General features: G+C 35.6%; 1 pseudogene across 1 annotated transcript; it reads right to left on the bottom strand.

Annotated features, from left to right (window-relative positions):
* Positions 1–34209: 34209 nt before the first annotated feature.
* LOC311597481 (L-lactate dehydrogenase A chain-like) lies at positions 34210–140506 on the bottom strand (annotated as a pseudogene). The gene is made up of 2 exons: positions 140433–140506; positions 34210–35063 (listed from the first exon to the last, which is right to left on the bottom strand). The product of its transcript is annotated as an L-lactate dehydrogenase A chain-like (transcript).
* Between the last annotated feature and the right edge of the window lie 3673 nt (positions 140507–144179).

The raw sequence follows: 144179 nt of genomic DNA, 5'->3' as shown, positions 1-144179 counted from the left end.
TTACAGAAGCTTCTCAGCCTCACAAGGTCCCATTTATTAATTGTTGATGTTAAGGCCTGGGCTGTTGGTGTCCTGTTCAGGTAGTTGTCTCCTGTGCCAATGTGTTCCAGGTTCCTCCTTAATTTTCCTTCTAACTGATTTAGTGTCTCTGGTTTTATGTTGAGGTCTTTGATCCCCTTGGACTTGAGTTTTGTGCATGGTGACAATTATGGGTCCTATTGCAGTTTTCTACTGTAGACATCCAGTTAACACCATTTGTTGAATATGCTATCCTTTTTCCATTGAATAGATTTGGCTTCTTTGATAAAATCAAGTGACCATATGTGTGTAGATTCATTACTGGGTCTTCTATTCCATTCCATTGATCCACCAGCCTATTGCTGTGCCAGTACTATTATGTTTTAGTTACTGCTGCTCTATAGTACAGCTTGAGATCAGGTACAGATATTCCTCTGGAGGATTTTTTATCTGGTGCTTTCTCAGAAAACTGGGAATAGGGCTTCTTCATCTAGGCAATGGACAGGACATTCTCCACAGTTGAGTGGAGAGTGGGGTATGACTTTCACACGTACTCTGGTTCCTCATATTTGACTATGTCCCCTGGATGGAGCAACATGGTGGCACTCAGAGGAAGGATAGCAGACTACCAAGAAGAGACTTGATACCCTATGAGCACATAAAGGGGGAGGAAGTCCCCCTCAGTCACAGTCATAGGGGAGGGGAGTAAGGGGAAAATGAGAGGGAGGGAGGAATGGGAAGCTACAAGGGATGGGATAACCATTGAGATGTAATAAGATTAAATTAATAATAATAAAAAAGACCCAGCTATCCCATCCTTGGAATATACTCAGAAAATTCTCACACAACAATGACATATATTCAACCATGTTCATAGTAGCCTTATTCATAATAGCCAGAACCTGGAAATAGCCTAAATGTCAATTAATTGAAGAAAGGATTTTAAAAAACTGTGGTACATTTACATTATGGAATACTATTCAGCTATTAAAACAAGGGAATCCTGAAATTTGTAGACAAATGGATGGGACTAGAGATGATCATACTGAGTGAGTTAACTCAGAAGTGGAAAGACTCACATGGTATATACTCACTTATAATTAGGCACTAGCCCAAAAGACTTGTCCCATGAAAGTCTTCACTTACCAGGAGATTGGGACAGATGTGAGGACATCCTACTATGACTCTAGATAAGAGAAATATAGGAGATGGGGAAATAGAAGGACCCAGAGGGTCCTAGAAACCTACAAAAAGAACATCGTGATTGTGGATCAGGGCCCAGGGAGGTCTGCTCTAACTATTTCACTAACAGAGGACAATACAATAGTAAACATCCAACCCCTACTCTGATATACCCAATGGACAGGACATTCTCCACAGTTATGTGGAGAGTGGTTAATGACTCTAAGCTGAACTATGCTGCTCCATATTTGACCACTTCTGCTTGGTGGGGAGGCCTGATGGCACTCAAAGAAAGAATAAGCAGGCTACCAAGATGAGACTTGATAGCCTATGACTTTATATTGGGGGAGAAGGCTCCCCTTGGTTATAGACCAAGGGAAGAGGAATAGGGTGAAAGTGGAAGGGAGGGAGGAATGGGAGGATACTAGTGATGGGATGACAATAGAGTTGCAATCTGATTAAATTAATAAAATTAATATTAAAATTTTAAAAAAAGATTTAATAGGAAAGCAACATATAATTTTGTTGATTTCAAAAAGAAAATTTTCATATTGGATAATTCTCAAATAACAGAAACTAGAAATAGAGAAAGATATAACTAAACATAATATTTACAACTTCAAAACTATAATCTTCTTTGTTAATATTTAATATTAATTACCAAATAAATTTGATTTGTTGAAAACATAATTTACTATTTATAAGTACTTGATATTTTTGTTCACGATAATATAATTTTAATAAAACTATGATAACAATAAATATGAGACACCTTCTTTCATTTGGGTTCAATATGTTGCTTTATTGATGACATAATATGCACCATATTATTGAATTTATCTTTTTGTTACTATAAATCACAGATTGTGAGAAAATGTAATACTCTATTGTTTATGGTCTTGACTTTGTTCACACTGATTGCTCACACATATCAGAAAATATTGAAATTCATTTTCATGATGATCCTCCCCTTTTGAATAAAATATATCGCCTTTACCTTATACAGCAAAAACAAGAATGACTGTCAGAAAAGACATCCATTTGCCATGTGTTGGAAGGACAAAGTCATATTTTTAAAGCATGTTAGCAAGTACTAGAGAATAGTATTCACATGTCAAAATAAAGGACACAAGATTTGACAGTTAATCTTGTTGAAATTTAACTTGAATTTCTCCCGTTTGTTTCTTTTACCTTACAACTTAATTTGAATTAATTCACAAATAAAAAATATCATGCTCCTATAGATATGATTCAACACAGGATTCCTTTTAATTTAAATAACTGCATAGAAAACTGTTTTGAATATAATTGAAGATATAACTATTCTTACTTATTCTTAGGCTCTTGAACAATTATGAGGATTTACATTTACTGTTGCCCACTGCAAAACCAAAAGCTGCTCTGACAAAGGTCTATAGGTACAAATATAAAATTCTTAGAGGTTGACAAGAAATATAATTTCACAAATTAGCAAATGTAGGTTATACACCAGGGTTTATGACCTCCCAGTTGTGTTCTTCCAGTTAGTTGAAAAGTAACTTTACAGAAAAACTAGAAAGGTAATAAGATAATCTATTGACATTCAAATTATTTGTGTTTCTTTCAATTGTTAAACAGTAACAAATATTAATTCAATTTAATGAAGAATTTAGGAAATTTGAAGATAAATAGAACATACTTATATCTATAATTTAATAGTAGAAAAAAGGCAAGGTTGATAATTAAGACAAAATAGTTATGCTAATGCTACACTAAGGATAAAATATATTAATATGGAAAATTGAATTTTTTGACAAAAGCCACCTTCACTATTTGGCAGCCTGCCATGCATATAAAGTAATATTCTGGGGATTAGTGGTCAAATAGTGACTCTAGTGTATAGATGTCAGAGGAAATCTACTTCTTAGTACTATAGTGGGGCACAAGGAAAAGATAATATGGCAAGTCACCCCTGAAGAATCATAAATTGAAGACTCTGCTTGCTTCTTCATTCTGGGTGACAATATACCCTCAGGGAAACCTGCCTAATTTCAAATCTTGAAAGTGCAAATTTGTAGCAGTATCTTAACTTTCAGATTATAATTTTTCCTGAGTGAACTATAAATTCACTCAAGAAAACTGAAATATATATTCTCTCAGAGCAAATTAAAATAAAATCCCTTATTTTATCAAGATAAATCACATAGTAAAAGTCCTATAAATTGTCTTATGACTTTTATATGCAGTTCTTGATATAGCCTCCTACCCGCCACAATTAACGAATACCTGTATAAATATATAAATAAATGATCTTAATTTTATACTATTATTTCAGGCTTCGCACTTTCAGTGATGGATTTTCAAAGAGTATCGAAAATATTTTTCTGTTTATATTTAAAGTTTAGCTTCTCCAAATGAAGCAATATCGAATTAGTTATGGTGTGAGCCTGATGGTGTTTCCACACCAAATGTCTGTGTACTATTCTAGGTCTCTGGAAAATGCCCTAGATTATTTTCTGTTACAATGACAAAACAGCATGATCAAAGCAACACGGGGAGGAAAGGATTTATTCAGCTTAAGAGTCTTGATTATATCCCATCAGGAAGAAGAGTCAGGGCAGAAAAACTCCAATCAAGAATTTAGAAGAAGCAAATGAAGAAAAGCCTATCAAGAGACTTCACATCCCAGCTTGTCCAGAAGGCCTTTATTTGAACCCCAGGACTGCATGCTCATGGTGCGGCACTGCCCACAGTGAGGTACATCTTCCTGCTCCACTCATGTACTAAGCAGAAGTTTCACACGCTTGTGTATGGGCCTATCTGCTTATGGCAGTTCCTGAAATGTTTTATCCATTAAAATAATTCTTTTTTTGCCAAGTTAAAAAACAGATGCATACCACTGCACAAAATCATATGTCACATATTTGACTGAATTAAGATTCTTGGATTTTTAATCCCAGCACTTTGGAGGCAGAGGCAGGTGGATCTCTCTGTGAGTTCAAGGCCAGCCTGATCTACAAAGTGAATCTAGGACAACCAAGGCTATTACACAGAGAAATCCTGTCTAGAAAAAAAAATAATAATCATAATTTAAGAATTTTCATTCTATATTCTTTAGACTCACTCAATGCATTCACAAAGTTCTTCATATTGAGAAGTGATTGATCAAAAACAAACTTCAGAACAGTGATAAAAGCAGCCAATAAATGGATAACCATCAGGAGACATGGAAAAGAGTATAGGCCAAGGAGTACAAAATAAAACTAGAAGATGTAAGAGTTAGAATATTTGTCCTGCAGGCTATTGCACCCAGGTAGCATTGAAGCAAACTATCAATGTTCACCTCTGCCTCCAATTCTTCAAATCAAAACTCCAAATCTCTTTCTCAGCTCTGTGGCAGATCACCCCATTCCCCAAGTCCTCCAGAGGATAACAAGGACATTCCTCTCCAAACATCCTTCCTTAACTCGATCCCATCACCCATCTCCAACAGGCCTTCTCTGGGAGCACAGACAATTTGCTGCCTCACCAGTCACCCAAAATTCTCTTTAACACTGGAGCATCATCTTCAGCCTTCTGGTCAAATATATCTGACAGACATATTTGAGACCCAGGAACTATTTGAGACTTGCTTACCCTATCTTAGCAGAGTTTGGCGATTGACTCTGCCTGCATCCAAACGTTCTCATTTTAGGAAGAATTCTGTCTGTGGTAGAAATGAGGACATTTTGCCAGTGGCTTTGTTTGCCGCAATTGAAGCCATCTCCATACGGAGGATCATTGATGCACATTCTCTTCTTTGAGGTAGGCTGGGTGTTGCCAGGAGTTAACATGTCTCATTGTAAATGTGTCTTTAAAATAATGACAACATCCTTAAATACCATATTCTTTATGTCTCTGAGGTTCCTGAAGACCTGATCTATTTTACCTTATCTTTGCATAGAATCATATCTATATGTTAAACATTGTGATAAAAATAAACTAATAATTGATATGACCATGATTTGATGGGTTCTATAGAAGAGGTACATGTGTTATCTTAAGCACCTGGACAAATATCTGGTGTGATGTCATTCATACAGATACCACAGAGGTCATCTAGTCTATTTCCTGTCTTACTTTTGGTTGCCTCAGATACCCAGATACCCTACAGATCACAGAAGCTATTCACCACCACCATTAATAACCTCCTCAGCAGAGAAAACAGGTTATACATATTTTCCTTTGAAGAGACAAGCCTTCTCACTTAACATTCTTGGTTTTTTTAGTGTTGATCTGTAAATGTTAGGATCTCTGTGCTCCCAAAATTGGGAGACTTTAATGCCTCCTTTTCACTAGTAGACAGAACCTACAGACAAAAATTAAACAGATAATTTCAGGAATTAATTGATCTTAAAAATCAAATGGACCATACAGATATTTACAGAACATTTTAACCAAACACAGTAGAATAAACCTTCATTGTAGCACCTCACAGAGCTTTCTCCAAAAACTGATCACATATTGAGTAATAAGGAAAACCTCAATAGATAGAAAATAATTGAAATAAAACACTCTATCCTATCTGACAAGCAATAATTAAAGTAGATATTAATAACATTAGAAAGCAAATAAAAGAAAATTTATAGATGCATAAAAACTGAACAACTCTCTACTGAAAGGAAAAACAGCCAAGAAAAATTAAGAGAATAAAAATTGGAGAAATGTCGATGCCGCCCCCATCCAACAGGAAAGACACCAACACCGGGAACTCTTCTCGCAGCATTTTATTCAGGAAACTTGACTATCAGAGTGACCCTGGGAAAACCTCCCACAGAACCTTTATAGTGTGCCTGGTCCTATCAGAAACTGCCACGTTGTTGCTCTTGGTTGGTGAGTTCGGATCATGCCACCTCACGCTATGCCTTGTTCACATCATGTCACCTCACCCTATGCCTTCAGACATGTGCATAAGGGTCTTGCTCACTGCGCATGCGCAAAAGGGGCACACTGCGCATGCACATAAGGGGCGCATTGTGCTGGGAAAGCAGCAGGGGGCGCTGCTATCTGTGGCTCTCCACAGTTCCCCCTTATTCATTAAATTTTGAACAAATGGCACAAAGAATGCCTGGTAGGTTGTCCCCCCTGCACTGGAGAAATAGGCTGACAAGATGGTTGAACATTGGCCATGTAGCCCGTCCCCAACATCTTCTTCTTCAACATCTTCTTCTCCTCCCTCTCTTTATTAGAAAAGGAGGTAGATTGGTCCATCATATACACGTGAGCTTGGGTCCCCGGATGGAGCGGGCATTAACCAGAGGGGGGAAGCATTGACATGATCTTCCTGGGGCCACATTGGCCTGTCAAGATGTCTTTTTGAGGAGGAGAGGGGGGTCCTGATCTGCTGTCTGTGGGCATCCCCAACATACAGCAAACAAGACAGTTTCCGACATCAACCTCTATGCAATCAGGTTTACTTCTCGGGGGACTCAGAGTCGGACAGTCGGGTCCTCCCCCTGCGGTACCTCGTCCTACACCCCTTGCAGGTGCCCATGTCTTATGGTAAGCAATATCTGAGTATATGCCATTCTCACCATGCCAAGGAAGGGGAAATGGAAGCACATTAGTGTCATGGCCTTGGTCTGCCAAGTGAATGGAGGATCTATACCTATCACTGACTACTTCTCTATCATGCCAAGCCAATTTGAGGAGATTGCCCAGCCTCCAGTGCAGCAAATGCTTGCATCATAGAGGCCTGCGTGCGATGTTGGCGGGCGTGCATCCTGCATATGCACCAGAGTGCTAGGCAACCGACAAGGACCAGACACACTTTCAAATCTCTTATTCCCACCCATTCCTGCAGATGAGAGAAGGCGTTCTGTAACCACTGGGACAGCCCAGAGACCATGGAGACATCAGTTTGTGTAGAATTGATATGCACTAGGGAGAGACGCAGTTCCTGCAAGGGATTATCCAGGCTTCTGCTACAGCTACCTGCAAGATACTGGGAAAGACTGCTAGACAAGTCAATAATCTGAAAACATAAGCTTCCCTTAAGGGGAAAGCCCATATTTTCTATATTAGGTGCAATCTCTTTTGTTAACGAAACATTGGTGGTGAAGATTCTTGGGAAAATTGTGGTTGTATGTAATACTGGTAATGGTTTTGGAAAACCAGACAAGATTCTCCACCTATACTCAGGCTGTGTCACGGAGCCTGGAATGTTAATAAGGCCTTGCAATGTAGTAGAACTATGGCCAATTAGTAGTCCCACTGTGTCTTTTGGTAGAGGGCCAGTGAAATCAGTGGCTACCAACTGAGGCCCCATTTATAGGGTCAGTACGAGTCTGGTGGTGGAACAGAGGTCGAGGCCTGCACTCCCTCTAGTAGCTCTCCAGGGCGTTGCCATTCTATGGGAGAACGCAGACTCTGCCACTGATCGGGAGCTCTGGTCTCCTCCATTGCCCCATATATTTGAGGGCCCTGATGACAAGGGCTCAATGTCTCATCTTTTGGCCATCCTCCCCTAAATCCTGATGCTAGTGGTTGACCATTAATGTCTTTTACTGACTGGCATTCATTAGCCCAATGATTTCCTTTCCTGCATTTGGGACAGAGGCCAGGTGTACGTGGAGGAGGATTTTGACTATTCTGATTAATCCTCCTGGGACACTGGCATCTGAAATGTCCTTCTTTGCCGCACTTGAACCAATTTTGAGGACCAGTAATTCCATTTCTATTCCTTCCTTGGGCTGCCTGCATCACGGCTGCACACAATCCTGCATTTGATAATGGTCCTCTTTTCTCTCTGCAGATCTTTAACCACACATCTAAAGATTTATGTTTGTATGGACTTATAGCTTGTCTACACTCCTTGGTACATTGCTCAAAAATAAGTTGTTTTATCAAAGGCATTGCAGTCTCTGAGTCGCTGAAGATTTTTCCAGTTGCATCAACTAATCTGGCCACAAAGTCGGCAAATATTTCATTGCCTCCTTGAATAATTTTTGTGAGATTTTCAGATACTTCCCCTCGTTTAGGAAGGGCTTTCCATGCCCTTGTCCCAATAAAATTAATTTGCTCAAAAACTTGCACCGGATATCCTGTCTGTTGTGTGGGAAAGATTAAGCTTTGTCACAGGTGGAAGCAGTACCCTTGGGGCACACCATGAATACCTTGTGAGAGACTGTTTGGAGCCTTCCTGGGCTTGGAATTCAGGAAGCCTACCTGGGAACCCCACCGTGGCTATTGTTGTCCTAATTGACCCTCGAAGGGAGAAGGAGACCGTCCATTGCATGTGACTGGGAAGGTGGTGAGAAGAAAAAACAACAGGTTGAGAGGAGAGCACATGGAGAGGAGCGAGCGGCCGGACCAGCACGTGGGACAGAGAAACATCTAAGGACCCGTCCTGTGGAATGGATACCGGAAGGTTCACTTTTCTGTCCCTTTAACCTTTTTTTCCCTTCTTGTTTATGCTAATTGGGTTGTACAATAAAGTTTAATTGTTAATAAACAGAGCCAACACTGTTGGTTAGCAAAACATCCCTGCCCCATAAGCATATCCTGGTCCCATGCCGGTTGTCCATTAGCTGCATTGGCAGTTGCCTGCTCAGCTGAGAACTCAATGTAATAAGCTTTCTAATCTAAATAGGTGCCAGGTGAAAGGCAATCTTGTGCTAAATTTTGCCAATCTGATGGTATCATGCAATATCTCACTAGGGACTCCAACTGCGCCATAACAAAGGCTGCGGTCATGCCATAAGCACAAACAGACTCAGCCAGTCTTTGGACAATTTTAAAATCCAAGGGGTCGTGATAACGATTCCCTGTGCATTCTGAAAAACTGGGTAACAATGAGGGACATTTTGCAAATTAAATTGCCTCCATACCTCAGGACAGGCAGACCTACCTCCCCCTGGTATATGGGGCGGGGGTCTTATTCCACCTGGAGACTTAGGTGGCTCTAGTTCAGGAGCTGAAGGCTGCGTAATCTTGATCCCCTTCTTTTTGGTATAATAATGCTATCTAGCTGTTCAGCCAACTCCTCTAATTCTTTGTCCTCGTGGGCAGAATTGTCCCCTTCAAACCATTCCTCTTTCACTTTCCCTAAAATATAATTCCCCATTTTGTCCGAGCCCCGGAACTTTATTGTCTCAAAGCCTGAGAACTTAACAATTATGTCCCACTGACCGGGAACTTACCAGCTAGCTGCCCTGGCTGCTACAAGTTCTGAGATTCCCCGTACAGGCCACCAAAATGTCAATGCTGCCCCTGTCCAGAAGGAAAGACACCAACACCTGCGGGAACTCTTCTCGCAGCAGTTTATTCAGGAACCTTGACTACCCCGGGAAAACCTCCCACAGAACCTTTATACTGTGCCTGGTCCTATCAGAGACTGCCACGTTGTTGCTCTTGGTTGGTGCATTCGGATCATGCCACCTCACGCTATGCCTTGTTCAGATCACATCACCTCACGCTATGCCCTCAGGCATGCGCATAAGGGGGGGCTTGTCACTGTGCGTGCGCAAAAAGGGACACACTGCACATGCGCATAAGGGGCACATTGCGCCGGGGAAGCAGCAGGGGGCGCTGCTATCTGTGGCTCTCCACAGAGAAATGTGGAGGTCTGGTGCTCAGGTCCCACTTCTTCCCGCTTTGGTATAGGTACCAAAGCATACAGATGCTGGACCAGCTTCCAGGATCCCAGTCCAGAGGGAGAAAGGTCTCTTTCATACAGCACTTTTTAGAAATATAGCCCTTTACTTACATAGCACTTCTTTATTGGGGTTGGGGGAGATGATGGCTATATAAACCTTGGGAAAGTAGCTAGGAGTTTTGAGAGGAGTGATCAGCTTTGACTGGGTCTGAACTCCTGTTGATGCTTTATTTGCATGGAGAGGAATCCCAAGTGTTGGGCTGCATGATTTCCTCAAAAATTGCAAAGGTGGAGGTCACAAGAATTTACATGCTTGGGCATGCAGGCATAGAGCAAGGAGGGATTGGTCCTTTCTCCTCCTGTTCTCAATTTTAAGATATTCATGGTTTTGGTTCCTCTAGACATCACTTAGATCTAGGAAGGTTTTCCTGGTTACATAGTCCATCTGCCCAAAAGAAAAGAATGAAAGCACAAATGAAACATAATTGAACTCATGGGAGACAAAAAAGGCAGTTTCGAAAGGCAAGTTCATAGCACTACCTCAAAGAGTTGTAAAGAGTTGTAGTCCTAGTAACCCAGGAGAACACATGAAAACTTGAAAACAAAAAGAAAAAACCTCAACACAAAGGAGTAGACATCAAGAAATAATCAAATTCCAAGTTGAAATCAATAAAATATAAAGAAACTTTAAAAATGCAAAAAAAATGTTTTTCTGAAAAAAATCAATAAATTGGCAAACACTTATCCAAATTAATGAAAGGTGGAAAAAGAATATCAAAATAACAAAATAAGAAACAAAAGGGGACATTAAAACTGATACCAAAAAATAAAGCAAATTATAAAGACATACTTTAAAAATCTGTAGTATACAATATGAAAAATTATAAGAGAAATAGATAATATTCTCAATTTTTGTCACTTACCAAAGTTAAATCAAGATCATATAAATATACTTATTACCACTAGTGAAATAGAAGCAGTCATTAAGTATCTTATAGGCAAAAAAAAAAAAAAAAAAAATCCCAAAGCCAGACAGTTCTAGTTCAGAATTCTACCAAATTTTCAAAGAAATGCTAATGTTAACACTCTTCAAATTATTTCACAAAATAGAAACAGAAGAAACATTTCCCAATTCATTTTATTAGACTACAGTTAACCTTATATTCAAACCACATAAAGATCCGAAAAAGAGATTTAGAGAAAAAATTTCCTTCATGAATGTAGATGCAAAAATACTCAATAAACACTTTCAAAATGAATATAAGAAAACATCAAAACACCATCCACCATGATAAAGTAGGTTTCATCACAGAGATACAGGCATGGTTCAATCTATATAAATTGATAAATGTAATCCATTGTATGAACAAACTGAAAGACAAAACACACAGTCACCTCATCAGATATAGAAAAAACTTTCAAAAATTCCAACACTCCTTACAATAAATGTTCTGGAGATATTGGGGATACAAGGGGCATACTTCAAACAAAAAAAGGCCTTATTCAGCAAGCCAATATCCAACATCAAGTTAAATGGAGAAAAACTCAAAGCAATTCCACTAAAATATGAATAATATATGATTATCCATTCCTTCCATAGCTTTTCATATAGAACTTGATTTCTTAGCTACAGAAATAAGACAGGAGAATGAGAAGAAGGGGATATAAATTGGAATGGGATAGAAGTAGGAGGAACCATTATCTGGATATATTATGTGAAAATAGAAAGGATTATTCCAATTTATTATTTACTTATTTATTGATTGATTTATTTATAGCCTGATCTAATCCCCCACCCCACCCAACTCCAAGTCCCTCCCCCACACCCCTTCAATGCTCTTCCCAATGTACAGTTGTGTATTTGGAATTAGGTATATAGGCGTTTGCCCTTTTGAAATAAAAGAAAATATTTGCAAGTATGACATTTAATTCAGTATTTCCCTGGGACTGCATGGGTTTATACTTTCCAAAAGTATGAAAAACTCCCCCATTCTCCTCTATTTCTTTACATCCATCATATGTTGTCATTCATAATATCTATGATGGCCCTTATCACTGTAGTGGAATGGAATCTTAAAGTAGAAAATAGGGGAGAAAATAAGAATTTTAAGATACAGGATAAATCCATCTTATATGAATGTCTCCGAGACATGCTAACATAGCTACATCCACAAACATGTATGCAATATTTCCAGACATCATAGTTTATGAAGAAGACATGACAACAATACTTAAGATGTCAATGTTAGTGTGGAAATTTTCAAATGGCCTTTCCTCACTACCATTTGAGGAGATACATGCAATTAATGACTCCTGCAATAGAAGAATACATTTCACCAGGGATGAGCCATCTGATAGGATATCTATTCCAAAGTGGTCAGCCCTAAACACATGAACATATGAGCAACACTGAGAAGGATGTGTAGCTTGTATATCTATCTCATATGTCCATGTGTGTTTGTATTTGTGTAACAGCAGTGAAAAGAAGAGGTCATGAATACAGAAAATGATGGAAGGAATGAGAGGAATGAAATGAGAAAAATACAGTATATATATATGAAATTATCAAAAGTACTGATTCATTAAAAAAATAACCCACCTAGAATTTATTTATTATTTATAATATTAATAACAAATAAAATTGTATCCACTTCCAAGCCATTATATTATTTTGCAAAAAAGAGAATTTCTCCCAGTAAATATGAAAATATTTAACTTTGAGACCAAAATCATTATAATACTTAACAAAACATCACAGGTTACTATAGTACCCAAAGATATGCATACAACAATTTAATGTTCAGAAATGAGTTGCAGTAAAGGTAAAAGTAGTTTCAGTGTGTGTAGGTCTTCCTCACGAAATGTAGTTAATACTTTTAATCTTAGATCCTTAGGTACAATGGCAATTATTGTTTTCCCTTACTATATGTTGTGACTTTGAGTTTGTTAAAAAAAAACATGTGATATTTAAGATGTCCAGATACACATATATATTTATACACACATATTCTCTCTCTGTCTCTGTCTCTGTCTCTGTCTCTGTCTCTGTCTGTCTCCCTGTCTCTGTCTCTGTCTCTGTCTCTGTCTCTGTCTCTCTCTCTCTCTCTCTCTCTCTCTCTCTCTCTCTCTCTTTATATATATATATATATATATATATATATATATATATATATCAAGGTAAATACCTAATAGTATTAACTTTGTAATATATGAATAACTATACTTAATTGCTACATCTACAAAAATAGTTATAGCCACTTCAAAAGGATTTGTTGGCTCACCTTTGTAGCAACAATAGAAACAATGTTGTTGGAAACATACAAATGTATAAATATCCTAATTTCGGTGATTTACTGAAAATACTTTTACTAATTGTAAGGTCAAATTTTGTCTACTACATAAAAAGTATTAACAAACTTAGCCAATTTCCTTACAAATTTTTCAACAAATAAAATATCCAAAGTAGTCATATCAAACTATTAACTTTTAATGTTAAATTGAGTTTCATTTTTATTTTTTAGGTCTTTGTTTTTTATTTTTCTGGGTGAATATGTTTGTTTGTTTTATTTTACCAGACAGGCTTTCTATGAGAATCTTTGGCTGTCCTGGAACTCATTCTGTAGACCAGGCTGGCCTCAAACTCACAGAGATCCCCCCAAGTGCTGAGATTTAAGACATACACTACTATCACCCTGTGTTAAATCTATTTTTGTGGCTCAAAATTATAAATTGAAATTGTTCTTTAGTACTAAGTAAGAAATAATCTGTTTTTCATAAACATTAAATCATTATTTTTACTGAAATACAGGAAAGGAATAAAAATTGACTTAGCTTGTTTTATAAGTACTCACAAAGACCTTTCCATGCACCCTTTCAGGTAAAATAAATCATTGAAAAATTCATAATAAATGCAGTTATATTTTAATAAAATAATCCATTAAAAAACCACTGTTTGACTTACAACAGACATATTGGGGAAAATAACATTAACATTAGTTTTCAACCATGTACACAAATGTTACATTTCTTGCTTTAGCAAGCACTTGCTTTTTCCATTTATAAAGAAAAAAAGTTTAACATGTGTTAACACAAACATATTTTGCTGGCTTTCCTTGTCACATGTAGTAACATTTCCAAAACCATCTCATGCATTGTAAAATTAGGAAATATAATCATTGTTGCTTGACCTTCTGAAATGTGATATACCTACATTAAAAGTATTTATTGCACAAGCTTTGTTGTAACAATAGAATAATTGTACCTCATCAAGTGTATTTTTTATTTTTAGAACTGTTTATTGTAAAATGAAGAGCCAAATTCATCAAATAAGCATCTATTTATAGTGTAGTAGTCATAGTAGCAAGCATTGAAAGTATCGTTTCTGCTTAATTAAAACTTCAGGAAGAACAATGTCTCCTGACATAATGATACAACATTTAAAAGACAATGGAGAGTAAATAGAATCATGAAATTCTATGAAGCCCTTTCATTAAATGTTTATCACTTGGCACTAAGTTTATAGAATGTAGATTTATTTTGAGATACTGAAGGGAAATGTCCCCTCACTAAAACTTCTCACTTTTTTTTCACATTTTATGCATTTAGTTTATCACTGTAAAACAGTAATATAATGGATAAATGGTATAGACTAATAGAAGAATCTTCAGCAATGTCTGATTTACCATGGTAATACATAAAAACTCCTTATTATGGTCTTCTGTAGTTTTGTTCAGAATTACCTGAGAATGGTAAGTTAAATTTACTATAAGTAAAACTGAAATGTATTGTCCTAAATTTTTCCTTTATACAGGTTATAAATGTCCTCTAACCAGACTGCAGAGCATAGCCAACTTAGGGATCAGCAATGTATGTAATACTTACGTATACCACTTATAGATTATGACATCATCAGTGGATTTAAATGGTTATGCCTGGAGAGAAACTATGTTTACAAGTTTTCAATAGTCAACAAGTATGTGTAAGATATTACTATATTTCTATTAAAAAAGGAAACAAAGTGGAAGCATTTCAGCAAACACAAATGCAAATATTGTGACATGTATCCAAAGACATCAATTGGCCCTTCCTTAGACATATTAATGTCAGAGGATGGATGTAGTTTTAAATCAATAGTTCAAAGGAATTTTAGAGGCTTTCATTATCTCCACATTTTACCAATTTAAATAAAAATGTGTTACGGTATAGGAAATTCTGAAATATGTCTGTCTTCTGATTTTACTGTATTTAAGTTAAAAAGGCTTCTTAAATACGGAATTGTCTTTCATTTTATGTGGATGTCTTTTAGAAGTTTTCTTCAACTCTCTATTATTCTTTTCTAATTTTTAAAAATTAATTTGTTTGTTCACTTTATATCCCAATCATAACCTCCTCTCTCTTGTCCACCAGGTTCCACCCTCCCTTTCGTTTCCTGTAATACCCCGCCTTTACCTCTCAGAAAAGCATCTACCTATCGCAACAGGTCAAGTCGCCCCTGGACTGAGCGTATTCTCTACCACAGTGCTTGGCAAAGTAGCCCTGCCAGGGGAAAGTGATCAAAGAATATGCAGGAACGTCCTTGTTGCAGACACTCTCTACTCTCTTTACTAGGGAATTCACAAGAAGGCCAAGCTGCCCATCAGGTACCCTTTCTTCAGACTCTTATTCTGGGACTTTTGGCATTCATAAAGTTTATTTTTGATGTATTCGCACATATCTGAAGATCTAATTTATGGAATAGTCTTAGGGTTGAGTAAGCCAGAGATACAGGTGTCCATAGATTGGTATCTTCCAGAGGCACTGGTAGAAGTCTTCCCCTTACATCTCCCCTGATATCTAGTGGAAGAAATCAAGTGCAGTCCATTGTGTCTGGTGTCCATACTCCTGAAACTGTCAAGTCCAGCATCGTAAGGTTCTGTTTGTCTGTTTTGCTGATTGTTTCTTTGCTGATATGATAACATATCTCTTTCACAAGAAACTAGACCTTAGGCTTTGACCTCACTCTCATCTTATATGCCTTTTCAAAACTCCTATTCTGACAGAAAATGTGCTTCAGTGATCCACTATGGCCTGGAACTCGGGGCAGAGGGCTCAGTACTTCAAACATCTCTTTAGTCTCTTTTAATATAGTCCATTAAAATTGACTCATGTTAATCAGGAAGCATCATTCCATTTCTAAATTCAATTTCATTTATACCGCATACTTTCAAATAAAACAAAATTAAGACTTATCTTTATCTAAATTTTAATACAACTAGTTATTTTTGTTAAGTATTGTAGCTCAAATTTCATTACTTCACTGGACTATATTATATAACAAAATATGGTGAATCTGTAAGTTCTAAAATAAAATTTGTATTAGAATACTATGGCTATTTTATTTTTAATTCTATTTATAGTATTCACCAATAATTTCTTAAGATATATCTTATCACAGAAACTTCAATTTGCAATACATGAAAAGCACTACAGAAAACCACAACTAATCAAAATCGAAAGTTTCTGAGCCAAGTCCAAGTAAATATTTCCCCAAACAACTTTCAAAACTTAGGATACAGATGAGGAGGTATAAAGATTTTTTAAATGTATTTACTATTCACTTTACAACCCTAATGCAGCCCATTCCCTCTTCTCTTCTGCTCCCACCTCCCACCATCTTTTCCCTTCTCCCCTTTCCTTTTCTCCACAGAAAATGTGACCTTCCAACACTGACTTTTAAAAAACGAAACAGAAATTTGATATTTAATACTAGCAGCTGCAGTCTTAACGTCTCATCATCATGATTATGTAATCAGAAGTTGAAGGAACACAGCCACAGAGATGTGAAAACATATGGGGAAGCGCCGGGACTTCTCGACACTACGCCAAGCAACTATGGAATGTCCAGAATGCCAAAAACTCGGAAGAGCACAACAATTAGTTGTACAATACCAAATGGTTCACCCTGAAAATATTGCACACAAGTAGCATTGTACAAAATGAGAAGGTTGTGGAAAAATATATGTATATGCATATACACATGACAACTGGGTATTGGCATGGAAAAACAAAAAAGAGCATTGATTTGAAAGAACAACAAGGGTATATGGAAATGTTTAGGGAGAGAAAAGTAAAAGTCAACATTATCGTTCCTTAAAATTAATGTTATTTTATGCCAAAATTTAGTTTTATAATAGATATTTATATCACATTATTTTATGTATAAATTGTGAAATATAAATTTCATCGTTTCAAAATCACACAAATAATCTAAAGTGATTAGATTAAATTCATATGTGAAAATAATGGTAGACATTAAAGAGAATTTTATTTGATTGTATTTAAAATGTATTTATTTTATTTAATGTAAAAAATAAAATAAATAAAATATAACTTTAAAAATAAATATATCTGGACTTAAATGTCTTCTTATCGCATGTTAAAATTAAACCAAGATATGTACCAAGAACTACATGTTATCACTTTAATTTGAAAAGAGGGGAAAAAAGTAATCTATTTGTAACTCCATATTTTGTTTTTTATAATATAGAAGCTTTGGTTTTTCCTTCTTTTTTTATATTTATTTGAAAATTCATACAATATAAAGTGATAATGATTCCTCACTCCAACTTCTCCCTGATTCACCCCAATCATTGACATTATGTATGTACACATACATATATAAAATACACACATACACACAAACACATACACACACACATATATGAGATATATAGATATAGATAATTGGTTCTTTGGTTTAGGGCCACATTTTATAAAATGAGTAAACCTTTGACTTTTTAAAGGTATAAGAATATCATTATTAAAACAATCTGGTTAAAGATATAAATATATATAAGAATATATACATCTGGCATACTAATATTCTACATTGGAATTTAACATATTTAACACTATAATTAGCAGAAACAATTAATCCTATAGGACCTTTTCATTAACCCAATGACTCATGTATGTATTAATTTGGTCCTGATAGTTAATGTAAATTTAATAAATGATATTCAATGCACATATGAGTAAAGTATATATTTTTTTCAATTTGAAATCAATAAAAACATTCTAACACCCATCAATAACAAGATAAACACTGAAAACAATGTTATCCTGTCCATTTGCATTTCTCACTGGAAAACAATCCCAGACTTCTGACACTGGCATTGTGCCTTCTAACCAAAGAGTATCAGAAATACATTTATTTTCCTGCCTGACAAAAATAAACTATTAATTCAGCACTAGCATGATGGTTAGTCATCATTTCATCCATGTCTTCAATAATTCCTTTCATTTATTCTCTGGAAAATGTAAATAAAGTCAGTTTTGCTAGTAAAAGCAAAACTCTCAGTGTTCAGAATTTGGTGCTGTGATTTTAATGTGAAATCAGTGTCCATGTGTTGGAAACGCGATTAATGTGAAGATACAGAGCATTTGCAGGTTTGTTAGGAATGCCAGATCTGAGGTCACGGTGAAATGTTAATCCTGACAACAGGTTTATGATAAAATACTAAATGTGGCTATTTTCCCTTTCCATAATCAGCACGATTTCCTATGTATTAGAATGATATGCTAAGCAGACTTTTTCAAGTGTGCACATATCAATAAACTCTTCATCAAATACACACTTCCATTGTAGAGTACACGATAAAATCCATCTTGATAATGTTGGCTGGACTAAGAGATCAGATGCCTTAAAAATGCTAATGAGAATTATTAACAAAATTAATATTTTGAGTATTGAAAATTATTCAGATTCATAATTTAAATATTACGGCACCATGAAAGGTAACTAACAAAGACAAAAATGTATTTTATTAATTTCTAATATGTTTATAAATATTTGTGACTGTACGTAGTTTTCAAAGTATGAAATATATAAAATTTATACTAATTTGTTTTTGTTTTTGTTTTTCAAGACAGGGTTTCTCTGTGTAGCTTTGGCTATCTTGGACTCACTTTGTAGACAAGGCAGGCGTTGAACTCACAGGGATCCGCCTGCCTCTGCCTCCTGAGTGCTGGGATTAAAGGCGTGAGTGACAACGCCTGGCTATATTAATCTTCTAACTAATTTTAATGAGTTTATAAGATTCTTTACAATGTTATATACAAAATAAATGCTAAATATGCTTATATACACATAGGATATTGTAAGAAAAGGATACAAGTAAATATGGACAGCACCTACTGAGATAACAGATCACAACTTCCATAGCTTTTCTTTAAGTTTTATATGCATGACACATGGTTCTTATTGAATACTAATGGTGTGTTACTTTTAAATTAGAAAAATTAATGATATATATTTCAATAATATTTTATACTTAAATTTCTGTATGTTGCTAACCATAAGCAACTAAATGCTAGATTACACTGAGACACCTGAGAAATAATATAAGCAAATAGTCTTTATAAAATCCCATTTTCATCAACATATTGGTACAAGTTTTGAATAGCTATGATTATAATGAGGCAGGTGGCTGAAACTATCACATTCCAGACAGCTGGTGAGGCTGAAGTAAAAACCAATTATTCAATTTGGCTTCTAAATTTTTATTTGTTTAATCTGGCATACATTGGCATTTTCTTTCCCATCTGGATTTGGTGAGTTACTTGAATAAGTAGGAAAATTAAATCAACTCACCAAAATTTCATTTGAGCATCATTACTTTTGCATATTTTTTTCCTGCGTGTGTGGAAAAATGCATGCTTTTTTTCTACCAGACTACTGTATGAAGCACCTGGACAATTAGTTTATTGCTACATTTTAATAACACATTCATATGTGTTTAAAATTTTTGCTTCGTACAAATTTTAATAAGATATCAAATAAATCATATTATTTAATAATGAAATACATAAAACTCCAATGGCTATTGATCTAAATTGTCCAGAAGAATAGGTCATGCTTTTCATTATAGTAACATATAAAAATCTGTATATTTTACCTTAAAATATATGATAAAGTAATTAATATTTTAAAATAACCAAGAAATATATGTACATAAGAAGTTGGTGCATATTAGAAATGGAGCAGGAAAATGGATGGAACTATTAATTATCATCCTGAGTGAAGTATCCCAGACCTAGAAAGATCGACATGATACATACTCATTTATAAGTGGATATTAGGCCAACATAGATGTCCTTCGTGAGACTCAATCCAATTGGGACTTGCAGCTGTCTCTGGGAAAAGAGTTGGGAGTTGTATGGAAGAGTTGAAGGATGTAAAGACAGTGGTAGGGGTGGGATGTCAGGAGCTCCACAAGGAGACTATCAAGGCTAACGCATATGGACCCAGTGTCCTGCATAAACTGATGCACCACACACAGACTTGGAAAGCAGAGAATCTAGACCCTCTGTTTAGATGTAGCCAATGGACAGCCAATGGGAACACAGAAAGAGGATGCAGGCTACCTTGATGAGACCTGTGGTCAGATGGTGGGGGAGGAGGACTTCACCTGTCAGAGGTGGAGGACAGGGCCGAAAAGAGAGAAAGGGTGGGGAGAGGAAGGTAAGAGTAAGGGGATTACAGTTAATTAATGTGATTAATAATAATAATAATAATAATAATAATAATAATAATAATAATAATAATAATAATAACGATAATAACGATAATGATAGATGATGATAATAATAATAATAAATAAAAGGTTTTTTAAGAAATAGAGCTCCTTGGGGTAAGAAAGCTGCTGTTTATTTCTTAGTAGATGTTGATTAAATTATTCTAAAAAAGTTGTATGATAAAGTTAAAGAAAATATTACAAATTCACATTAGTGACTTAAAATGTTGATATGAAAGCTAATTATGCAAGTAGAATCTGTTTAACAAAATTTTCTTTCAAATATTGAGTTAAATTTTACATGTCTCAAAAATATCTATTTTTATTTAAAAAGACCAAGTTTCTATAGTATAATGGCTGTGATGATCTATTTTATAGCAGTGAATGATATGGAACTGTATCATTTCTATAACTAATATATAATAAAAATGATTTAATCAGCATTAATACAAAGAAAGGACTCAACTACATGATGTTAAAATAAAATAAAATAAATTAAAATAAAGGCTTTCAAACAAAGACACCATGGGTGAAAATAAAAATATAGAAATGAGATATTGTACAATAAATATATAATGGCCAGGTAGTCATACAAAGGAGATTTTTAACAATATAGACATTACTGTTAAAAAGAAAGACACATTTAGTAGACCTAAAATGATAAAATCATATATGTTTTATAAAATATGAAATGGGCATATAACTAAAAGTTCAACTTCAGAATTTATCAGCACACTCAAAATAGAAACACAAAAACTTTAATGTTCAGCTATTTCTGAGATGACAGAAAGCTTCATTATGAGTACTGAGAAACCATTGGATCAACTATACATATTAAATGTGACAGTTACAGCAATTCCAAAACGAGCTTCAAATAGTCAGTGGAACACAAATATAGATAATGTTTTGCAATGTAGAATTAATGATTATGGAAACAGAGATAAAGTTTAAGAAGATATTTAATTTTACTAAAAAAAAACATTTTGGAGAGTAAACATGCCATGGTTATGAATGCATGGTTCCAAAAGAAACACTAACTTGACAGATATTGAAAATACATATTGAAAGACTATATTAATTTTATAGCTGTGCTAGTATAACAAAATACTGACTTCTCACAGAGAAATGTGGACAAATATTTATTTGCCTCATATGGGACACTAAAAATATAGCAAAACTAAACACACCACCTGTGTGATCCAATAAGTTGAGGTTATTTAGAGCATAACTCTGGGCTTCCTTATAAGAACATGAGAGAGTTCAGGAATGGCTTCACCAAAAAAGCTTTCCAAATAAGCAATGGTGAGAACCCACAATAGCCATATATCTGATTATTCTCTGCATGGTATATACATCAGTTTCCAGCCTTGAATTCCTGCGTTGACTTCCATCAATAATAGACTATGACCTGGAAATACAAGCCATGCAGATAATTTATTGTTTTAACTTGTAAGTTGTGTTTTTGTCATAGGTTATATCATAACCAAAGAAAGAAGATATAGTAGAAATTTTTTGCTAGAAGTGGGGTGTTGCTGGAATGAAAATCACCTGTGTACTGCAATGACGTTTACTACCATGTTCATAGATTGGGGAAGGGTTTTGAGAATATATGTTGAAGAGATGATTTAGTAGCCAGACTTTAATGGGGTGTTCTTTGAGTTTGAAAGACTGGAGCAATGGAGTGATGATAACTTGAGGCTAAATGATTACATTGTAACTAACAAAAGTTCAGGACCAATGAGGTGAAATCTGTATTTCTTGAGGGTCTCAGAAAATTGCCCCAGTCTGTACACAGAGCTGCTCCAAAGGAAGTAGGCTGCTTATAGGCTAACAGAGGAATTTGGCAAATGGCATGCCAGAGTTTCCCAGGTTGTCCTGGTTTGGAAGGATCATGAAAGAATTGTGAGGAAGGGGTGGAATCAATGCAGAGGGGAGAAGATGTCAAATATGAAGGTTATTTGTAATTTGCAGTAGAAACCCTGAAGGTGCCCGGAACATGAGATCTCTGTCAAAGTTAATAGCCTATGTGGAGTAAAAATAAACTAAGCCTACTGGACAAGCTATGTGTACTGCAGATGGCAAAGCTTTGGAAGGATGGCTGTCAGCCTTTGGGGAGCCTAGGAGCAGACAAAGTAAATGCATATCAGAGGCTGGACATTGAGCTACAAGATTTGGATTTACACTGTAGGAATTTAGTTTTATTTAATTATTAATGCTCATTTCATATACTCTAACACTTCCCTTATTGAGTAAGAAGTATTTATCTTCTTTGTAAATTTTGCAGAAGCCCATAGTTAAATCATTTTGTGCATTTAAAGAGACCAGATTTATAATATGTTAGATACTTCTAAAGACTGCACCATTTAAAAGGAAAAACTGTGTTTTATGTTATACTTACATATCTTTTGAGTATGGAAAGAAAGTTTATAGCTTAAGGTAATGTGTCTGTTAGGTTGACAAAGAGCAGAGTGTCCTAGTTATCATGAAGTGTACTTGAACTGGACATAGGCTAGCATCAATTGCGAAGGGTATCACAGTGGACAGCTTTTTCAAGTCAGATTGGCCTGTGGTCCTCTCTGGGGGATTCTATCATGCTTGTTAATTGATATAGACTATTTTGTTCCCATGTAGGCACCATCATTCCCTGGGCAAGTAGTCCCAAGTAGTATTAAAATATGAGGCCATCATGAGGTTTTAGTGACCCATCAAACAAGCTTTACCCATAGTTTTTGCTTCAGATTATTGACCTGATTTACCGCCCTGACTTCCTTCAATGAAGGATAAAGTAGTATACATCAAATTATTTCTTTCTTTTTTTTTGTTTTGTTTTGTTTTGTTTTGTTTTGAGACAGGGTTTCTCTGTGTAGCCTTGGCTGTCCTAGACTCAGCTTGTAGTCCAGGCTGGCCTCGAACTCACAGCGATCCGCCTGCCTCTGCCTTCCGAGTGCTGGGATTTCAAATCAAGATTATTTTTGCCAGAAAATTTAAAATTATTAATAGAAAGAAAACTAGAGCAGCTTTGAATTCAATGAATTGTTTTTAGAAATAGCACATGCCAAACTTTTGTAAATGTAAAATGTTTCATATTAAAAGAAGAAAGATACTTAAACAGAAAGGTCCTAATACCAGAAGAATGATCAAATATATATTAAAATTAATATAAAACATCAGAACACAAATATATAAAAAGAAAACCCAATTATGTTACAGCACAGGAATATTTTTTTTCATTTTGGAGAATATTGGCAAATTGGAATAAATCTAAAACTATCAACAGTGAAAGAGTATTTTCTTTTTTAAATTAATTATTTCTACATATAAATTTATATTACTACACATATATAAAATAAACTACATTCAGCAAGAAGAACCACAGAACACTCAGGAATCATGTTACATTCATAATGATTTGGCTGTTTGCATTTGTCAACCTTGAAGACAATATTTTCATATCTTTGTGAGTCTGAAATTCTGAATGTAACTCAATATCTCTCATATCTCATCTCTATCAACTTACAACATACTAACTCCCAGGCAACAAAGTCTAATTGTGAAACCACATCATAGACTTCAGAAGGAGCAAAATCAATCATCTCAGAAAACGTGAAGTACAGGTTAGTAGCTTCCATATTAAAAAATAAAATAAAATGACAGAGACTGTCCTAAAATATTGTAGCACCATCTCTGGCCTTCTGTCGCAGTATATCTGACCAATATATTTATGTGCGAGAACTATTGAGGACATGCTTTTCCTGTCTTTGCAGAGTTTGGCTATTTACCCTGCCTGCATACAAGCTTCCAAAATTTTTGGCAAAATTCTGTCAGTGGTTGAAATGAGGACATTTTGCCCAGTGGCTTGTTTGCCACATTTGAAGCCACCTCCATATGGAGGTTCTTTGATGCTCATCATCATCTCTGATATAGGCTAGGTGCTTCCAGGAGTCAAACTGTCTTACTGTCAAAGAATCATTAAAGCAATATAAACACATTTAAATGCCATATTGTGTAGTACTTGGAGGGTTTCAAAGACCTTATCTAAGTATTTTACCTTGTCTGTCTATAGAATCATATCTATCTGTTACATATAGGATGTATATTTCTGTGATAGAAATAGACTAGTAATTGAAGTAACCATGAGTTGATCAGTTGACAATTAATCTGTCTGTCTAACTTGCTTATCCTATATAGCCTGAGGTAGGATTTTCAAAGAATTGGGTATAATACCTCATTTACGGTATATATATAATGTATATATACAGTATATATATAATGTATATATATATAATGTGTGTGAAGAATAATCTTAAATTTAAATTCTGTATCAAAATTAACTTATTTTGCATCTATATACAAATTTCTATACTAGTGAATTAAAAATAACCTTGTGAACACACTTTAGACCTAAGGTTGAGATATCGACTCGATAATTTACTTTTTGTCCTAGCATATCTATATATTTTTATATCCCCCTTCTTGTTTTTCATCTCCTATCTCTAAACATAAGAAAGAAAGATAAAGGAAAAGAAAGATATCCCTGAGCTAAATTTTGTTTTCTTTCTGAATAAGACCAGTAGTAACTTATAACCAACACCGAATGAAAAGAAATATCTAAAGCCCGAGAAAGAAACCACCCATGTTAAGGGAAAAGGGATATCATTCTCTTGGGGTTTCTTACAGCTGATTTGAGATGAATAATAACTTTGTAATGGCCCAAATAAAAATGTGGGAAATGATTTAAAAAGGTAGGGATATCACTTTTTGTCCAGTTTCTGAATGTTGAGAACTTCCAGGCTTAATAAAAGTCCTGTGTGTGACAGTCTGAAATGCTGTACCAATGGGACCAGAAGCATTCTTCGAAGCTGCCTTGGGAGCTGTCCTGTTCTGATGGAGAACAGCAGCTGAAGCACTTGATGCTGGAGCAAGAAAGGATGTAGAATGTCAGCATCTGATATGCAGAGAGAAATGAATCCTTTCAGGTCCGATCCACGTCAAAATCCAATTCTTTTGTTCTAAAAATAGATAATTTCTTACAAGCATTATAACTGTTCAAAATTATATGTGTATGAGGTGTGCAGGTGGCACCTAGAAATTAAGGCTAGTTCTCTGCACTTTGCATGAGTAGAGGAAAGACATCTGTAAATATTCATGCATAATGGCATCTAGTCCTAAATCACATGTATTCTGTAACCAGTAAGAACGATTGAATATGCATAGACCTTCGTGGTTCAGCCTGTCTCCGAGCTATTGCCCATGTTGTGGGAGTGGAAATAGAAATTACTTTCTTGTTCTGCAGTTTTAATTTGTTAAAATTTACATCCAGATTTTAGTCCCCTCCCTTATCACCTCCTGAGCATCTCCCTTTCTCCATCATCCCCTCTCCCTCCCTCCCCTAGCCCTCAGAAAGCAGGACCCTCCTCCCCTAGTATCGGATTACAATTCATCAAGTCTCATCTGTACTACCTGTACACTCAGCAGAGGAGGAGTGATCCTCATTGTGGAACCTGAATCCATAACAAAAGTAGTCTCTACTCACCACATTGTGGGAGCCACCAGAAAACTGTGCTGCCTATGTATTACAACTGAGGTAAGTGTCTACATACTCACCATGTACGGTCCTTGACTGGGGTATCAGTCTCAGGAGCCAGCCTCTCCTCCATCCAGATTTTTATTTTTTTAATATATTTTATTAATTTATTCATATTACATCTCAATTGTTATCCCATCCCTTGTATCCTCCCATTCCTCTCTCCCTCCCATTTTCTCCTTATTCCCTTCCCCTATGACTATGACTGAAGTGGACCTCTTCCCTGTATGTATGCTCATATGGTATCAATTCTCTTCTTGGTAGCCTGCTATCCTTCCAGAATAGCTAAAAATATCTTGTACAATAAAAGATCTTCCAGAAGAATCTCCATACCTGATTTCAAGCTGTACTATAAAGCAATAGTAATTAAAACAGCATGGTACTGGCACAGCAATAGGCTGGTTGATCAGTGGAATCGAATCGAAGACCCAGATATAAATCCACACACATATGGTCACTTGATTTTTGACAAAGAAGTCAGATCTATTCCATCCAGATTTTTAAGTGTACAATTTATTTATTATAATTTATTCACTTACCACTGAACTGTTATCTCCTCCTTCTTATCCTGTCACTTTGCTGGAGTTGTTTATCAGCTGTAGGAGTTCCTTCATAGAATTTTTGAGGTCACTTATGTATACTATAATATATCTTTGAATAGTGAAACTTTAACTTGTTTCTTTCCTACTTGTGTCCTCTTGATCTGCTTTAGCTGTCTTACTGATCTAGCTAGTACTTTCAAGAAAAAAAATGGAGAGAATGAGCAGCCTTGTGGTGTCCCTGATTTCAGTGGAATTGATTTAAGTTTCTCTCCATTTACCTTGATGCATGCTATAGCATTGATGTATATTGCCTTTACTATGTTTAGGTATGTGCCTTGTATCTCTGATATCTTTAAGACTTTAACATGAAACAATGTTGGATTTTTTCAAACAATTTTTCAGCATCTGAAGATATGATCATGTGTCTTTTTCCTTCAGTTTATTTATATGGCTTATTACATATAATGTATTTCAATATATTAAACCCACACCTTCATGCCATGTATGAAGCCTATTTGGTTATGATAGATGAGATTTTTTATGTGATTTTGAATTCAGTTTGCCAGAACTTTATTGAGTAGTGTTGCACCTATGTTCATAAAGAAGACTGGTCTGAAATTCACTTTCTTTGTTGGATCTTTGTATTGCTTAGGTAATAAGGTGACTATGACTTCATAGAATGAATTTGGAAGTGATCCTTCTGTTTCTATTTTGTGGAATAATTTGAGGAGTATTGGTATTAGTTCTTCTGTGAAGGTGTAGTAAAATTCTGGGATGAACCCATCTGGCCCTGGGCTTTTTTTGGTTCAGAGATTTTGATGATTGCTTCTAGTTCCTTAGGGGATATAGGAATATTTAATTTGTTTGCCTGATCTTGATTCAACTTTGGTAAGTGGAATTTATGAAGGAATTTGTCCATATCACTTAGATTTTCAAATTTTGCAGCAGTCTTTTGATGTAAGACCTAATGATTCTTTGGATTCCCTTGGTATCCATTATGTCTCCCTTTTCATTTCTGATTTTGGTAGTTTGGTCATTCTCACTTCTTCTTTTAGTTAGTTTGGCTAACAAAAAACAAAAAACAAAAAAAAACCTAGCTCTTGGTTTTATTCATTCTTTGAATTGCTTTCTTTGTTTCTAATTTATTTATTTTAGACCTGAATTTGATTATTTCTGCCCTGTACTCCTCTTGGGTGTGTCTGAGTCTTTTTTTTTCTAGTTTTTGGGATGTCCATTAAGCTGTTTGTATGTAAAGTCTCCAATTACTTTGTAAAGACACCTAATGCTATGAACTTTCCTCTTATCACTGCTTTCATTATGTTCCAAAGGTTTGGATATGTTGTGACTTCATTTTCACTTGATACTATGAAGTCTTCAATTTCTCCATTTATTCATCCCTGACCCAGATGTCAGAACAATAAAACATTGTTCAATTTCCATGTGTTTATAGACTTTTTGTTAATGCTATTGTTGTTGATGTTCATCTTTAGCTCATGTTGGTCTGCTAAGATGCAGGGGACTATTTCAATTATTTCTTATCTGTGGAGGCTTGTTTTGTGACCGATCATATGATCAATTTTGGTGAAGGTTCCATGTGGTATGGAGAAAAAGATATATTCTTTTCTGTTTGGGTGAAAAGTTCTGTGGATGTATGTTATGTCCATTTGATTGATGATCTCTGCTAGCTTAATTGTTTCTCTATTTAGTTTCTGCCTTGACAATCTGTCCATTGTTGAGAGTGGGGTGTAGATGGGAGACCACTACTATTGGGATCGTGTGTTATTTAAACTTTAAAAGTATTCTTTTACTAATCTGGGTTGCCTAGCATTTGGAGCATATTCAGGATAGTAATATCCTCTTGATAGATTTTTCCTTTGATGAGAATGAAGTGTCCTTCTCCATCTTTCTTGATCAATTTTATTTGAAAGTGTATTTTATCTAATACTAGAAGGGTTACTCCAGTTTGCTTCATGGGTCAGTTTGCTTGGAATATCTTTTTCAGCCCTTTACTCTCAGTTAATGTCTATCTTTGTTGCTGAGATGTGTTTCTTGAATGCAGCTAAATGATAGCTCTTATTTTGGCATCCATTTTGTTAGTCTGTGCGTTTTTACTGCAGAGTTGAGGCCATTGATATTGAGAGATATTAATTACCATTAGTTGTTAGATCCTTTTATTGTGGAGTTGGTTGTGATTGTATGTGGCCTTGACTGTTTTTAGCTTTGCTGTTGCAAGGTTATCTATACACTGTGTGGTTGACCTCATTGTGATAGAGTTTTCCTTCTACAATCTTCTGTATAGCTGGGTTGGTGTTTAGATATTGTTTAAATTTGGTTTTGTCACGTAATATATTGTTTTCTCCATCTATGTTGATTGAAAGATTTGCTGGATATAGTAGTCTGGCTTGGATCTTAGGTCTCTTAGTGTCTGCCAAGGCCCTTCTGGCTTTAATGGCCTCTGTTGAGAAGTCAGATGTAATTTGATGTGTCTGCCTTTATATATTTCTTGGCCTTTTTCCCTTCCTACTTTTAATATCTTTTCTTTCTTCTGCAGATTTAGTGTTTTGATTATTATGTGATGAGAGGAATTTCTTTTCTGGTCTAGCCTATTTGGTGTTCTGTGGGCCTCTTATATATTTAATGGTATCTCTGTCTTTAGGTTGGGGAACTTTTCTTCTATAATTTTCTTGAAAACACTTTCTGGTCCTTGGGACTTTGCATTCTCCTTTTCATCTACTCCTATAATCCTGGGGTTACACCTTCTCATGGTGTCATTGATTTCTTGGATTCTTTGTGTCACAAATTTTTCTGTTTTAATATTTTCATTGAGAGATGTATCAATTTCTTCTGTTGTTTCTTTAGCCCCTGAGATTTTCTCCTCTATTTTTTGGAATTAGTTGGATTGTCTGTTGGATTCCTGCTTTCTTCTCTAATTGTTCCATTTCTAGGGTTTTCTCAATTTGAGATTTTTTTAATGATGTCTAATCCCACCTTTAACATCTTGAATTGCTTTATTCATTTCCTTCACCTGTTTGATTGTGGCTTCTTGTTTCTGCTTTATGGCCACAGTTCGTTTGTAATTTCCTGAAATTCTTGGAAGGATCTATTCATTTTCTCTTTGTAATTCTGAAATAACTTTATAAGTGTAGTTTTAAGGTAATGTTCCTGAGATTCAGCTGCCTTAGGGTATCTGTTGATGTCTAGGCTTTCTGGTGGAGACATTATGCCCTGGCTTTTGATGTTTGTCTTCTAACCGTTTCCTTTAGGCATCTGCTGAGAGGGCTTTGGATTTCTAAGCTGTCATTCATTGGGTTAGTACGTTTGGAAGGCAGCTGCTTCATATACTGGCTTGGCAAACACTGTATTCCTGTTTTTTTTATTTGTCCATTCTATGTCACCTAGCATCCATGGGGACCTATCCTGCTTCAGGTCTAAAAAGAGTGCAGTGTGCTCAGAACTTGTGGTTCCTGACCTCAGGGGAATTCCAGACAAGTTGGGGTGGGTGTGGGTATGAATGTGGTTGCATCTTTCTATCTTCCCTACTTGTTTAGTCTGAGAAGTCCCCAAGACTGTGTTTTGGATAGTGGCCATTTCGATCAAGTGTTTTGCAGTGCTCCCATTGCTGGTGCTGGTACTGATGCTGGTGCTGGTGTTGCTGCTGCTGCTTCTGGTGCTGCTGCTGCTGCTGCTGCTGCTGTGGACTCTTGTTCCCTAGGGTGTCTGTGCTTGCTCCTGTATTCAGCGGAATGCAGGGTGTCAGAAGTTTGTCCCTTCCGAACTCAGAGTTTTCCATCTGAAACACTGGGGGTGTTTGGAGCCCCTCCTGGTTGTTCCCTTCAGTCTGTTTTATAGCCTTTACTGCTCAGGCCTCTAGACAAGGTCCCTACTGTGCGTTGCCATCTTGTCCCCTTCCAAAATTTACTGCAAGAATGTTTTCTATTAGATACAAACTTACAAAGTTTAACTTGTAAAATAGTTAAAGAAATAGAGTAGTGGTAATTGCTAATGATAATGAATACAATTTACAATAAATTGCTGTGAAATTTATTGATTGTAGTCTCTCAAAAATTTTTATAGAACTATAGAACTCATTGTTGTTATATAAGGTGATGAACTTTCATGAGAATCAGTGAAATAAACAATGTTTACATTGTGTTACAGATTTGGATCACTGCCAAAGCATTACTGAAATATGGTCACTTTGGTACCTCAATGGATGACATAGTGTCCATAGATGTCTGTTGTAAGATATGTATAGGCCATATACAAAATGGATACACTTGCCACAAATATGATTCTCCTCACAAGTTAAATGGGAATATGTAGTATCTCAAATTGTGAATTAGAATGGCCAATTATAGGTACTAAAAAAATTAGCTCAGTCAGTAATGTTATTTCATTGCAAATATGAGTGTGTGAATATCAACCTCAGGACTTGTGTCATATGATATGCTTGCAATTCCCAGTGCTATGAGATTGTGCAGATAGGAAAGATCCTAATTTCCAATTTCTATAAAAATGCATTTGTGCACTTCTGAAACAACATCAGAAACAATTTTTGTACCTGCTGTCAGTTAGCACAGAGGTAAACAAGTTGTTCTTCAGAGAAAAGCAGACTGTGAAGTTCTAATCTAAAATGTATCATATCTTGTCACCTTGTCTTATCAAGAACTGTGGAAGAGATATAAAGATGAAAAGAGCAGAAGATCGAGCTTTTGAATAAATATTCAAAAACATTTATTTAATGTAACAGGGCCAGTAATACATTGATTCACAGTGGTTAGGACTGCATACACACAATCCCTATAAGAACAACATAACAAATTTCCTAGCACTAGTGGGATGAAGGATTAATGTTCTGACTTCCTATTGAGAAGCTATAAGCTTCAATATGAACAATTGATGTCTTCTCAGTGAAGGACAGTCAATTTCCTTAAAGGGTGTAGTTCCTGAGAAACAATCAGTGTAGCAATAGATGATCCTACACCCATGGACATCCTTCCAGCAGGTGGAAGAACACACATGGAGTTAAGGAAGATACGGAGAGAATATAGGAAGAAATAGGAGTGAATTTGATCAATATGCATTGTACGTCAGTAGGAAAACCCCAGACAACAAAAAGGAAGGAAAAAGAGGAAAAACAATAATTAATTAGCTGTCAGGTAAAATTAAATTAAAACTACTTTGATATTCCATCTTAAGCAAAGTAAATGTCACCAAGAACACAAATGATGACTAATTATAGAGAGAATGTGAGGAAAGGTTTTGTTTATTTACTATCAGGGGAACTATAAGCTGGTCTAACGCTTACAGAACCAACTTTGAAAACTTCTTAACTTTCTTTGTTTCTGAATTTGTGGTCAGTTGTGGAGAAAGTTCAATGAGGTGATAAGAAGGTATATTGTTTTGTCTTTTGGCAAAATATTCACTAAATACTTTAAGTCCATTTGTTTAATGTCTTCTGTTTGTTTGTTCCAGAATATCTCTATTTAGTTTTTGTGTAGATGACCTGTTTATTTTCAAGAGTTGGGTAATGAAGTCACCCATGGACAGGGTGCCAGGGTAAATAAGCAATTTAAGAAGTAGTGGTGTTTCTTTATATAAACTAAAGGGCTTTTTTATTTGATGCATATGTTAAAAGTTAAAATGTCATACTGGTGGATTTTTCTTTTCATGAGTATATAGTGTTCTTCTTTATCTTTTCTGATTAGTTTTCGTTTGAAGTCTATTTTGTCAAATAGAAAAATGGGTACTTAATCATGCTTTTCATGGACATTTTGCAAACAATATTTTCCATGTTTTATAGCAATTCATGTTTAAACCTTCATGTTCAGATGTGTTTCTTGGATGCATAGATCCTGTCTTTGTCTATTGTGTTAGTCTGTGTGTTTTCATTGAAGAATCACGATCATTAATGTTGAGAGTTGTCAACTGTAAGTGTTTGTTGCTTCCTTTATTAGGTTGTTGTGGTGATTTCCCCACCTCTTTTGATTTTCTAATGTCAGATATTTATTCTTTGTATTTTCTTTGGTGTATATTTTGTTGAAAATTCCATTTGACATTAACACTGCTTGAATGCTGAATTTGTAGATAGGTACTGCTCGAATTTTGTTTTACCTTGGGATGTCTTTCTTTCTGCATCTCCTGTGGCTGAAATTTTTGCTTTATCAGTGAGCAATATACTTTGCAAGTTAGTGGAAGACAAAAACCGGAAAAATACCTTGCATCTTAAGGGCTTTGTTTACATTTAATATATTTATAAGTTTCTGTTTCTCCTGTACAGGTTAAAGTTTCTGTTTTTTGTTAACAAATAAGCTCCTGATTGTCTTGGGCTAAGTTCTTGCAAGTTAGTTTTTATTTGGACTGAAGAATAAATTTCTTTTTTTTACAAATATAATGATAAACATGTTTTTCAACCTACACGAAAGTTGTGACTCCATTGAGTCGATGTATATACTTAACCATTTTCTATATGTTTCATTGTATTTTTTAAAAATATTTATAACAGCCAACGCTCTCTCCTATGAACAACTTACCTGTTTTATAGAAAGAACATCAAGAAGCCAGCAATGAGTGCTCTGTCAAATTATAACTTAGGGTGAGAGAGCCAACTGGCCTGTCCTGGGTATACCTAAAATACAGCTTGCTTGCTTTAACTGAACAATCTTAGATTTGGTCTTTTCTTCTTTTTGTTCTTAGGTTTGACTGGCATTGACTGGCATCAGTGATCTCTCAGAGTTTATAGACTATCTATCCAGGCTCCCCTAGTTTTAGAGTCTCAGATCTACCATCATATGTTACTTGCTCTTATTCCTTGAAGTTTTTAGTATTACTTCTTCTGTAAGTGTACTGATTTGATTGTTAGGTTCCAAGGAGAAACTCATTTCTAGCCTAATCTATTTTGTTTCCTTTATGCTTCTCATACATTGATATGAATCTCCTTTAGATTAGGCAAATTTTGTTATTTGAATTTACTGAAAATATTTTTGTGCCTTTAACCTGGGATTATTCTTCTTCCATTTATTATTAGAATTGTTTTTTATAGTGACCCAGGTTTCCTAGATGATTTGCACCTGAATTATTTTTTAATTTAACATTTTCAGTGACTTAGGTATTTATTTCTTTTACCTTGTCTTCAGTTCTTTAGATTATTCATGCCATCTTTTGTATTCTGTTTGTGAGAAGTGAATCTCTGATTCCTGTTCAAGTTGCTACATTTTTTTTCACTTAGAGATTTCATTCAGGTTGGGTTTTCTTTACTGATTTTTATTTCTACTTTCGGGTCTTAAATTCTTTTTTGCACTGTTCAACATTTATTTGGAGTTTTTGTTGGCATGACACTTGGGTAGTTGATTGTATCATTGATATGCAGATCTTACTTTTAATATAATATTGCAATGTACACTACAGGCACATAGAATACACAAAATAGTATCCTTTAAAACAATTATGTACAAGATATGCATAATGGACTTACACACTGTAGCCAGGTTAGGAAGAATTGGGAACTCACTGTCCAAGACATGTTTGGTGAAGGTGCCACAGCAAAGTGCCACAGCAGGCTTCCATGATACTTGAAGCTTGTACACAATTGGCAGTGTGTCTCAGAAAAAGTGGGACTATCACACTAAACAGGCAACCACTACAGAAGTTTGACTCAACATCAAGGTAGAGATGTGGGAATTGAAATTAGTCCCAGACCACCTTATTACAACTGCACTAACCACAGTGCAGATGAGAAGGAGACAGTGTTTGGTCTCCATAGAAACCCTGCTGCAACCTGGACTGTGAAGTACTAGAACATGGGGAGACCTTCAACTGCAGCTCTTTCTGGATCCCCCAGAGCATATACGCACTCTTCTTCAGGAAGATCTCCTCTTCAGGAGGCAAAGTTGCCTTCACAATATCTAAGATTCTATTATGTCTCAGGACACAAGAGACATTGTGGAAGATTTTGTCTTTGATCCCATAGAGACCCTTAATTATGGTGGAGATGGGATGCACCCATCTAAGATTCTTCATTATGCTCTCAGCCAAGTCTGCCAGAGAGGCCAGGGTTCCAAAACACATAACCCTTCAGTTTGGTCACCTCATAGGCACTTTAATGCTCTGCTTGTAGACCTCCTGCCACAGTTCCTTGTTTGCATCAGTACCCGCTTCTAGGTTCAGATACTTCTAGGGGAATGCTACCAACATTCACACTGCTCCACATGGGAACAAAGGAGTTTCTATGCACCCCTCCCATGACAGCTCAGCGTTGAATTGCCAGGCTTTCTCACATCAGGTAACAGAACTGAGTGGAATCCAGATTATAAGCATTTCCAGTAACTCAGTTTTGAGGAAAATCACTTATTTTCCAAGCCACATAGATCAAGATATCCACTTCATTGGAAAATATGAGCAGCTTACAGTTTGGACTGTACCTCACAACATTGAGAATGATGAACTTGAAGATGATCACATTTCACCTGAAAAGATTGAGTCAGTTCTGGCCCTCTTGTTGACGGGCTTCCTCTGTGATGATGACCAGCTTAAAGTTTGCAGTCACATTGCAGTCTTTGCCAAAGACAGTTCTTGGTGTTGTAAGGGAAAGGCTGCTAACCTTTTGTTAAGATACTGATGGAAGATGCCCTGACAACAGTACCATTTCAAACAGCCATAACTTTGCTGGAGGGGGGGTGCTGTTCTTCCTTAAGAAGAATCACAATCTGCTGGTCCTTGAGGGTTGCCTGCTAGTGCATGATGGTGGAAATTAGGTGTGCAGTAGCATAGTCTGGGTTTGGCTACAGTAGCTCCAGTACCAAACATTTCTACTCATTCCTTTCTATGGCTTGTTTATGTTTTCATAGATTTATTTAATGGATTTATTCTTTTGCTCTTTAAGAGCCTCTGTCATATTCAAAGTCTATGTTGTGCTATTTTTCTTATATATCAAATGTGTTTTATTTCTCTGAGATTACTGTAGTAAGGTTGTTAAGTGTAGACATATTGTCTTGGATGATATCAAATATGTTTTTGAGCTCATATGGCATCAAGGTATCTAGGTTTGGGAAATCATAATTTTAGTTATTTGCATCTTATCTTGCCTTTGTTGGATGGGAGTTCCTTGGCTTCTGCTGTCCTTTCTAGTTCCTAGGTGTTTGTGATATCTGTGTGTTACCTGGTAGGTATGCTTCTGGGATGCAAAAAAGTATGTCCATTGGGGTGTCATATTAGAATGTGTTCCTAAGTATAGTGAGCTGATACTTTAAAATTGGGAGAGGCTAGAAGGAAATGGCTGAGGAGTTCCACAGGAGGAAGAAAAAGCAGAGTTTTCCACCAGGTCTGATTCATCTTGGAATGGTGTAAATATGGAAGAAAACCTATATGAAGTAGGCTACCCAGATACTTGGGATAAAACTAAGAAACTGGATTTGGAGGAAAAGAAGGGCAGTGAAGGTCTGAAGCACCTCTGTGCTTTTCTGGACTACTTATTTCTCTGGCAGGCTTCGCTTGCAGATTTCCAAGTTATTCCTGATGACATTAGAGGCTACAACAAAGAGATATGAGGAAGAAGTGTAGGGGGAGAAGATTTGAATGATTCACTGGAGATGGGAACAGAGAGAAAAGGGAGGAAAAATCAGACAGTCTACTAAGCTGGGAAAGATGAAGATCTACAGTTAGCCTACCTGATTCTGGCTAGTGTGGTGTGTGGGACCCCAAAGAATCTCTTATTCCAAGTATTACCATTAGTTAAATCAAAGATAGAGAGATCATTCAGTGTGTAAAAATGCTTACTACTGTGCCTAAAATTCTGAGTTTGGTTCATTGGCTTTATAAGGTGGAAAGAAAACAAATGTCCCAGTAATTTGTCTTCTAGCTTCAGAGTAATTTGTCACACATGCACCCACACTTACAAATAGATACACACCACAAAGATTGGAGAAAGAAAGCGAGAAAGAAGGAGAGAGACAAAGAGAGAGGGAAAAGTTTCTATTCAATATCTTTAGAAATATAAATGGTAATTTTTAAAATACTTTACTTCATTTGCTCATTTTTCAATTTTATTGCTATTTTTATAAATTTTATTTGTTTCCTCCATTATCATCCTCATTACTAAGGATTTGAGGTCATTTTCTTATATTTCCATTGTGTTTGAGTTCTCTGGGTTGTTTTCTTTGGGATAGCTGGGATCTGGAGATGCCATATTGTTTTGAGTTTTTTTGCGTATGCTTTTATGATGTCTTTTAGACATCTTGCCATCTCTGGTTTTGTTAGGTAGCTTCCAGAGTTGGGTGGAGGGAGTCTGATGATAGATTCACCTGTTTTCTCACGATTACCCTAGGCCGGAAGCTCTGATGCTTCACTGGTGTGGATGGCAGGAGGCTAGCCCTGTCATTTTGGACTCTCACAGCCAGTGATCCTCAGCTCCCCTGTACTGTGGGTCTTGAAATCGTTCTGTGTCTCCGAATGTGCATTGGGTCAGGTCAAAGTGTCCACAGCCTTCTGGGTCCCCTGCCAAGACCAGCCAGGGACACTGGGCCCAAACCACGCGCCAAGATCAGCAATATTCTCAGGACCCGAACCTTCTGCCGAGCTCAGCTAGGGACTCTGGGCCCAAAATTCAGGCAGAGTCCAGCCAGAGTTTCAGGACTGGGACTGCACACCAAGCTCAGCTAGGTTCTTTGGGACCAAAGTGCATGTCGTGGTAAGTTATAGTCTCAGGGCCTGAACCTTCTGCCAAGCTCAGCCAGGAATTCTGGACCCAAGCTGCACACAGGGTCCAACCAGAGTCTCAGGGCCGGGTCTGAGCAAAAAGCTCAGCTACAGTCCCTGGACTCAACCTGCCCGCCAAGCGCAGTTAGGGACTCTGGCCCCAAACTGCACGCCAATCTCTGCCAGAGTCTCAGGGATGGAATTATGCACTGAGCTCAGCCAGGGACTCCGAGCCTAAACTGTGTGGAGAGTCCAGCCAGAGTCTCAGGGCTGCGATGTGTGCTAAGTTCAGCTAGAGTCTCTGGACCCAATCTGACCGGCAAGTTCAGCTAGGACTCTGGGCAGAATCTGCCCATTAAGCTCAGCCTGCATCACAGCAGCGGAACTGCACACTGAGCTGAGCTAGTGTCTCGGGTTGAACTGTGCACTGAGCTGAGCTTGGGACTCAGGGACTGAACTGTCCGCCCGCCAAGTACAGTTTTGGTATCAGGGTGCCATGTGGCCCAAATCCTGCCCAGAGTCTCCTCTCCCACAGCAACTCCCACCAGCCAGCACACCAATTGCCTCCGCCAGAGGGCTTCAAGCGACAAACCTCAGCCACTGCCACCACCGCTACCACCACCACTGCTGCTGCTGCCGCTTCTGCTGCTGCTGCTCTGATCTGAGAAAATCTGCACTCCTCCCATGTGCAGGGACATGCAGGACTTCTGCACTCTTGTCACTTCGAATCATGGAGTACTCCTGCTGCAGTGGTGTGGGGACCTCGGTGTTCCTGATTCAGAATTCTATGTAATTCTCTGAATTGTTTACTGGAGCTTCTAAACATGGTCCACAATGCTGTCCACCATCTTGGATCTCTTCTGTAGTTGTTAACTGTTGCCCATCAGTCAATCTTGCCTGCTTCAGACTCTCCTGAATCCTAGGAAAAGGAGAAACCAAGCTCTTACTGGCATGAAAGCTTCATTCCTACTGGCTAGTTGTGGTTGTTTGAGTGGGAATCGCCCTTATTGCTATTTTTAATGTATATATTCAAGTTGAAATAAAAATGGTAGGTCTCAAGTTTTGATTTTTTATATTTTAGCAAGTATACAGAACTAAATTTTTACAGATTGTCATTATGCAAAATATCAATTTTAATGTTTCTATTTAAAGTTATTTCATTTATAGAGCATACTCTTGGTTAATATCCAGTAAGAATATTGAATGAAAGCCAGTAGAATACATACAGAACATTTAATTAGATCATGAATTATTTATTAATGTAGGAGTGATTACACCTTAATTCCAAGAATCTAATGAAGGCGTACAGTTTGTAAAATGCATTTAAAATGATCTTTATAAGCCTAGCTTTTGTAGAGATTCATGATGCAAAATTATCTAGTTAAAATATTATTTTACTAACTTTAGGTTTAAGTAAGTAAATATCTTAATTTCTCAAAACACATTTATTAATTTAGCAATACCTATTTAGACTTTGTTTTGAAAAATCATTTCCTTCTGGTGTCTAAACTATAAAAAGAATTATAAGTAATGAAACAACTCTATTATTTTCAAAACATATTTTGAGCTAATAATTCAATTTGAGAAAATTAGCCTTATCTTCCTTTTACATCTCCATAGATCAAGGTAAAAACATGTGTTTTACTTAAAATCCAGGATATTTTTGGACTAATTAATAATTTTGGGCAATTTAAATAAGGAGAATAAAATAAAAATAAGTTTTTAAAATTTTAAATAATAAATTACAACACTAATAAGAGTTAGTAGACCTCTAAACACAGCTTTTTGAGTAAGAACCCTTCACTTCACTACCATGAAGTCCTGTTTGATCTCCCATACTCTTGTAAAAAGCTGATATACTGTACCAGTTTCTGTAACCTCCATGTTGAAAGTAGAGAAATACAGGAATATTGACTTGGCAAGCTGGCCGGGCAGCCTTTTCAACAAACCCCAAACTTTGTTTGCATTGAGTGGCTCACTCAAGAAAATATGACGGGTAAAGAGAGTCATGATACATAGTTCTCTGGCTTCCATATGTTCTCATAGATGCCTGATCCAGTACATAAACAGATCACACACTCTTCTTCTATGCTTATACTACAAATAGTCACTCATGCACACATGAATGACAATAAAAACAACCACAGTACTATAGTAGTAGTAGTATTATAACATCTTTAGTAAATAATATTAAAAAAACATCTCATTTTTTTCATTTAAAAAGGGCTTCAATTTAAGAGTTCTCTGAATGACTTAATTTTCTTAGTAAGTGAACCAAACCAATATATGACTACTAAAAACTCAGGTTTCCTTATACAATTTTAGAACTTTTAACTCGTTTGTTCAATCCTGGACCAACAGAGCAACCTACATCCCTAAATAATTGCCAAGGATTGGAACATACAAACTCTAAACTAAAAGTTCCTGGAAAAGTTGCACAGACAGAGAAATGTAAACGGAGATACAATCATTTAACTGTTGTATGATGAGAGCTCACAGTATTAGGACATTATTCTTTTTCTTATCTTTTCTATTTATTTATTTATATATTTATCTCATTTTTCAAAATAGGTTTCTCTGTTTAGCCTTGGTGTCCTCAACTCAAATTGTATACAAAATTGACCTGTGGACTTAAAGAGATTTGCCTGCTCCTACCTTCCTGAGTGCCCTGGCCTGCAGGTTTCGACTAAAACTCGGGAGGGAGGTCACCTGTTGAGAAATGCAAGACACAAGGAAGGAGAGCAAGTCTGATTGATCAAGCTCTCAACTTTATTAGTCAGGCAGCAGCTTTTATAATTCAGAGGGCAAGGAAGCATATCGCTATAGCAACGCAGTTGCAGGTTTTTCTCAAAACAGGGAATTTCAGGCAGGGTCATGAAGTCCTGCTATGTAGAGTATCTTGCTTTGTCTTCATCTAGCTTTAGTCTAACTGTTGACTCACAACAGGGTTGCTCTATCACTATCCATCTCTAGATGCTGACTCACAACAGGGTCATTCCATCCCTATCTGTCTTTAGCTGCTGACTCACAACAAGGTCAGCTAGTTTCTGGTGAAAGGTAAGCTCTGGAAAAGACAGAGACTTAAAGGTGCAAACTTGGACAAGATAGCTGAACATTGGTCATATGGCCTATCGTCCCCAACACCTGAGAGCTGGGATTAAAGATGTAATATTACTTTCTCACATACTCTGGTGCCTCTCCTTTGACCATGTCCCCTGGAGGGGGAGACCTGGTGGCACTCAGAGGAAGGACAGCAGGTTACCAAGAAGAGACTTGATACCCTATGAGCATATACGGGGGAGGTAATCCCCCTCAGGAAAGTCATAGGGGAGGGGAATAAGGGGAAAAGAGGAGGGAGAGAAGAATGGGAGGATACAAGGAATGGGATAACCATTGAGATGTGAAAAGAATAAATTAATAAAGGAGAAAAAAAGATGTAATAGTCTCCATGTGTTGTTACAGGGACAAGTATCTGGTTAAAGAGTAACTTCTATGTTACTAGTAATATGAATCAATATGAATTATTAATAGCCATTCTATATACAGTGCAACATGGTGGGCACCATTAAGTAGGAGGTTTTTCCTCCTGTGCTCAAGCTCCAGGAGTGATGATTAAAGAGACTCAAAATACAAAAATCTCCTAGAACATATATCTAGGCTCTTTGATCATAGCTTAAAATAACTCATTTACACAAATCAGCATTTTGCCTCATGGCTGATTACTTTGGCTAAGGTTCCAAGTGTCTACCCTCTTCAAATTCCACTGACTAAATTCCCACATGCCAAGATCTATCCCAGAATTCTTCTGCCTGCCAGATGTCCCACCTTCTATATCTTGCTTCAGTTATAAGCTGTAAGTTTTATAAATTATAGTTGTTGAATCCACATAATACACAATATAATCGTTATACAATGTATGGAGGGTTTAGACATGTGGACAGGCTCCATGCAGTGAGCCACAGTCCCAGCTGAATTTTAGTATAAAAAAAAAGCCAAAAGTCACTCCCAGAAAATTAAATATATGAGTCCTTAGATACTCCAGCATTTGTTCTTCCATAAAAGGGTGTAGTCTCAAACTGGTAGCCCTTGGGAAACTGCAATTTGCTGAATGTCATTCTAATTGCTGTCCCAGAGAATTGGTAATGAGAACAATTATCTATTCATGCCCCTACATCATTGAGTAGTTAATAATACACAGCTTTTGGAAAAGGATATGTAGGCAGCTTTTTACACATAGCATAGACACCATAATATGAACCAAACACTGATAAAAAATATTCCTATCAGCAGAATACAGACCAATTATATGTGAAGTTGGCCACACACACACAAAAAAAAATCAGCCAGATTTTACTTTAAATAAAAAAAAAATAAAAAAGTAAACTTTTGGTCTTAAAATGAAGCTCAGTGTTTGAGATACTTTTGGTATGGGAATAAACTCTCTTAGGATCTAGACTCACCCTCCAAAACTTGAACAAACAAAGTATTATAGCAACCACATATATAAGTTCAAAAAATGATTTGCAAAGTTTTAGTCTTGGAAGTGCAAATGTTCTTCCATGTCTCCAGTGGAAGTGCAAACAATGTATCCTGATCTTCTGTTCTGAATAAAGAACATTAGACATATACTTGCACTGTATCATAACAGTGATGCAATGTCCAAATCTTTTATTTGCTTTGTCTCTGTATAGATTATAGAGAAGGTGTGAACAATGACATCTAGTTGGCTTTAGGCAAAAAAAAATGAAGGTAAATATTTCAGTTGCAGGGATTTCGTAGAAATAATTAATATTATAAATAAGGCTAACCAGATAAAACAAGAACACATTGTTTATGAATTATTCTCATACATGCTATGCTTTCAATTATGTCAGAGTTTTATGTATTTTAATAAAGCAAAACTCTGAAATGTCTTCAAAACAAGTGTATTATAGTCAAATATAGAAATATATATATGAAATGTATTTATAAAAATAGAAAAAAGAAATAAATTTATTATATTCATGTTTGCCTGTAAAAGGATCATGAACATGGCACTTATGACATATCTTCATGGAATTTGAGCTATTGAACATCTCACTGACAATACTGCATTCTGGTTTAATAGATTTTAAATGTAAATTATTTTTCTCTTCATCATCGTAAGTGTAATATCTTGGTATTCTCAAATATATTCCTATCATCATAGCCTATTGAAAAAACATCTATTTATATGCTTAGTAGATAATTATAGCAGTGTAGGAAAGCCTGGAATGTATTATTGCTTAGTAGTTAGAAATCATAAAACAATATATTACTTTTAAATATCATTGGTCAGATAATTAATTAGTTCCTAATTGTCACACCTGACTGATATTTGTGAGTGTACCTTATTTTGTTTTCATCTTCTTGCAATTTTTTTCTTCATCATGTTCTGGTTAGATCTCAGGATTCGTATTTCTCCCTTTAATTCCCGTGATCTATGGTTTCATTGAGCTGCTAAATTTTACAGTTCTGAAATGGTTGCTTATGTTCAAATAACTAAGCCCAACATTGCAAAAAGAATAAAGATTGGGTATAGATTTAATTCACATTTAGTAGTCATTAGCTCATGACAGACAACTAGTTTTAAAGGTAGGACATATATTAAAACATTTTCATACAGATTTCTAGACATAAATAGCAATGAGCAGTTTTAAACAGATCACTTAAGTCTTATATATTTGCTCACTAATCTCAAACTAGTGAAAAGTATGACCCCTATGTGTCGCAAGCCTTAATCTTTCTTTTGGTATTTAAGAGATTTTGACAATTAAGAGATTTGCCTCCTGACTTTACTACTGTAAGTGTTTCCTTGAATGATCTAACCTCTTTCTTCAAGACTCACCCTTAAGCTGAATCCTGTTCATAGAGATTTTGATCCAGGAGGCCAAACTGAGATAGAAAATCCTCTTATAGACGCCAATAAATCTCTTTGTTATTAGAGTCTCCTGTAGATATTGCTAGTAGTCTATACCTTCATTATTAGGCTTTGAGTTGCATTAAGTTCAGAGATTTGGATTCACTTATTCTTTTATAGATCTATAAAATAGTGTATTTGAAATAATTCCTGTATATAGGCATAGTGAGACACTATTGAATACTACATAAGTATGAATTATAAATTATAATTGTCTAACAGCTATCACCTGTTCTATAGTTAAGAAGTTTCTGTGCTGTGTTCTGACAAACACAGACAGACAATGCAGAACAATAGATTTGAGTGTCTCTATCCACACAACAGAAGCCTCGCTCACTTTCAAAGCATTTTCCTTAGAATAATATGATAAAACTATTGGGTACTGGAAAGTAAAGTACGGTCTTTAAAAAGTAAACTGGAGTAAAATAAAAGGAGTTTGGAAAGACAGTGATAAATATAGCTTGGATACACTGAAAAGAGTGGATTTTCCACTCTGTTTTCTCTGTACTTTCAAAGCTGGTGGAAAACATGGTACACTGTGAATTAGATTGTGCAACTCTTTCAAAGAGATTTTGAAGATGTGTCTCAGCATGGGATAAATAACTTGTCCTGCAGTTTCCTCTCTTCAACAAAACGAAGATAAATTCTCTGTAAAGTATCCATTTTCTGATACTCCTGAGGTGTTGAAAGCTGTAAGACATCTGACTTTTTCTATTACATAAGCCAAGTTAGTAACTGACCTCACAATCTTTTCTGTTTGTCACAGGTAACTTAAAAAAATAAGTTCATGACATTTCAAACGATCCACTTCTGTCATGATTCCAATCCTTATTTGGGGGAGGAATTATAAGTAATTACTCATATACACAAGCATACACACACACACACACACACACACACACACACACACAGAGAGAGAGAGAGAGAGAGAGAGAGAGAGAGAGAGAGAGAGAGAGATGTTTAATATCACAAAATGTCAAAAATGTTACGTATATTAGTTTATTTTTTTCCTTTATTAATTTATTCTTGTTACATCTCAATGGTTATCCGATCCCTTGTATCCTCCCATTCTTCCCTCCCTCCCATTTTCCCCTTATTCCCCTCCCCTATGACTGTTCCTGAGGGGGATTATCTCCCCCTGTATATGCTCACAGGGTATCAAGTCTTTTCTTGGTAACCTGCTGCCCTTCCTCTGAGTGCCACCAGGTCTCCCCCTCCAGAGGACATGGTCAAAGGTGAGGCACCAGAGTCCGTGAGAAAGTAATATCCCACTCTCCACTCTACTGTGGAGAATGTTCTGTCCATTGGCTAGATCTGGGTAGGGATTTAAGGTTTACCGCCTGTATTGTCCTTAGAAACTGTGGTACATATACACTATGGAATACTACTCAGCTTTTAAAAACAAGGAATTCCCGAAATTTGTGGATAAATGGATTGAGCTAGAAATGATCATAATGAGTGAGTTAACCCAGAAGCAGAAAGACTCAAATGGTATATACTCACTTATATCTGCATAGTAGCCCAAGGGGCATGTCCCATGAATGTCTTCACTTACCAGGAAACTGGGACAGAGGGGAGGACATTCTATTAGTACCCTAGATGAGAGAAGCATGGGAGAATGGCAAAGTAGAAGGATCCAGAGGGTCTTAGAAACCTACAAGTAGAACATTATGATAGGCAGATTTGGGCCCAGGGGTCACACTCAAACTATTAGTCTATTTTTTAAGTCTGTGACTTTATAATTTTAAATTGAGAAGGAAATACAATTCCCAAAATACTTGTGAATATAAAGAAGAGGGAGGGCTAGAGTGGCTTCAGAGCACACTGAACATACAAGTTGACAATATAAGTAATTTCCTATTAATGTAGCCTTTTTGTACTAATGCTGAAACAATTTTACACACTAATACTCACATGAGGAAATTAATTTTTCAAGAAACAGACACATACTTGATTTTTATTATAGATGTGCTTAAATAAAAATATTCTATTTTAGTTTACTGTGCTTAGTCAGATTCCATGCTATGCTTGATATTGTAGTCAGTTTCAAATGTATAGATTCATCACTTTGGGTAGTCAGAGAAAATCTTTCACTGCCTTTTCCAAGTTCATCTGTCCATTCATGTGTGTACCACTGTGTGTTGTTTGTTGACTCATCAAGGTCTCCTGTAAGGAATAGCTTTCTTGAGTTCTTCAGGTCTTTGACATGACAGAATCCATACTCTCAATATTATTCCAGAATAATTTGCTTAGTAATGTAAGTTTCTAATATAATCATTTATCTTATTTCCAAGTTATATCATAATAGGAAGATTTTGTAATGCTATCTTCACATAAATTCATACAACTACCATATGATGAGATATAATAACATGATAGTATTCACTGGTTATTGCATAGTGAGTGGTTGGAGTTTTTAAACCAGGGTGGCATTTATTTAGCTTTACACTAAAGCTAAGGGTGTCCTGTATAATCATAATGAACATTTTAAAGGTTTATTTATTATTATGTATACAGTGCTCTGCCTGCACATATACATGCAGGACAGAAGAGGGCATTAGATCACATTATAAATGGCTGTGAGCCACCATGCGGTTGCTGGGAATTGAACTCTGGATCTCTGGAAGAGCAGTCAATGCTCTTAACCTTTGAGCCATCCTTCCAGCCCCCATAATGAACATTTGTAAACCAAGTTATTATATGCACCTTTTTATAACATATGCTGTGAGAAAGATATCAAAGTTTTATAAAGAGTCAAAGTCCCATTATAAGTATAAAAATGGGGAAAGCCAACCATGGAGATAAATTAGAACCTGGAAGCACACAGGGCCTTGAGAAAAGATCAAAAAGAAAGGAAGAAAGGGAGGAAGGAAGGAAGACAAGAAGGAAGGAAGGAAGAAAAGGGGGAAAGAAAGAAGAAAGAAAAAAGAAAATAAGCCGACACTTCAGTCCATGGTTGCAACCAAATATTTAGATTTGATGAACTTCAGTAGAGTTCTTCTTTATGGCCTCTACATAAAGACCCACTAAAATAATATGAAATTGTGAGACACTGAATCAATAATTTATTAAATTCTATTACTCATATGATTAATGTTCCGTTATGTAGTTAAGTTTGTAGTATGTAAATAATAGAAAAGAAGAAGATTAAGCATCCTAAATATTTTTAAATTGTGCCCTAGTTTTTAGCAGCTGAGGCTTGCCCTCAGTCCTAGTGCTACTTGATATGCTCTCCTTATCTGAGGAGTAGTGGGGGAAGGATAGAAGAAACAAAGAGGGAGGGTGGGATTGGACTGAGAAGAGAGTGGGGGCTATGCCCAGGATGTAAAGTGAATGACAAATAATAAAAACACCTTCAAAATAATTATTCAGATAATTAACTCCAAAAAACTTAAAAAAAAAAGATTCCTAAGTAAGTGATTCATAGATCTTTGAGGTCACATTTATGAGGTCAACCACACAGAAGGACCATGAAGGGACAGATGAAAATGTGAGTGGATCTTTTAACTCTCAGATCTCACTGGAATTGTTCTTTTATTGCTTTGAAGTTCTTACTTTAAAAAATGCCTCTTTCTAAACTAATCATGGGACTTAAAATAGAAGTTGACATTTTTTGCAACATAAAATGCTTCTTTTTTATAATATCTTTTTATAAAATAGTTTACATATACATTTATATTATTACATACACACACACACATATATATGTATGTATGTATGTATGTATGTATAATAAACTACCTACAGCAAAAAGAACCATCACAAAATCTGTAATTATATAAATGTTCCATTCTTAGTGTTTTGGCTATTTTTATTTGGCAGCCTTGAAGAAAACATCTTTTATATCTTGGTGCATCTAAAATTCTCAATGTAATTCTTTAAGTGAATATTCTTTCCCATATATTCTTTTCTGCTGGTGAACATATTAAAAGGTTTTATAATATGTATATTTTACTCTGTGTGTATGTGTGTGTGTGTGTGTGTCTACACAGAAAATTATTTTTTAAAATGTGTTAAGGTTATTATAAAACTTTTGCCCACAATGTGACAATATGATGAATGGAAAGGAGAAATGAAATTTTCTTGTATTAAATTTTCTTTCTTTCAAACTCTTTTCCTGAACTAAATTTAGCTTTGACAGTATATAATGTCATTTGCTTGACTTGCTATAGAAATCAAGAAAGATAATGCCCACAGAAGAAAAAAATATCTACACTGTTACTTCCATATTTTTTCATATGACTTATAACATTTTATTTTATCCTCAATTCAAGAAAACTTATATAGTTAAAATGTATAATTTTCAGACATTGTTTTGCCTGATTTTATGCATTAATAGTCACAAAGAACAATCATTTTATTTTCTCAGAACATTGGATAGGGGCATTTATAAAATGCAACAAATTACCTTCATGAAAAAACTAAATCTACATAATATTTTCCATCTTGTTTTAATTGATATATTTTCATATTATTATAATTGGATAAATTACTTATTATATGTCTATAGAATTTTAATCCAGCAACATGGCTGCTCTGGAAAGAAGAGATCAAATCAAAGACCTTCTAGGTATGTGTGATCCATTTGGAATAAGACATGCCTTTAATCCCGGGAGACAGAAGTAAGCAGATCTCTGAGTTCAAGGCCAGTGGTATAGAACAAAATTCAGGTAAGAAAAGCTTAGGATCAGGTACAATGGTACACACCTTTAATCCCAGCACCTAGGAGTCAGAAGCATGCACATCTATGAATTCAGGAAATGTGAGTCAAGGAATGGAGACAAAGTATAGTGGAATTTAGTTCCTGGCAGGTAAGTTCCTGGAATTCAGAGGCAGTTTTACTGGGAGAGTTTTACAAAGAGGTGCTGAAGACAAAACAAGCTAGACACAGGTGAAAACACAGTCAATCATAAAATGAGAAGCCAGAAAGATTAGAATAGATTGCTAGAGTTAGAGGCCAAGCAAAGCAATGTAGTGAGAAGCTGAGAGAAGCCAGATTGAACCAGTCAACAAGGAGAGGAGTATGAGCCAGAACATTGGAGTTGAACCAGCCACCAGAGTTCAAAAGAGCTAGAAAGGGGGATGCTATTCATCAGTAAATCTCAGAGTATGAAAGCATTTTAGGCCTAGGTTAGATTGTACAAAGACTAGAAGCTTTCAGGTCTATAGACATAGATATTAAATATTTAAGTGTTTATTTACTAGGGAAATTGGATAATGGTTCCGAGTTAGAAAATTTTGTGAAATTTGGTTTTATTTCCTCAGATGAGGGGATGAGAGGAGAAGCCTACCCAAGCTTTATGAACACACAGCTTGGGCCGAGCCCAGAGTCCTTCTTTCTTTTTTATTTAAACAATTAATTCAAATTACATCTAAATTGTTATCTCATCACTTGTATCTTTCAGTTCCCCCTCCATGCCCTCCCTCTTTCACCCTATTCCCTTCCCCTTGGCCTGTGACAGAAGGGGACTCTTAGCATTCTGCTTCATTCCACCTACTTGTGATGTCATTTTTTAACTGACACAGGGATGTGGCCCTGCCCAGGGCCATGTAAAAGAATGAACGGTCCTTGTGGTCTCTCTGTACTTCCTCTCTCTCTAAAAAATGAGGAACATTGGATTGTTTTTATATAAGGTAAGTTTAAATATATAAATGTAGGTGGCCATGTAAGCGAAAAAGAGAAAAAGAAAAGCAATAGTAACAAAACATCCAGATTTTATAGTGAGTGGAAGGAAAGTTCTGTCCTGAATGTTCAAGGTAGAGAGCAGGTTGTGTCAGCTATGTCCTGCACCAGTTCGGGCCAAGAAGTGCTGGGAGAACCTGGAGCTGTGTGTCCCAGGATTGGAGCGCACCATTTCAGCCTTTTGCAAATGGATAAGTGGTGAAGTAATCATCTTAACTATTTCCTCCTGACAGTTGACCAGTAATAGGGGGATAAAAGGTTGAAAATTTGGCCAGGTTCCAGAAGAACAGGCTGTTGCATTTGCTGTCCATATTCTGAGAACATCTGCAGCTGAGAAGGGCAATGCAGTTCTAGATAGGAAGAACAATGCAGGTCCAGCTGGCATGACTTCTGAAGTTGGATGGGAGCACTTGTGCATAGCTGCTTTGACGATGTCTCAGATATAGGAGGTCTGGCAGGATACTGGAATATTTATGTGGACTGAAGACAAAGTTAGTAGGTTAGGGAGAAAATTAGGTGTATATTTGAAACTCTTGGGAGAGAAAAAAAGAAAAAGTTTAAGGCAGTGCATCAGAATTTTGGCAGAGCAAAGAAAAAGGTTTGGACATAGATAAATTTAAACACTTTAGCATCAATCACTGTTTGAAATCTGCAGTGAAATACACATTATTGGACATGTATACATTACAGGAAAATTCAGTAGACATGTGGCATAGTAGGGAACTGACTGGAAAAAGAACTTTGTTTTAAAGCATGAATAGTACAATGAGAGACATTTTACGAAAAAGATAAACTGAAGGAAATTTAAAAGCTTGAGCTTGAACTATTATAGAAACTTATAGTGGAATGTTTTCTATAGTTAGATTAATAAACTAGAGCCCCCTTGATCGGTGTCAACACTGTAGAGCTAATATAACAATAGCATAGCAACAGGAAGAAATGAAGCATCCTGTTAGACCTTCTTATCTCACATTTACCAACTTAAAACACATTCTTAGTCCTTATAACATTCAGAACCTGCATTTACTAACCTGAAATATTTTCATAGCCTTTCTTGCATTCCTAAAACACCTTCTTAGGGCTTCTAACATTTATGACTTGTATGTATCATCCTTAAAACACCTTCTTGGAACACATCGTAGACCTTTTAATACTTTAACTTGTGTGTATCAACCTTAAAACACCTTTTTACACCTTTTAACATTCATAAAACAACTTTTGGAAGCTTTATGACATAGGTGAAATTGTTTTAAGTAGTCACTGTCCTTTAGCTAAAATTATGGCAACCAGGTAGACTGTATCTAGACCTGACAGTTAGAAGTTTGGTCTCCTGTATATGAAGAGGGCTCAGAAGGTACCTGAAATCTCCATGATAGAAGCTGACCATGTAACTATCTAACCTGAGTATGAGTTTATTATAGACCTATAGCGTTACCCTGATTCTGAAGAGGCTTTTGAATTTAAGAGCCATCTGTTCTCTACCAAGGAGTTTGAAGGCTAGAAATGTCTAATGCTCTTGTGCTGCTTGCACCTCCAGTGGTCTGGCACAGAGAACAAGCCTGTGTGTGAGCACTCTTACATCCATAGGCCAAATTTGCCAACAGGCTAGGCTGTGGGACCAGTGTCTCATTTGCACTTTCCACCTGTGAGACCAATGTCTCCTTTTGGCTACATCTGAAACAGTTGCTGGCAGAGCTGACTCAAGCTGGACCCTGGCAAGGGCTTTGTAGACCTCCACTTTTCTTCAGGGTCAGTGGTTAAAGCCTAGAGTATAGTTTTCTGTTACTGAGCCAGTTGGGAAGGCTCCTCTCAGGTTTTAAGGATTTTACCAGTTCTTATATGGGGGCTCAGGAAACACCCTCAGCCTTTTAGTTAAGATAAAAGTGAGACCATGGTGTTGTCTATCATAAGAATATATTAAATTGACAACTTTGTTCATAGTTTATCTAAATACTTAAAGAATAAGAGTTATGTTTTATCTCTATTAAATTGGAATGTTAAAAACACAAATACAGTCTGAAAGGAGTAGAACAGTTTTGTATTATGAATAACATTACATTTAGAATTTTAGGCTAAACGTGGTTTGAGACAGAGATTTAAATTTTAACATTGTAAACTAATGCATGTTAATACAGTGGAACATTATAGAATAACTTAGAAAACCATATCAAATACATTAGTCACAAAGTCTGTAGTTGAATCCAGGTTAGCTGATGACAGGAGAAACAGCATTTATTTAATTATCCAGGAATTAGCAAAAGCATAAAGTAGCAATAAAACATTTTAGATCATGGTAAGAACACAGCCAATAAACAACTGTATACCCAATAAACAATTGTATGATTTTTTGACAGTAGAAAAGAAATCAGAAAATTTTTATTTTTAAGAGATGGAAAACAGATTTAGAGAAACCCAAGGGACAGGCATATTTCACTTTCTTAGTCCATAATTAACCAAGTTAACAACACTGAGAATTCTCAGATGGAGGCCAGGAGCTTGTTACTGTGTGAAGGGGCTTGGCCCCACCACTAGCCTTCCCTAGCCCACCCTTGGGAAGGTGAGGCTTAGGGAATAAGGGCAGTGCCTGCATGTGTCCACTGAATCTCCTGCATAGCTGCAATGGGAAGCAGGAGGGACCAAGGCAGCAGCAGGAAGCTAGTAGTCATGTGGTTGCCCCTAACAAAGTAACATGTGGATAGTCACATGCCTGGCTTGGAGAGCAAACATCTCCTCCATCCCAAAAGCATAGGGACTGGTATGGTGGGCAGGAAGAGAAGGTGCAGTAGAGTGCATAGAGCTGGAACATGGCTAGAGGGACAGTGCCTGAGGCTGGCAGAACACAGTCAGCTGGTCAGTGCTTGAGTCTGGCAGAACACAGCCAGAGGGGCAGGGAGCCACCAGGGAGCCACCAGGGAGCCACCAGGGGCCCAGTGGGATGGGCCGTTATTGGCCTTGTTCAGAATCAAAGTAGAACATCTGGGGGAATATGTCCACAGTCCAGGGGACTTGGTTAACCAGCCCATTCAGAGGAAAGCTGTGCACTGTCATCCCAGAGAATCCCAGATATTATGTTGTAGAGCAGTTTATTAAATGAGCATGTGGGGAGAAGGACAAGGGGTGAGGGATAGCCAAGAGAGAGACAGATACAGGAAGAGTGGGAAGAGAGAGGAGGAGTAAGAGGGGTAAAAGAGAGAGAGAGAAGGGATAGAGAGAGAGGGAGGTAAACGATAGAGAAGGGTAAGAGAGAAAGGAGGGAGAGAGGAGTAGAAGGAGTAGTTATAGACCATGAGGTGGGAGGGTTTATTCTTTATGTGGTGCTGGCCAATCTCATATTTATCAACTTAAAAATCTATCTAGACCTAGAAACATCTTAATCCCTAACAACTAAGCTGAATTGTAAAACTAAGCTATCTGGTCTTCAACCACATCAGAAACTTGAGAAGGAAGAAAATTAATTTCCTGAGTATACAAGGAGTGCAGTTCGCTACAAATTCTTCAGGACTTATTCTGTTGCTTCAAATGGGATAGATAAAAAATGATATTACAGTTCAGTGTACAATCCAGAATGGCTTAAAGAAAGACAGGTCTCTTTTCTGCTCAAAGATCAAAAGTCATATTTAATTAAAAAGTTATAATTAATTTAATTTAATTGTGATACTTGTACATCCCATGCATATTACTTGTAAGAGTTTATAGGTTTACAAAACAAAAGCACCAAACACCAATAGAAAAGAGACAACAAAACAGGGTATGGAAGTACTTCAAAGTTTCTGCTTCACAAACATGTCTGTCAGTTATACTGGGCCAGACGGCTGAAGATTGCTGTTCCAACATAATAGAGGAAACAGGATTGAATGTCCAGGTAGCCAGTTGTACATCAATTGTTAGTATTGGAAGCAGCTTTCTAGCACTTCCTACATACTCAGATAATATATTTTCCTTCTCAATTATCTGATGTGGTTGAATGCTAAGTAGTTAGAGTCGTACAATTAAGCTTAGTTGCTTAATATTTAGATTTTTTAGGTATAAGAAGATGTTTTTAGATTGGTAATACAAAAATGATAGAAAAGGGTTTAGGAACAGAATTTTAAACTCATCAAGATAAGACAGATAATAAAATACTTTCTTCTAAGTAGACAAACGCATATGGACTGGACATTGTGAATCTAAATCTTACCTCTTAGTTTTCGTAACTGTTTCATAACTATGAATGTATGTTAGGTTTTTTTTTTTTTTAACAAAAAGAGCCTTATATTGGGCTAAAAGGGGGGTATTGTAGAAGGAATCTCTTGTGTATTCTACGGATTCAATACCTGTCAACAAAAACCTATGGACTATGGCTACATAAGGAAATCAGTGGGACATTTGGCAGGCAAAGAGGATTCTGGGATAGAACCAGGCGTGCTAGTTTTAGCAGGCAAGATGTGATGAGAATAAAAGCACAACTTTTCACTGAACTAAATATTTTTACAATACACTTGGTGATATGCTTTTAATCAGAATAGTCATATGCAGGTATAAATATGAACCAAAAGAAAGCAAAAAATAATAATAATTAAGTCCTACATTCTGATTTAACTCTTACCCCAATTATGCCTGACAATATCAGGGATTAGAGCTCCTGCCAACTGATGTACAGCATTTTTTTTTTGCTGCTATTTATGACAATCAGAGAACTGAGATATCAGTCTCCCAAGGAAAGTCCACCCCAGATAGATCATGTCTGGGTATATGCTCCCAGCTGTGCCTCTGGAAATGTCACACTCAGTTTGAAAGTGTCAGCAGGCTGAATATCTAGGGGGCAGTCTTTTTTGTTAATTTACAGGCATCTATTATGAGAAGTTCTCATATCTTTCTCATGCAGGGCTTCTATTTTTTTTTCTCACAGGGTTTCTATTTCTAATACTACAATCATTTTTTAAAAATGGAATCATCCTAGCCTGTGAAAGATCACAACTCTATTCTTATTTTAATGACTTCATAAATTTTTCCATCAATTTATCTATCCTTCTTTCACAGCAAGCAGGACAAAGCTATACATAATTACTTGAAAACATTTTTTTCCTCCACAGTGTAATCAGCAACTGGATGGTGAATATTTATCACCTTTGTGTTTCCTTAATACCTGAATGTCTATATACCTATAAATCTTAAATTTAAAATGCCAAAGAGCTGGAAATAGCTCAATGGATAAGAATGATTCTTTTGTTCGCATACAACCTTGTAAAACCTACCAGGCATGGCTGTTCCTGCAGGTAATTCTGACATTGACCCTTGCAGAGAGGAGCCTTTAGAGATCATTGGTCAGTTAGCTAGTCAATGTGGAAGGTTCCAATTAGTCAAAGACAGTGCTTATAACAATATTGTGGAAAGAAAAAAAAAAAAAAAAGAAGAACACATCAAAACATTTGTGGTGGTTTGAAAGAGCCCTTATAGACTAATACATTTGAATGTTGGTTTAAGGTTGGTGGTGGACCATTTAGGAAAAATTAGAAGGTGTGGACTTGTAGGGGATAGTTGTCACTCTGAGTGAACTTTGAGACCTCAAAAGCCCATATCAGACGCAGTCTTATTTCTCTGTGAACCCCTAGTGCGTATCATATGCAGTCTCTAAGGTATAGCCTCAATATGTCTATGTTATCTGCATGATGGTTATGCACTAACAGTCTGAAACTATAGACAAAGTCACAATTAAGTGATTTATTTTATAAATTGTACCTATACAATAATAGAAAAGTAATTAAGATACCATGCTATAACCTCTGCAGGAACACATGGACACATAATCACTCATGTGCATTAACTCTATATGTGCAAAAAAATAAAAAAATAAAAAAATTAAATTTTATTGTAGTCTAAAGTGTTTATCCATTTATTGATTTCCACTAGCACGCATGTAGCTTTGGATATATACACACCATTTCCCAACACTAGAATGAATGCAGCAACATTTTTGTAAACATGAGACTGGCTCTCAAAAATTATAAGGCCTTTTTCATCATGGCAAACTGTAATAAAACAAAATAACTAGAATTAGTAAAGTTATGATGGCTTAAAATATAAGATCCCATGAGATCAAGAAGAAAAGTTATGGTATCAAAATAATTGTCAAAACATCCCTTTAAAACAATAAGCAGTTTTCTAAAGTTAATTCAGTCTATGTTTGAAAGAACCAAACTTTGATAATGAAAATACTTATTTCCACTTTTCATATATACTGTGAAATAATCTACACAGGTATTTCCTTGTTGAGTAATTTTCCCATATTTCTGATAATCTGTATCATTTGCCAGCACACTTGATTCCTAGTGGTAGAAGATTTGGACTAGTTGACATGCAGATCTTCCTATTCAAAATTTCCTCTTTCAGAAATCTTAGTTTTTAAATAATTTCTAAGTCAGCATCTGTAACCTATACCTTATGCTTCACAAATGACAGTAGTCACTCAAGTGATGTTTGCCTCAACCTATCAGTTATCATCATCGATCTAGCCAGAAATTCTAGTGAATTCCTGCCACATCTTCCAAGACTTATTGTTTTCAGTCAACTGTAAGTTTTACCTGCCAAAATGTGAGAGACATATAGATGATACTTTTAAAAATCACTACACCTTTATATACTGTGGTCCAATCTCAGTAATACATTCTATTATCAAATTGAAATTTTAATGAATACTAGGCAATTTGAAGAAAACTGCAAAAAATTTTAAAATATGTGTTTCTAACATGTAGATATACATACTGCTTTTATTGTGATTATATGCAACTACTCATCACACACACACACACACACACACTCACACACACACACACACATACACACACACACACACACACACACATTTTCCTTGAGCTAAATTTTGTGTCATGTTGTAAAATGTGTTTCAGTACTGAATCCTTCCTAGTAGCAATCTTTGTCTCCTGGGATGCCATCAAAATCTACAGAAAATAATGACAAAGATGGTTTGTAGAAACTCGAGGAATTTATTATCTTGTTGCAAAAGGAAATATTCTGTGGAAAGCAGTTTGGTTTCAGAAGACTTTTCCCCAGTGGAGTACAAACTGTATAAAATATTACATCTCATGCTATGAAATTCTGAAGAACTGTTCTCAGATTTTAATTGTTGCATTTTAATAGTCCTCCAATAATTAAAGAAAAATATAATATATGTTAAATATTAAAACTTATCTAGAGTTTTCAAGTAATGATATTTAGGTGTAGTAGTAGTGGGATTATTAATATTACTGCACCCAGATATATGCAAGAAGATTGGAGATTAGCTGAATATTCTTAAAATATTAGTTTAGGGCATGTCTTCCAGATTGAAAATATATATTCCAGGGGCCTCACAAGCATTTCCTGTGGCATTGCTGTATAGACATTTGTTTACAAATTTAAATACTTTTGTTTAAAACTGTTCACATATACACATATAACTCCTGCTTTTATATATATCCTATTAATGAATCATAATTTGAGAATTTCACTTAGTACATGTAAACTATCCAAGAGATCTGTGACTTGCATATGAGCTTCTATTTTGTTAATAGTGGTGTTTATATTAAAGATTTAGTACTAAATTTAACCTCAACAAGGGGAACTGTGCAAAATAAATACTTATGTGTACTTCAGTGATTAAGCTGTCTGGCATGAGGAGAAGTGCTAAATTGACTAATTAGAATATTGGAAATCCAGATATGATTTCCTCTTGAATTTTAATTGATTTTTAAGTATATGCCTTCTTCTTCCTGGTTTGGACTTGGCATATAAGGAGCTTTGGATTTACCCACAAGTAGAAATTGTACAGAAATCATGTATTTTTCCTTAGGTCTTAAAAATACAGGGTGTGCGGCCTGGTATTGTCAAGACACAAGAGAATTAAGAAAGCATAACAGTGCAATAGGACCCTATGGAGGAATAGATGTACATTTTTTATTCCTATATTATAATTCTTGGTTAACTGGTCTTGGAGTAGAGTGGGTTCTTTTCCTAACACTCCAGGAGGACCAATTCTTACAGGGTCTGCATCATCATGATTTGCCCTTCCATGAACCCATGAAGCTCCTGTTATGAATACTGGAGAAAATTCCTGTCCATTTACAGAAGGAGAAAGGTAAGATTGTCATTTTGAAATGAATGGAAATATTCTGTTCTTATCGTAGCCCTGTCCTTGGCAGACACTGTTTTAGGAGACCCTAATTAATTTTTTTTTAAAAAACAAGGTAAAATATATAGAATATGGGAAATAAACAGTTCCAGCCCACTCTAGTATTGAAAATGAGGGGTAAAAAATTAGCCAATTCCATTTGATTTTAACCTAACAGGGTTTTCTGTAATACATTATGCATTGATTCAGGTTTACAATGACAGGCAAGAAACACAGTTGGAATCAGAGATCAGAGTCACAGCTAAATAGCAGAATGTTATACAATCATACTATTAGAAAAATTTCACAGTGGCTAAGGTCTCAATGTATCACTGTTTCACTGTTCTTTTTATAAAGTACATTCTGGCTATCCAACACATGCACAGAAACAAACACCCAGAACACACACACACACACACACACACCTCTCAGAGATACTTTGAAGAGAAATTGCAGCCATTAGGCATAGATAAATATTACAATATAACCGTGGTACACCATGAATTTAAAAGAGCTATCTTTAAAGCATTATTTTAATGAACAAAGTATTGCAATTGTGGCACAAAACCAAATGACAATGTAGAAGGAGCACTGGGGACCCATGTTGACCACTGCCATGTCCTGAGCACTGGGCAATACTATAATGAATAAGTACAAGATGAAGCAATAGGAAAGATAGAAAAATAGAGTGTTGCATGTATTGTGGAGCAAGGTGGAACAGGAAATACAAAGGTGGTGAGGACTAGGCTGATATAAGTGGTTTGCACTGAGATTTAAGGCCCTGGTGATATCTGGATCCATGTTCCACAGAAGGGGACTTAATTGATAATATTGATAATATTTTCCTACATTCAAAGAAATGCCTATCCATGAGTATCGTGTGCTCTTACTGGCTTGTTCCTCATGGCTTTTTCAGCCTATCTTCTTATAAAATCCAGGACCATCAGCCCAGGGATGAGACCACCCACAGTGGGCTGAGCCCTCCACTGATAACCAATTTAGAAAACACCTTACAGCCGGAGCTTATGATTGACATTTACTCAACTTGCAGCAATAGAAACCCTAGTTTAGACAGATGGGTAGGAGAGATATTTTAATTTCAGACAAAGGAAAGAGGGACTCCTTAAAGTTCAAATATAACCTGTATTCCAAATGGTATTTGTTTCCAAGGAATCTTTATGAACTTTCTCATTGATATACATCTCAAATTTCTAACAATTATAACTCCAGTTAGCTTGATATTATGAAGACCTACTCTTCTCAGATCTCTGAAAAAGATATTTCCAAAGATTTTATAAACATAATGCCAAAATGAACACTCTAGACATTTTGTCCAAACATACTTGATAGGTGAACTATCATAACTCTTTAATGTTGTCTTTGCTTTCTTCTTGAGCATTTTGATGCCCACACTGGAACACTTGAAGATTTTACTAATTATGTAAATGAAAATTTACATAAGAGCCATCTATCTAATCAACTTAAACATTTGCTATAAATTCTCAGAAATTTAACAGAGGTTTTTAGAAGTGCACAATTGTTGAAAGCATAAATTTACAGAGAATGACATGTCAATCGGCAAGCAGTGATGTAAACAGGATGCTTCGGAGAAAATCAACATCACAGTAATATTTTCTTTGGATTTTATGATGCAGTAAAATGGTAATTTAATTAAAAAAACCCTGAAAAGTAGATATTTGATTTTCATTTATGTAATTGTTAATAATGCTAATATATCAGTTGTTTCTAGCTTATTCATAAATTAAATATAACTCTAGTCATATTTTCAACAGAAAGTTATCTTTTATTTATTAATAAAAGGTTCTTAAAGTTTGTATGATGCACAGTGGTTTCAGAAGAAAGTGAAAAAAAATCCAATAACTAACATCAAGATTTTCATAAGATAACACTAATCATGACAACTTGGTATTGTACAAAGTTATACTTATATAAATGGAAAAAATAGAAAGCTTTGGATACATCTTCATAAATGCTGCCAATTAATCATTCACAAAATACAAAGGCATACCAATAGAGAGAAGGCTATACCAAGAACTGGTGCTGAAATGTCTGAACTAGCACATAAAACAAAATATCTAGTCACATACCCGATACAGTTCAAAAAATTTCTTCACATAGATTATAGTCTTGAATGTACAACATAAATGAATTTGAGATTGATTTTACACTTATTGAATACAAAGTTGCATTGAGCACTTGTATTCCTAGATTTTAATGAAATGCCCCAGTTCCCACATGGGTTTATTTCACTCAAATACTTTTGTAACAATTACTTTATCAATCTTAAAGTTTTGTCTTCTTCATTTCAAACAAAAAAAATTCCCTAACCGTGAAGTATTCATAAATTGTTCAATAGTCTTTGTCATGCAAATCCACCACTTGCTGCCTTTGGTTGAAAAGGGATATCTCTATGAAGTTTAATTAATATGTTTTGTGGGAACTCCCATTGTTCTACTCTCAGAAACACCTGAGTGCTAAATGATAATAAAATTGTTATTACGTGTCTTTATCAACTTGGACAGAAATTTTACCACAGCCTCAGTGCATCAAAGTAAAATAAAAAACTTTGGTTTATATAACCATGTGAACTCTATATTTTCTTCTAATTCTAAATTTAGATAATAAATATGTATATCAATACTTGCAATATGGTCCAATTTTAAGCCCCAAATCCAGCAATTATACATGTTTATTTTAGATTTTATGCTTCATCTTGCAGCAAATCTAAAGGGACTTAAGAAAAGAATGTTTATTCTATTCACGAACCTCTTAATTCAGCTTCTTAAATGTTTACATGCTTAATTTCATCAATCAGACATTTAGAATGAAATGAAAGCCAATCCTCCAGAAAATTTCTCTTCCCAGGTGGTGTTAGGATGAAATGTTCTGGAAGTAATATAAATTACCTATCTCAGAGCCAGTGATGAGGACAATGCCTTCTACAGATAAAACAAAAATTCCAATTCATTCAGATTTAATTTTAACAGTGATATATATGATGAACTTTAAAACACAAATATTTATAAGGAAGGAAACTGTAAATGTTGATATTATTTTTTTATTAATTTATTCATATTACATCTCAGTTGTTAGCCCATCCCTTGTATCCTCCCATTCCTCCCTTCCTCCCACTTCCCCCCTACTCCCCTCCCCTATGTCTGTGTCTGAGGGGGACCTCCTACCCCTATATATGCTCATAGGGTATCAAGTCTCTCCTTGGTGACCTATTATCTTTCCTCTGAGTGCCACCAGGCATCTCTATCCAAGGGACATGTTCAAATATGGGGCACCAGAGTTTGTGTGAAAGTCAGATCTCCTTCTCCACTCAACAGTGGAGAATGTCCTGTCCATTGGCTAGTCTGGGTAGAGGTTCAAGGTTTACTGCCTATATTTTCCTTGGCTGTTGCCATAGTTTGCGGAGGACCCCAGGGCCCAGACTTGCCTGTAGTTTTCCGGGACCCACTGGATCCTTCTATTTCCTCATTCTCCCAGGCTTCTCACACCTAAAGTCTCAACAGGATGTCCTCCCCTCTTAGCCACTATCCTGGTAGGTACAGTTTTTCATGGGGACGTACACCTTGGACTAGTGTCTCGATGTAAGTGAGTATATATTATTTAGCTCTTTTTGCTTCTGTGTGAACTCACTCATTATGAAAATTTCTAGTTCAATCCATTTGTCCACAAATTTTGGAAATTCCTTGTTTTTAATAGCTGAGTAGTATTCCATAGTGTAGATGTACCACAGTTTCTTTATCCATTCTTTTACGGTGGGACATGTAGGATGTTTCCACGTTCTGGCTATTATGAATAAGGCAGCTATGAACATGGCTGAGCGTATGTCCCTGTTGTGTGGTAGTGCATCTTCTGGGTATATTCCAAGGAGTGGAATAGCTGGGTCTTGAGTAATCCCTATTCCCATTTTTCTGAGAAAGTGCCAGATATCTTTCCAAAGTGGTTGTACTGGTTTGCATTCCCACAAGCAATGAAGGAGTGTTCCTCTTTCTCCACACCCTCGCCAACATGTTGTGTCAGTTGAGTTTTTGATCTTAGCCATTCTGATGGGTGTACGATGGAATCTCTGTGTCATTTTGATTTGCATTTCTCTGATGACTAAGGAGGTCGAGCATTTCTTTAAGTGTTTCTCAGCCATTTGATATTCCTCTGTTGAGAATTCTCTGTTTAGTTCTGAGCCCCATTTCTCTATTGGATTATTTGATTTGGTGGTGTTTAATTTCTTGAGTTCTTTATATATTTTGGATATTAGACCTTTGTCAGATGAAGGGTTGGTGAAAATCTTTTCCCAGTCTGTAGGCTGTCTCTTTATTCTTTTGACAGTGTCACCTGCCTTACAGAAGCTTCTCAGTCTCATGAGGTCCCATTTATTAATTGTTGATGTTAAGGCCTGGTCTGTTGGTGTTCTGTTCAGGAAGTTGTCTCCTGTGCCTATTTGTTCCGGACTCTTCCCCACTTTTTCCTCTAACTGGGTTAATTTCTCTGGTTTTATGTTGAGGTCTTTAATCCACCTGGACTTGACTTTTGTGCATGGTGACAAATAGGGGTCTAATTGCATTTTTCTACATGTAGACATCCAGTTAGACCAGCACCATTTGTTGAAGATGCTGTCGTTTTTCCATTGAATGGATTTGACTTCTTTGTCAAAAATCAAGTGACCAAATGTGTGTGGATTCATCTCTGGGTCTTCAGTTTGATTCCATTGATCCACTAGCCTATTGCTGTGCCAGTACCATGCTGTTTTAATTACTGTTGCTCTATAGTACAACCTGAGATCAAGTATGGAGATTCCTCCAGAGGATTTTTTATTGTATAGGACTGTTTTTGCTATTCTGGGCTTTTTGTTTCTCCATATGAAGTTGAGAATTGTTCTTTCAATATCTTCAAAATATTTTGTAGGTATTCTGATAGGGATTGCATTGAATATGTAAATTGCTTTTGGTAAGATGGCCATTTTTACTATGTTGATTCTCCCGATCCACGAACAAGGTAGATCCTGTCATTTTCTGATGTCATTTTCAATCTCTTTCTTCAGAAGTTTAAAGTTTTTTTTTTAAATGAGTCCTTCACTTGCTTGGTTAGGGTTATTCCCAGATATTTTATATTGCTTGTGGCTATCATGAAGGGAGTAATTTTCCTAATTTCTTCCTCTGCCTGTTTGTCATTTGTATATAGGTAAGCTACTAACGTTTTTGAGTTTATTTTGTATCCTGCCAATTTGCTGAAGGTGTTTATCAGCTGTAGGAGTTCTCTGGTGGAATTTTGGGGGTCACTTATATACACTATCATATCGTCAGCAAATAGGGATAATTTTACTTCTTCCTTTCCCATTTTGTTCCCTTTGATCTCCTTTTGATGTCTTATTGCTCTGGCTAGAACTTCAAGAACTATATTGAAGAGATATGGGGAAAGTGGTCAGCCTTGTCTGGTCCCCAATTTTAGAGGGATTTCCTGATATTCTTAAATATACATAACTTAAACAACTAGAGTCTACAAACATAAAAAGGGGGCACTCATTGTAAACTAAGAAACTGTTAGGACATATGGATAAATGCAAAGCTACTGACTTTGAAGTTCTTGTAACATGATTCTTTGCAAGAGACAACAAAAACAACAGCAGTAGGTTGTGGGGGGGGAGAGCGAGCGCGAGAACGTGCATGTGTGCCTCTGTTTCTCAACTTCAGAATTGTACAGTAGGAGGTTTTCAAGAAAGGACAGCTAGGAGAGACTGTAGGGAAGGAAGAGAAAGGAAACGTGATGCACCTCTATTTTAATTAAGAAAAGACATCTGAAAGGCAATCAGGTTTTATTTTGAGAATAATAGTGCTTATAAATAGCTTTCTATTTTACTAGAAAATAAACACATAAAATGCTTAATTTACCAAGTGAAATAATGCTTATGTCTTTATTATAATGTAACAGAAATATTAAATTCTAGTAATTTAGCATACTAAACAGAAATATTTGCAAAGGACCAATTCTAAAAAAATATGTTTAGAAAAGCACAGCACTGACAGTTTTTTAAAGTCTACCCTGATGATCAATTAGCCACTAAAATACTATCCCTTGCCTTAGTGGGGGTTACAAACAAAATCACACTTAATCATTTATTCTCTTCTTCATATTTTAGCTCTCTGACTGATTTTTATTATAGACTAGTTCCATGAGTAGATGTTCAGGTACATCTTTCAAGAAGTGACATATTCAGTATTGGATTTGCAATCATTTTTATGGAAGAGTGAATGATATGAAAGAAGATTAATCTCAGCTCTTATGTATTTAGAGAATAGTCAATTTAGCTTCAAGTTAGTGAATTTTAAGGAAAATAATTCATCTTGAAGGTGTTTATGTTAACAGATATTTGTATTTACATTAATGTTTAAAATAAGTATTTTGGATGTTTTCCTTTGTAGTAATGAAGAAGGAATATTTTAAACAATATTATTTTTATAAGTAAATTAAAAACATGTTTCCTTTCTGTCATTGTTTTTGTTTTGTTTTGGGAAAGGAAGTGGCTTGTTTAAGTTTATAACTGTCATGTCATACTCCATTAAGAGCAGTCAGGAACTTCTCTCTCAAGCAGAAACCCTTGGAGGAACATTTTATACTGGTTCCCTTCTTAAGGTTTCCTCAGTCTGCTTCTTTGCTTCTTCTTCCTCCTCCTCTTCTTCTTCTTCTTCTTTTTCTTCTTCTCTTCTTCTTCTTCTTCTTCTTCTTCTTCTTCTTTCTCTTTCTTCTTCTTCTTCTTCCTCTTCTTCTTCTTCTTCTTCCTCCTCTTCTTCTTCTCCTTCCTCTTCCTTCTTCCTCTTTCTTCTTCTTCTTCTCTTCCCCTGTTTTTTCTTCTTCTCCCTCTTCTCCTTTTTCTTCTTCTTCCCATTCCACTTTATCTTTTGTTCCTTTACTACTTTCTCTTCTTTTTATTTTACTTTTATCCATTTATTTGTTTATATCATTTCTTTATTAAAATGGATTTTTCACAAAATATATTCTCATTGTTCCTCTTCCCAACTTCTCCAAGATCATTCTGACTTCCTCTACTCATCAAATTCACAAGGTTTCTTTCTCATCAGAAAATAAACAGGCACAAAAAATAACATAATATTAATAATTAATAAAGATAATGATAAACACAAGGAGAATACAACAAATAAATAAACAAAAGAAAGGAGCCCCCAAAAAGTATAAGAAAGATGTATATACATATTCACACATAGAAGATTCCTATAAAAACACAAAATCAGAAACCATCATATATACAAAAAAGCCTATAAAGTAAGAAAAAGTGTACCTGTAAAAATATCTTTGCATTGTTTGGTATAGGCCATGTACTGTTCGACAAGAGACTTATACTTAAGAGTGCTTGGTATACTAAGTGAGACATTGTTAAGGGAAACTATTTTTCGTCCGTGAGTAGTTATCAACTGGAGACTAGTTCTGTGTTAGGGATTGGAACTTGTGTCTAAATCCCTTCTTGGTACTAGGACACCATCAGACTTAGACTTGTGCAGGTCATGTGCATTTTACCATAGTCTCGGTGAGCTCCTATGTTCATCATTCCTGGTGTATTTAGCAGGCCTTGTTTTCATGGTGTCCTCCATCACCTCAGACTCTTTCAATCTTTCTATCTTTTTTCTCTAGGGTTCCATGAGCCCTTGGGTAACAGATATGTTGGAGATATCCCATTTAGCACTGAGTGTTCCAATGTCTCTCACTCTCTCACATTGATCAGCTGTTAATTTCTGTATTTGTTCCTATCAACAAAAGAACAAAGCTCTTCTGGTGATGGCTGAGCAAGACACTGATCTATGAGTATAACAAAATTCCAAATGGGTCATTATATTTCCATGTTATTTAGCAGAGGAGTAGTATTTGGTTTTCCCCTACATCCCTGTCCTTTTTAGTATCATGTTCTTGGCCAACAACAGTATGGAGATGAGCTCTGTCTCATGGAGTGGACCTTAAATAAAATCAGAGCCTTATCTTTCATTACTCCAGCAAAGGTTGAGTCACTATTACACCAGTGAAACTTGTAGAAATGTCATAACAGTAGATCAAAGGGTTTGTAGCAGAGTTGGTCTTTACCTTTCTTCTTTGGTAAAGTGTATTTTCCAATACCATTAACACTAGATAGTAGTGCTGAAGGCCCAGTGTAGGCACTAGATTGACTTGTCCATGTTCATAGAATTATATAGATGTTATTTTCAGCAAAAAGGACTTAACATTAGTTTGTAGAGAACAAACCATAGGCATGGCAGTTAACAGGTTGTTTGCACATTTGCCGGGGTTCATTTGGTCATCAACTTGACCAGATGTAACCAATTACAGGAGCATTAATTTAGTCGTAAGAGATGTCTAGTTGGGGATTTGGTGTATCCATTGATATCTCTCTCTCTCTCTCTCTCTCTCTCTCTCTCTCTCTCTCTGTGTGTGTGTGTGTGTGTGTGTAAGTCTGTGTCTGTGTCTGTGTCTCTGCCTCTGTGTGTGTGTTTGTGTGTCTATGTCTGTGTCTCTGCCTCTGTGTGTATGTTTGTGTGTCTGTGTCTCTGTCTCTCTGTCTCTCTCTGTCTCTCTGTCTCTCTGTCTCTGTCATTGTCTCTCTCTCTCTCTCACCTATCTATTCTTTCTCCTTTCTAGTGATATCCCTCCCTCCCTCTTTGTCCCTCACTCTATACCTAACCTCTGTGTTTTACAGCTTATAACCTGTTTATGAAAGACTTAAAAGAAAATATGTAAATATGAGATAATAAAAGCCACATTTATCTCTCTTGGTCTGAGTTACCTCGCCAAGGATGAATTTGTTTGGGGAGGTGTTCCATCCATTTATCTGTGAATTTTATAATTTCATTTTTAATGGCTGAGTCATGTTCCAATGTGTAAGGTACCCCATTTTTATCTGTTTATCTATTAATTGGCATCCAAGCTTTTTTCTTTTTTTCATGTAAACTCTGCTAAATTTTTATTTTTTATTGATATAAAACATAATTTTGTATTTATAGAATATATGAAATTATTATCACATATATTAATTATTTAATGGGTAATATTTCATTCAGAGAAAAAATTTATCTCTTCAGCTATCTTTTTGTTACCAGTAATGAAAATTCTTTTTTTAAATTTTTTATTAATTTATTCTTGTTACATCTCAATGGTTATCCCATCCCTTGTATCCTCCCATTCTTCTCTCCCTCCCATTTTCCCCTTATTTCCCTTCCCTATGACTGTTCCTGAGGGGGATTACCTCCCCCTGTATATGCTCATAGGGTATCAAGTCTCTTCTTGGTAACCTGCTATCCTTCCTCTGAGTGCCACCAGGTCTCCCCCTCCAGGGGACATGGTCAAAGGTGAGGCACCAGAGTATGTGTGAAAGTCAGACCCCACTCTCTACTCAACTATGGAGAATGTTCTGTCCATTGGCTAGATCTGGGTAGGGGTTTAAAGTTTACTGCCTGTATTGTCCTTGGCTGGTGCAGAGGGGGAGGACATCCTATTGGGACTCTAGATGAGAGAAGCATGGGAGAATAGCAAAGTAGAAGGATCCAGAGGGTCCTAGAAACCTACAGGTAGAATAATATGATAGGCAGATTTGGGCCCAGGGGTCCCGTTCAAACTAAGGCACCAGTAATGGAAATTCTTAATAGTCTTTACTCTGTGCTTCAAGAGATGCATTACTGTTATCTGTAGTTACTCAGTTGCACAATACAGGACCCGGACTTCTAACTCCCTTCTTTCTAAGTATAACTTAATCCTCACTGAAGCCCATTTTCATACCCTCCCAAGCTCTGTCATTACAATTCTACCCTCAGCTCTTGTGAGAGCAGCACTATTGGATTCTGCTTGTCCATAGGTGGTGCTTGTCTTATTACCTGCATTATGATCTCCAGTTCTTCACATATTATCACAAGTTGTATAGTTTATTTGATGGCCAAATTGTGTTCTACTGTGCGTAGGTACCACATTTCATATATATGAATATATATAGTCTTCATATTTTATTTATGAAGCATAAGACACTTATGTATTTAAATTTAGAGACTATTACTATGCCTGCAGAATGCAACTAGTGTGGGCAATACACATGCAATTTCCACACTAAAGAAGTAGAGAGAATTAAATCTGGAGTTGGCCCCAAATTGGGCTACCTGGTAAGACTCTTTCTCAACAAAACCAAACAAACAAGAAAGCAGCCAGAGAATACATAAAACACTGACTGTCTGAATCTACCCTAAAAGACGGTCTCAGGGTTGCTGTTAGGCTTCCCTGTCTTTCTGTAGCACAAAAGTCCTCCCGAAGCACTCCTGTGTTGGCGTCAGAACCCCTGTACTGTGATGCTTTTTTGTGGTTCTGCTCCACTGTCTATGGCATGGAGAGATAAGTGGTATTCTCATGTAGAGGGCGGCCTGGATGTAAAAATTGTGGAAAGGAGAAGATGAGGAAAGGTTTGGTCAACAAAACAATTTGACTTATCACATATTAGTACTTGGAACTCTTTCATGATCACTGTGACCGATTGTGCAAAAACTAGTCTAGGATCACTGACTTTTCCTTGGCAGCAGCCCAGTACATTCTGCCCTTAGGGAGATGTTCACAGACACATGACCTTAAGAAAAGCTGCCATTAAACCCATGAATTTTAGTCTTTAGTTCATTTTCTGGCACACTGCTCAAGGATCTTCTAGGAATGTTCTTAGGTAAGAAAACATTTATTTCATATCTTTCTTTCCTTCCTGGAAACCTCTGTTATGACCCCGGCCTCTTCTCTCCCTATCATTGTAAAAAAATTTTGTACATATATACTTATATTATTACACATAAATACAATAAAGTAAATATAGCAAGAAGAACCACAGAAAAATCAGGAATTATATTAATATTAATTATCATAATCTTTTGGCTATTTGTACTTGGCAACCTTGAATAAAACATCTTTCTTATCCTGGTGAGTCTAAAATCATGAATGTAAATCAATATCTATCATATCTGATTATTAGTTGATGGATATTTAGTTTGATTCTTATCTTGGCTGTTGTGATTATTGCTACAGCAGTTATAGGAGCACAAAGTGTCCCCAGTACACTAAATAGTATGATTGTTGGATTATCTAGTAGCTTTTACTTTTTATTTTTTTTTTTGAGGAACCTTTCATAATGGCTGTACTAATATACATTATCTATGACAGCATGTAGATTACTCTTCTCAGGATCCGGGCCAGCTCTTGTCTCTTGGTTTTTGTTATTTGTTTGTTTGTTGTGTTTTTTTTTTTGATAGTACAGATTTTTTGAACAGTTTTTATTTATTATAATTTATTCAAAATTCATCGTGATTGTTATTCCCTTCCACTTATCTTCCCACTTGGACCCTCCTTTCCTCCTCTGCTCTATTCCTCTCCCCTTGACTGCTAACAGAAGGGGATTTCCTCTCTACCATATGATGACAGCATATCAAGTCTCATCAGCATAGCCTTCATCCCTTTCATCTGTGTGATTCTGCCTCTTCCCACTAGGAGGAAGTGATCAAATTGTGGGCACCAGAATTCAAGTCAGAGGCAGTCCCTGCTCCCCAGATAACTGTAGAGAATGTGCTGTCCATTGGCTAGATCAGAACAGTAGGTCTAGGATTACTACATGCATTTTCCTTGGTTGATGCAACAATTTGTGCAACCCCACACCTCGCCACCACCAACCACCTTAATAGTCTCCTTGTGGGTTTCCTGAACCCTCTGGGTCCTTCCATGCCCCCATTCTTCCATACCTGTCTAAGTGTTCCAACCTTTTTTTAGTTTTTAAGCTGTGATGAATAGAGCAGCAATACAATCAACCTTAAGGCACATCTATTTCCAGTGTTCAGAGGAACAACCATATCGATTTCCATAGTGTATCCACAAAGTTTGCATTCCCACCTACAATGGAGGAGTTTTCCTTTACTCCTTATACTCTCTAGCTTGAGCGGTCATTTGTTTTAATGGCCCTGGTCACTTACTGAGGTAAGATGAATTATCATTGTACTTTGATTTGCATTTTCTGGAAGACCGAGATTTTTAAAAATACTTCTGTAAATGCTTCTCAGCTATTTGGGTTTCCCATTATAAGAAAGAACGTTCAAGCTGGGCATGGTGGAGCACGGCTTAAATCCCAGCACTCAGGATGCAGAGGCAGGCGTATTGCTGTGCATTGGAGGCCTGTTTGGTGTATAAAGGGAGTCTAGGTCTGCCAAAGCTACACATAGAAACCCTGTCTCAAAAAACTATAAAATAAAAATAAAAAATCATGACAATGCAGGTAGATAACGAAGAACCCTTGTTAAAATAAAGCCAATGAACAGCTCATTCTCGAAGGTTGTGAGGGAAGCTGGGACTTACTCTGACATGAAGTCTAGTGCCAGCGATTTGATCACTTCCTTATTTGAGGCAGGCCCTGTGGTCACAAAAGTAAGGGAATGCAGGCCTGAGGGGCTATGGTCAAAGGTGGGGAAGGAGGGAACCTCTGTCAGAGTTGTATGGGAGAAGAGCGAAGGAGGGAAGGAGGAAATGTGAAGGTGCAAGCATACACGCAAGGGGATGAAAATCGGCATGCAATATGAATAAATTATAATAAATAAATAAATAAATAATTCTGATTAAGGACAGTTTAAATAAAATAAAACTTAACAGGTCTTTTAGAAGATTCTTGAAACAGTGAAAATAGTAATCTATGGGGCTTTTTAAGTATAGAATTTAGTTACATTTTATGACAAAAGTTGAGTTGGTAGTGACCTTTAAACATGTACTTGACTATATAAAGCTGATCTATTCTGTTTATAAAGCTTTAGAATGTAAATAATTTACTGAACCTCTTTTTCTAGGAGTACATTTCTCTTTCTGTGTCTTCACTTATTTATGTATTTAATTATGTATGTATTTATACATATAGAGTTTGATGAATATATTTATATATTTCTTATTACTGTAAAGTTATAAATGAAGATAAAACACTATTTCCCCCCAAAAAAAAAAACATCGAGAACAATATCATTCCTGAAATTAAATGTCATCTCACAAAGTACCATGAAATATCAAAAACAGATGGAATTAAGCTTTTTTTCAATTTTAACTTTGAATCCTGTAGAAATTTTTTCAGGGCAGATGATAGCTACTTTTTGCCATGGTAATGAAATAACTAGTACAGGAAAGACATATTTTGTTTCATATTTAGTTTAGCTGATGATTTCTTTTAACCTCATTGTCTTACACATCATGATATAGGGTGAGTGTTGGAGTGACATAATACAGAAAAAAAAAATACCCAACATTGATTTCCACACTATAATCTCAGGTAACTGTTTCTTCCCACTAATAACTACCTCCTAGCTTTCTTCTTTCTTTAACAATGGTACCATACCTTGTATCCATCAAAGTATTGATTCATTTGGCAGTGTGTTGAGGATAATTTTTAAATGGTTTCTCACACAGTCCATATTTGGGGTTTTATAGTCTCTTACACATTTCTAAATTCAATCATATTGATAAGACATCACAATGTGAGAACTGAAAATATGAGGTGTAAAGTAATTTTGGTAAGTGTGAAAAGGAGGTGAGAAATCACTAGTATGAAGGATAAGTTTTAAAATGAAAATTGGCAACAGTATTAATTTAATGAAATGTTTAATAATTAAAAGGGCATCTTGATAAGCTTAGAAAAACTACAAACAGAATTAGAAATGTATGCCATGATAAGTTACAAGTAGATATCAAATTAGATTCTAGAGAATATACTTAATTAAAAGAATTTAGAAAATTATAGATGAGTAGAAAATAAAAAAGTAATGACACATAATAATATGCTAAAAAATTGATTGCATTAAAATTGACTTACAAGCAAATAAATTGAATCATTTGATTTATCCATTGTTATCCATGTTTCTCATTAGAAAAGAAAAAAAATCTATCTAATGTTATGGTGTCTACAAAACATAATCGAAATACACCCTTAAGATTGAATATTTTAAGTCTACATCATCATTTAATGTGCATCTGTTTTACTTCAATTTGTTTGATTTTGGTCAGAATCTAGTCAGTGTAATATATTCTTTAATTCCTTTTTTTTTTCCAACTTTGTATAATAAAGGATGTTTTCGAGTCTAGATAGATGTTTTCAGTTGATGGAGATGAGATATGATAGATACTGAGTTACATTCAGAATTTTTGACTCACTGAGATAAGAAAACATTTTCCTCAAGACTGCCAAAATCAAACAGCCAAAACATTGTGGATGTAACATGAGTGTGAGTCCTGATTGTCCTGTGGTTCTTCTTGCTGTATGAAGACTGTTTTAAATATGTGTAGTAATATAAATGTATATGTGAAAATAAATAAATAATTTAAAATGTATTTTAAGGAAGCCCCTTAAAAAATACTATCAAAGTAGCCATACGTGCGTTGCAGGTTGTACTAGTTTCTTGTTGGTGGGACAAAATGCCTGACAAAATTATCCTCAGGGAGGCTTAATTTTAGTTTGTGATTCTAGCTTATGATCCACCATGGCAGGAAAGGTATAATGACAGGACCTTAAAGTACATGGCCAAACAGTGTCTAGGGACAGGAACTGGAAAAGATGAATGGTGATTCTCAGCTTTTCTTTCATTTTTTTTTTTAAATTCACTCTGGGACACTAGCCACCTGCATTTAGCATGGGTCTTTGACGCTCAGTTAATCCTCTCTGGAAACGCCCTCGTAGACATGTCAATTATGTCTGTTCCTTAGGTGATTCTAAGCCCTGTCATGTCAACAACAACTGAGATTTACCATCAAAGATATTTTGCAGAAAAGTATGTTCATCATTTATGCCAGCACTTTTTCAAGTCAGACACTACATTAGGTGTATCTACCAACTTGAAAAAATAAGATATTGAGGTATATCTTGATGATGGTGGTGTGGTGGTGGTGATGGTGGTGTGTGTGTGTGTGTGTGTGTGTGTGTGTGTGTGTGTGTGTGTGTGTGTGCATGTGCACACATGTGTGTGCATATGCATGCATTTGATATAGGAAAATTATAGTGCACCTTTTAAATGTATATCCATAACACATTGTTTACATTTTTAAAAACTGGTTTATAAGGCATTATAATTCAATAATGAAACAAATATTGAAACGTAAGTAACATGATAGCATTATAGTTATTTTATACATTAACAAGCTGAATGGCTGTGTATTTTAACAGAGCATATGAAATCAACCCTGCGAGATACTCCCGAGGCTCTGTAGCTAGCAGGATCTAAGGTAATGTTATATTTTGTATCCTTTTTAGAAATCCACATGTTCAGGCAGTGCGCGAAGAGCATTTTGAAACTCTAACAACAATACAACATAACCCTGCCTCACCTTTCGGAATTGGACTGAAAACAGCTTAAAATATGATATTTCCCTTTTAAAGATGAAGGGAAGTCCTTAGTGAGTGGATTGAACCAGACAGAAAATTGTTCCCAGAAATTGGAAGTCTTTGTAGTTTTCAGAGAGAATAAACACAATTCCTGAAGGAGCAGCTAAGTGACAGCAGCCACCTTTTGTTCATTACATTACCAGGGGGTCCCTGCTGAATGACAATTGCTGCTATCCTGAAGCTGCATTATTGTGAGGAGAGAGGAGTGAGCAATGAAACTCTTAGCAGTAATGATGATCATCCCAGCAGATGAGAGGAAAAGCTAAGCAGCAGCACATGTTCTGTGTGATGAGAAGGATTATGATACAAGACAGAGCACATCGGTGCTTTTATAAATCTGATAGGGGGATTATTCAAACTACAGAAAATAATGGAGTGTGAGGCACCGTAATACCTCTACTGCTTGATTTATGGAGACTTAGAGGATAATGAAAATGATTCTTCCTACTGTCCGTCTCAAGTTAAGTAATGTGTGTGTGCTACTGAATTTTAATTTTTGGCTAAAAGCACATAAAATTATATACTAAAAGAATGCTATTTTCTCAACCTATATAAAAAGGAAGGACTCTGCAGTTCAGCTGTAACAGATGTCATGCTATACTGTTTAATTCATAGTCTTATGACAAAGTGGGTATCAAATTCTGAGATACGCTTGGATTCAGCCATTCTGACTTAGTCAATGAAAATGATATGAAATATTCTTCTAAACATAAATGCAATGCTTCTCAGGAGTGAGTTGCACCTCCAGATTATATTTACTTAGTATAGAGAGGTCAAGTTATTACAGCAATAACAACTAAATTTCCTGTTGAACTGATTGATCTTCCTTAATTTTCATTTTTTGTGTCTATTTTTTATGTTTCAAGTAGATAGTATGGTGTCTGACATGAGATTCATGCTGAATAGGATTAATTTATTATAAATTTATGTCAACTGATGACTTTATACTCTATATTTATACCAATATTGAATTTGAGAGGGATTTTCTTTTTACTAAAGACCAGAAAGTTTAGTTTTACAATTAAGCTTAATTGTTTAGGGATCAATATGGTTTTAGGTCTAGATAGGTGTTTGAAGTTGATAATGATGAGATATGATAGATATCGATTTATATTCAGAATTTCACTTGCACCAAGATAGAAAGGCTGTGTTCTTCAAGGTTACCAAATACAAATAGCCAAAACACTATTAATGTAACATATATATATATAATTTATGATTGTTTCTTGATTCTTCTTGCTGTTGGTTGTTTATTGTATATATGTGTAATAGTATAAATGTATGTGTTAAAACATTTAATAAAGAAGATTTCCATTAGACTTCAAGATTTCAAGATCTATATAATTAAACCCATACTCTTGATGTTTATTGGCTTCTCTCTAAGATTCAAACAAGTAATAGAACACAGAAAAAAGTGTAGAGTGCAATAATACTAACCAAGCATAACATTTGGACTTATGGTATTAATCATTAATATATATTAAATCCAATAAATTTTCTCTATCAACTAAATATCACATATAAGACATAGATAGCACTGTAGTCCTGAGACTATATCAATTAGAATATATTTAAATCTTTAAAGATTTAATCCTTAAAGATATTTTTTGCTTCCTTCAACTTAAAGTTTGGAAAATTACTACTCAAGGTTTATGGGATAGAGTAAGATATTGCTTTGAATCTTGTTTGCTTATTCTATTTTATTCAGTTGTATTCAGCAGATGAAGAAGCAATGTTGCTTCTTATTCTGTCTTAGAGATTATATTTATGCAGAAAAATGACAAAAAAAAAACTAGCCTGAGAAGAAAAAATAATTTTATTTTATCTTACACTTGCACATTAAAGCCTTTCACTGAGGGAAGTGAAGTCGCTCCATGAATTGGAGGCCAGAACCCAAAATCAGAAATTCATGGAAATTTCGAAGATGAGCACTCTATACCATCTTAACTACATCCTCTTACCACCCCACGACTTCTGTGTCTCCTTCACTGCCTCTCATATTGATGATCACATCTTTTAAAATTATCATGGACTCACACACACACACACACACACACACACACACACACAGTATGTATGTATGTATAATCTGGCTGGGTGTATTTAGTATTGCTCAAATGTTATATGCTTAAGTAGTCTAAACAAGACCTATATACACAATGATCAAGGAGATATAACATTTTCCCAGTTACGGAAGGAAACGCAAAAGGCGTTTATTGGCTACAAAGAAGGAAAAATTAGTTTTCTCCAGAATTGAGTGCCCTGAAAAATGTGATCCATATTCTAATAGTTTTTTATTTTAATTGCTCTTTAAAGAGGAAGAACATAGGAAATAATATAATACTAGTTAAAAATCATAGCAGTAGTGATTAGGTCTGGCAACAGTGAGTAACAAAGTATAAATACCATTCTTTAAATTTCAGATACCAGCATCTAACGCTGTTATTCTATTGCATATTCATAGTATTTTGAGGTTTATTGTCATATATAATAAACTAAATATATGATAACACAAGACAGGAAAACTGAAACTTAATCAGTAAAGGGTTCAAGTTTTGTTTCCCCCAAAATGACCTAAATGACTTGCCAGCCTTTATAAAAATCTGTTTATTTTTCCATAGTTTAAATAAAGATTTAACTGGGAAAAATCAGATAATCTTGGTAATTTAAACTTTTCTGCTAGGTCATATTCAATATACCTTAATATTTATATCCAATTGATAATCACTATTAAGATTAAATTTTAACATGCAAATTGAAAACTCACTTTCTTGTAGAACATAAGTATGTTCTAGGCTTTGTTTGCATGCCATATATATGAATGAACTCTAAAGCATAAATTTATTTTATGCTTGAAAGGATTATAAGTAACAAAACTTTGAATAGATAGGATCTACAGTTCCACACAATCTGCTCTTTAGGATCTGATTGTTATTCTAACAACAACTTTTACATGTAAGCTAGAAATAGTTTCAAAGCCAAAAAATAGTTTTAAAATGTCTTTATAAATGGGCCACAACCTCAAGGGAGGTAAAGTATAAATGGTCAGATGCTATGTCTATTGTGATGTGAAATTTGTAATAAATGCTTTTTTAATCTTTTCACCTCTTTCCTAGAAGCATTTGATATTTTATGCATTTTCCCTTGAAACTTTAGGACCATCAGGAGAAAGTGGTGATGTTTTTAAATTTCTGATTTTGAGACAACCATCAATGCCCATTGCCATATTAATGACTCTAATACAATCACTATGTCTGTGATGAAAAATGTAGTAATACTGACTTTGTCATTAGCTCTAACAGTTAAGAACGTTCATACTACATTGATTTTATGACTTTTATAAAAAAAAATACTAAATCTTTTCAATTAAGCTGACATGAGTGAAAGCATGATTTTTTTCATTAAAACAGGACAAATGGATTTCAATTGCCTTTTTTTAAAAGAAATATGCAAAAAGTTCTATAACATACTTGATAAAACTTCTCAATGAGTTTTGTAAATAAATATGCATATATAATTTTTCTATGTGAGCTGAACATAGCTACAAATGTGAGCATTTTGTCCAGTGGTTTTTTTAAAACATATTGGAAAATAAATATCAAGCTCATGTTACAATTTGCTTTTCATCATCTCTTGAAGTAGTTTATTTTACAATATAATGTTAGCATTTTGACCCATTTTTGTATCTAGTTCATGTTTCCTGTTCTAATTAACTGTCTTTACTATGTGTGCATGCAAGTGTGTGTGTGTATGTGTGTGTCTTAATTCATAATATAGAACAAACTGAAACATTTGGTAATTTAAGTTCCACAGTTTATAAGTGCTCAAATTATATTTGTGAGCCACCATATTTTGTTTTTAATTTAATATTAATGGTTCATGATATATAAAAATTAAAAACATTCTCCCATTTCTTATAGTTTCATAAGCTTTTCCTTACTTATTCTGAATTTGTTATGCCATATATCTTGTGGGAATTTTTCTTTTTCTCTAGAAATCAAATATGTTCAATCAAATTTAGAGCAATGCTAACCAAAATAAATCCTTACATAGTTTCAAAGAAAACAAGGTGCTCATTAAACAAATGATACCAAGAAGGAGTTGAGAATCTCTAATCTCTTTCCAGTATTACTGTTGACCTCACTGGATCAAAACAGGTCTAAATCACAATTCTTGACAGCCAGTGCTTGGCAGCATCTTTTCTGAAATATACAAAAAAAAAATGCTATGGTTTTGAGAAGCATTTGTATCCTCCTTTGGGAATAAGGTCACATTCTAAAATAAGACAAAAATATCAATTTTCAATGGAACTCTCAAGAAAGTAAAAACTTATCTAAGGAGGATTTTATTCTCAAAAATTAAGATGATGGTTGTTTTTATAAAAAGTCATTAGAATGTAAACACTATAAAAATCATATGATATTGGTTGTTTTAATTAGAAATTTTAATTTTTCATGTATACACGTTAATAGCAATATAGAGCATAATGCCTGATTTTGAAAAAGGAAAGAAGGTTAAGCACATAAATTTTGAATACATTCCTGTCAGTTGCCATTGTTGATCTGATTGGCAGGACTCTGACTCAGCCTCTCCAGTATGCTAAATCATATCATAATCTCTGCAACCAGCAGCCCCATGCTCATGCAGCGATTTCCAATTAAATGTCATTTGTTCTTCATACAGAACAGGTGAGAAGGTTTAGATAGGTTTTGTTGTTGTTATTCAAGGCCACTTATCTATCAGAAACAGAAGTCAAAAGCTTTGATACACCACACAACAATTAGCCTTTCCACTGCTAAGATGTAAATCTAGACATGATCACTTATCCTGTGAGAAAGGCTGACGGCACAAAGCTCCCCTTCCTCACCAAACTGCACAATCCTAAGAGAATGAGGACGTGGAAAGACTTGCAATGAAGGAAACACCTTAGTTATTAATGTACCTGTAAGGAGAAAGAAAGAAGGAAAATGTAGCTTATAGTAATCATTGAAATGAAGGGTTATATAATATTTTACATTTTAATATACACATATTACAGCTTTTAAATATTCCTGAATTATGTAATTACTTCACAATTCAACAGATTGTGTATTTTCACTTAATGTGATACCAAAATATTTGCATAATTAAACCTCATAGAAATTAACACAAAAAGTAAACATTGGTTCTTAATTTATGACCCAAGTAGTACTCACCAGTTGTTACTACCGATCATTTTGTGACCACTTTGTGATCATTTGTGACTTAGTTGACAGGACAAATTACTTAAGTAATTGAAAACATTTTAGTTAAAATTTGAACAGGTGGGTATCTGCCGAGCATGGTGGTGCATGCCTTTAATCCCAGCACTCTGGAAGCAAGGCAGGAAGATCACTATGAGTTCAAGGCCAGCCTGGTCTACAAAGTGATTTGAGGACAGCCAAGGCTGCACAGAGAAATCTTGTCTCAAAAAAAAAAACAAAAAACAAAAAAAAATTGCACAAGCAGGTATTTAATATAAATATCAGTGTATGTCAGTCATATTTAAGCCATTGTATGTATTCTTATAGTTTAGAACTAAGGGGGCTGATGGAGGAAGTTGCAAGATACAGAGTAATTTTCATTCACAAATGCTTGCATTTAGTTAGATTAATTTTACATATTCCTTGTTATTAAAACAATTTAAACCAATCATGTTAGTAATGTTATATTGTTATGTACACTTACACAAAAATAATTTGAGAGATATTTTTATGAATCAAACTTCAAAAATTCAACACAAGATTTCAACATGTGAAATCAAATTGCTTCCACCATATTTCTATGTTTGAGAACATGTATTAGCTACTCAAAACTAGTAAGAATCATTTCATTGATGTGCTAATGTTCCATGGATAATCCTTCATTTTTGTTACATAAAAAAATTAGTTTTTTCAATAATTAAGGCTGTTTGTCCTTTTGGAAAATTGCAAAAAGTTGCCAATTCCATTGTATGTCTTTTGTGATACATATATAGTCATTCTTTGGTCATTCGTGTTGAAAACCCCCATCTGTAAGCCACTTTCTGTAATCTAGCAATAGCAGGGTTTATCATCACTGGCTGCCAAGATGTGACACATTTCCATTGGTGTCAGGAGTAGTATATCCTCTCTATGTGCATCTGCAATGACCTCTTACAAAAGCAAGTGCCTTTCTCCATACCCTCTTTCTTCTGAATATCTCTTTTCCTCCAATAAAGCTTTCTCATAAGATCTGCTGCATGGTATGACTTTGTTGCCTCACAAGTGGTTCTAGAGTCCTTACAGGCGGAGAGAGCAAAATAAAATACAATAAATAAATAGGTTCCAGTAAGAAGAGATTTTTTTTTCTCAAATTGACTTTATGGACTTTTTAGTCCTCTCTTTCAACTTTCTGAGGGAGATTAGAGTTTGCACAAACCACTGAATTCAAATGCAGACCGACCATGTATAAGTATTCTTAACTTGGCACATTTTATTTCTAGTTTGTCTTTTAACTTCCATAGCACATTTCATGTTTTTTTTTATTTTTTATGATATAGTGGATGAATGTACTGTGTTAAGGCTATTATCAACACTCTTTAGCCTCTTTTATCATATTTTATTCATCTCAACCTGTCCCCTTCTCACTTTCATGACTTTTATGCACATCCATGTTTCATGACATTAGTCTGCTGTGTGTTCATAATTGTACTGATCAGGCAATATACAGAAGGCAACACTTCACGACATTTGTGTCAGCTGTTTTTTACTGTTGTGAAGAGACACCACAACTAAAGCAACTTATAAAGTGAAGCATTTAATTGAAGCATTTCAGAGGTTGAGTCAATATTTATCATGGCAGAAAGCAAAGTAGCAAGTGGAAAGGCAGGCATAATTTAGGATCAGTAACTGAGAGCTCACATCGTATCTGTAGGTTGGAGGTAGAGAAAAAGCAAGACTTGACCTGGTGCATTCTCTTAAAGGCCCACAGCACACCTCCAGTGGCACACACATCCAGAAATAAGTCTGCATCTCCTAATCTTCCCAAAACAGTCCAGCAAGTAGGGATGGAATATTTCAATATATAATCTAGTCTTGCCCCATTGGGGTTGATGTTTTCAGTAGTCACTTATTATCTAAAACCTTATTTATTGTTCAAAAGTGTGTGTGTGTGTGTGTGTGTGTGTGTGTGTGTGTGTGTGTGTGCGCGCGTGCATGTGTGTGTGACTTTTACAGCTTTTGAGCAGTTTTCCAGTAAAGGCTCATTTTCCACTTACTTTTGATACAGGACATATAAAAGCAATCTGGAATTGAATTGGAAACTTCATTGCAAAAGAGAATATTTCATCCTACAACTTAATACAGGAGAAAAAAGAAAACATATTCAGTAGATGGGAGTTGCTAATATAGAAGATATCAAGTATATAAATTAATTGGATAAAATGTTTAACACATAATTTTTATAGAATTAAAAATATCTGATTAATTCAATGACTTAATCATGAAAATCCATTCATCTCAATGTCTAATTTATTTTCACTGGAAGTCTTGGTGTTATTGTATGATACACAGCTTGTAATAAAATATCCCATGTAGACTCTAGATGAGAGAAGCATGGGAGAATAGCAAAGTACAAGGATCCAGAGGTTCCTAGAAACCTACTAGAAAAACATTATGATAGGCAGATTTGGGCCCAGAGGTGCCGCTCAAACTATGGCACCAGCCAAGGACAATACAGGCCATAAACTACAAACCCCTACCCAGATCTAGCCAATGGACAGAACATTCTCCACAGTTGAGAGGAGAGTGGGGTATGACTTTCACACATACTCTGGTGCCTCATATTTGACCATGTCCCTGGAGGAGGAGACCTGGTGGCACTCAGAGGAAGGATAGCAGGTTACCAAGAAGAGACTTGATACCCTATGAGCATATACAGGGGGAGGAAATCCCCCTCAGGAACAGTCATAGGGGAGGGGAATAAGGGGAAAAGAGGAGGGAGGGAAGAATGGGAGGATACAAGGGATGGGATAACCATTGAGATGTAACAAGAATAAATTAATAATAAAAAAATTTAAAAATATATCCCATGTAACTATTCAACTTGCAGAGGGCCAAATAGAATACTTTAATATCAATATCCATGTTTTCATTCTAACATTACAGAATATATATATTTTGGCAGGGGCATCAATTTCCCTCTCTCATATGGGTGCTTCAGTTAACAAAGGCAAATACATGAAAACAGTTTCTCTGAGATGTTTATAGATTGCACAAGATTAATGTCAGCCTACTTGTGTATGCAGCTTCTTGTCGGACATTGTGAGAATTTTCTTTCTTGATATACAAGCAACTCAAAAATACTGCAGAAAGCCTGTCAATACACTCAGTGATATTGATATCCAATGAGGCAAATGGATATGAAGAGAAGATATCAGTCAGGGAAAGTTATTACACAAAGTTGGCACATTACTTTTTGTTACCATTTTGCATATGATGGACATTTCTTCTAAATCCAAGGTTAAAAGATTATAAAGCAATATTCAATAGCATACTCAACTGAATCATATTTAGTAGATGAACATTAATAAATTAAAATCTCTTGTTTATAGGAAAGTTCCTCAAATACAGAATAAAAGAGTTCTAAATATTAGTAGGGAATTTATATTTTTCACCTGTGTTAATGTATTCCATGATTAAAAGGTTTAATGTGAATCAATTTTTGATTAGTATTAGGGAAACTTTTCTTGAATAATTAATAAAAAGTGATAGATTAATTAGCAAAATCCAGAGAAACTAATAAGTAAATGATTCTAACAGTAAAACATAGAATGTACGACTTTACCATAGAATTTTACTGGTTTTAAAGTCATGGCTTAAATCTAGGGTATGAACACATACCAGAAAAGTAAGCAAAAGTTTGTGTCACTAAGAATCATGTTCTCTTTACGCCAACTTTATCATATAAAATTAATTACATCACTCCAGGTAAGTCTCTGTGTATGTTTCTTAGTATATATTTAATTGCTCAAAATTATTTGATCCTGTTTTTATTGAGACAGTTACTATTCAATTACAGAAATATCATTGCAGTAACTTCTACACAAATGTTTGATCAAAATTGATCATAATAAGAAGGGTATAAGCAGATATTTGTGTCATTATTTTGTGGACTGGGATAATGATACATTTTATCATTCTTGCTGTTTTGTGGTCACAAAAGGTACATTTGGGCAATCGACCTATGAATATCTCAAACCACGTAAAACTGTCCTGCCAGTACATACTTGTTCTAATGAGGTAACTGAATTTTAAGATATTTTTTTCTCTTACAACATTCTTTTGTTCATATTCTGATTAGGTCCAACCCAAGTTTCAGAACTGACAGCTTTGTGCATGAAAATTAATCTTCTATTCTCTCTGTGTCCAGAGAGTAGTGAGTTACATGACGTACTTCTGATGGTGTCTTACTCCCTAGCACCTAACCTGTAGTACCTCTCTGTGTTTCCAGAAGATAATGCTACATTGTCCTCCTCCATAATAACAAGTAGCTTGCCTCTTAGCTCCAATTGCATCACCTCGTGATTGTTGTGTACTAGGTTCATGTACTTTGTTTTGAGCATCAGCAAAATTTTGCTAATTTTCCAACATTCTGTCCACCTAACTGAAGCTCATCTGACTCACTTGAAGACAATTAGTAGTAATTTTGATAAAACCTTTTATCTTAGTACTTAATCAGTGCTACATGATAAAAATACCAACATTGATACTATTGCTGAAGATTTTCAAACAAGAGTTAAAATTTATCAAGCTTATTAGTCAGGACAAACTTGAAATAGCATATAATTTATGTACCAAGCCTTGGAAGTAAATTAGCAGGTACTCTAAGAAACTCTATTTCTCATACATGTCTTACTTAGAGCTTAAAAAAACAGCACCACCACAATTCATTGGGCTTAATAGCACAAGCATATAATCTTAGCATGACAGAGGTAGGGGAAGAAAAAAGAGCAATACTATGGCATTCTCACCTAGAAAAAAAAATCAAGAACAGTCTACGGTTTAAAAGATGCTGCCTTAAAACAAAAATAGCAAAATTTACAAATCATTCAAAGCATGGATTTTTAAAAATATGTTTAGTCAGCTTATGATTTACTTACGGTTGTTGTGATTACCTTCAATAACTTCTGTGCCAACGGGTAACCAGCAGTTTGGTCATTGTTAACATTCTTTACTTATACTCTGTTCTTTCTATCTCAAGAATTAGTTCAGCAGGCTAATCTTAAGACTCTGCACAAGTATTGATACATTTGTTTTCTCTTCTACATGTATACAAAATAAAGCATATTGATACAGTTTAGCGTTCACTTTCAGTAAACTTGAAGATTATTTAAAACACATTATATAGACAGCTAAGTTTTACTGTCTGTCGTAGCATGAATGAGAAAGGCTCTCAAAAGTCTTAGGTATTTTAACAGTTGGTTATCAGTTGGTGATGCTGCTGGGGAAAGTGTAGATGTTCCAGCCTTGATATAGGAAGTACATCCTTGAAGATAGGCTTTGTGATCATATATTCATGTCCTACTTATCATTCCATATCACCAGTTAGTACTTCCACTTCAAGATAGGATGTCTCAGCTTCTGCCATCACACCTGTTAATTTTCTATCATGCCTACCAGCCATGATAGATCTAATCCCTCTGAAACGTTAAACCAAATAAATGTCATTTTCAGCCAGTTGCCTAGGTTATGCTACCATATCACAGCGTAGTAGGCAGTATGCTCTCTGAAATTATTAATGACAGCTTATTAACCAAATGAAGATTAGTGCTATTTAAGTTTTATTTTGAAGCACATGGTACGTATTTGTACACCTATTAGTTTAATTTAAATTTTGTTAGGAACAATATTAGAAGGAAGATACAAAAAAAGGTGACAGTCCCAGACATCGTGTTGGTATTGTAGAACAATGAAGATGGCTTTGACTTTCTTAGGCTTAGTTTCACTTGATAGAAACAAAAATCAATGCTAATTTTTAAATGAAGTTACCCTGACAACATCACAGAGGTATTGTGGAAGCTCTTATTTTAAAAAATATATATATTGTTAAGTAATTCTCTTTTAATACAAAGTTGGACAAAACATTAATATGTTATTAAAATATACACTACCATTTCCTTCATTAAAAAATTGGAGAGTTTTACTCTAAATTACTTAGGGACTGTGACCAAATAAGACAGAAAAGTATACAACTGTGCTTTAAAAAGTAGATAAATTCTGCCTTGTGTAAATTACAAAAGCTGGTTACTTAAGCTATTGTTTACATATCACATTTCGTAAAAATTTTGTTAAAACATACAGATATTTTCAATGAGATGTCATTTGAGCAGAGGATGGTGGGTCTTATCTATAATCATAACACTCAAGAGGCTGAGGCAGGGGCACCACTGAGAGTTCAAGATCTGCATGGGTTACACAGTTAGACCCTGGTAAGCAAGAACATTAGCAGTGTGCACTTAGCCTAGACTGAACTAATTCCTTTATTGTTCAAAATCACTTCCTTATAAAATTTCATTAAGTTCATTTATGCTTCCTTTAGTAAGTTTTTAGTTTTCTTTTCTTTTCTTTTCTTTCTTTTTTTTTTTTTTTACTTTTGTACACATTTTCTTGGAACAAAATTTTACTCTTTCACTCAAATAACCGAAGTAGCCATCCCAAAATTGTAGTTATTGATGCCAAAATTGAAGGGGTTTTTAAAAAGTAGTATTTTACAATAGTCATATGAGATAAAGGTTGGTAAAAACCTGATTTTAGTCTTTGTTTTAATTCTATAATGCATATGCTAGGTATAATGGTAAAGTAAAATAAGCTTTAATCCAAGAAACAAATACAATGAAAAAAAAGTAATGAATTTTCTTAGAAATCTTTACTCATGTAACACTATCTGAAAAATCTTGTTTGAAATAGTCAATTCGTACTAAATAGACATAAAATTATAAAGAAATTGTATTATTTTTCTGTGCCCCTGTCTCTTATCTAAGTAACAAGTTTACTATAATAGCCACGGAGATTCAGACCACACATGATTGCACTGTATTTGGCTAATAAAAAATATTTCTAAGTATGTGAATGATTTAATACTAACCATACTTAATTTAAAATTTCATTTATATTACAATACAGTACGTTATTCACAATTTTATACCATTTGACAAACTATCTAAACATTTTCTATATTTGGTGGATCCATTAATCAAATAGAGTTTTCAAGCAGTTTGGATTGGGATTAATAAAAGAGTACTGTCCATGTTGAAATAAAGATACACACTTATTTACCTAGGCAAAAAGAAAAACTTGGATGAATTCTACTGGACATCTCTTTATCACAAGAGCTTAGCTAGTCATAGCCTTTTTGGAAATGAAATATTTGTCTACCTTAATAGCTATGATATGAGCAATACCATTATGAATGAGCAGGTTATTTCAAATGGAGATATTAGGCAGACAACGACATTAAACAACTCATAGATAAATTTTAATAGTAGCAAATAAAAGAATTATTTTGCGTAATACTTTGTCATTCTAGGATGTCCAGCACTCTAAGATAAAACTAGTCTTTCTAGAAATACTATTTACCCTTGTTTCATGCCGTTCTGTCTTCAACATACATAATTTAAAGTCATTGACCATTTTTTAATCTTTAAATTTGTTCTTTGTTCCTTGACAGTTTCAAACATGTATCCAATGCATACTAATCCTTGTCCTTCTGTCTTTACCCTTGCCTAATCCCCATATCACATGGACCTTTCTCATATTTATATTGTTTTTAAAAATTATAAATAAAATATATTTTGATAACATTCTTCCCTTCCCCCCTTCCTATCCTTTCCACCTCTCAAGCAACTCCATGTTCTTTTTTTCTCTTTAAAAAAGGGAAAACAATACAAAAACAGAAATGCAACAAAACAAAAGGAAAGAAAAACCAACATTAAACCAACTATTCCTGAGCATGTGTTTAGCCCTGTAGTGTGGTTAAATATACTCAATGTCATCCTATTGAAGAAAACTTAATTCCTTTACTTCTCCCAATTACAAATATCTAACTGGTTAAGGGTGGGACTTTGTGCCATTAATCTTTCTCCATGTTCTTTCTGTGTCATCAGATAATGGGACATCACCCCAGGAGTGGGGGTATGTGGCTTTAATTTCAGCACTTAGGAGGCAGAAGTAGGCAGGTCTCTGTAGGTTCGAGGCCTGGTCTACAAAGGGAGTCCAGAACATCCATTGCTATTATACAGAGAAACCCTGTCTCAAAAAGCCAAAATTCAAAAAGATTCCTTTATACTTTGAAGGCTACTACCATATTACCATGTTCTCTCTAACCCTCCAGAACCATATGACAAAACCTTATTACTAAAGAAACATATTTTTATCACAAAATTATACATCCTAGGTTTAACAAATAAATATTATTCTGTAGATAAATTAAGTTAAATAAAATCTTCAGAAACCTCAGCAACCTATAGAATATGTTATTTAAAGAAGTTTTTATTTTAAAGAATCTTTGACAATAAGGTTAATGCATAGCAACACCCAACCTCCCTCAAAGATGATGATGATGATGAACCTCCTTATGAAGATGGCTTCAAATATGGCAAACCATCCTTTGAGCAAAACATTTACATCTTCATGTAAATGGGAATTAACATAAAGACCTACAACTGGACAATGTTAAGATAGTAAGAAGGTTCAGAACACGTAGTTATAAATGGCATGTCTAAATATACATTATTCCTCAAGGTTCAGTGACATACCCAGAATTAGAAGTCAAAGTAGTTAAAGATTCTGAAGAAACCTTTTCAAAATATAACAGAGTTGAAACACAAACTCACAGAATGTAACAGTATTCTCAAGATTTGCCAAAGTTCAAGGTAGAACTATTCACATTCATGTTAAGTTATTTTGATATGAGATCCATTGAGTTCAATCAGATTTATCTGTGTGACCATGAAACTAGAGCTGTCCATTTTTTTCTGGTGGACTTAACAGTAAGTACTGAACTGAACACAGAATACATCTTCTCCAAGAGTCAATTCATAGCAACAGTTCAGTACTAAAGAGTGTCAACCCATGAACTCATTACCCCTCTATGACTAATTATTTGTAGGGTCAGTCTTATGGCACATACTTGGTGAAGACAACCAACATTTTTGTGAGTTCTTGATAAAAATGGTTGTGTTAAGTCTAGAGGATGGTATTTCAATGCTCATTACCCTATCTTCCGGGTTTTACATATTTCCTAGCCTGTCTTCAATAATATTCTCAGACTTTTAGAATGGGTAATATCAATGTCTCATTTATGACTAAGATGTCCACCATCACTTACTGGCAACATCTCTGGGTGCAATGCATCTCTTCATTCATTACTGTTCAATGCAGTTTGCCTTCTCCAGTGAACCCTGAAAGTATCTTTTTTTCTATTGCTATTAGTATAAACATATAGAAGACAGCTAGATGTAATGTCTGTTTAAACAATTAAGTTTCCCCTTTGGCCTATGATCCTCACAATATAGGTCCCTTCTTTTGACACTGATCTTCAATCCAATTGGACAGTAGTTGTTTACCCATATAATAATGGTTCCAAATTTCTTAGGTATAGACATCGTTCTCAGCATATAGTTTTAGTGGTCTGTAAAGTATCACTAAGCTGATAGATGTTTTCTCTTTCTGAGCAGCCTTGGTGGCACTTTCAGGCAATTAAAAAAAAATTGCAGAGGACTTTTTCATCCTAGTTCCTGATTGTTGCCTTTAAATGCTGTAACTGAAGCACATGGCTTCTTCAGGAATAAGATTTTATCCTCTAGTTCTATTCTTTTTATCCTCTAATTCTGTATTGTTTATAGATCCTTGGACTTGACAAGTTCCATGTAGTTATCCCATGACTAAGTCTCTGATTTTTTTTGTCTTTTTCTTCTTCTTTCTTTCTTTCTTTCTTCTTCTTCTTCTTTTCTTATTGCTTCTGCTTCTGCTTCTTCATCTGCTTCTGCCTTCCTCTCCTACCCCTTCTTCTCTCTCTCTCTCTCTCTCTCTCTCTCTCTCTCTCTCTCTCTCTCTCTCTCTCTCATTCCTCAGATTTATGTGTGTAGTCATCGCTGTCCTGGATTTTACTCTATAGAGCAGACAGGGCTGTCTTTGAACTAAAAAAGATCTGCCTGCCTCTGCCTCCAAAGTGGTGAAATTAAAAGAATGTGCCATAACTTTAGTAATCACCTGATTTTATGATCAACATTATACAGACTTGTGAGGTGACTGCTTTCAATCTCTCTGTTGTATTGTGGGGTTGAAAGATATCACTTCACATATGGCCTTTAGTGATGTCTTTTATTTTTGTTACATTCCTCTCCAAAATCTTTCTTCTCTTATACCCTCCCACATCTTCCCAAGTTGAAATAATATATTTTATTGCTAATGATAAGCAATTTGAAAAATACTATATCAGGGATATTCTGTTAGATAAGCATAAATGTTTTTTCAGGTGCACCTCTTAAGCCCTAGAATATCACATCTATTTATCATAGGTTTTATTTTCTCTTATCTTTTATTTTTTCAGATATGAATAAGCACCATTAAGTCAGATTCCTCTGTATATGTGACAGGAGGGAAAAACTGTACATACTTGTAGACCTGTGTCTTTGAATTGTATTATCTATGAATTTAGTAGAAACCATTAGCCTTGGATAAAATTGAGACCTTCTACTGCCTAAGTTTCTGTGAAGTACACTTTTGTAAACTGGTAAAGCCGAATGAATAGACTTTTGAAAGTTACAATTGATAGCAGAGATTTGCTTTTTAAAGCCAGGAGAGATGATAGCAAATTTTTCAAAGGATAACAACTCTATTTTGTTATCTATTCATCAAAAAAGGATTTTTAGAAATCTAACTCATTGACCTTTATTTTATTTAACTTCTTAGATGTATGACTAAATCTGGAAAATCAGAGTATAAAAAGAAAAAATGTCTGCACAGAGTATTGAACATTCATGAAGTTTATGAGATGGAATATATTTTCCTTTTGAAGTAATTTTCTTTGAAATAATTATAAAAATACAATTTATATGTAATGATAAGGTATTTTCAATAATATTTAAAATCTTTAGATGTTCATGTCTGAAAAGCATTGTTCATTCCTTTACTCAAAGAGGAGAAATTTCTATTTATAATATATAACTTCATGAAGAAAATAAGAAAAATACAAATTTAGGAATTTCACCAGGTCTATTTTCTGTGAGAAGATGAATATATGTAGCTATTGGTGACAGAGCCTCCTTGCCTAAAGATATATTAGTCACAGAGAACTGTAAGAGAGTCTCTGAAGACCTTCCGATAATACTACATACATAAATCTAAGGTCTGACACCCTAGTGGATCCTTTTTATTTTAAAATATTGAATAAGAATTCAAGAAATTTAATAGCACCAACTTCATCTTTAAACAATTTGAAACCCAGTGTAATACTTTATTCTCATGGATTATTTTATCACAATGACGGTGTGAAAATAAATCTGGATAATATTCAACAAGGGAAATGGAATGAAGCATCCTTAAAGCTCAGTTCTATTTGTCTCATGGCTCTCCCTTTAAATCATCAGACTCAAGTCTCCTGAATTCATTTATTTTAAATAAGGCATTTCTACACTGTGGAACTTTTCACTAAATCAGTGGCTGTTTTGAAGATCTCAAGTAAATTAATGAGTGCAGTGACCTTCCTGGGCAGCTATGTAGTACAGCCCTTTCTTGAACACTTGGAAAGAATGAGTGCTTTGCCTCTGTGTGTGCTGAGATAGGAGACAAATTTAATAAAAGCAAAGTAGCCATATTCAAAATATTCACAACACTTTCCATTATTTGTAGAAGTAACCCTTTACAAAACTTTAAAGCCCATGTTTTCAAAAGATGGTAATTAATATAGTTTCTCTTAAATTTGTATATTTCCTTCTGACATTGATCCATTCTATCAATACTAATGCCCATGTGTCTACTATGGTACCCTTAGTAGAACAACTCAGTCAGACTTCACATGATCCTCTGCAGTATTCCCTTTAGAACATTGCTTGCATAGGAGAATAGCAAAGTAGAAGGATCCAGAGGGTTCTAGAAACCTACAAGTAGAACATTATGATAGGCAGATTTGGGCCCAGGGGTCCTGCTCAAACTAAGGCACCAGCCAACAACAGTACAGGAGTAAACTTTAAACCCCTACCCAGATCTAACCAGTGGGCAGAACATTCTCCACAGTTGAGTGGGGAGTGGGATAGTACTTTCACATGAACTCTGGTGCATCATATTTGACCACGTCCCCTGGAAGGGGAGACCTGGTGACACTCAGGGGAAGGATAGCAGGTTACCAAAAAGAGACTTGATACCCTATGAGCATATACAGGGGGAGGAAATCCCCCTCAGGAACAGTCATATGGGAGGGGAATAAGAAGAAAATGAGAGGGAGGGAAGAATGGGAGGATACAAGGGATGGGATAACCATTGAGATGTAACAAGAATAAATTAATAAAAAAAATTTAAAAAGAACATTTCTTGCTCATACACAATATAGTATGCACAATTTCTGAATTAAATAGTTGTGATAGTCCATCATTTATTTTTGACATTATGAATCACTGATAATTTGAATTACATGCTCAAGATAATATAACTTACAAGTTTTCTATCTCTTTGAAATGCCGATATCAAGCCTAGTGATTGTACCTTCTCCAGTGAAGCACTGGCCTACTATCAATGCTAGCAATTTAAACTATTCTGTTGCCTCATAAAACAAAAAGAACATCAGAAATATGATTAGTACCACAGTGTGGAAACTTTAAGACAGTATCACTGGTTCCAATTGCCAATGACCACAAGCATGTTCTTATTTCATACTCAATAAGAAATATGTTAAAGTAACATACAAAGTGGCATACAAAGTCACATACAAAATCATGTAAAGTCACAAACAAATAAATATTGAATAACAGAAGAAAACTTACAGAAAAACATTTAAGAACACCACTGATTCTCAAAAGCTAATGAGTTTAAGAAATCATACACAAGTTCCTTGTCACATTAGAGTCCATTTTAGCTTATTTCAATGCCTGATAATATGATTCAGTTTTAAAAAACATTATATGCATCCATTTGATTAGATATTAGATTTACTATTTTTTATATTATAGAGGACAAAATTAATTATTTCTTAAATTGTGTATATTTAGTTTTTATATGTGCTTACTGGTGTTCATTCACCATGTAACACAAACATCTGCTATACTTCTGCTTGGAAAACAATGAAAATCTATCCTTAAATGGTTCCTTTAAGAAACTGTAGGGCACAATGACAGGCTGAATAACACAATTCAGTGAAAAATATGTCTCTATACTAAAAGAGCTAATCCTGTCACTTACATATTATATCATTATCTTAAGACATAGTTATATGAAGTAATTTAAAAGCATACTGTGATAAAACACTAATAAAATCATTTAATAAGAGTAATTTTGTTAAAGTTCACACAATTAGATTTGGAAATATTTCTTATTTGTTTTGTTATGTTTTTTAAGACAGGGTTTCCCTGTGTTAGCCTTGACTGTCCTGGACTTGCTTTATAGACAAGGCTGGTTTCAAACTCACAGCTATAGCTGTCTCTGCCTTCCAAGTGCTGGGATTAAAGGAATGCACCACCATGCCCAGTAATTTAATCCTGGTATATACATCATGTCTTCTTTGTGTATGGATTTTATTTATTAAATCCCAGCAAATTCTTTTTAAATTTCAAACCAGATTTTAATGTTTAAGTACTTATTTTATGTATATGGAGGTTTGGCCTACATGTATGTCTGTGTACTTACTGTATGTGCAGTGTCCAAAGAGAACAGAGACTGTATTAGATTTCATGGACCTAGAGCTAGTGATGGTTCTGGATTATCACGTGAGTGCTAAGTATCAAGCCTGAGTCTGAATGTGTTGGACTCTTAGATAGAGCCTCCCGAGGAACTGGCATGGGACTAGAGATTGTAGCATGTTCAAATGTGGGTAATCTCAAACTTGAGGTTCAAATTTTGTCCTGAGAACACAGGCCTGGCAAAAAGCTGTCTCGTTCTTTCCCATTCCTACCTCAGGAGCATGTAACACAGGCCTCAAGTAGTTACAGGTGATCAGTCAAGGAAACTGCCACCTGTTATCCTTCCTCATGCAAATTGAGCATTGCCAGCATTCTAGCCCCAGCCAATCAAACGCATTTATCCTCAAAGCCCTTCCCGACTGCCCAAGGTTTGTAAGTCCCCTGATTCACATGAAATAAACTGGCCAAGACCATCTCTTTCATCAAAAGTCATCTGAAACTTGTCCATTTACTGGGGAAAGAAGGGTTCCCTTCCTTCTTGAAGGAGTCACCGCTAGACTTCTGAGCTTGCCAGCCATAGTAGAACCATCTCAGTCATTGCTCGAGGAGTTTATCAGGCCAACACAAGGCAGTTGCCCAGTTCCTTCAGGTCAGCTTCGACCTCTTGGAGCTCAGAGCTCCAACAATATGACCTAACCCTGCATTCTAGGGATCACCGGATCAGGCAGGGACATTGGCCCACACCATCTGACATTAAGGTAACCAAAAGGCTGTAACCCTGTGGTACCACCTCCCAAGAACACACTGCTCTCTAGTACCAGCAAAATCGTTAAAAAGTAATAACTGTAACACAGTGGGAAAACCTCTTTTCCGTGTCAGTGCCAGGATCAGAAGTCTCGTCACATAGATTTTATTCTGGTCACTCTCCAGCTGTTCTTGAGGAAGGTAGAACCAGGACTCCGCATTTCATCCATTTCAGTCTGGAGTCAACGGCACTCGGACTTCCACCAGGAGAACTGTGTACTTCAGGCATCCACAGAAGAATTGTGAAACATTAGTGGAGAGAGAAGACAGTGATATTAACATCTGAGCCATCTCTCTAGCACTAACATTAATTGATAGTTACTTGATATTAAGTGTTTTAGTGATTATCATAGTTACAAGTATTCAGTACCACTTTAAAAGAGTGTTTTCAAATTTGCTACACAATAGATTTGTATAGGTTGAAATTTAAAAATCCACTAAGTACTTAAAATCACAGCATCATATGCCATCATTACAGATCAGATGTAGTTTTATGTTATTTTATTTTTAATTTTTAGATTATTTTTTCCTTTAATAATTTATTCTTGTTACATCACAATGGTTATCCCATCCCTTGTATCCTCCAATTCTTCCCTCCCTCCCATTTTGCCCTTATTCCCCTCCCCTATGACTGTTCCTGAGGGGGATTACCTCCCTCTGTATATGTTCATAGGGTATCAAGTCTCTTCTTGGTAGCCTGCTGTCCTTCCTCTGAGTGCCACCAGGTCTCCCACTCCAGGGGACATGGTCAAAGGTGAGGCACCAGAGTATGTGAGAAAGTCATCTCCCACTCTCTACTCTACTGTGGAGAATGTTCTGTCCATTGTCTAGATCTGGGTAGGGGTTTAAGGTTTACCGCCTGTATTGTCCTTGGCTGGTACCTTAGTTTGGGTGGGACCCCTGGGCCCAAATCTGCCTATCACAATATTCTATTTGTAGGTTTCTAGGACCCTCTGGATCCTTCTACTTTGCCATTCTCCCATGCTTCTCTCATCTAGAGTCCCAATAGAATGTCCTCCCCTCTGTCTCAGTTACACAGTAAGTGAAGGCTTTCGTGGGACATGCCCCTTGGGCTAATATGCAGATATAAGTGAGTATATAACATTTGAGTCTTTCTGTTTATGGGTTAACTCACTCATTATGATCATTTCTAGCTCAATCCATTTATCCACAAATTTTGGGAATTCCTTGTTCTTAATAGCTAAATAGTATTCCATAGTGTATATGTACCACAGATTCTTTATCCATTCTTCTACTGATGGACACTTAGGCTGTTTCCATGATTTGGCTATTATGAATAAGGCTGCTATGAATAAGGTTGAGCAAATTTTCTTGTTGTATGCTGGAGCATCTTCTGGGTATATTCCAAGGAGTGGAATAGCTGGGTCTTGAGGAAGCCCTATTCCCATTTTTCTGAGATAACACCAGATAGATTTCCAAAGTGGCTGTACTAGTTTGCATTCCCAACAGCAAAGAAGGAGTGTTCCTCTCTCCCCACATCCTCACCAGCATGTGGTGTCACTTGAATTTTTGATCTTAGCCATTCTGATGTGTGTAAGATGGAATCTTAGAGTTGTTTTGATTTGCATTTCCCTGATGGTTAAGGAGGTTGAGCATTTCTTTAAGAATTTCTCAGCCATTTGATATTCCTCTGTTGAGAATTCTCTGTTTAGTTCCAAGCCCCATTTCTCAATTGGGTTATTTGGTTTGGTGGTGTTTAATTTCTTGAGTTCTTTACATATTTTGGATATTAGACCTTTCTCAGATGTAGGGTTGGTGAAGATATTTTCCCAGTCTATAGGCTGTTGCTTTGTTCTCTTGACAGTATCTCCTGCCTTACAGGAGCTTCTCAGCCTCATGAGGTCCCATTTATTAGTTGTTGACATTAATGTCTGGGCTGTTAGTGTTCTATTCAGGAAGTTGTCTCCTGTGCCAATATGTTCCAGGCTCTTCCCCACTTTTTTTTTTTCTAAGTGACTTAGTGTCTCTGGTTTTATGTTGAGGTCTTTAATCCACTTGGATTTGAGTTTTGTACAAGGTGACCAATACGGGTCTAGTTGCATTTTTTTACACATAGACATCCAGTTAGACCAACACCATTTGTTGAAGATGCTATCTTTTTTCCATCGAATGGATTTGGCTTCTTTGTTGAAAATCAAGTGACCATATGTGTGTGGATTCATATCTGGGTCTTCGATTCGATTCCACTGATCAACCAGCTTGTTACTGTGTCAGTACCATGCTGTTTTAATTACTATTACTTTATAGTACAGTTTGAGATCAGGTATGGAGACTCCTCCAGAGCACCTTTTACTGTACAAGATTGTTTTAGCTATTCTAGTTTTTTTGTTTTTCAATATGAAGTTCAGAATTGAACTTTCAATGTCTAAAAAATTGTGTAGGTATTTTGATAGGGATTGCATTGAATCTGTAGATTGCTTTTGGTAGGATGGCCATATTTACTATGTTAATTCTCCCGATCCATGAGCAAGGAAGATCATTCCATCTTCTCATGTCATCTTCAATCTCTTTCTTTAGAGTTTTGCAATTTTTTTCAAACAAGTCTCTCACTTGCTTAGTGAGAGTAACTCCTAAGTACTTTATATCGCTTGTGGCTAATGTGATAGGTGTAGTTTTCCTAATTTCTTCCTCTGCAAGCTTGTCATTTGTTTATAGGAAGGCTACAGACTTTTTGGAGTTAATTTTGTATCCAGCCAATTTGCTGAAGGTGTTTATCAGCTGTAGGAGTTCTCTGGTGGAATTTTGAGGGTCACTTATGTAGACTATCATATCATCTGCAAATAGGGATAATTTGACTTCCTCCTTTCCCATTTGAATACCCTTGATCTCCTTTTGTTTTCTTATTGCTCTGGCTAGAACTTCGAGTACTATATTGAAGAGATATGGAGAGAGTGTGCAGCATTGCCTTGTTCCTGATTATAGAGGAATTTCCTTGAGTATCTCACCATTTACTTTGATTCTGGCTATTGGCTTCCTTTATATAGCCTTTATTATGTTGAGGAAAGTGCCTTGTATTCCCGATCTCTCTAAAACTTTAAACATGAATGGTTGTTGGATTGTGTCAAATGCTTTCTCTGCATCTAAAGAAATGATCATGTGGTATTTTATTTTTAATTTGTTTATATGATGGATTACATTGATGGATTTCTGTATATTAAACCATCCCTGCATGCCTGGAATGAAGCCTACTTGGTCAAGATGAATGGTATCTCTGATGTGCTCTTGTATTCGTTTTGCAAGTATTTTATTTAGTATTTTTGCATCGATGTTCATAAGAGAAATTGGTCTGAAATTCTCTTTCTTTGTTGAGTTTTTGTGAGGTTTAGGTATCAATGAGACTATGGCCTCATAGAATGAGTTTGGTAATGTTCCATCCCTTTCTGTCTTTTGGAGTAGCTTGAAGAGTATCGGTATTAGCTTGCCCTTGAAAGTCTGGTAGAATTCTGCGCTGAAACCATCTGGCCCTGGGCTTTTTTTGGTTGGGAGACTATCAATGATTGCTTCAATATCTGTAGGGTAAATGGGACTATTTAGCTTGTTTATCTGTTCTTCCCTCAAATTTGGCAAGTGAAATTGATCAAGAAAATCGTCCATTTCCCTTAGATTTTCAAATTTTGTGGCATATATGCTTTCAAGTTAGGATCTTATGATTCTTTGTATTTCTTCAGTATCTGTTGTTATGTCTCCCTTTTCATTTCTGATTTTGTTGATTTCAAAACTGTCTCTCTGCCTTTTAGTTAGTTTGGCTAATGGTCTGTCTATCTTGTTGACTTTCTGAAAGAACCAGCTTTTGGTTTTGTTGATTCTTTGGACTATTTTCATAGTTTCTAATTTGTTAATTTCACCCCTGAGTTTGATTATTTCCAGACGTCTACTCCTTTTGGGTGTTACTGCTTCTTGTTTTTCTAGGGCTTCCAGTTGTGTCGTTAAGGTGCTTATGTGAGATGCTTCCAATTTCTTTTTAAAGGCACTTAGTGCTATGAATTTTCTTCTTAGCACTGCTTTCAATGTATCCCACAAGTTTGGGTATGTTGTTCCTTCATTTTCAATGAATTTCACAAACTTTTTGATTTCTTTATTTCTTCCCTGACCCAGGTGTCATTTAGCAGAGAGTTGTTTAGTTTCCACATACGTGTAGGCTTTTTGTTATTTCTGTTGTTGTTGAATTGCAGCCTAAGCCCATGATGATCTGATAGAATACAAGGTATTATTTCAATCCTCTTGTATCTGTTGAGGCTTTCTTTGTGAACTACGAAGTGATCAATTTTGGAGAAGGTTCCATGGGGTGCAGAGAAGAAGGTATATTCTTTCTTGTTTGGGTGAAAGGTTCTATAGATATCTGTTAGATCCATTTGACCCATGGCATTGGTTAATGCTGTTATTTCTCGGCTTAGTTTCTGTTTCAATGACTTGTCCTTCAGTGAGAGTGGGGTTTTGAAGTCTCCCACTATTATTGTGTGGGGATCGATGTGTGATTTAAACCTTTTTAGCAGATCTTTTACAAATGTGGGTGCCCTTGTATTGGGAGCATAAATGTTCATGATTGTGATGTCATCTTGGTTGACTTTACCTTTGATGAGTATCAAGTGTCCGTCCTCATCCCTTTTGATTAATTTTGGTTGGAAGTCTATTTTGTTCGATATTAAAATGGCTATGCCTGCTTGCTTCTTGTGACCATTTGCTTGGAATATTTTTTTCCAACCTTTATCCTGAGGTAATGCCTATTATTATGGGTGAGATGTGTTTCTTGAATGCAGAAGAATGTTGGATCCTGTTTATGCACCCATTCAGTTAGTCTGTGTCTTTTTATTGGAGAATTGAGACCATTGATGTTGAGAGATATTAATGACCAGTTACTGTTGAGAGTCTTGATTTTGATGTTGGTTCCAGTCGAGTGCTTGTGTAGTTGTGTTTTTGCCATGGTATAGTTATCAATTTCCTGAGTAGTTTTGGTTGTAGTTTGACCCTTTGGGATGGAGTTTTCCTCCTAGTACCTTCTGTAAAGCTGAATTTGTGGATAGGTACTGTTTGAATTTGGTTTTGTCATGAAATATTTTGTTTTCTCCATCATTGGTTATTGATAGTTTTGCAGGGTAAAGTAGTCTCTCCTGACACCTGTGGTCTCTTAGGATTTGCAGGATCTCTGTCCAGGCCCTTCTGGCTTTGATGGTCTCTGTTGAGAAGTCGGGTGTAATTCTGATAGGTTTGCCATTAAATGGTATTTGGCCCTTTTCCCTTGCAGCTTTTATTTTTTTCTTTGTTCTGTATGTTTTGCGTTTTGATTATTATGTGACGGGCAGTTTTTCTTTTCTGGTCAATTCTATTTGGTGTTCTGTATGCCTCTTGTATGTTTAAAGACATCTCTTTATTTAGATTGGGGAAATTTTCTTCCATGATTTTGTTGAGAATAGTTTCTGCGCCTTGGGGTCTGATATCTTCTCTTTCTTCAATGCCTATTATCCTCAGATTTCTTCTTTTCATGGTGTCCTTAATTTCTTGGATGTTTTGTGTCAGGAGTTTTCCAGATTTGGCATTTTCTTTAATGGTTGCTTCAAGATCTGTGATTGTATCTTCTAGACTTGAGATTCGTTCTTCCACTTCTTGGAGTCTGTTAGAAAAGCTCAGCACTGTGTCATTCGCCTTCTTCTCTGAGATCTCACATTCTCGTTTTTCTTCTGTCTGTGTGTTTATCATTGAATCCTTTTTCATCTTCATATCTTGAACAGATTTTTTTATTTCTTTCATGTGATTTTTTGTGCTTCTTCCATTGTTGCTTTATAGGTCTTCAGATCTTGAACCATTTTATTTATTTCTTTCATCTGGTTGTTTACATTTTCCAGAAAATTTTCCAGTTCCACTCTATGTGCTTCTTTTATGTCTCGCACCTGCTTGGCTGAGTCTTCCTGCATCTGATTTCTAATTTTATTTGTTTCCTCAATTATCATCCTCATTACCAAGGATTTGAGGTCATTTTCTTGTGTTTCTGTTGTATTTGAGTTCTCTGGGTTGTTTTCTTTGGGATAGCTGGTAACTGGAGACGCCATGTTGTTTTGTGTTTTTTTTGCATATGCTTTTACGCTGTTCTTTAGTCATCTTGCCATCTTTGTTTTTGTTGTGTAGCTTCCAGAGTTGGATGGAGGGAGTCTGATGATAGATTCATTTGTTTTCTCACGATTTCCGTAGGCTGGAAGCCCTGATACTTCACTGGTGTGGATGGCAGGAGGTTAGCCCTGTCGTTTTGGGCTCTCACAGCCAGTGATCCTCAGCTCCCCTTTGCTGTGGGTCCAGCAATTGTTCTGGGTCTCTGAATGAGCATTGGATAAGGCCAAGGTATCCACAGCCATTTGGGTCCCCTGCCAAGTCCAGCCAGGGATACTGGGCCCGAACCACGCTTTGAGCTCAGCTAGATTCTCAGAGCCTGAACCGTCTGCCACAGCAGGAGAACTGCGACTGCACTGAGCAAGCACCTAGGGTGGAAGTGAGCACTCCACCCAGCCTTCGTCACAGCAGAACTGCAACTGTGCTGAGCAAGCGCCTAGGGTGGAACTGAGCGCTCCGCCCAGCTTGTGTCACAGCAGGAAAACTGCGGCTGCACTGAGCTGGTGCCTAGGGTGGAAGTGAGCACTCGGCTCAGCCTGTGTCACAGCAGGGAAGCTGAGCCTTGGGCAGAATTGTTTGCTGAGCTGAGCCAGTGTCTCAGCGGCACAGCTCACTGAGCAAACCCAGGACTCTGGGGCTGAATTGTCTGCCGAGTCCAGTTTGGGTCTCAAGGCACCACATGACACAAATCCTGTCCAGACTCCCCTCTCCCACAGCAACTCCCACCATCCACCACACCAATTGCCTCTACTGGAAGGCTCAGAGCTGCAAACCTCAGCCACCGCCGCATGTGCCGCTGGTGCTGCTGGTGCACTGGTGCTGCTGGTGACACTGTTGTCTCTGCTGCTGCTGCTCTGATCTGAGAAAGTCCACGCTCCTCCCGTGTGCAGGGGCAGGCAGGTCCTCTGCACCCTGGTCCCTCCTAACCGTGGAGCACTTCTGCTGCCGTGGTGTGGTGACCTTGGTGTTCCTGGCTCAGAAATCTGTGCAATTCCCTGAATTCTTCACTGGAGCTTCCAAACACGGTCCACACTGCTCGCCGCCATCTTGGATCCTTCCAGATGTAGTTTTAATGACCTTCTCTTGTGTGAAAATAAGACAAATACTCTGCATAAGACATCTTTTCCACATTTTGTGTCTCTTTGTTTATAGCCATTTTATTTATACTTCGTCGTCATCTCTAAAGTGCTTCCAGAGTTTTTCACACCTTCTGTAATCCTCAGGTATCAGTCCTATCTGGTACACATACAAATATACAGGTGAACCATATGCCTAAAATACAGAGAAAAGAAATGCCGAAAAACATGTATACTCCTATCGATTTGTCCAATGTATGGCAAAAAACAGGAGAGCTGAAATTTAAATGTTCGCAGATCTCAAATAGCAAAACAGTAGAGTTTGATTTCTTTTTCTTTTTTTAAAATTCATACTATATTAAATTGGCATTCATTTTGCCCTTCCATATTTAAATTATTCTTTGAAGAGAATGATATTACTAGAATTGTTACTGTTATGTCCAGGTGCCTGCACCAACATTCAGGGATAATGATCTGTTTTCATTGGTTCACTTGTCAAATTTTCTACTGACTGTCATGCGTAAGATATTGTGCAAGACTTGGCAATTGAGTATCACACAGCAGGCAACTTTATGTACTGCTTTCTACATTCCTTGTAACCTTCAAACATTTAATGTGTCTTGCAATGTTTTTATGTCTTGTTTTTTAAATGGTGCATGCCTTTAATCCCAGCACTCGGGAGGCAGAGGCAGGCGGATCGCTATGAGTTCGAGGCCAGCCTGGTCTACAAAGTGAGTCCAGGATGGCCAAGGCTACACAGAGAAACCCTGTCTCGAAAAACCAAAAAAAAAAAAAAAAAAAAAAAAAAAGATACTTAAATCTTATTCAGTGTTGGCAGCTTCAGTTCAAGCTACTGATACTAAAAACAATGTAAAAATATACAGGGTGCCTGTCTACTTTCAGTCAATATCTACCTGTAAGTGACCAAAAGTCAAATATGATAATTTAAAAATATATTATGGTATTAATAAGAAGAAATATTACTTGTTGTGGAAGGATTATAGACATCCCAGGTGAAGGCAGTTTGTGCAGGTCTTGCCTCCAGCTAAGCAGTTTGAAACACCACCGATACCCCACTGATATGGACATTGTTGAAGGCTGGGAGGAACCATTCTGGGTCCATAATCCAGCAATGGACCAGAGACTCTGGCCAGGCTATTGTGTTTTTAATGGAACATCAATGAGAGAAGGGATCCCGGAGCATGGCCAGGCAGATCCTGCATGCAGAGAGGAGAGGAGGAGGCTACAGATTCTGACTAAGCAGGAACTCTTGTGGATGGAGAAAGAACCAGCGCAGAGGCTGGACTATTGCGCAGGCCAGAGACACCTAGGTACCTGCCCCTTGGAACAGACACCTGAAGGTTTATTCTAGTTTACCTTTAACCTTTTTTCCCTCTTGTATAGGATAGTTGGGTTTAATTGTTAAAAAACAGAACCAGCAACTTATTACAATATTTTGTTTAGTATGGAAATTTATCAGTTTTCAGTGTCATCTCCTTTGTTTAAACTGTTAATTTCAGTACTATTACATTGAATTCATTATTTAAGGGTATTTTATTTCCTGCTCTAACATTTATTCAAGTAAAGAATATTATGGAAACTTACTTTCTTCTTTCTCATTATATTTACTTAGAATATGTGGGTCAGATTTAACTCTTCCTGCTCCTAAGGTAGAAATTTAATTTACCCTATTCTTATCTCTTGGTTAGTGTGTGGGACACTGTGGTATTATGGAGGCTCCATTAATAGATTCTGACTATGCTATTCTGGTAGGAAGGGAAGAGAAGGAAGCGACAAGATTAACATATAAAAGAAGGCAGCAGGAAGACATGCTGGAAGAACCACTGCCATATCACCACCTCAACATGCAACCTCACAGCATGTGAACATACATTCTTCCAACCAGGATACACTTTGTATGTAAATAGAGCAGAACAATGAAAGCCCCAAGGTGACCTCAGAAAAGGAGTGTGCTATGTAAGAGACCTAGAATTAATTAGAATTCATGAAGTGTGCAGGGTTTTTTAGATTCCATCTTTTTGTTTTTCTACTCACTAGCTCACTTCCAAAAAAGAAAGGATGTCTTTTCTTTCCTCTTTCCCTTTCTTCTCCCACACACCACTCTCTCTCTCCCTCCCCCCCCTCTCTCTCTCTCTCACACACACACACATACACACACACGCTATATTTATTGTCTGTCTGTGCTGGCTAGTTTTATGTTAACTAGACACAAGCTAGATTTATCTGAAAGGAGGGAAGTCCAATTGAGAAAACATTTCCATAAGTTCCTGCTCTAGGTCACTTTTAAATTAGTACTTGATGGGGGAAGGGCCAGCCCACTGTGGGTAGTGCCATCCCTAGGCTGGTGGTCCTGGATTCTATAAGAAAACCGGTTGTGCAAGCCTTGAGGAGCAAGCCAGTAACCCATATTCCTCCATGGCTTGCCACATCATTTGCTGCCTCTAGGTTCCTAACCTGCATGGGTTCCTGTCCTAACATTCTTTAATGAACAGTGATATGGAAGTGTGATTCAGATATACCCCTTCCTTTTCAAGTTACTTTGGTCATGGAGTTTCAACACAGCAATAGTAATTCTAACTAAAACATGCCTCTATCTTATCTCTATCATGGTCCATGTATCCAGGACCCAGAATGTGGAAATTATAGTAGATGCATTCTAATCTGTACTCTGATATATTTCTGTAAAATTACTATTTAATATAGTACGTTTTAAAGGTGACTGAGAAGGACTACAATTATTTTTCAAGTTTAAAGACAGAGGGTTGACTTTGGCTCTATACATTCTAGCAATTAATATTGTGATAAGAAGTTAGTGGAAAAATAGAAGCAGAGATCCATCTGCATGACACTTGCCATTCTTCCTTCTCTGTGCTACATTATAGAGTGGTGGATTTAGTTAATTGACCTTTCTGGCAACAGAGTATGTGAAGTTTAAACTTCTGTAAATCATTTAGACAACATGCCTGAGAGACCAAAGATTTATTTAAGACAGGAAATCATTGATTGATGTTGTTGTTGCTACTTGAGACAAATAATACTGATGCAACACCAGAGTTTATAAAGTAAAAGTGGGTGCAAGTTATTAAGTGAATATTTTCATGTAAGGAAAACTGAACTGAAATGAAGACATAACTCATTATTTAAAGCACTTGCCTTGTCTGTTGAAAACCTAGGTTCAGGTCCCAGCATCTGCAGAGGGTAGCTCACAACCATTTTTTTGTTTTATATTATTACGTTAGGAAAAGTGACAACACAATTAAAACTTTGCCATTAGTTAGTATAAGACAATTTTAAATTCTCAGCTAGTGAGTTTGTGGATATGTTTTTCAAAAATATAACACTGATCTAATAAAATTATAGATAAAAATGTTTATAATTGTGATCATGTTCAATATAAGACAAATACATTGGATTCCTTGTCACATAAAAAGAAAAAAATCTTACCATTTTGTTCCCAAATGTCTAAACATTATTACTGTATTGAATTAAATACTATTTAAAATAGCTAAAATATCTGCCTATGAATTCTACCAAGGATCAACCAGTACTAGGATACTTATTAATGAGAACTTCCATGATTGATTCAGTGATCAGTTAACATGAACTAGTTAATGTTAACTGATAAAAACATTCTGCTACTTTCATTGCTCTAAATTCGGAGCTAAGGTTCTATTATAAAAAGCCAGATGAGGTTAGGGTATTACAAACATGAGGAAAACAGTATTTCAGCAGTGCCATGCTAGGCTGTAGCCATATCTGACACTTTAGGTGAGGTTACCTCCAAGAATGCCTTGTAGTAATGACATAAACAGATGCCTGAGGATGGAGACAGATGCTCCAAAGTAAATTCAGCTCAGTAAACAGAAAGAAAGACAAAACTTGTGAACAAGAGGAATAGGAGAGAATAAAAGCCAGAAACAAAGAAGCAAATTAATCAACTGATGCCATGTTGTATACGATGTAAATTATAAAAAATAACATGAAAAGAAAATAGCAGCATGGAAGAGAGCCAAGAACCAAGAGATGAATTAGTATCTAACTACATTTCCATTTTCTATTGGAATTCCCATTGGCATGTCTTTAAGATGCTAGCAGAATTTATGTGAAAATTTTCTTGAGAAATTACAAAGTTTCGGTGTCAGCAGAAATAAGTAAATTCATATACACTTCCTAAGATATACAAGAAGAATATTTGTACAGAGGCTAAATATGAGACATAAGCCTAAATAGAGGATTTTGACAGTGAATTTGCAGTTGGAATATTTTCTTTTTATTGTCTTTGAGGTTTAAAGAACTATGATTTTGATTTTGTACTGGGATTAACAATGTTTGTCTATAGTTATTAATACCAGGTCCATAGTAATTGATTCATTTTTGTTAGTTAATAGTTCATTAATTTTTCTATGCAATATTGGTTACACTGTTATAATTACATTATAACCAGGAATATATCAGAATATTTCAAGACAGGAACACTATCACATCATTTCAATTACAATTATTCTTTGTAATTCAATTTATGTAACAGTTATTTCTGATTTTATTGTATAAATGCAACCTTAAATTTTATATATGTGCTATGGCTTTTCAGTGTGGCAGCATACACACACACACACACACACACACACACACACACACACACACGCTATTATATCCCTTATAAATCATGCATATTGAGGCACATGTTAATTGTTAGACAATTAACAAAATATTATAAATTTATAGCATGCAAAACATTCTTTAATTATATTATTATAATTATATAATGTTCAGTAGACTGGGCAAAGGTTCATATAGAACCAAGTGAATAGCATTTACATATCATAACATTGTTTTTGTCCCTTTGTCTCATTTAAATTTAAGGATTCCTAATTATTTGCAACCACTAATATATAAAGATTAAATATTGTGTGTAGTATAAAACTCAAAACTTAAACTCTATCATTTGTTATTTGTGATCTAAAGATTACTGTAAGTAAGTATTCTTTTTAACAAGCCTTCCATATTTATAGTTAAATATTTTTGCATGAGAAGTTAATTTAATGACTAGTGGGTTGAAATATATGTGCTATTTTGCTAATTGCTCTGTGATCAGCCGAGTTCTTATCTATATTTATTGAGCAAGACAACTCTGCTGGGCCTTAGAAAGTGACTGAAATATACTAACCTGTATGGTTGCCAGAATTTTGCTGGTTTTGCTGTTGCAACATGCCGGACAAGGTTCTTGGCATCTCATTCCTGCCAAACAAGTGTTCTGCTTTTCGAGTACCAGGTATTTTTACTCACTGTGCTTGACTGGACGGAGTGAAACTTATTGAGGGCTGGTAAATTAGGCAGACTCTCTGTATTTGTGAGTATGGAAGAAACAGCCTTTCCTGGAGACGGTTTTCAGTGAAGCAGCTCCCTTTATTGGGGGAGAACGAGAGCTATATAAACCTTGGGAAAATGGGAAGAGGTTTGAGGGATGAGCGTATATCATTGGCAGGGGCTGGCTGAGGTGATCGATGCTTCTTTTGCATGAAGAGAAATGTCCTAATAAGGAAAGAGGTAGTTTAACCTGAAACTAAGCTCTTAGGCTATCATGATTTCCTCAATGGTGGAGGAGATGGAGGCCATAACATCTTAAGTGTGTGTGGACCTGCAGGTCTAGATCACAGAGGGAGCAGTCCTACTCCTGCTGGTCTCAGGATGAGATTTTCAGGATTTGTACTCATCTCAACCTCACTCTTGCCTTTGGAGCAGTTCTACCGTTCTCGCCTCTCAAGGAAAAGGCTAACCAAAGACACTGTAGAAAACTAAGTGGCGCTCACAAATATATTAACCCACGATCCAAAGACAAATCTATCATAGAATGTTTTTCTTTGAGGTGTGTGTGTGTGTGTGTGTGTGTGTGTGTGTGTGTGTGTGTGTGTGTGTGTGATATTTTGGTTTGGGTTGTTACATAACAAGGTGCATATGTGAGGGTAAGATGGCAATGCTTGGTGACTTTTCTTGCCTTTATTTCTCACTAAATCTCTGTAACAGTATTTATTTCTACCTCGCCTTTGAGATTCCTATGATTCTCATTTCCCTACATGGTTTCCTAGGATTATGCACAGGTGTGTTACTGTGTCTTATGTGGGCTCTGGGAATTTATATTCAACTTCTCAGGCTAATACAGACAGCAGGTTTTTTTTTTTTTTTTTTTTTTTTTTTTTTTTTTTTTTTATCACTGAGCCATTTCCCTAGCTTGGTTTCCTAGCTTCTAATCCATAGTGAATTCAAGCGAGAATGAGTATGCATAGAATTGATGAAAATAGAAATATAAGCATGAGACAAACAGGTAGACTTTAAGAAACTAGACCATAATACATGTGACACCAATATGAAAAAAATGATTCTGGGAGGTGGAAGAGTATAAGATGGGGGAGTAAAGAATAGGAGGGAGAGGCACAAAATAGAAAGAATCAGATAACATTATACATCTATGAAAGTATAATACGGGAACTGACTACTTTGAATGCTAGTTAGAAAAGAAGCATGAATGACCATTCTTTTATCCACCACAAAAGCTTTACAAGAAAATCCATGATGGCTGCCAGGTATTTGAAATAAACATGCTGATGAATGTAAATCCTAAAAGTGAGCTACTTAAGAAAAAGAATGAAATACATTTCACTTTCTGACAACACAGATAAAACTGAACTTGTATAAGGTGTTTAACTGTCTCCTTAATCCAATTCTCTTATGTGTTTTGTGATTAAGGCTCAGAAATAATTATAGTCTCACTATTGGAATTTCTTTCAAGTGTGGAGAGTTCTGTCATGTCAAACAATAGTGATATTGCTAGTCAGAAATCAGGCAGCAAGAATGTCTAAATTTGTATTATCTTCTAAAGTCATTTAATGCTAAAATTTCAGTATGCTGTTTATATTAAAATTGTGAAGGAAAATGATTTGACAGTAGTAGAGCTTGAATGAGAAACAAAGGGAATTTGATTGCTGGTAAAAACAAGGGAAAATAAAAACATAATACAGACTTTTATGAAATAACTTTATATATGCAAATGTATGTATGAAATTTTTAAAGAATATTTTTAATTGAGAGAGGGGAGAGAGAAAGAGAGAGAGAGAGAGAGAGAGAGAGAGAGAGAGAGAGAGAGAGAGAGAGACACTAGCCACTCTTGGGCCCCAGAACAGACTTGTATTCCAAGCTAATAGGAGTTGGAGGCAGTAGAAGATAAATCCAGACCATCTTGGCAATTGTAGAGACTCTCTCAAAAAAATGCAATAAAAGTATTGGAGATGCTGTATAACTTGCACAAAGACCTAGCTTCATTATATATTAGGAGCCCTACCCTCAAAACAATAAAAGCAAACAGAAATTACAGACACCATTGTGGGTGACTTTTGGAGCTTACATTTGTAGAGAAAATTTCAGAAATGGCTTCAGAGTATACATCTGAGAGGTACTTCCTGCCTGAAGGGACAGGTCCTAGAATATTCACAAAAATACTATCACTAGTCATTGGTTGAAAGCTGGTCCCTGGGAAATGTATTTCCTCAAACTTCCTGTCTAACTTTGGGTAAGGCAGACTCTTGAAATTGGAAAAAGCTTCAGGCAAAGACCAGATGTTTGCAGTGGTAAGTAAGTAAAGCATGTGCGGAAGGCCTACAAATGAGGAAATATGGAAGGAGACTTTTTTGCACCTGCTACAAAGCAGTGTGTGCAGATAGAATACTGAATCTATGTTGAGATATGTATTAATTCAGAGTTGTTTCATGTTAAAGAGAATTAATATGTTTATAAAATTCATCTAAGTCTGTATAGTACATTTTAAAATCCTACTTGTGTTTTAGTATCAACATAAATTTTAGTAAACAAATGTTTATAATTTAATATTATGATGATCCTTTTTAATATATGTTCTAAATGTACTAATTTTTTATTTAAACATTTTTTATTTTTTACATATATATTTGTATTATTACACATATATACAATAAAATACTTACAGCAAGAAGAACTCTGACACAATCAGGAATTATATAACTCTTACAATCTTAGTGTTTTGGCTATTTGTATTTGTCAGTCTTGAAGAAAACATCTTTCCTATCATGGTACAACTATAAATCTGAATGGAAATCAATCTCCATCACATCTTGTCATTATCAACTTAAAACATCTATCCACATCTAAAAACATCTTAACCCCTAAACAACTCAGTTTATTGTAAAATTAAACTGCCTGGTCTTCAACCACATCAGAAACTTGAGAAGGAATAAACTTGTTTATCTGAGTGTTCTGGGAATGCAGTTTAGTAACTTTCCAAGTGAGAAGATGACATAGGCAGTTTGCTACCTGAATAGTGACTGAAACCTGTATATAATGTTGCAGCATCTTCTTCAGCCTTCTGGCCCAACATATCTGACAGACATATTTGTGAGGCAGGAACTATTGAGGACTTGCTTACTCTCTCTTGGTAGAGTGTGGCCTTGGACTCTGCCTGCATCCAAGCTTGCCCCTTTTTAGACAGAATTCTTTCTGTGGTAGAAATGAGGATATTTTTCCCAGTAGTTCCTTTTCCATGCTTGAATCCATCTCCATAAGGAGGTTCTTTGATGCTCATCATTCTCTTGGAAGTAGGCTGGATGTTGCCAGGATTTAAGCTGTCTCATTGTCAGTGAATCTTTCAAATAACAAAAACATTTTAAATGCCATATTCGGTATGTCTCTGAGGTTTTCGAAGACTTTGTCTAACTATTTTACCTTGTCTTTCTATAGAATCACATCTATCTGTTACACCTAAGACGTATATTCTTGTATTAAAAGTAGACTAGTAATTGACATGACCATGATTTGATCAACTAACAATTAACTTGTTTAACTTATTTATCCTAAACAGCCTGCAATAGCACTTTCAAAGTATTGAAAGTAAGCTTTGTATTATAATTGTGCTATATGAGTACAATACCTCATATTAGAGTAGAAATATATACACATATATAAAGTGTGTAAAGAATAATCTTACATTTGAATTCTATACCACTCTATCTAGAATGAAAATTATTTTGCATTTATGTACAAAATTCTATACCAGTGAATTAAAAATAATATTTTTTTAAATAATCTTGTGAGTGACAATTGAGGTATTAAACTGAGGATTATATTCACTAATATACTTTATATTCTATCTTTCCTATATATTTCTATATTGCCCCTTTTTTTTGCAACCACTATCTCAAAATCTAAGAATGTAAGATAATGGAAAAGAGAGACATCTCTGAGTCTAAACTTGTTTTTTCTCTAAATAAGACAACTTATAGCCAATTCCCATTTATAATAACTCTTTATAGCCCAAGAAAGCAACTAAAAACCTACTTGACCCTCCTTAAAGGAAATGGGGCATTATTCTCCGAAGGTTTCTTCCAGCTGATTTGGGGTGAATAATACCTTTGTAGGAACCCAAATAAAACTGGAGAAATGGTTAAAGAAGCTAGGAACAGCATTTGTGGTCCAGCTCCTAAATGTTGAGAAATTCCAGGCTTAATGTCAGTCCTGTGTGGGACACTGTGAAATGCTGGACCATTTGGAATTGGAAGCTTTCTTTGAAAGCTGGGAACTGTCTTGTTCTGATGAGGAACAGCAATTGAAGCTGTTCTGGTGCTGGAACATAAAGGACACAGGATGTCAGTGTCCAGCATGCTGAGAGGAATGCATCCTGTCAGGTCTGATCCAATGTCAGTGTCCAGTTCTTTTGTTCTGAAAGCATATAACTTCTCACAAGCATTATACAGTCCTAAAAGTATATAAAGTTCTGCATGATATCACAGAACAATTAAGACTGGTTTTCTGTACTTTGTATGAGAAGAAAAAAATTACATCTGTAAGTCTTCATTCATGCCATATGAGGAATGGCATCTAAAAATTCATAGGGGTTCTGTAGCCAACAAGAAGCATTGTCTATGCCTAGACATTCATTTCTCAGCCAGTCTCAGAGCTATTCCCATATAGTGGGGTTAGTAATATAAGTTATCTGCTTATTCTGCTGTTTATATTATTCACATCCCAATTGTATTCCCCTCCCTCATTCCCTCCTGATATCTCTCTCTCTCCCTACCCCTTTTTCCTTCCTCCCTTAGTCCTCAGAAAGTATATCCCTCTTCCCCTAACATCTGACCTCAGCCTATCAAATCTCATCTATAAGGCCTGTAACCTCTTGCTCTGTAGGCTGGCAAGGCCTTCCTGCCATGGGAAGTGATCTAACTTCGGTGGCCAGAGTGCATGCCTGAAGTAGTCCCTACTCTCCACATGCTGGACCCACAAAGAGACTGTGCTATTACATGTATGCAAGGGGTCTAGGTCCACAATGAACATGGTCCTTGGATGATGGGTCAGTCTTTGTATTGTATATTATGGCTAATATCTGCTTATAAGTGAATATATACCATGCATGTCATTCTGCGTCTGGGTTACCTCACTCAGCTTCATCTTTTGTAGTTCTATCCGTTTGCCTATAAATTTCAAGATTTTCTTGTTTTTAAACCTGAGTAGTATTCCATTGTGTACGTGTACCACAGTTTCTTTATCCATTCTTCTGTTGAGGGACATCTAGGTTGTTCCCAGATTCTGGCTATTACAAATAATACTGCTATGAACATAGTTGAGCAAATATCCTTGTTATATGCTGGAACATCTTTTGGGTATATTCCCAGGAATAGTATGCCTGGGTCCTGAGGTAGAATTATTCTCAATTTCCTAAGAAATATTCAGATAGTGGTTGTTTCCAAAGTGGTTGTACAAGTTTGCATTCCAACCAGTGGTCACCTTTCTCCACATCCTCGCCAGCCTGTGCTATCATCTGATTTTTTTTTTTTTTTTGACATTTGGATAGGTGTAAGATGGGATATCAGAGTCATTTTGATGACTAGGGATGTTGAGCTTTTTCAAGTGTTTCTCAGGCACTCAATACTCCTCTGTTAAGAACCCTTTGTTTAATTCTGGACACTATTTTTATTTAGATTATTTGTTTTGGCAGTATTTAATTTCTTCATTCTTTATATATTTTGGATATTACCCCTTTGTAGGGTTTGTGAAGATTATTGCCCAATCTGTAGCCTTCATTTTGTTTGTTGACAGTGTCCCTGTGCCTTACCGAAGCTTTTTAGTGTCCTAAGGTCACATATGTTCATGATTGGTCTTAGGGCCTAAGTTGTTGGTGTTCTGTTCAGGAAGTTGTCTCCTATGCCGATGAGCTCAAAGCTCTTCCCCACTTTTTCTTCTAACATATTTAGTTTGTCTGGTTTTATGTTGAAGTCTTTAATCCACTTGGACTTCAGTTTTGTGCGGGGTGTTAGATATGGATCTATTTTCATTTTTCTACATGTAGCCACCCAGTTAGACCAGCACCATTTGTTGAACATGCTGTCTTTTTTCCATTATATAAATTTGTCTTCTTTGTCAAAAACCACATACATATGTGGGTTTATTTCTGGGTGTTCAATTCGATTCCACTGATTATCCAGCCGTATGAAGTGGAGAATTGATCTTTCAAGGTCAGTAAGTAATTGTGTAGGTATGTTGATGGGAATTGCATTGAATCTGTAGATTGATTTGTTAAGATGGCCATTTTTATTATGTTGATTCTCTTGATCCACAAACATGGAATTTCTTTCTATCTTCTCAAATATTCTAATTCTTTTTTTAGAGATTTGAAAAATTTTTCATGCAAATCATTCACTTTACCAGTTAGAGTTACAAAAAGATACCATATATTATTTATGGATATTGTAAAGGGTGTAGTTTCCTTAACTTCTTTCTCATCCTGTTGGTCAACTGCATACAAGAGGGATACTGATTTTTTTTAGTTGATTTTGTTCCTAGCCACTTTGCTGAAGTTGGTTATCAGTTTTAGGAGTGCCTTGATAGAATTTTTGGGGTCACTTATGTATACTATCATATCATCTGCAAATTATGATAGTTAGACATTTTCTTTTCAGATTTGCATCCCCTTGATATCGGCTAGTTGTCTTATTGCACTAGCTAGGACTTCGAGTACTATATTGAAGAGATACGGAAAGAGTAGACAGACTTGTCTTATCCCTGACTTCAGTGAAATTGTTTGAAGTTTCTCTTCAGTTAGGTTGATGTTGTCTACAGGTTTGCTGTATATTGCCTTTATTATGTTTAGGTATGTACCTTTTATTCCTCTCTCTCCGTGACTTTTAACATGAAGGAGTGTTAGATTTTGTCAAATGCTTTCGCAGGATCGAAGGAGATGATCATGTGGATTTTTTTTCTCTCAGTTTATTTATATCATGAATTATGTTGATGGATTTCCATATATTTAACCATACCTGTATGCCTGGGATGAAGCCTACTTGGTCATGGTGAATGAAAATTTTGTCAGTATTTAACTGAATATTTGTACACCAATGTCCATAAGAGAAATTCTCTTTCTTTGTTGAATCTTTCTATGGTTTAGGTATCAAGGTGATTGTAGCCCTATAGAATGAGTTTGGTAATACCCCTTTTGTTTCTATTTTATGCAATAGTTTGAAGAGAATTGGTCTTAACTCTTCTCTGAAGGTTTGGAAGAATTCTATGCTGAATCAATTTGGTTTTTTGTTTTGTTTTGTTTTGTTTTGTTTTGTTTTGTTTTTCATTTTTTTTTGAGACTTTTGATGACTGCCTCTATTTCCTCAGGTGTTATTTGACTATTCAATTTGTTTACCTGACCTTGATTCAATTTTAGTAGTTGGTAGCTATCAAGATAATTGTCCATTTCATTTAGGATTTCAAATTATGTGGCTTATGGGATTTTTGAAATAAGACCTGATCATTTTTTTGATTACCTCACTGTCTATCATTATGTCTCCCTTTCCATTTCTGATTTTGTTGATTTGAATACTCTCTGTCTTTTAGTTAGTTTGGCTAAAGGTTTGTCAATCTTGTTGATATTCTCAAAGAACCAGCTCATGGTTCAGTTAATTATTTGAATTGTTTTCCTTGTTTAAAATTGATTGATTTCAGCCCTGAGATTGATGATTTCCAGCCATCTACTCTTCTTGGTGTGTCTGCTTCTTTTTGTTTTAGAACCTTTAGGTGTACTGTTAAGTTGCTAGTATAGATCTCTTCAGTTTCTTTATAAAGGCACTTAGTACTATGAAATTTCCTCTTAGCACTGCTTTCACTGTGTCCCATAAGTTTGGGTATGTTTTGCCTTCAGCTTTATTGAGTTCTAGGAAGTTGTTAATTTCTCTTTTTATTTCGGCTCTTACCCATATGTCATTGAGTAGGGAGTTGTTCAGTTTTCATGAGTTTGTAGGCTTTCAGTTGTTTCTTTTGTTGTTGAGTTCCAGCTTTCATCCGTGGTTGTTTGATAAGAAACATTGGATTATTTTGAAATTCTTGTATCTCTTGAGGTTTGCTTTGTGACCAATTATGTTGTCAAGTTTGGAGACAGTTCCATGAGGTGCTAAAAAGAAGGTGTATTCTTTTGAGTTTAGGTGAAATGTTATGTAGATATCAGTTAGGTCCATTTTTTTCATGATATCTATTAGTTTCCTTGTTTCTCCATTAGTTTCTGTCTTGATGATCTGTCTATTAGGTAAAGAGGGGTGTTGAAGTCTCTCACTATTAATGTGTAGGGTTCGATGTCTGATTTAAGCTTTAGTAACATTTCTTTTATGAATGTGGGTGCTCCTCGATTTGAGGCATACATGTTCAGAATTGAGACATCATCTTGGCATACCCTTTGATGAGAAGTAGTGGCCTGCCCCATCTCTTTTGATTAGTTTTGGTTGAATGTCTATTTTATTAGATACTAGAATGTTTTTTCCAGTTTGCTTCTTTGGCCTGTTTGCTTAGAATACAGTTTTTCATCCTTTTACTCTGAGGTAATGTCTATCTTTATTTCTGAGGTGTATTTCTTGTATGTAGCAGAATGATTGATCCTGTTTTTGCATCCATTCTGTCAGCCTCTGTCTTTTTACTGGGGAGTTGATGCCATTAATGTTAAGAGATATTAATGAACAGTGGTTGTTAGTTTCTTTTTATTTTGATATTCACGGTGCCAGAGTGTGTGTGTTTCTGTGTTGTGGATTTGTGGAAGTGCAGTTATTTATTTCCTTTGTTTCCCTGGGTGTAGGTAGCCTTCTTGAGTTGGAATTGTACTTCTTGTTCCTTCTGTAGGGTTGGATTTGTGGCTAGGTACTGATTCAATTTGGTTTTGTCTTGGAATATCTTCTTTCTCCACCTATGGTGATTGAAAATGTTGCTGGGTACAGTAGTCTGGGCTAGCATCTGTGGTCTCTTAATGGTTGTCTGAATTCCATCCAGGTCCTTCTATCTTTCATAGTCTCAGTTGAGAAGTCAGGTGTAATTCTGATGGGTTTGTCTTTATATGTGACTTGCCCTTTTTCTCTTGCGGCTTGTAATACTTTTCTTTGTTCTGTACATTTAATGGTTTGATTATTATGTGGCTCGATGGTTTTCTTTTTGTTTGAATCTATTTGGATAGCTACAGGCTTCATGTATGTTTATGAGCATTTCTTTCTTTAGTTTGGGGAAATTTTCTTCTACAATTTTGTTGAAAATGTTTTCTGGGCCTTGGATCTTGGAGTTCCTCCTATTTATATTATTCTTTGATTTGGTCTTTTTATAATATCCCAGATTTTTTGGGTGTTTTGTTTAAGAACTTTTTAGTTTTAATGTTTTCTTTGAGTGATGTATTGATAACTTCAATCGTATCTTCCACGTTTGAGACTCTTTCTTTCATCTCTTATATTTGGTTGGTCTGGCATGTATTGATTGTTCCTGCTCATTTCAATATATTTTCCAACTCAAATAGTGCATCAACTTGTGTTTTCTTCATTGTTTCTAATTCTCTCTTTAAGTCTTGAATAGTCTTATTTATTTATTTCTCCCATTTAAATGAATTATTCTGTAATTTTTATAGGATTTATTCAATTCCACTCCTTGGAATATACCCAGAAGATACTCCAGCACACAACAAGGACATTTGCTCAGCCGTGTTCATAGCAGCCTTAATCATAATAGCCAGAACCTGGGAACAATCTAGATGTCCCTCAGTTGAAGAATGGATAAAGAAACTGTGCTACATTTACACTATGAAATACTACTCAGCTATTAAAAACAAGAAAATCCTGAAATTTGCAGGCAAATGGATGGAACTAGAAATGATCATCCTGAATGAATTAATCTAGATCCAGTAAGATAGACGTGGTATATACTCAATTTTAATTGGACACTAGTCAACAGGGATGCCCCTTGAAAGTCTTCACTTAACAGGAGATTGGGATAGATGCTGGGACTTCCTATTTCAACTTCATGTGAAAGAAGTATGGGGAATGGGAAAACATAAGGATGCAGAAGGTCCTAGAAACCTCCAAGAAGGCTATCAAGGATTGTGTATCTGGACTCAGGGATGTCTGCGAAACTACTGTACCAATCAAGGACAATGCGTGCAGTAAACCTAGAACTCCTGTTCTGATCTAGTCAATGGACAGCACATTCTCCATAGTTGTGTAGATAGCGGGAACTGATTCTGACATGAACTCTGGTGCCCTCTATTTGATGACTTCCCCTTGGTGGGAAGGTCTGGTGGTACTCAGAGGAAGCATAAGCAAGCTACAAGGATGAGATCCAATAGGCTGTGATCATATGGTCGGGGAGGAGTTCTCCTCTTGCCCAAGACCTATGGGAGGGGAGTAGGGTAAAAGAGGGAGGGAAGGGGGAACAGATGAGGTGACAACAATTTAGATGTAATATGAATAAATTACTTTAATAAAAATATTTAAAACAGAAATATATGATTATTTTTTTGGGTCAACAATTTTTAAATTTCATTTTATTAATTTATTCACATTACATCTCAATGGTTATCCCTTCTTTTGTATCCCTTTGTATCCTGCCATTCCTCCCTCCCTCCCATTTTCCCCTTATTCCCCTCCCCTATGACTGTTCCTGAGGGGGATTACCTCCCCCTGTATATGTTCATAGGGTAGCAAGTCTCTTCTTGGTAACCTGCTGTCCTTCCTCTGAGTGCCCCCAGGTCTCCCCATTCAGGGAACATGGAAATATATGATTCTTTAATATATACTGTAGAATTTCATTTTTTTCTTGCCTCAAAATAACTAAATTTTGCTATTTGAATTTGTTTTTACTGAAAAATGGAGAACTCCTACTCAAGTTTAATGTATGTTTATTTTAATATGGTCAATTTATAATAGTATTCTTTTAAACTTTATTGAAAGTAAAATATAGGTGAAAATCCTGATGTACAGCCTTGAAAAAATAGTGTTTTATCCAATAACATTTGATGTAATACATTTATTATAAAGATCAGAAACAGAAAACTGACTTCTTTACTTGCTTTTCTTAGAATTTTTTATTGTTACATGATAGGTACATTGTAAGTCTAGTTTTTCCCAGCTTTCATTAAAATTCTCCTGAAGCATTCAGTGTTAGCACTAAAATAAGCAGAGATGATTTGTATGCTTAATAGTCATTTCTTTGGACTTACTTTTAATATCCCAAGGGTATTTTCTTTTGAAAACTCACTTTTAATTGAGATGATCCCTTTGTAAGATGTGTGATACAGTAATGGATCTTTATTCTTTCATGCACATGGACTAATTTGCAATCACAGCAGATCTTAAGCATTCTTTTTTTTTTTTCTAAATATTTTAGCCTGACAGAGGTGCTATTCATTCAATTAATATTTTCTGAGTGAATTAATTTCATCACAGTTTTTTTTAACTCCTGTTTTTTTAGTGTGGATCTCTCTAAATCAGACTGTCCTGTTTTCATCCTGTGAAGTTCTTTGTTTCCTGACATCTGATCGTAGTCAATGTGAACTATTTAAAACATCTTGCTAATCTTAAAATGACCAACATAGACCACACAATGGTTTAAAACTAATTTTTATTGTAAAAATATATTGAAAAGAGCAGAAAGAGTTAAGACAAGGATTACCATTCTTGAATAGTATAAAAATAACATGGAGGAGAAAAAAAGAAAATCAGTGACATATTTGGGGGTTCTTCGTCTCTAAATGTCAAGACAAGGCATTTGTTTGTTTGCTTTCTACCTTACAGGTCCTTTTTGTATATATTACGGCTTCCAGTTTTGAGTCCTTACATCCTTCTGAGTGTGCAAACTTGTGTGTCTCTATATTCATATGCATTTCTAGTGCTTTTCTTTGTGTCTTTTTTAAAATTTGTGTATTCTAATTTATTTGTTTTGTTTATTGTGTTTTATTATTATTCCTTGGAAGACTTTTTGTTTTTTGAGTAGAGACAGAATGTGTTTAGATTCGAACAGAAGGGGAGGCAGGGAGGAAGTGAGAGGAGTAGGAGAAGGGGAAACTGCAATTAGAATACATTGTATGAAAATACATTTTAAATAAAACATACATGCACATGCACGTACACAAAAGTAAATTAAAATTTTTGAAGGAAGGTTAAGAAGATTCAGGGCTTCTAATTGGCTGTGTGAAATTAGACAAATTACAAAAAAATATTTTGTTTCAGTTTCTACAGTAAAATTTTTTTCTCTGTGTATATGCTTTTTAAATTTACTTTTATAGTTTATTTCAATTTGTATATCTGCTTAACATACCAATCATAGCCCCTTGTCTCCTCTCCTCTCTGTTCCTCCCTCCCATCCTCTTGCCCCATCCCATCTCCTTTTATCCTCATAAAAGAAGCATCCTCCCCACCAACTACCCCAGAATATCAAGTAGCATCAGGACTGAGCACCTCCTTATCCACTGAGGTCAGGCAAGGCATTCCCATTATGGTGAAGTGATTGAATGATGGCAGCAGAGTCCATGTCATAGACAGCACCAGCACATCTTACTAGGGTACCCACCTGAAGATCAACCTGCGCCTTGGTTATGTATGTGTAGGGGGTCTAGGGACTGACCATGCATGCTCTTTGGTTGGTGCTTTCATCTCTGAAAGCCTACATGGGCCTAGGTTAGTTGACTCTGTTTGTCTTCTTCCAGTGTTCTTGTCCAAGAATCTCACTCAGATGGTGAAGTAGAATAGACAGTGGAAAAGGAAATAGAGAGGGAACTGGATAGAAGAGAGTACATGATTGGAAATGAGGGGGCAAATACATATATATATATATATATATATATATATATATATATATATATATACATACACACACACACACACTTTTCTTAATCATACTAAGTGATATACTAAACTTAGATTATTCTTACATATTAATACATTCATGAGTTAAATCAGCATTAATATAAGTGGATTTAATATTCAGACATTGATTTATATGAACTGCAAATGATCCCTGAAGACATTGTAGTTGTTTGATCATGAAAATGGACAAAACAAAACTAAATTATATTAATCTAAATTTATCAAATTATTCAACTATATAAATTTATTAATGTATTATAAATAAACTAATTGATTTTTAAATATATGTTATATTATATTAACATTTTATATACTACTTTTATTTTATATGCATTAGTGTTTTACTTATATGGATACTGTTTTTCCCCAGACTGGCACAACAAACATTTGTGATCTACCATGTGGGTGCTGGGAATTGCATCTGGATTACCTGGCATCATTAATTAATATAATTTATTTATTAAATTAACTAAACAAATAAATTTAAATTAATTAATTTAATTGGTCATAAATGTGTTGAGCCAAACCTGTGTGTGAGTAGTACAGTGGGAATCTCTCTAGAATAAAGCAGTGAGGGTGAGGATACCTTTGACAGCACATGCCAACATATACTGCTAAGAAATTACTCCACATATCAGATTTAGGCTAAGAGGATTATTGGGAGAGGGAATGAGAGAAAGGCCATCTCAAAGAAGGAACATGATGAAGAGACAGAGACAGACAGGCAGACAAACAGAGGGAATGAGAAAGCCAGGGAGTGAGAGACCAAACAAGGCACTTGGGGAATAAGACAGAGATCTGGTAGGGTGGCTGGGTGAGGGGCAGAGGAGTTTAATGTGCTTCACCTGGCACACCTGGCTCACTCAGCAGCAGAAGGTAATGGCATATGCTCCTGCTAGTCCCTGAGGGCAGCCTGATTGCTAACAATGAGCACTGCTGGAAAATAGTTTTGGGGTCTAATGTCCTGGGCCAAAAGGCTGAAAAGCACGGATCATATGCATTGCTAGAATGCTGTGACATCATGGATGTCATGTGAGCATCTAGCTGCATCAGTATCTTACTCTGTGACTTCTTCGTCACAATGGACTGAGACATACCTCTGAGACAAAATCAATTCTCCCTTCCTTAGTGGTTTGTCAGGGTATTTTATCACAAAAATCGGAAAAGTAACTAAGATTTATGAATATGCAGGTTACGAACATGATAAATCCCATCTTCTAGACTGTGTCCATGGAAAATATGACAAAAAAGAAATTTAATACAGTGGTATGAAAACCTGTAAAAATTCAAATCTTAAGACTATGTGTTTGAAAATAAAACTGAAATTGGCTCTGTTCTATCTACAATTTGAATTTATATTCCTGCTTTGCTATCTATTACCAAAGCAATATTTTGTTGGTAGTAAAAATAATTTCAACCAAAGTTATCTAAAATTAGAAAATACATAAAACCAAATATGAATTTATATGTTTATTGATTAGTTGTCTAAGTTTCTTAGTAAAAACTATTGATTACATATAAATGCTTAGATATAAGAAGGCTAGATTACAGGACTTGTTTAACAACATAAATTTAGTTACTCATGATTATCTGTTAGTACTCTTTCTGTGGATTTGAAACCTAGATCATTTCTGACCTACACAGTAGGTAAAAACAGCATTTTTAATTAATTATTTTCGTCATACCAACTAAGGCAATTGCAACATGATCAGAGGGTAAGATTTTGTAAAAGTTGACAAGAAGTGTTAATATGATAGACTGTTGATGCAAAAACTAACGTGTGATGTTTTATATCATTCAATACATGTTTATGTTTTCTAATTTAAATCTGTGATATAAAATAATTTTCTATATACCTATCATTAACAATAAAATGTGCCCTCTTACTTTTAAACATACAAGAAAAATTCATAAATATTGTGGTATAAGAACTATTCAAATTTTGAACTGTACTGACATTATAACTATAAAATATATAACTATAAATTTTCTATACATATGAACACTCATTTAAGACATAGCAGTGTGGTACAATCCCAAACTTCCATACATAATTTCCTGGTCTTGCTCAACACACAAACACATTCACACACACATACACACACACACACACACACACACACACACACACACACACATTCAGTTCACAACAAAGTAACTAATTAGTCAAAATAAAAATCAACTTGTGTACATGTCTTGATCTGATATTCATGACAATTGTTTTGTGCAGTAATTGAGAATGTATTTAATAAAATGTTGTAATTTAGTGTCATTCCTTCAATTATTTTTATAAATTGTGACTTTAAAAATAATGACGCACTGAGTGAATAGGCTAAGCAATTCCTTCTCTGAACAATTATATAGTCTGAACTCATCAAAAGCAATGAAGGAAACATTATATCATGTGAAAAGATGGAAGAACTTCACAACAAGATACTGCCATATTTCTTTTCTTTTTCCAGTGACATCAATTTATTCCTTTTGTTTTTCAATGTGCTCAGTTACTACCATTCACTTTTAAGAAAGAAATAAAATGCTTTATTGTGGAATAAAGAAACCAAGTAACAAGGAGAGCCCAAAGGGTTGGTACTTGAATCTCACAGAGAAAGGGAAATAGAACACACATAGGGGATAGGGTGGAGGGAGAGGACAGCCTCGGGGAGGGCATGGGAGTGGGAACAGGATCAGGTTGTGGAAGCAGGGGAGAGAGACAACTGGAATGATGGGCAGTGGAGGGCATCTCTGAGAAAAGGTAGAAACCTAGGACAAGGTAAGCTCTCAAGAATCTATGAAAGTGAACCTAGCTTTATTTGCAGACAGGAGCCTAGCATCACTGTCATCAGAGAGGCTTCCCACAGCAACAGATGGAAACATGTGCAGAGACCGACAGCAAAACATTAGGTGCAGCTTGGGGAATCCTGCTGAAGAGACACAAGAAGAATTAAAGTTCAGTCAAAGACACTGCCAGAAAACCCAAAGAATCAACTAACCTAGGCCAATAAGCAGACAGTATGCATGAGGTATATCTAGGCTGTCTCCATATATGCAACAGTTGTACGCCTGTTTGTAACTCTGTTAAATGCCTCTGAATCCCTTTCCCCTAACTGGGCTGCCTTGTCTATACCAAAGAGGAGATGCACCTAGTCTTACTTCTACTTAGTATGCCAAGCCTGCTTGATATCCATGGGAGGCTTCCTCTATTCTGTAGAGAAAGGGAGGAAGGATAAGTAGTCTAGGACGGAGCGGAGAGGGAGGGACCAGGAGCAGAGGAGGGAGGGGAAGCTGCAATTGGAATAAAAGTAAATCAATTAATTAATACAGAGAAAAGAAAAATAAAATATTATTTAAAGTAATTATTTTAAACATATGTAGAATACGAATTCTAAAATAACTGGATAGTATATGTCACTCTCCACACCAGCTACAAAACTGTTAGGATATGTAAAGGTGATTAAGTGCCACAGGACAGTCCTAACATAAAGGCTGTTTGAAGGTAGAGGGAGGAGAGTGAGCCCTGAGGGCAGGGGGGGGGGCGAGAGACTGGGAAGGAGTGAATGGGGGTGCCCAGGACAGAGAGAGAGAGAGAGAGAGAGAGAGAGAGAGAGAGAGAGAGAGAGAGAGAGAGAGAGAGAGAAAGTGACGGAGGGAGGGAGGGAGGGAGGGAGAGAGAGAGAGAGGGAGAGAGGGAGGGAGGGAGGGGGAGAGGGGGAGGGAGAGGGAGAGGGAGAGAAATGCAATGGGGAGAGTATTTTATCCTGTACACACCTGGTACATTGGCACATGCAGTGGTGGCAAATGATGGATTAAGACATTTCCAGGACCCTGAAGGCAGGACAGCTGAACACTAACAGGAACACTAACAATAGCTATACACACCTTGCTTCAAACTATTTTTTGAGAGTGATAAGGAAACCAGACAAAGAGAAACCATAGTATCTGATTTTAGTATAATATAGAGAAAACATGATTTAAAGAATGAGGCAAAAGTCAATGGCAAAACTCTGCCAAGACAAGGTAAGCAAGTCCTCAATAGTTCCTACCTCACAGCTATGTCTGTCAGTTATACTGGGCCAGAAGGTTGAAGACGATGCTCCAACATTATAGAGAGTTTCAGGTGACTGTTCAGGCAGCAAACTGTCTGCATCATATTTTTCAGTTTGGAAGCTGTTAACATATACTTTATTCCTTCTCAAGTCTCTGATGAGGTTGAAGACCAGGTAGCTTAGTCTCTTTAATTAAGACTAGTTGTTTAGGAGATACGACACTTTTAGGTCTAGACTGATGTTGATAGAGATGAGATATAATAGATAGTGACTTACATTCAGAATTTTAGACTCACCAAAATAGGAATGATGTTTTCTTCAAGGTTGCCAAATACAAATAGCCAAAAGATTATGAATGTAGCATTTATATAATTCCTGATTGTTTCATGGTTCTTCTTACTGTCTGTAGTTTATTTTATTTATGTGTAAGTCTGTATATAGATGTATATGCAAAAAATAAAAAATAAAAATGATTAAAAAAAGAATGAAGCAAAACTAAACATGAGTTACATCCCCCCAATTCCAAGCACTGTTTGCAAGAGTGGAAGGGAATCTAGTTGAGGTGTGAACTCATCATTTTTCTGTGGCTATTATATATCAGAAACAACCAACATTAAAAGATGGTTCATGATAAGCCAGACTATAGTTGCTTGCTCCTATATTTTAAGCCTGTACCAGGGGAAAACATTATGGCAGAAGGAATGTGATGCTTTTTCCTGTATGGCTAGAGTAAAAGAAAATTGATAGAAAGGAAGTAGAGTCAAATATCTCCTTAGGGACTATATGTCAACTACTATTGAAGAACAATGGAATCACTGTGGAGAGTAATAAATAAAACAGCAGGATGACCTAATCAAGTACCCAATATTCATATTATAAAATATAATATAATTCAACATTTTGTAATATATTTAAAAAATAAAATCATATTAATCTGTGCTCTGATATCCTACTACAGACTTTACCTCCAAAGTTAGACTATCATAGCCACAAAACTAAACTTTTAGCTTACATACCCTTAGAAGTCTTTATGGGAAAAGAAAACAAAGCCTTAGAATTGTAATCCAGCAGCAGAAACACTATGCTGAAATGCAGTTTAAGGTAAAGTCCAATGCCCATACAACTAACTGACATGCAGAAAATGTGTTAGATGGGAAAACATATCTTTGTTTCCATTTCTGTGTCTCTAGCAGTAGAATGTGGAGCAGGGCGTGAAAGCTGCTGTAAGGCTTTGTCTTGGAGCTCAGTGTCAGGGTGGTTATCGTAGGATGGTTATGGTAGGATGTTGTACTTGTTAGTAATGAAACCCAAAATTCTTTATATAGGGCCTGCATTGACAGAGCATCTGTAGTTTTTATTATATCAGAAAGATGAGTCAGATGTGAAATTTTGCATATATGACTGCCAGTATTAGAATGTACCTCAAGAATACACTGTGCCAAAACTGTACAAGCCTTTTGGACAAAGAAACTCAGAGAAACCCAATAAAACATGGCCTTTTGTGGACATGCAAAGATCTCTCCTCCCTGTTCCTCAATGGATGACAAACTTTTGTATCTAAGGCACCTGTTTGTGTTTGTATGTATGCACATACTCCTCTCTCTCTCTCTCTCTCTCTCTCTCTCTCTCTCTCTCTCTCTCTTTCTCTCAGATTCATGTGGCTGGTTGGATTTCTGTTGCATCCCGAATCACGTCCTAAATATTATGTAGTTTCTTGTCACCTTAAGACTCAGGTTTGACTCTACTTTACCCAGCCCAGAAAAGGCTAGATAGGCTGTAGTCAGGTAATAGGGAAGGAGGGGTTACCCTTTCTGAGGACCAGAGAAGGAGGGAAGGAGGGATAAGAGAAGGAGGAAAGTATTGGGAGGAGACAAGAGAGGGGGCTACAATCAGGATGTAAAGTGAATAAGTTAAAAAAAATTATAAATACAGCAGGGTAAGTCTCCAGGATAAAAGTATTTAAAATATAAAAATCAATTTTATTTACAAATTGCAGAGCGTAAGGGTACAACTTAAATAAAGACATTTACGATATTATTTAAAAACAGATTGCCCTCGCCATTACCAGTTCACCTTCTCACAGCAGCACATTCAATGATACCTTGGCTAGGGCCGGTATATGGAAAAACATCACGTCTTGAAGCCATAGCACCTATCAGCCAACTTATAAGACCTGGAAAATGTCAGCAACTCTCATACCCAGACATGCCTAAAGAAGCAGGTGAGAGAGAGATGGATGTGCTAGTTGGTAACATGTAATCACAGTGAGTAATGAACACTTAGAAAACCATCATCACCTTACTGGTTGCAATGGTCCACATGAGAAAAAACACAGTCCATAGCACTGTAGATATTGTTCCTTCCTCCACCTATGAACTCATGTTAGCTTCATGGAGAGCTGGGTTATGACATACCTGTTTGCCATTGCTTGACCCAGATCAGTTCTTGAAGACTGGGCTGGTACATTTTCAGTAACCTAAGCTAACTAGATCTGAAGCCTGAACAAAGACAGGCAAATCTTGTAAGGCTTAATCATACAACCTTGGCTGTGATGGAAGCAACGCAGCTATCTCTAGCCCCGTGGTGAAGCTTTAGGGTGGAAGGAGTAGGGAAATATTTATCAGTGAAGACATGACTATAATTTGATGACAGTAATTACAGTTAGATGACTATGTTATTACACAGCAGGGAAACCTTAGATAACAATACATTTCTACTTATAAGTTATGTTATACACAATAAAATAAACAATTCTTTCAGCCATAAACATAACTGTATGTGAATAAAATTATAGATGTCAAACTTTTTGTTTTTATATGGTAATTGGTTTCACTGATGTATATGCAAAAGAAGGTCATTTAAAGGCTATAATTTTTTGATAATTGTCTATAAAACGTAAAAAATTATAGTTAAATAGAAAGAAGTCAGGATTCCTGGGGTAATATTGCACAGTAGGGTAATGATAGATAACCATAATGTTCTGAATATTTCATAATGCTGCAAGAAAGTATTAACATTTTCACCATAAATAAATGTATGTGACGGACTAGATATGTATAACCAGATTTTAGACTTCAAAAATTTATGCATATATCAAACATAACATGGTACTTCACTAAAATGTAAAATTTTGTTTCAATTTGTCAATTAAATATTTAAGTTTGAAAAGAACTTGAGTGATGTTTAATTCTCTAAATATCTAAAAATCTTGTTTTGAAATTTGTTATGGACTGAATTGGTTCTCTCCCAAGTATGTCCTCTTAGGCCCTAATTTTCCATTGAATTATAATTTTAGTTGAGGATATGGTAAGGCAATCTGTATAAATATGGGGTACAAAAATCATAGGTTAAGATTATTGTCAACATAAGAAAAAAAGACAGCTTTCAAAACACCTGAGTGAACCCAGAGTGAGCGACTGTTCAGGCAGTAAACTGTCTCAGTCTTTTATTTCATTTTGGAAGCTGCTAACCTGCACTCCAGGTTCACTCAGGTATTTAAGTTTTATCCCTTCTCAAGTCTCTGATAGGTTTGAAGACCAGATAGTTTAGTACTTCAATTAAGCTTAGTAGGTTAGGGGTTAAGATGTTCTTAGATCAAGATAAATGTTTTAAGTTAATAGAAATGAGATGTGATAGATATCGATCTTCATTCAGAAATTTATGCCCAACAAATAGGAAAGATATTTACTTCAAGTGTGCCAAATATAAACAGCCAAATGACTATGAAAGCAACATTTATATAATTCCTGATTGTCTCGTGGTTCTTCCTGCTGTGTGTAGTTTATTTTACTCGTGTGTAATAATCTAAATTTATATATTAAAAAAGAAAAAATAAATATATTTTAAAAAGGAAAGAAAGACAGCAAGATACGTCCTCTTTCTCTCTTAGCTTCTTTCTCTCCCCCTTCCACACTCCTTCACTATGTCTCTCTCCTTCTCCCCCGTAGAAGAGTACAGAGATGTGGTCAACTGAAATCTAAAAAGAGAGTCACAATAGTAACTTAGTCTGCTGAGTGCCTGAGTCTGTGTTTCCCATCCTCATTATTCTGGAAAGATCAGTTTCATTTGTTTCTTATTCCTAGAGTATTTTCTTGCAGTGACCTGAGGTAACTAGGTCAATAGTCATAATTCTTTGAAAGAAAATATATGTACACTGAGACTCTGTAACCTCTATGCCCTCACACAAGTTTTGACAGGGTTTTTTTTTTTTGCATAAACAGGATTTTTATAATATTAGTTATATAAGCTTAAAGAAACCCATAGCAATGGATTGCATAAGGTAATTGAATGGAGATATGTTCCTTTCCTTTTAGATTCTGAAAAGAAATTATTTAAAATAGCACATTCAAAAGAGTATGAAACTATTCAGGAATTGTTACTTGTTCTGACACCTGGCAGAGTTATTTTGTAAAATTGTTCTAGTGTGTACTTTTTCCTATAAATGAAAAAAAAAATTCAGATCAGAGAACTCTAAACATACTTGGATTGAAAAAAATGTGAATGCACAATGTGGAATCCTCTTTCAGTTTTGCTATATATGGAGAAAAGTATTTCAGCAAGGCCTTAGCAAGGGGTAATTTGAAGCCTGTGGTCTTATGAAGAATGTCTCTGAGAGCTTACTCTCCTAAATATAAATACAACAATGGCCCTTCAAAAGAATAATAGTGCAATATGTTATCATTCTGCATGATATCCATGAACTTCATAAAAATATGCTAAATTCCCCTTTAAAACATTTTAGTTGTTCGTAAATGTATAATTCCTTGAAATACTTGCTCAAAAGATTTGAATATGTTAGAATTTTAAATTTTCTAAGAAAATTTCTCAGATATTTTGAGCAGTGAGATATTGTAGAGCTACATAAGCTATTTAAAAGTAGACTTCTATGTTTACAAATGAAATTGAGAGTAGTGTCCTGCATTTAAATTTTCAAATAAAATTATCCTTTATTTCCCAATTGAAAGTGCATTTAAAAGAAGCTGGACATGGTGATGTAGACCTATATTCTCAGCTATGAGTAAAGGCAGATAATCCAAGGTATCTAGGAACTTGTCTTATAAAAATCTTTTCTCATACAAAAATTAAAGAAATATTCATGGTAATGTGGAAGCTCAAAATATATTTAAGGAATGCAGTTGAGTGACAAAAATATTTATTGAAATGGGCAGTTGAGCCACATAAATATTTCTCAAAAGATATAAATAAATTACCAAAATGAAAGGACCCAGCAATACTAATTCTCAAGGAACAGCAATTAAAAATATATTAAATCCTCCTATAATTCAAATTAGTATGAAAAGCTTATAGAATAGATTTGTGAAAAAATTAATATATGAGTATAAAACACTGTGGACATTTCTTAAAAACATAACTAGGGCTTCTAAGAGATGTGGTTATAAAGTTACTTGGTAGGTTTACAGAAATAATATTTTTGCATATAGGAAAGACACCTATAAACATTATACTACAAAACATAGAAGATATACAACTGTGTATAAAAAATGCAAGTGGCCACTGGATAAATTTCAGTGAGATGATATAATCCTTGATTTAGAAGATAATATTGAAAAATTTCCAGTCAAGATTAAAATAATTTCTGTCTAGTTTAGTCAGAATAAAATCATGGTTATTTAAAGACCTTCAAAATTTTATTCTAAAACTCATCTGAAAAGCTGATGTGCCAGTCCAAACTTATTAATGGATTTTTATCCTTGGCTGGTCTGAGTGAGAAAAAATGAATTTTTAAACTTTTTCATAATATTTGATCATTCTTGGAATAAAATATTTATTTGAAAAAGCTGTGACTTGGTAAATATGTAATTTTCTTTGAATAATCATTATGTCTCTTATTTTCTGTGAATATACACTCTTCAGATACATATATTTTATATATACATATATATGCATATATATTCTTCTAATGTTTCAAACACATGGAGAGTATGCTGAATATACATAGCACAATCTTCACCATGGAGATGACTGTGATTGCTATGTCCATTATCCAGGTGAGAAAACATAAACAAAATATGATTATTACTTTATAAAAAGCTTACAACAAATTATTGGTATATTTGGCTTAATCTAGAGCCCACATTTCTGTAATCTATGCTTAACTGCTTGTAATTTTCTTTTCTTTCCTTCTTCTTCTTCTTCTTCTTCTTCTTCTTCTTCTTCTTCTTCTTCTTCTTCATCTTCTTCTTCTTTTCTGTAATTTTCTTCTTTCTATTTAAGGTAGTAGCACAAAATCACATCCTACAGAAGTTGATTCATTCATTCAACTGTGATTTAGTACATTTTATAAAACAAAGATTCCATAACATATGGAGTTTGAGTTGTCCTCCTATGTAGATTGTATAGTTTGGCTGAGAAATCAGAAAAGATCCAATAGCCTGGTAATATTGATCAAAAATACTAAGTTTTTTCCCACATTCATTCACCCAAGGAAGCTCATTTTAATATATTTTTCTCATGTCCTTTCCTCATTTAGAACAATAAACCACCAAAACAGCAATAGTAAAAGCAGCCAAAAGCATTTATTAGTATATTTGTTATAACAAACAAGATTGTACATTCAAGAGCATTCTCTGCTTATTCCATGCCAGAAGAGAAATGATCTGTCAAATGCATAGCAAAGTTCCTTGTGTATTTTAGGCACATCAGTCATGCCATTTCACCCATGCAGAACCTGGCTACATTAGTGTGCAAGATTAATTTGGCTGAAAATCTGAAGCAATGTTAAGAGATATGGGTTTTAAATCAAGCCATTTTTACCAGAACTACCTCTACTTTGAAGGAAACCTTAGTAATTAAAGCAGGCACGTTGAGTAAAAGTTTATAAATAACAGACCACCCAGCATTTGAAAAGACACATGTGCACATCTCCTTTAGATTTCTGTGCTTCAGGTCTCATTGTCTTCAGCTTCTTTTCTTCTCCACCTATATTACGATGGTGACAGCTGGTCCTTGTTGATCTCACTTTGGCATATGCTCCTGGACTCACTCCTGGTACATGGTCACACATCCCTGGTTTTCAGGAGGCTTAATTTCCGTTCCCTGGCTTCAGCCCATGCATTTATTCAGATCTGCTACTGGTTCCCAGCAGGGTTTCATTCTCCATCATTTCAAATCAGCTTACATCTATTCAGACAAGCCATTCCAGTCAATTACCCCGTTATAGACATGGAATCTCCCCCTGGCTGGCCTCATGGATTATAGCACATGCAAATCCTCTTCTGTTCACCATCCATATTCACAGTTCTGCCTTCACAACAGGACTGGATCTTTGCCCTGACAACCATCTGTATGACTGAGACCTTAACATTCTTTCTATTGCCTGGAGTTTCTGTGGCAGATAGTTAATGCATTACAATGTCTCAAATCAACAGACTGGAACATTTGAACTAATTCTACCATACCCAGTGCTATAAATTGAAACTAGTAGGAAATCAGCATGAATGCAAAGAAATTCTGTAACACTACCATACAGCGGGGAGTATGACACAATGCTCGTACTTTTAACCACCCAATTCACACATAATTTAAATGGAAGACTGAGATTAATTTATTCCATACATTGCACAAATTTATTCCCAAAGCAGTCTATCTTTGCACTACAATGTAGATTTGAGATCTAAAAATGTTTACTTTCATGGTACTTCCTTTTTTACATTTTATTTTTGTTCCTACAATGGTTTTCTTTCTTCTTATACTTTAATCTCTGATAAAACTTAATTAAAACATTATAATTAAATCTCTATTCAAAATGTGAACACATATAATCTTTGTGAACAATAGAGACATGATTTTGGAAATAAAACAAGCTTTTTTCTCTATAATTACTTGAATATCTAAAATTATATTTTCTTACCTTCACCATTTTCTTTTGACTCTATGTGTAAACTTACCAGTGATTTCTGTCCTCAACCTAGACTACTATAGTGACTTTGTTTACTCTATTCTGTCTTTCTGCTGTATAGGCAATGTCACGGTTTTGACCAATGGATTTATTAACTGCCTCAGTTCATATTGAACATTGTCGTTTTATCCTTTAATTATTTTTCATTGTTTTCAGGTTTTCCAAACAAAAGTATCCATCATACTGTAAAGCTTATCATATAGAATCCCCTGAAAAAAATTTTTCTGAAATATTAAGAATGACCTCTTCTTTGTATGGAGGTCCTGAATCACATAAAGCAGATATTGCTGAAATCTGAGCGATGTGTAATTTCATTCTGCTCCCTTTGCTATGAAATATAGAACCATTGGTGTCATGAAATCGAAGAAGGATAAAAATGAAGGTCTTTACCAATAGAAGCATGTGCAGTTTATATTAGATTAAGAGGGATGGAAACAGATCTGTAGCTTTTGAAGTACATGAAAAACTACAGTAGCACTGAAGATACTGGCAGGTCAGGGGTGTAAATGGAAATAACTACTTTAGGGACAGACTGTTCAAGTCTCATACTGAGAACCTGTGTGTCGCATATTTCCAGAAAATCAATTTATTTTCAGTAACTTGGGAACACTATGGCTTATGAAATACAGTTATAGTTCAACTGTCAGCACAAAGCAAGATTTCAATGTGGCTTCACCAGTGGGATTTGGCTCCTTTAGGGGAAAACATAGGATATATTTTACTTCACTGTGAACTTCAGTTTTCTACCAAAGTGCACACCATAAGATATCTAAGTGGATATGCTTATTTTCTATGCAAATTAAAATCAATTAGATCTGTACCTAATTTTTACTCATATTATTAGATATGAGTCACAAATGAACTTGCCACAATGAAAAACTATTGTAAAATCTATAAAAATGCAGCTTGCCATTGAACAAAAATTGAAGTAAAATTCTTACTGAAGAATGCATTAAAATGCAGATAACTTCAAATTGTAAACAAGAAAGTGTTTCTATCATACAAAGTAAATAACAGTCACACAAAGTAAATAACAGTCAATTTACAGCCATCCAGAATAATTCCCTTTAATACTTTGTGGTGCAGAATGGTTATAAGACATATTCATTGTGATACTAAAAATACACAATGATCAGAATAACATATATGTAGTAGTATTTTCATTTATCATCAAAAAACTTTAAGAACATTTTATATTAAGATAGCTAAATAAACAAATTAATTAAAAGTCTTAAATTGGACTATATTTAATAAATCTGTGAATGTCTATAGAATGTTATAACTTTTGAAGTTTGTTACAAGGAAAAGCCTCCTTGAAATCTGGATTTGAATATTTATTTTCCAAGTGTATGAACTGTATGGTGTGAGAGTGGTTTTAATGTAAACCTTATCAATGGACTTCTATTGACACTTTAGAACTTAATTGTCTATGCTTCCTCTTCCTACCACAACATGATACACATTAAAGTATCTCAATTCCTCAACCTAGAAAGAAATCAAAACATGAATTATATATAGGAATGGTGATATAGAAATACACACAATTTATGTTGTAATAGTTTCAAATTTCACTCATGTTAAAATAGTCTTCCTCAGTAGAGATAGAATAATACACTATATTCTTTACATATTTGGGTTTTCTAATTTTAAGCAATATCATACTATGCTAGATCAAATTTCTGACATCAACATCTAAATATATGTTGTTTTACAAATCACATATACAATAAATATTTCACATCATCTTTTTAGTGATGCTACTTTTCACAAGAAATTTTGAACGCACATAAATCAAGAGAACATAGATCAATGAGTTTAAAGAAAGTTGAGTTTAATGAGTCATTCTCTCATTAAATATATGGATTTTTTCTTTCTTTTTTTGTGTGTGTGAGAGAAAGAGAGGGAGAGAGAGAAGAGAGGGAGAGAGAGAAGAGAGGGAGAGAGAGAGAGAGAGAGAGAGAGAGAGAGAGAGAGAGAGAGAGGGAAGGAGGGACGGAGGGAGGGAGGGAGGGAGAGACTGAGTTTGATGAGTTTGATAAAGCATTTTTCTGTGTAGACCAGGTTTTCCCTAAACTCAAGGTTAGGATTAGTTTTCCATTACTCTTTTCCTCTCACTCCTCCTTGCCCCCATCCAATCTGTTTCTCTTCAGAAAAGGGCAGGCCTCCCATGGATATCATCTAGTCCTGGAATATCAAGTTGTGGTAAGATTAGGTACCTTCTCTCCTATTAAGACTAGATGAGGCAGCTCAATAAAAGGGAAGAGTACCAAAGGCAGTCAACAGAGTCAAAGACAGTCCCTGCTCATACTTTTAGGAGTCCCACTTGAAGGCAAGCTAAACAACTATAACTTATTTGCAGAGGGCCTAGATCAGTCCCATGCAGGCTACCTGGTTGGCTGTTCAGTCTCTGTGTGTCACTATAGGCCCAAGTGTCTCTCTTTTAATGATGAATTGTAATAATTTAAGTTTTAAAAATAATGAGGATTAGAAAAAAGCAAGTACTTACTTATGTGATTTTAGATACTGACAGACACATGAATCTTTCTATAATTAAAACAGAACAGGAAATTGTCAATTAGAAATAAAAGGTGAGAAAACTATAATGAGTATAGAAGAAAAACAAAACATTAAGTTAATGGAGACTGCAATAGATATAGAAAATATGAAAAGAATATTTATCATTTTTGAAGTATTAAATGCTTAGAGTATATCAATAAATCCAACTAAGACAGTTTTTTTTCTAGAAAAGGTATTTTTTATCTTCATTTTAAATCTTCCAAAAGCATCATTTTTATCCCAAACCTAAGTTATAAGAAACAGCATTAGAATTATAAAAACGAGAAGATAAATGCCTGCAATCAAACACATGAAAAAGAAACTTTGTGAGACTCTGAGTTTATAAATGTATTAATATGAAACTACAATTGAAATCTGTGCCTTTGCGAGAAACTTTATTCGATTACTTTTAGCAACAGCATCCAATGGCTCTAATACCCTGACATTTTAAAGGATGCTCATTTTGAAAATATTTTTTAAAACAGCCCTGTTCAGCTGTAAATTCCCTCCTAAGCTCTGACCACAATTTTTGTAACTTATTTTGGAAGAAAAGAACTGTTTCTGATGGTATAAAATGAACATTTTTAGAGTTTTTTATTTTATTTTATTTTATTTTATTCTTAGTACAGAGTTTTATTTTAAGAACTCTTAGGGAAAACTTGATGCAAGTGCGAGACACTAACTCCTGGTCAACTGTGGTCGTCTGTTTCTTCTGCAGTTCCCCTAAGGTGAATTCTCACACCAAGTGTTCAGCCCAATGATCCTTAAATATACGTCTAAGCAAACAAGGGCTTTGTTTACACAGTTTTTATATTTTACTATTCCGAATTTTGTTCTGAAACTCAAATTTATCTCAAACCATCAATATCATAGTAGTTTTATCATGCTCAGTGGTATGCAGGTCCTCAAAGCAGCAGTGGTAGGCTTTGAGGCCCTATGCACCCCCACCATGCAAAGGAAAAACATGATTGGCCACACCTACTTAGCTAAGCTCTGATTGAGGCTTAGCTTAGCTTTGCCCAGCTGAAGCTGAAGGTTTTGCAGTTTCATTGCCAGACCTATGTTACCAGCAATTTTCAATTAAAGTTGGAAGAAGGCCGGCCTACTGAGTGTTTATTTTGCCCGTCATCAAAGCCAGCAAATCTGAGTAGGGCACAGTGATGGTGCGGTCAGCTTTCTTATCTTAGTTGGGAAGCACTGATCCTTTGCCACATCCACCACCCAAGTGGCTTCTTCATCCTAGGGGCTGTCCTTCACTTTGAAGGCAAAAATATCACCAATTTTCTTCGCACAAACTGCTCCCCTTCTTCTTCTAACTTCTTGCTCTACTTAAAGACAGTAATTGCCTTTAACCATCACCTGTAGAGCTGGTGGGAGAAGCCGAAGTCTGGTGTGCTTTGGAGGAGCTGGTAGCTTCCAGAAAACCCATCCTGTGACAACGATAGGTCCTCCCAACCTGAGACAGTTTTTGAAGAAAACAAAATAAATAACTTTGAAATTAAGGAAGATCTGAAACTGCGTACTGAAAAGAATTGTAGTGTCTGCTTAGATGCCCGCAGGGTGGAGTCTTTTAGTGGACCTCTATGGTAGGGTCCGGTGCTGTTCCTTCTCTTCAACAGCTACGGATGTCTGTTCGATTTGCCATTCTAAATGAGAATTAAGCATTCTCCCTAGGGTCCGCCTTGATATTTAGCTTCTTTAGGTCTGTATACTGTAGTCTGATTATGAAGCTTGTATGTGTAGTGTATTATGTGATTTATAACTGAGTATACACCTTCGGAGTGAACCACAGGGAGTCATATGGAAGAGCTGGAAGCTAGAAGTGTGTGGAGGGGACAGGAGCTCCACAATGAGACCAATGGAGCCAACAAATTCAGACAGAGAAAGGAGATGCTGCAGAGACTAATGGACTAAGCAAAGACGCTACATAGAGGGGACCGAGACCCTCTGCTCAGATGTAGTAGATAGGAAGCGCATAAAATGGGGAAGAGGAACTACGTTTGACATGGACTCTGAGGCCCACATATTGATCACTTTCCCTTGGCAGGGCAGCCTTTCCAGGCCACAGAGGAAGAGGAAAAAGACACTCTAGATGAGAGTTGATAGGCTATAATCAGATTTTAGTCAGGAAGGCTCCTCCTTTCTGAGGAGTAGGAAAGGGAGCAAGGATGGGCCTAGGAGGTGAAGAGGGAAGGGGCAAAAAGCTGGATATAATGTGAACAAGTTAATAATAATGATAATAATGATGATGATGATGATGATGATGATGATGATGATGATAGTAGTAGTAGTAGTAGTAGTAGTAGTAGTAGTAGTAGTAGTAGTAGTGTTCCAGGAAAATGGAAAACACATGATTGACACCACCCCTTATGCTGCCAGTTCAGGCATTTAATTGTGTTAAAGATTTTTTTTATTTCATAAATACATAATTTAATAATTAAAACCACTATGCTTAACTATCATTCACTTAGCTCACTTACCTTCTTTCTATGGCAATATTTCATTTATAATGCAATGATTCAGGAAATTCTTCAGGGTCACTCACAGATTTCATCTTCTGCCATGTAACATTCACTTTTGTAGGTATGACTTTTGGGTCCATTTCTTCCACCTCTCTGGGGTGCCCTTTTCAATAGTTTCTTTATATCTGATATAAAGATATTGTTTTATATCTTAGCAAAAAACTTAAAGGAAATAATCACTTAATTTTCCTGAAAGTTTCATGTAGCCTAGCAAGGAGGCAAGACAAAACAGGGCATCTAGATAACAAATAGAAGGCTGTATTGTTATAAGGCCTTTTTCACCTTATGGGATGGTTTTGTTTAAATTCAGAGTAGGTTTCTGTTGCTTGACTAACCTTCTGTGGATATACCATTATAAGAACGTACACATATCAGGTTTATAAATATCTTAAGCACTTCTTAATCCAAACAATTTGATAATTAAGATGAAAAAGTCAAAGATTTCTTTCAAGTTCAGGAATGAGGAATTTGGAAGAATTTATGGTAAATAGACAAAAGGATAAACCCCTCAGTGTAGAACATATTTGACTTTCTGGGAAGGAAATTGGACTGGTAACTGTGTATCACATCACTTTAGTTAAATGTGTGTTAAATTTTCTTCACTATTTCCATTTTACGATTAGCATCTAGGAAAAAAAACCAACAAACTAGAGAAGGCATTATAATAAGAAATCTAGAAATGGCTGTTTTATTTTAGTGGTGAAATATAATCACTGAATGGAGTTGAAAAGTCACTGAGTATCACAGTTTGCCTGTGCATCTTTTCTCTGCTTCTGTAAATTCAATAAGCCAGCACTTCTTTGTAACTTTAATCCTTACGTATCAACTTTGGCTTCATCCTAAATTCCATACCTACATCATCATTTGCATTTTTAGCATTGTGTGTGTGTTCCTTCCTGTGCATGTATATGCATTTGTTTGTGTATGTATGCTTATATGTGTCCATGTGCATATGCACATGTGTGTTCCTGTGCATGTGTATCCTTGTGTATGTTCACATGTGTGCCTTTGTGTGTGCATGTGTGTGTGTGTGTGTGTGTGTGTGTGTGTGTGTGTGTGTGTGTGTACTTTTTATGACTGATATGGCACATATGATTCAGAGAACCACTTTCAAAAGGCTCTCTCCTTCCACTGTGTGGGCATGAGCAATCCAACTGAAGTTCCCAGGCTTAGTAGAAATGACCTTCATTCTCCGAGCAATTTCACTGTCCAAGAACCTTATCTTTGACAGACAACCAGCAATTCTGGTAGGGATCAACTTCTTCCTTACTGATTATCCCTACTTTTCTGTGAGCCCCAACTTGTTCACTTGTAAGAAAAATACTATGATTTTTTTCTTAGTATTTAATTCCAAGTGTTCCGCATAGTAGTGTGTATTCTTAGATGTCTAGGGAAATTTTTATTGCTTAGCATATGCTGAATTTTTCTACTTGAAATCTAATATATTTGAAGACAGTTCATGAAGATAGAACAGCACAATTACTGTTTGTGAATAATTTTAGCTGCTCACACTACTAACTTTAAGACCCACTGATTGGTCAGAAGTAATGTATTAGGCAGGCAAATGCCAAATGCAAAACTGGCCTGTCTGGCTACCTGACATGTCTTAATTTACCACTCTTAGAAGGAATACTTTCAGCTACTTTCCAGGAGAGTAACCCAAATCATTATAAATTACTTCGTTGAGATTATAGAACAATATGTTCAATTTTCTTTCTGTTTTTATGTGGCTTATCAAAATTTTATGTTTTAAAACCTAGTACCATTTAAAATCATCACAATACATATTATCTGATTCTTGAAAAACCAGAATAAGGTGCAAATGATAGAGAGTGGCAAAATGACACTATGCTAAGGAGGGGACTGGAAGCATACGGCTACCAGTAGCCCATGGCATAAACCGAATTCTGACTGTTTAAAACAAAGGAGTACATACTCCTGCAAGTGGGAGGTCTTCATCAATCATGCTCTGCCAGTTCATTTGTCAGGAAACATTTCACGGACCATCTCCTTTCATGTTTCATGGGTCTGCCTTCTTTGAAAACGTTCATGCTCATTGCCTACATTTAAAATGGATCTTGGGGAGAGTGACATTTCTGAGATCATACAGTGTTGTCTGAGGGTGTTTATTGATGACTTCAGTTTCTTCTCTCTTCTTATTTACTCATCCATACCATGTGACTTTCAACTTCTTGGTGGCAAGGTAATGACTCAACACTCAGGATCATGACTGCATTCTGGGAAGGCAGAAGGAGCAAAATAATTAAATTATATATTTTTTTCTAATAACTTTATTTTCTGAGGAAATTTTAGCAGATCTATCTTATTCAGTATTCTGTCACATGTACATGACTATGGATGTGGGAATATAAATAAAGTAAATGCCTATAGTTGAGCACAACCTAAACAAAATTAAGTCATTGTCAGAAAGAAGTTAATCACAATGACTTACTTGTCAAAATACTACTAGAGTTCACATTCCTTTTTGTAATATCTATGATAAATATGAGGGATAAAAGAGACGTAAAACTCAAAATGAATTGAAAATATAGTTAACCTTTTGAAACATTAATAAGAATTATAATCTGATAATGTATTTAAGTATGTTACTAGTAAATACTCCAGCATAAATAAAGTCCTGTGTGTATAATCAAATCGAATGTTCAAATCCAGAAGACAACAATTCAGTCAATCTAAAACATTAAAATAACAAACCTTCATGATTTTCAGCCTCACATATTACATCTATTAAGGCACTTCTTCCACAGCCCCCCCCAAAAACGCAGAAAACTCTTGGAATAAGTACTAAACTATTTTTTCCAAACAAAACAGTAGAGAGCTCTTAATTGTAAAAATAAAAAGAATTTAAAAAAAATACAAAATCAGATGTCTTTACATCAAAGGTTTACTGAACAAAAACTGAACCAGCAAGGACATTTAATATAGAAGTATTATAATAGCAGAGGCTAGAACACAAGGAAAGCTCAAACAGGCTGAAGCAAAAGACTATAGAGATTATTAAATCCACTTATGAGTACATACCATGGGTGTCTTTCTGGGTCCGTGTTATCTCAGGATAATATGTTTTACTGCCATCCATTTGCCTGCAAATTTCATGATGTCCTTGTTTTTAATAGCTGAGTAGTGTTGTAAATGGCCCACATTTTTTTAATCCATTTTTTTTGTTGTTGTTGTTGTTTAGGGCATCTAGGTTGCTTCTTGTTTCTGGCTGTTGCGAATAAAGCTGTTTGGCACATAATTGAGCACATGTGTTGGTGGTACAATGGAACATCTTTTAGGTTGGCCATTGAGATAGAACGTTTCCTACTTTTCTGAGAGGCAGCCAGATTGATCGCCAACATGCTTGTACAAGTTTGCACTTTGACCAGAAGTAGAGGAGTGTTCCTCTTTCTCCACGTTCTTTCCATCATGTGCTATCACTTGAGTGTTTGAAATTAGTCATTCTGAGAAGGGGAAGATGAAATCTCAGAGTAGTTTCAACTTCTATATCTCTGATGACTAAGGATTGTGAAATTTTCTTCAAGTACTCCTTTGCCGTTACAGATTTCTCAGTTGAGAATTTTCTGTTTAGCTCTGTAGACCAATTTTAATTGGGTTATTTAGTTTATTTGGTTTTAATTTCTTGACATCTATATACATATATTGGACATTAGGCCTCTGTTGGATGTAGGGTTGGAGAAGATCTTTTCCCAATATGTAGATTGCCATTTTGTTCTATTAAAAGTGTCATTTGCCTTAGAGAAGCTTTTTTAATTTTATGAGTTCCCATTTATTAATTGTTGATCTTACCACCTGAGCTGTTGGTGTTGTGTTCACGAAGTTCTCTCCTGGTACTGAAAATATTCCTCACTATTCAGTGCTAGTGAAATCCTGCTTCCAGATAGGAAAATCTACAGCCTCTAATTAACAAACCAGAATAATCCCTAGCTACAATCTATAAACATCTGTCCTTATACTCGCAGATAATTGTAAGCTTCACCCTCGTTTATTGGATTTTAAGTTATACAGTAATTACCATACATAGTATACTGAGGCATCACCAGAACTTAAGGACACACTGATCACAACTTTAAAGAACCATAAATGTTATTACTTTAACAAGAAAAAAATTTCAAAAATGAAAGTATAAATGTGCATATTTGCAAAATGTGAACTAAAATCCATACAGGATATAATTCCATAATTATATACAGCTCATTACTAATTGTGTCTAGTTAACTGGAGTTAAATTCTGATGTCAGTCAACCTTTTGTTGGAACAAATAAATGACAGCTTTACGTCAAAGTCTTATGTTTTAAAAATCACAATAGATGCCTTATTAAACAGAATTTTAAAACTAAGCAAGGGAAAGTGTTAAAGTACAATTATAACTCACACATGACACAAAGTTCTGCATGTATTCTTTCAGTATTTACTCCAGCCACCTAAATCATCACCTTTAATTAGTTTTATATAGTATGTTGGAAACTGCTGTGAAATTTGTTATTCTTCTCTCTTTTTTAAAAAGATATGTTGCTATATCATGACTTTAATTTTTAGATTAAGAAAAACACACAGAACAAAAATATTTGCTCAGCAAAATGTAGCAACTCACAGCATAATTTTGAAAATCAACACTGAGTATTCTAAAAACAAAATGAAAATGTCCTTGTAATAGGTGCTGCCAATCCTTCCAAAATGGAAAAGTTTTCTTCCAAATTTTATTTTTGGAAACCTTCTGTTTGGCTATAATTTTAAATATATTTTTCAAAATATCTTTTCCTAACAATCTGATATGAATTTAGCATTCATTTAATTAACCTTTCTTTAATAATTTTTTCATTCTATTCAAAGTTCTTTATTTCAATTTGGTTTTGTTCTCTTATAAAATGAAGAAGTTATTTGGACATTTTTACTTGAGTAAAGACATTGGAAATTCTACCTTTTTAAAAAGTTGAACATTTAGATTATATCATTTGCAATCAATGTCACAAAAGAAGAATTTATAAATAAAGGAGCTCACATTGCTAGTGAACACTGCACATTTGACACAGTAAGGGACATTATTAAAGTTGTTACCTGGACCTGTTGCCCATAGGAAACAGCATATTCTCTACCAAAGAGCATCCTCAGACTATTAAACGTAGACAAGGGGGCAAGACTCCATAATTAGATGCAGTAGGTGGAAACAAAAATGCTTGCAAAGTGTGAATTTAGTTAAAATGACAGACAGCTCAAGAAGTTACACTTTTACAAAAGTGCATATTTTAAAATCATTTCTAGACAAACCAATTACCATATGTTGTGAGGTTTAAAACTCCTCTGGAAAAAAATCCTGTTAAAAAACTGTCAATTATTTTTTCAAAACTGTAATATCATTGAATATTTTCTTTGGGGTTATATCAATTATTTTAAATTTTTATTTTTCAGTTCATTAAACGAAATAACTTTTATATGCAAATGAAGCAGATAAACAACAAACAACATATATGTATCAAGTGTTTCAGGGTTTAGTGTTAAGACTTATTGTAGTGCTGGCGTGGGGGTGCCCGCCTTTAATCCCAGCACTTGGGAGGCAAAGGCAGGTAGATTGCTGTGAAGTTTGAGGCCAACCTGGTCTACAAAGCAAGTCCAGGACAGTCAAGGCTACTCTGACACTGGCTATATTGATGGGTTAGTCCATGCTGAAGTTTCCATGATTTGCAGCTCTATAGGATTATTGGTTGATATTTTTGCCCTTAGCATCATGAATAGTACCTTCTGTTACTTTTATATATTGCCTTCCTGGAAGGGGCTTAAAGTTCTATACTAACTCTCTTCCTTTGAGTCTTCTGTCTGAAGGGAAGACAGAGTGGTGTCTATAATCACATCTTTACTTCACATTCTGCAAACCAAGCATGGTCAAGAGCCCATATTATATGGGAAGTCTGTCGGACTCACCTGACCAAGAGCTGTAAGGAAGAATTCTCTTGTCTGACTACAGGGCTTCGGTTAGGATACTCCATGGATCTCATCGTTGGGAAAACATCATCACTCTGTGTGGTATAATATATACTCATGCATATATACAATGTGTGTATTTAAATATGCACACAGGGACACCCATTAAATGTGTGTGTGTAATATGTATTTTGAATAAGCTTATATAATACTGTGGTTACTTATGACTTTTTCATGCGCCCTCAGTACCATTTATTGTATTTTCCTCTGTATTACCTAAATGTCCCTATCACAGTAAAGCTCCACACGTTTTGATTTCTTTTTCTAGTGATCATATCTACGCCCTTCTTCTTAGAACTCCATCTTCCTCCTGCCTCCTATGGGCCCTTTATACTTTCCTGGATGCTGTAATTATAGGTATTTCAGCTTACATATTGAAATCTTAAAATCCAGAGCTAGACTCCATTCGTCAGTGGGAATATGCATCATAGGCGACGGTCAAGGACACTCACCATAACTTTATGAGCTTCGTAATTTTTGAGAAAAATATATTTGTTTCTACATGAGCATGAATGAAATTTCCTTCCACTGATCAGATTACTTTAAGAAAATCATGAAATTATGTATTAAAAACAACATTCTAGAATGTTCATGAAAAAGTGAATGATAAGAGTCTATAAATGATAACAAAAAATTACCAAAGTTCAAGGAATAGTGAATGGCCTTGACTCTAGATATTTGATAATCAATGTTTTTTTTTTTTTAGTAGAAAAAAATCCCTCCATAATTACAAGACAGGAAAAAACATTGCAGTTTGAGGAAATGTAAAGCAATAAGCAATCAATATGATATACAAGCTTGTGTAATTCTATGGGTGTCACATCCTAATTTTAAAAGTAAAGAAAGCATTATGTACAAATATTTCGTAGGAAGTTAAAGAATTTATTTTTTCTTTAACACTAACATATACATTAAAAGTAAACACTAAAGTAAGCAAACTTTAAAAGAAACATTAAACCTGCTAAGATGTTAATAACAAATATCAGAAAAATTTTCATTATTTCATTCTACTCTGTCCTTTATCTTTTATAAATATATGTGTATTTGTAATATGCTTCTGAGTTTTACCTGAATAATACTTCTGAGTTTTAGTGAATGATTGATCTATTACTGTTTTTCCATTGTTTGGAAAATAAATATATCACACGAAAATCACAGTGAAATATTTTTGCCTATAAAACTTCATTCCAGAGATGGTAGAAGCTGTGTACACACAAATAATAAACATTGAGATCATTTTCTCTAATACCTATTTCCAAGTTTATTCCTTTTTAGTTTTCCAAACTGCAGACAGCTATTACTCAGTTTTCCCCTTTTGGTCTTATAGTTATAATTGAGATATGATTCACAGTTTCTGTTAGTGAGGAGGTGATTTCCATTTGAGGACTATGAAAAATGATTTTTTTAATTGTTTTGATACAAAAAAGAAAAGCGCTGTGACAGACTTAACCAACACCGTGTGGCTTTTAAAGTGAAAATGCAGACTATGATATTATCAACCTATGATTACTTATGTTCAATGAAATAAATAAAACCAAGTAATAAAGAAGAGAAAATCACTTCATTTTCAAGATAATGCATGTTTGTAAGTGTTACCTTATTGGATTGATGATTCATTGCCACGGTAAATTTTTTGCCTACTATGCACAACCCCAAGATTTGAAACACAAATCAGTTATTTACAGGATAGATAGCTTTGGTAAAGTTTGGTGATTCAAATAAATTAGACAAAATATATTATTTATAGCAACATAAAATGTGGTAAATATAATAGAAATCTTCATAACCAACAAAACTGATGTAACAATCACATTCAGAAATTTGAAGCATAGTCAAGGATGGTGATTCACATCTGTGATCTACCTGGGAGCCTATTGTAGGAAGATAGGAAAACTGAACCCAGGCAATGCTTCAGTGCAATTCCCTATTCAAAACAGACAACCAACAAAATGTGGAAAGCCATGGATTGAACACAACAGCAACAGCAATAAACTAGCTTTCCCTTAGTTATAAAATAAAAGAAGGGCACAAAAAGCAGTATCTTTGTAAGCTGACATATCTCATAAGAAGATGTCGAATAAAACATGGTCATTAGCCAGGCATGGTCGCACACTCATTTAATTTCAGCACTCAGGAGGCAGAGTCACTGGGATCCATGTGAGTTTGAGGAGGCCAGCCTGGTCTACAAAGTGAGTCCAGAACAGCCAACGCTACACAGAGAAACCCTGGCCCGAAAAAAAAAAAAACAAAAACATGTTCATTAATAACATTAAAATGATCATCCTGCATATCAAAATACATATTATGAAAAGTCATTATTACATTGCTTATTTTGATATAGCTTCCAGATTTTATTTTATTTTATTTTATTCAGCATTAATTTTTATTTATTTATTTTTATTTAAGTAATTTATTCAGATTACATCTCAATTGTTATACCCTCACTTGTATTTTCTCATTCCCCCTCCCTCCTTCTTTTACTCTATTCCCCTCCCCTAGGCCTGCGACAGAAGGGGACCTCCTCCACCACCATACGGTCAAAGCTTATCAGGTATCATCCTGATAGCCTGCTTACCCTTTCTCTGAGTGCCACCAGGTCTCCCTATCAAGGGGACGTGGTCAAATTGGGGGCACCGAAGTTCATGTCAGCCTCCAGATTTTAAAACATACAATTACCCACATTCTTAAGCACGGTGAATTCTAATGGTGTAACCGAATCTATGTTTAGTAAGAATTTAACAACGGCTGTTGCTTGGTTGAAAGTGCAAGCATTTTGTTTGTGTGTTTCATTCTAATTTACTATATTTTTAACTTTTGTAAAAGATTCATTCAGTAACCCAGTCTAGTTTCAAATCCACAAACATTTTGCATCAATTACACATAACTGGGGTGAAAAACAAGCACTGCTGTTCCAGAATACAACATCTGAGTGCTCATACTTTCAACTGTGTAGTTTATAAACAGTGGTAAATCAAGTACTATCAGAGAGGATTTGGTGATTCACTCGAGGTAATCCAGGTTGAAAAAATAATAATAAGCATTTAATCTAAAAACAGTTCCTAATTTACAATAATCCCTCAGCTTTGTGTGGATTTTTACACTCCTCTGATTGCAGGCACACTTTAATTAGTAGGAATTGTAGAGAACAGAAAATTACTGGAAACATATGTGGGTTGCGACAATAAGATATCCTTTATAAATTAAATCATGTAACCAACTTATGTGGATTGAGTAATATTTATCTTTTAGAAACTATTGACTATAATTTTTAAGAGCCACGTTTTTCAAATAAAGAGAAATTTTAGTTATATTTTATCTTAGCTTGTTTTCTAAATGTAATTAAGGTACCTTTTAACTCTGGCACTGCCATATCTACTGGGAACAGTGAAAGTCATAAAGCGAGCACAGCTGCTTGACAAAGTTCCAGCAAAGCTGAACGGCATAATGCCATCAATGTTGTGCCATCATTCAGTTTTGGTCTTCATCTCCACCTGTTGCATACTTGGGAGCCTCCATGGCGCTAACCTTGGCCTTCTGTATGTATGTTATAGTTGTGCAGCTGGTTGTTTTTGTGAGGTTCCTAACGGAGGCATTGGGACATGTTTCTGAAGCTTTTGTCTGCTTTTGGGACTCTTGTGCTCCCACTGAGTTGCTTCATCCAGTCTTGATGTGGAAGGAGGTGCCTAA

The sequence above is a fragment of the Acomys minous genome (assembly GCF_964271855.1).
Source record: "Acomys minous genome assembly, chromosome: 5".
Classification (NCBI taxonomy): Eukaryota; Metazoa; Chordata; class Mammalia; order Rodentia; family Muridae; genus Acomys; species Acomys minous.
Note: the sequence above shows the minus strand (reverse complement) of the source record. Positions and strands in the feature narration are given on the sequence as shown.